The sequence below is a fragment of the Rattus norvegicus genome, chromosome 17 (genome assembly GCF_021556685.1).
Source record: "Rattus norvegicus strain SHRSP/BbbUtx chromosome 17, alternate assembly SHRSP_T2T, whole genome shotgun sequence".
Taxonomy (NCBI): domain Eukaryota; kingdom Metazoa; phylum Chordata; class Mammalia; order Rodentia; family Muridae; genus Rattus; species Rattus norvegicus.
Window position 1 is genome coordinate 53,378,548 of NC_141550.1, and position 144,179 is coordinate 53,522,726.

General features: G+C 40.8%; 2 protein-coding genes, 1 long non-coding RNA gene and 2 pseudogenes across 5 annotated transcripts; 3 read left to right on the forward strand and 2 right to left on the reverse strand.

The window, feature by feature from the left end:
* Positions 1-21,249: 21,249 nt before the first annotated feature.
* Positions 21,250-26,703, reverse strand: LOC148000188 (large ribosomal subunit protein uL30 pseudogene; annotated as a pseudogene).
* A 6,771-nt stretch (positions 26,704-33,474) lies between these two features.
* On the forward strand, positions 33,475-33,978 carry Arf1-ps1 (ADP-ribosylation factor 1, pseudogene 1; annotated as a pseudogene).
* Positions 33,979-43,510: 9,532 nt separating this feature from the next.
* LOC148000189 (uncharacterized) lies at positions 43,511-49,877 on the forward strand. Its single transcript, XM_087591927.1, has 3 exons — positions 43,511-43,525; positions 46,799-47,409; positions 48,524-49,877. The coding sequence occupies exons 1-3, from the start codon at positions 43,511-43,513 to the stop codon at positions 48,606-48,608; spliced, it is 711 nt and encodes a 236-aa protein (XP_087448053.1). The 3' UTR covers positions 48,609-49,877.
* Positions 46,952-99,986, forward strand: Rala (RAS like proto-oncogene A). 3 transcript variants are annotated; one of them, NM_001414180.2, is given in 6 exon segments: positions 46,952-47,144; positions 63,859-63,925; positions 85,143-85,289; positions 88,109-88,317; positions 92,270-92,444; positions 98,075-99,986. In NM_001414180.2, coding segments are annotated over 4 exon segments (621 nt in total). In that variant the 5' UTR covers positions 46,952-47,144; positions 63,859-63,925; positions 85,143-85,175; the 3' UTR covers positions 98,198-99,986.
* LOC148000190 (uncharacterized) lies at positions 53,476-58,188 on the reverse strand. Its single transcript, XR_015641695.1, has 2 exons — positions 57,703-58,188; positions 53,476-56,303 (listed from the first exon to the last, which is right to left on the reverse strand). It is a non-coding gene; the product is annotated as an uncharacterized LOC148000190 (long non-coding RNA).
* Positions 99,987-144,179: the final 44,193 nt, after the last annotated feature.

Genomic DNA, 144,179 nt, shown 5'->3' on the forward strand with positions numbered 1-144,179 from the left:
GCGGATCCCGGCCCGCAGCAGCTCTCTGCTCCCAAACCCGGTGGGAGAGAGACCTCACCGCCTGATCAGGTGGGCACTCCTGAGGCTGCAGAGCGGAGGAGACCACCAACACTGCCCACCCCTGCCCACATCCCTGGCCCAAGAGGAAACTGTATAAGGCCTCTGGGTTCCCGTAGGGGAGGGCCCAGGAGCGGCAGGACCCCTGCGCCTGAGACACCACCGGAACCTGAAGGAAACAGACCGGATAAACAGTTCTCTGCACCCAAATCCCGTGGGAGGGAGAGCTAAACCTTCAGAGAGGCGGACACGCCTGGGAAACCAGAAGAGACTGCACTCTGTGCACATCCAGACGCCAGAGGAAAACACCAAACGTCATCTGGAACCCTGGTGCATGGAGGCTCCCGGAAAGAGCAGCGCAGATCTTCCCGGTTGCTGCCGCCGCGGAGAGGACTTAGGCAGTACCCCACAAGCAAACTTGAGCCTTGGAACCACAGGTAGGACCAACTTTTCCCCTGCAAGAAACCTGCCTGGTGAACTCAGGACACCCAGAGGCAAAATTCCTCTAGGACCGGGCACTTCCTGTGTTTACCGGAAGTCCCACACCCACGGATCCCGGCCCGCAGCAGCTCTCTGCTCCCAAACCCCGTGGGAGAGAGACCTCACCACCTGATCAGGTGGGCACTCCTGAGGCTGCAGAGTGGAGGAGACCACCAACACTGCCCACCCCTGCCCACATCCCTGGCCCAAGAGGCAACTGTATAAGGCCTCTGGGTTCCCGTAGGGGAGGGCCCAGGAGCGGCAGGATCCCTGCGCCTGAGATACCACCGGAACCTGAAGGAAACAGACTGGATAAACAGTTCTCTGCACCCAAATCCCGTGGGAGGGAGAGCTAAACCTTCAGAGAGGCGGACACGCCTGGGAAACCAGAAGAGACTGCACTCTGTGCACATCCAGACGCCAGAGGAAAACACCAAACGTCATCTGGAACCCTGGTGCACGGAGGCTCTCGGAAAGAGCGACGCAGATCTTCCCGGTTGCTGCGGCCGTGGAGAGGACTTAGGCAGTACCCCACGAGCAAACTTGAGCCTCTGGACCACAGGTAAGACCAACTTTTCTGCTGCAAGAAACCTGCCTGGTGAACTCAAGACACAGGCCCACAGGAACAACTGAAGACCTGTAGAGAGGAAAAACTACACGCCCGAAAGCAGAACACTCTGTCCCCATAACTGGCTGAAAGAAAACAGGAAAACAGGTCTACAGCACTCCTGACACACAGGCTTATAGGACAGTTTAGCCACGGTCAGAAATAGCAGAACAAAGTAACACTAGAGATAATCTGATGGCGAGAGGCAAGCGCAGGAACCCAAGCAACAGAAACCAAGACTACATGGCATCATCGGAGCCCAATTCTCCCACCAAAGCAAACACGGAATATCCAAACACACCAGAAAAGCAAGATCTAGTTTCAAAATCATATTTGATCATGACGCTGGAGGACTTCAAGAAAGACATAAAGAACTCCCTTAGAGAACAAGTAGAAGCCTACAGAGAGGAATCGCAAAAATCCCTGAAAGAATTCCAGGAAAACACAATCAAACAGTTGAAGGAATTAAAAATGGAAATAGAAGCAATCAAGAAAGAACACATGGAAACAACCCTGGATATAGAAAATCAAAAGAAAAGACAAGGAGCTGTAGATACAAGCTTCACCAACAGAATACAAGAGATGGAAGAGAGAATCTCGGGAGCAGAAGATTCCATAGAAATCATTGACTCAACTGTCAAAGATAATGTAAAGCGGAAAAAGCTACTGGTCCAAAACATACAGGAAATCCAGGACGCAATGAGAAGATCAAACCTAAGGATAATAGGTATAGAAGAGAGTGAAGACTCCCAGCTCAAAGGACCAGTAAATATCTTCAACAAAATCATAGAAGAAAACTTCCCTAACCTAAAAAAAGAGATACCCATAGGCATACAAGAAGCCTACAGAACTCCAAATAGATTGGACCAGAAAAGAAACACCTCCTGTCACATAATTGTCAAAACACCAAATGCACAAAATAAAGAAAGAATATTAAAAGCAGTAAGGGAAAAAGGTCAAGTAACATATAAAGGCAGACCTATCAGAATCACACCAGACTTTTCGCCAGAAACTATGAAGGCCAGAAGATCCTGGACAGATGTCATACAGACCCTAAGAGAACACAAATGCCAGCCCAGGTTACTGTATCCTGCAAAACTCTCAATTAACATAGATGGAGAAACCAAGATATTCCATGACAAAATCAAATTTCTTTCTACAAATCCAGCACTACAAAGGATAATAAAGGGTAAAGCCCAACATAAGGAGGCAAGCTATACCCTAGAAGAAGCAAGAAACTAATCGTCTTGACAACAAAACAAAGAGAATGAAAGCACACAAACATAACCTCACATCCAAATATGAATATAACAGGAAGCAATAATCACTATTCCTTAATATCTCTCAACATCAATGGCCTCAACTCCCCAATAAAAAGACATAGATTAACAAACTGGATACGCAACGAGGACCCTGCATTCTGTTGCCTACAGGAAACACACCTCAGAGACAAAGACAGACACTACCTCAGAGTGAAAGGCTGGAAAACAACTTTCCAAGCAAATGGTCAGAAGAAGCAAGCTGGAGTAGCCATTCTAATATCAAATAAAATCAATTTTCAATTAAAAGTCATCAAAAAAGATAAGGAAGGACACTTCATATTCATCAAAGGAAAAATCCACCAAGATGAACTCTCAATCCTCATCTTCGATTGGTTTATATACAAGTGTGCAATTTCTAGGCTTGAAAGTAAAATGATGCTATCTGGTGCTGGGTAGAGGAGCCTTATTTTTTATTATGGCAGCTTGCTATTTTTGTAACATGGTGATTTGGTTGAACACAATAAAGTACAGTAGTAACTGATCTCCCCCTCTTCCTGGATAAGTGAGGAGATGATTAAATGTTGATGTCAGCATCCATGAGCATATTCAGATGAGCTTCTGCTTCTGTTGAAAAGGATGCTGTGTTTGATTGTGGTCCGAAGCTTTGAAGCACTACTTGGCATCTCCTTCCTTGGAGGTCTCACTGTTTAAACATAACAGATTTGATAGCTTGTTGGTAAGGTGAGGTCCAGCTTGTCTCCACTAGGTCATCTTCATGTAAATCCGGTGGTTATACAGTTTTGTTCTAGGGATATTTCATTTTTTTAATAATGGTTTTAGCTGACATTCATGGAGAGAATGAATCCTTAGAACTGTGCCACTAGTGAAAGGAAATCCTGTCTAGAGTATGTTTCTTTACAAAGCTGTGTCACACCATCCTTTGGGCCCTCTGCTGGAAAAGTAGAATCAAGTCTCAAATAATGCCTTTTAAATTGTATCCTCTAGTATTATAGATGTAGGACAGTACTGTATCATACCTCTGTGGATGTAAAATAGCTTGTACCTGCTTTATGATACGTAGTAGTGACCGTGCTTTATCAGAGCTGTTTTTAATGATGTTGCTCAGAATGTTTTCTTTCCAGATGATGATTGAGAAGCTAATTTAAAAAAAAAAAATGGTGCCAGGTACCACAAGAGTAACAGAACTGTGCTGTTTTCTCGGGTTTTGTTTTTTTACTTTTTTTTTTTTAATGGAGTGTGCTGGATGTCTCTACAGTTTTGTTCAGATGACTGCAGAACCTGGAAAAGCTGTTGCTGCTGTTGATGCATAACACACTGCTATTATTGGTCTTTTTATATAAATATAAATATATATATATACAGATATATAATTTGAATTTTTTGAAACTTTACCTGTGCTGTCAACTTTGGAAAAAAGTATCCCCGTTTACTGTGTTGAGTTGGCACTGTACAGAAATTAACAGTCATATTGGTCTAGAAATGTTGAACTTAAGTTTTTTCCATTTGTACAGGGGTAACACACTGTATTAAATATGTAAGGTCTTATATACGTGGGTTTGATTACAAAAACTAATAAAGTATTCTCTAAATTTAAAAAAAAAAGAAAAAAGATGTTGACTGGCTGCTGCAGAAGCCTCTGCTCCAACTTGAAGATGCTCTTGTGTCAGTACCCATGTGGCTTGGTGGCAAGTGCCTTTAGACCCAAGTTCCATCCAAAGGACACACACACACACACACACACACACACACACACACACACACACACAAATAAAATGTAAAACTGAGAAAACTGAGTTCTCTTTAAACAAAAGAAATAGGTATTTTTTTTCTTTTTATAATGACACTATTTGTATTTGATTAAGACCCACCCTCAATACCCCATTCTGCAAAAGCACCTCAGCTCCAGTATGATTACAGTTTGGGATGGCATTAGAACTTCAACAAATAAATTTAGTGAGACGAAATTAATATAAATTTAGGGACAAAATTCAACCCACAGCACCAATCTAATAAATCACTTTGCTTGAAACTTTATTTCTGGTTTAGCTTTAGTAGACATAAATCGTGACACAAAACAGGAAGGAAGGAAGGATATTGTCTAATTCATTGTACAAAATGTGCGGTTTATAAAAAATATTGCTCTGCTGACATTAAATTCTCTATTTTTTAAAAGAGCTTTAATGGCCTTTATGTTATGTTTTTTAACTTTTAGCTTTTATTTTTATTTGTGTGCATGTGTGAGTGTTTGCACATGTGTGTACGGATGTGCCTGCCTTAACACTGGTGGAGGCCAGAAGAGGGTATGGGAGAGAGTTACAGACGTCTGCAGGATGCTCCACTTCTTATACTCAGGCTGGGATCTCCATTCCAGTCTTTGGGATTTTACAGCAAGCATTCCTGACCCCAGAACCGTCACCCCAGCCCTCCAAACTGTTCATTTGTTAGTTTTTAGTTTTTAGACAGCATCTCATACAGCCCAGGCTGACCTCTAACTTGCTGTGTAGCAAAGGCTGGCCTTGACCTCCTGATCTTCCCCACTCCAACTTCCTGAGTGCTAGGATTAGACCGATATCCTTTTGTAAAGCAGACTTTAGGTTTGCAGCAAAATTAAACAGTAGGTACAAAATGTTGTCTTCTCACATACATTATGTGTACAGAGATTCCCCATTTCTCAGTATCCTCTAGTAGGCATTGAAGTACATTTTTTAAACCTATATAGACACTTCATTACATAAGGGCTCACACTTGGTGGTGTACATTTGTTCTGTGGATTTGAACAAATATGTAAGGGAATGTAACCCCCTATTATATTATCCAGAATACTATCTTTTTTATACTTTATGTATTTACATTTCAAATGTTATCCCCTTTCCCTCCTCTCCCATATCACCTCCCCAACCCCTGCTTCTGTGAAGATGTTCCCACTCATATCTACCCACTCCCATCTACCTTCTCCCACCTCAACACTCTGGCATTCCCCTATACCGGGGAAACGAACCTTCACAGGACCAAGGGCTTCTCCTCCTATTGATGCCAGACAATGCCATCCTCTGCTACATATGCGGCTAGAGCCATAGGTACCTCCATGAGTACTCAATGGTTAGTGGTTTAGTCCCCAGGAGCTCTGGGGGTTCTGGTTGGTTGATTTTGTTTTTCTTCCCACAGGGTTGCAAACCCCTTCAGTTCCTTCAGTCCTTTCTCTAACTCCTCCATTGGGGTCCCCAATTGCTCAATCCAATGGTTAGTTGCAAGCATCCTCATCAATATCACTAAGGCTTTGACAGAGACATCATTTCAGGCTGTCAGCAAGCACTTATTGGCATCAGCAAAAGTGATTGGGTTTGATGGCTGCATCCAAAATAGTGTCTGGGTTTGGTGACTGCATATAGAATAGATCTCCAGGTGGGGCAGTCTCTGAATTCCTTCAGTCCCTGCTATACCCTTTGTCACTATATTTCCTCCCTTGAATATTTTATTCTCCCTTCTAAGGACTGAAGCATCCACATCTTGGTCTTCCTGCTTCTTGAGCTTCATGTGGTCTGTGAATCTTTTCCTAAGTATTCCAAGCTTTTGGGATGATATCCATTTATCAGTGAATGCATACCATGTGTGTTCTTTTGTGACTTTGTTACCTTATTTGGTAACTAGATATTTTCTAGTTCCATCAATTTGCCAAAGCATTCTATGTAGTTACTGTTTTTAATAGCTGAGTAAATGTACCACATTTTCTGTATCCGTTCCTCTGTTGAAGGGCATCTGGGTTCTTTCCAGCTTCTGGCTATTATAAATAAGGCTGCTATGAACATAGTGGAGCATGTGTCCTTATTATATGTTGGAGCATCTTTTGGGTATATCCCCAGGAGTGGTATAGCTGTGTGCTCAGGTAGTACTATGTCCAATTTTCTGAGGAACCACCAGATTGATTTCCAGAGTAGTTGTACCAGCTTGCAATCCCACCAACAATGGAGGAATGTTCCTCTTTCTCCACATCCTCACCAGCATCTGCTGTCACCTGAGATTTTGATCTTAGCCATTCTATCTGGTGTAAGGTAGTATCTCAAAGTTGTTTTGATTTGCATTTTCCTGATGACTAAGGTTGTTAAACATTTCTCAGTCACTCGATATTCTGCAGCTGAGAATTCTTTGTTTAGCACTCTATCCCATTTTTAATAGGATAATTTTGTTCTCTGGAGTCTAAGTTCTTTGTATATATTAGATATTAGCCCTCTATCAGATGTAGGATTGGTAAAGATCTTTTCCCAATCTTTTGGTTGCCATTTTGTCAGATTGACAGTGCCCTTTGCCTTACAGAAGCTATGCAATTTTATGAGGTCCCATTTGTCAATTTTTGATCTTAGAACATAACCCACTGGTGTTCTGTTCAGGAAAATTTCTTCTGTGCCTATGTTTTTGAGGCTGTTCCCCACTTTCCCTTCTATTAGTTTCAGTGTGTCTGGTTTTATGTGGAGGTTTTTGATCACTTCGACTTGAGCTTTGTACAAGGAGATAGGAATGGATCAATTTGCATTCTTCTACATGCTGACCTCCAGTTGAACCAGCACCATTTGTGGAAAATGCTGTTTTTTTTTTCCATTGGATAGTTTTAGCTCCTTTGTCAAAGATCAAGTGACCATAGGTGTTTATTTCATCGTAGGGTCTTCAGTTCTGTTCCACTGATCTACCTGCCTGTCTCTGTACCAATACCATGCAGTTTTTATCATGATTGCTCTGTAATACAGCTTGAGGTCAGGGATAGTGACTCCCCAAGAAGTTCTTTTATTGTTGACAGTAGTTTTTGCTCTCCTGGCTTTTGTAGTTGTTGTTGTTGTTGTTGTTGTTGTTGTTGTTGTTGTTGTTGTTATTCCAAATGAATTTTCAAATTGCTTAATTCTGTGAAGAATTGTGTTGGAATTTTGATGGGGATTTCATTGAATCTGTAGATTGCTTTTGGCAAGATGGCCATTTTTCCTATTTTAATCCTGCCAATCCATGAGCATGGGAGATCTTTTCATCTTCTGAGATCTTTGATTTCTTTCTTCAGAGACTTGAAGTTCTTGTCATACAGATCTTTCACTTGCTTGGTTAGAGTAACACCAAGATATTTTATATTATTTGTGACTATTGTAAAAGGTGTTATTTCCCTAATTTCTTTCTAATTTCTGTTTATCCTTTGAGTAGAGGAAGGTTACTGATTTCTTTAAGTTAATTTTATAACCAGCCACTTTGCTGAAGTTGTTTATCAAGTTTAGGAGTTCTTTGGTGCGATTTTTGTAGTCACTTAAGTATAATTGTAGGTTGATGTCTATATGCAGATGAGGGCTGGCATAAGTCAAAGTGAGGCCTGTAATTGGACAGTAAAAAGTAAGGTAGGGAAAAGTTTTTGAAAGGCGGGAGAGAAAAAAAAATGGAAGAACCTGTAGAGAGCTTAACAGATAGATGGTATATGCTGGTCTACAGGACACTCAGATTCTCTCTAACGTGGGCTCCATGAGAATTTTATGTTAAAATCCTGATTTGACAAGTTGCCTGCTTCTTATCGATAGGTATTAATAAAAGTGTTATAAAATTGTTTTTATGAATTACCCTGCTAGTGCCATGTGGTTTGACGATGCTGGCTAGCGAGGGTCTGTGGTTATTTTTAATATTTACCACAACAGGAGGCTCATATTCTCTTAATGTGGGCTCCATGGGAAGTTTGGGTTGATTTCCTGGCATGACAGATTAGAGGAGCCTAAACAGGCTCATAAAAGTTTGTTTAGTGTACTTCATTTTTTAAAATTGTTTTAATTTTCATAAAGAGTGTGATTTTGAGTCTTGTTGTTATATTATTTCTCTGGGAGAGAGTGCAAGATACAAACTTTTCTGATTGCTGGCTAAAGGACACCCTATTTTAGGAGAAAGGTTTTTTCTTTGTGCTTTTAAACAGGGTGATTAGGCTCTGGACACCTTCTAGAGCTATATGGATCAGATTTGATAGAGGTTGGCCTCCTAAAAACTAGATTCAAGAGAATCAAACAAACAAAAAGATATCTTGACGATACTGAAATTTTGTTTTGAGATTTATATCTTGCAGAATGTACAACTTTGGTGAGTTTCATTTTCAGAATGCTACACTGGCCTGCTTGGACTCCTGATCTCAGGGACTTTCAGCCAGATCCAGTCAGGACAGGAATCAGAGGTTACAACAATCATTGAGTGGCCTTCTTAAAGCCAAACAACTCCCCCATTTTCCCTACCTCCCCACCAAAGATATCTCAATGCCCGTATACAGCTTGAAGAAGTTATTGAAGAGTCATTGCCCCAATTCCCTAAACTTTGGGAGTCTGAAACTGATTATTCTAATGTGATGTTTCTGGAGAATTTAGAAATGGCCATAATTTAACAGGGAGGAACTAGCTCAAATTGATTGTACAGCCATAATTTCATTTGGTAGAAATCCTTATATTACTAAGCTGAAATTATAATCTTTTACATTGGTACAGAATTTATTTGATACAAGCTTAAGATTTTCATTGGTATAAATTTCTTATTGATTTAAAATTGAGATTAATATTGTTGCTTACATATAGTCATTGTGCTTATACAACACTACAAAAATACTCAATCTTTTCTGCTGTTAAAAAATTAATCTGAGACGATTAAACATGTAAGTTAAAGGCTAGATAGCAAATGCATGGTTCTAAGTTTACTGCCGGGATGTTTTCAATATAATTTATTAAGAGTAGTTAATGGACAACAATCCATGGTTTTCAAAAATAATCAGAAATCCACAAAAATGTGACATTTAATATTATTTATACTTTTGTTGTTGAGACACATCTGGTCCTAGCAGCTCCCCTTTTGTGGATTCAAAGAAGAAATTGAGTGTCTCTATTTCCAGGTGAGGTAATACATTATAGCTAGGTAGCCACTGGGCAAAATTTGCCTATTTCATCCAGAAAAGGACACACTTGCAGAATAGTCGTCTGATAATATGACTGCTGTCAGATGATACTGGGCCAGAAGGCTGAAGATCGATGCTCTTATATGTTGCTGACAGCAGACTTTACTGGTAGACAGTTACCTCTTCAGCTTGCCTCAGTTCAGGAAGTTCATATTGAGACTTACTATATTTTCAGATAATATTGGTCATTCTCAGATTTCTGACGGGGTTGAAAACTAGTTATAGTCTCATAGCCCACCCAGGCTATTTAACATTGAAAATGTATATTTAATTGGATAGTTTTCAGATAGTATACAAGCTAGCCAAGACATATATAAATTTTAAGCCTTTCTTAAACTAGGATAGATAACAAAATGTTCTATTTTATTGACAAAAATGATGGACGGGGTGTTAGGTATTTTTATACTTTATAAATTACAAAACGATAATAGCTGTGCTCAGCTTACATTTGACAAAAAAGTTTTTTTAATTAGACAGAAAGGGGGATGTGTAGGTTACTGTCCATATGTAGGTGAGGGCTGGCACAAGTTAAGGGGAGGCCTGTAATTGGACACTGAAAAGTAAGGCAGAAATAAAGTTTTTGGAAGGCAGAGGAGAAGAAAAAAGGAAAAACCAAGATGGAGGCACAGGATGATGACCCAGATCCGCGTGGCCTTAAATAACAGAGGTACTTATGAATACTTCTTAAGGGTTAGGTTTTTATAGGTCAATCTTTATCTTATTTAGGTGGACAGTTTACATCATTATTCAATTGGCTCTGAGTATATTGTGTGGACATATTGTGGATTGGGAATTTAACATATAAATCTGATTACTAAATTTTACGTTTTTTGAGTCTTGATCTTACCGGCTGCTGGAACCAGAGAGTACCCAGTTGACAGGGAGAGAGCCGGGAGAGGGCGGCTAGCTATGGGGGCACAGAGACTGCTAGGACTAAAAGATAACTAGAGGTAGCACGGACTGGTGCTCTAGAGCTGGCTGCCGCTGAGATGAATTTACCTGCTAATGCCATGCAGCCCTATGGTGCCCGCACTAGTGTGGAATCAAAGATTCAACTATTAAATAATTACCAAAACATCACTTATGTATACCATCATATCATCTGCAAATAGTGATATTTTGACTTCTTCTTTTCCGATCTGTATCCCCTTGACTTCCTTTTGTTGTCTGATTGCTCTGGCTAGAACTTCAAGAACTATATTGAATAAGTAGGGAGAGAGTGGGCAGCCTTGTCTAGTCCCTGATTTTAGTGGGATTGCTTCAAGTTTCTCTCCATTTAGTTTAATGTTGGCTACTGGTTTGCTGTATATTGCTTTGACCATGTTTAGGTATGGGCCTTGAATTCCTGATCTTTCCAAGACTTTTATCATGAAGGGGGGTTGAATTTTGTCAAATTCTTTCTCAGTATATAATGAGATGATCATGCGGCTTTGTTCCTTGAGTTTGTTTATATAATGGATTATGCTGGTGGATTTCCATGTGTTGAACCATCCCTGCCTCCCTGGGATGAAGTCTATTTTATCATGGTGAATGATTGTTTTGATGTGTTCTTGGATTCAGTTTGCAAGAATTTTGTTGAGTATTTTTGCGTCGATATTCATAGGGGAAATTGTTCTGAAGTTCTCTTTCTTTGTAGGGTCTTTGTGTGGTTTAGGTATAAGTGTAATTGCGGCTTCATAGAAAGAGTTGGGTAGTGCTCCTTCTGTTTCTATTTTGTAGAACAGTTTGAAGAGTATTGGTATGAGGTCTTCTATGAAGATCTGATAGAATTCTACACTAAACCCCTCTGGTCCTGGATTTTTTTGGTTGGGAGACTTTTAATAACTGCTTCTATTTCTTTAGGAGTTAGGGACTGTTTAGATGATCCTGATTAAAACTTGGTACCTGGTATCTGTCTGGAAAATTGTCCATTTCATCCAGATTTTCCAGTTTTGTTGAGTATAGGCTTTTGTAGTAGGATCTGATAAGCTTTTAATTTCCTCAGTTTCTGTTGTTATGTCTCTCTTTTCATTTCTGATTTTTCACAGCCCTGAAATAACACTATTTATCCCTTCCCCCTCACCTGGCAATCAAAACCTATTTGCTGTCTTCACAGTTTTAAGTTTTTGGAGTGTCATATATTTGGAATCATAGGGTAGGCAGCCTTTTATCAAGTGCCCTCCCCCATCTTTTCATGGCCCTGTCCTGTTCTTTATGCATCACAGGTGTTTTTTATGTGCAACCAATGAAGAGCACCCTGGTGTCCTCAGGTTATGACAATTATACATACTATAAATGCCTAGGTGCATGTTTTGTTTTTGTTTTTGTGTTTACCACCTTTACGTAATTTCCAAGAAGTACAACTGCTAGATCAGGTATTTTGTTTTGTAAGAAATTGCCAAACTGTTTTCTCAAGACAGTCACAATTTTGCAGTCCCACCAGCAGGATGAGCCTTTTCCTATGGTTCGGTGCCCTCTCTCATGTGGGCCATCCTAACTGATGGGTGCGGGTGTCTCACTTTATTTTCCATGCAGGAGAGGATATTTTTCCAAGATATAATATTCTGCAAACCTTTCCTAGCTTCAAAATCCATATAAAACTCATTTTCCCACCTTTGGGCTACATGTAATGCCTCCAAGTAAGTCAGTGACCGTTGTTACCTTTCTTGCTAGCTGCTTGCTCTCTCTTTAAAGGTCTTTCTTTAATCTCGGTCTTCAATAGTTTAATCATAATGTACATAAGTGTGGCTCTGTTCATACTTATCTCATTATGAACTTGCCAATATCTTGGACATTTCACCTATTTTGAAAGCATCTTGGCCATTATTGCTTCAAATGTCCTATCTTCTCCCTCCTTTCCCTTCTAGAACTAATTACTTTGCTGCCTCCTATGTCTAGTAATTTGGGGTATATTCTGGACATAGTAAATGACACTATGTTGTGGAAATTCCAAGCTTTGTTGTGTGCTCTCAAGAATATGACCTTTGTTTTAGTGGTAAACAGCTGGAATGATGGAACTGGACCTCCAAACTCCACCTGATCTCTATTCAGGTTTTAGCCTTATGTGGGTTGCTTACTTTGCCTTGCCTATATTATGTAGAGCTGGAATTTTCAAAACAGAATTCATCCTGTTTCCTCCTTACTAGGATTCCATCCTAGGACTCCTTACTTTCTGAAACATTCTCCTTCATGGTTCAGTTTCTGTTGTCTCCGAATGAATCTTAACAGGTAACCCGTAAGAATACAGTTTCTGAATTTCACGTTCCCTTTGCAAGTTGAACACTATGCTCAGTCAACGAAAATGAAAAGCTAGCATCACCCCTGCTTTCTTCTGGGGTTAGCTCCTGTCCATTTCCTGCTCAGTTTGCTTGTTTTTAATGCTTTTGTGTAGTTCACTTTTGCATTTTGTCCAAGAGTTATGTGCTCCTTCTGAAATGGTTGATCTGACCAACACCTCTTCATTGCTATCATACTTCATCATCCATTTAAATTAAATTCATTTTTAAACCTTTTTATTCTTTTAAAAAAGAATTGTTTATTTATTTTATGTATGTGAGTACAGTGTAGCTGTCTTCGGACACATCAGAAGAGGGCATTGAGTCCAATTACAGATGTTTTTAAGACACCATGTGGTTTCTAGGAATTGAACTCAGGACCTCTGGAAGAGCAGTCAGTGCCCTTGCAACCTTCCCCCTCAAAAGAAAAGAACATAAAATAGAGTCTTAAAAAATAAAAAGAAAAAAATCTCATCGTGGAAGCTATAGTGTGTCGGTGTGTCTGTCCCACAGTATACCCCTTTGTCCACACTTCTTTACTTAAGTGTTCATTGCAATAAGTCACTGTTCTGTTTTGAGGCCTCTGGCTTCTGCTACACTATCAACACTGGATCTTCACAGGGACTCCTCTTGGTTATTCTCTTGTTGCTCTGTGTCTTGGAGATCCTGTAGCTTTGGGTCTGCAGCACCAGCCCCTTCACTCAATTCAGCAGTTCATAGATGGGGTAAATGTTGGGGTGGACCAACTCAAAGCTTGAGGTCTGAGCCTGAGAGATAGCAACCCAGGTCATGGACATATGTTTGACCTTTGGTAGTAATTTGAGCCCCAGAAATCAGCACAGACCCTAGCCAACAGGACCATGAACCCAGACATGGCCCTTGGCTGCAGCTGGGGCCAGGACCTCACCATGGCCTCCACATATCTACCTGTTCTTCACCACCATCTAGTCTCCAGTTCCACCTTTCTCCATGGTGTGCAAACCCCTTTGCTTCATTTTTTCTCTCATCTTTGTACCACTCACTCTGTCTTTCCCATCTGTCCATCACACATTCGTCCACTGTAGTGGCGACTGTGTCAGGTGCCTGGGTGTCTTTCTTCTGGCTTCCCAGGACTGGGACAGGTGCTTGGGTGTCACAATTCATCATTTTAAAAGATAAATCTACTTTAAATGTAGATCCCCGGTGTGTGTGTGTGTGTGTGTGTGTGTGTGTGTGTGTGTGTGTGTGAATTCTGTTGCTTCCTATCTACATATGGTTTGACTTTCTTTTCCTTTTCTTTTTCATACACAAATCCCTTGAAAAGAGCCTGCTCACATGTTAGTGAGCCCTATCTAGCTTTTCTGGTCCAAAAAAAAAATCAACAAGAGGCCAGGGAGCAAAATCAGCTAGAACCTGATTTTGTGCAACTCACAACTGCTTATAACTCCAGCTTCAAGGAATCCAACATCCTCTTATATTCTGTGACCACCTTCACTCATGTGTACACACCTCTACACACACATACATACACACACACAGAAACACACACAATTAAAACTAAAATAAGGAAGATAGATGGAGTATGAGTTGGGGGTTAATGTAATAAAACATATATAAAATTATCTAATAATTCAAAAATATTATATTAAAATAAAGTAAGAGGCTGGGGAGATAGTTTAGAAGTTAAAAGCTCTTGTAGAGAGCTTGGGTTAGATTCCCAGCCCCCACCTAACAGCTCACAACTATCTGTAACGCTAGTTCCATGGATCCCATGTCTTTTTATGATCCCTGTAAGTATCAGTCATGCATGTAGTACACAATTATCCATGTAGACAAAAATTCACACAGCTGTAAATGAAAATATATCAAAATAAATAAGCAAATTAAAAAAGATTAAAGTAACTTCCTATATCCTTTCTAATGAAAACACAATCAAACCTAAAATTGACAGCAAACAAATCATTTTTAAATACACAAAATTGGAGGCTGGAGAGATGGCTCGGCGGTTAAGAACACTGACTGCTCTTCCAGAGATTCTGAGTTCAATTCCCAGCAACCACGTGGTGGCTCACAACAATCTGTGGGATTTAATGCCCTCTTCTGGTGTGTCTGAAGACGGCTACAGTATACTGATATAAAATAAATCAATCTTTTTTAAAAAATTACACAGAATCATGGATATTAAACAACTCCTCACTGAATGATGAATGGGTCAAAGAAAAAAATCAAGAAAGGAAGGAAAAAAGAAGGAAGAAAGAAAGAAAGAAAGAAAGAAAGAGAGAGAGAAAAACAAAGAAAGAAACAAAGAAAGAAAAGAAAGGAAGGAAGGAGAGAGAGAAGGGGAGAAGGGAGAGGGAGAGAGAAAGATCCACTGATTTATGGGGCTAAATGAAAATGAAAACACAACCCAACAGAAGCTCTGGTACACTGAAAGCAGCACTATGAACGAAATTTATAGCTCTATGTGCCCACATTGAAAAGTCAGAAAGAGAACAAATAAATGAGATAATGGTGCAACTCCATAATTTAGAAAAACAAGAACAAAACAAATCCAGTAGACAGCAAGATTTAAAATCATGGCAGAAATTAATAAAATAGAAACAAAACAATATGAACAGTCAATGAATCTAAGAGCTGGTTCTTTGAGAAGGTAAGCAAGACTGACACACCCGTGCCCCAGCTAACCAGGACAGGGATCCAGACTCATTGAACCAGAATTGAACATGAAAACATTACAACCAACTCCAAAGAAATTCAAACTATCTATAAGGGAATATTTTAAAAACCTGTATTCCATTAAGCTGGGAAATCTAAAAGAAATAATGGATTTCTAGATTCAGCCAAACTACCAAAATTAAACCAAGAAGAAGTGAACAACCTAAACAGACCCATAACAAATGAGGAAGTTGAAATTGTAGTAAAAATTTATTTTTTAGTTAAAAAAAGCCAGGTCCAGATGGAGTCACAACAGAATTCCACTAGATATTCAAAGGTTTGTGTCAATTCTCAACCTATTCCAAAATAGAAATAGGAGAGCACTCCCAAATTCCTCCCACACAGCCAGTATCATTCTACTACTGAAAATAGATAAAGAAAGAAAACTACCACTTACCAGGCCAATATCCCTGGTAAATGTAGACTCAAGAAATGCTCAAACAAAATGACTGCAAATGAATTCAGACATGCAAGTCAGTAATAAAGGTGAACTACATGAATGGACTTAAATACAAAAAATACATCTCAATAGAGGCAGAAAAAAATCTTTGACAAAAATCCAAAAAACCTTTGATAAAAGACCCAGAGAAGTAGGACTACATAGTTCATCATAATAAAGGCTATATATGAGAAAACCCACAGAAAACATCATGGACAAAAACTTGAAACATCCCCCTGAAGTTAGGGGTGAAAGGAGATATCTACTGCCCCCGCTCCTTTCCGATATTGTGCTCAAAGCAGTAGCTGGAGCACCAAGGACATTAAAATAACGTGAATGGGAAGGAATAAGCCAAAGTATCCCTATTTGCAGATGACATGATATCATAGCTTTTACTTGTCCTGAATTACCCTTTAGTTCTATTCCTGTGGCTGAGTAAAAATGTAAGCTATTTTTTCAAGGTTGCAGACATTTCTGGGAACATGTCCAGGCATCCCATTCAATTATTCTCTTTTTATTAATGAAGATTTTATACAGTTCTTTTGGAAGTTCGAACAGTAAGTTTCTGAATTAAAGGAACTCATGTACAGTGGTATTATTTGAAAAGAGAAAGAATTGTCACAGTAAGACACGTCTTAGAGCCAATGAGACCACTGCAGAGGAACCAGAAGACCCATAGAATTAACTCAGTTCAACAACTGCTTATGTGACAAGCCGTGCTTGCTGAGGGAAACCCTTTGGAATAGACAGTTCATAGTTTTTTTGAAACTGCTTTATTGGGTCTGGGGATGTAACTCAGTTTGTAGGTGGCTTGACCAGCCTTCATGAACCCTGGGTTCTAGCCCTGGAATCACATAAGCCAGGTGTGGTACTGCATATCTATAATTCTAGCACCTCAGAAGTAAAGGCAGGAGGATCAGAAATTTCAAGGTAATCTTCAGCAAGTTCACCATGGTATATATAAGCCTCTACCTCAGTAAGGGAAAAGAAAGAAAAATATCAGCTTTATTAAGATATTCAGGCCCAGTGTCCCCAGTCATAATATGAAATCTTAAATGCTCCAAATTAAATTTTTTTGAGCATTGAGATACATCATAGATGGAAACTGCACTTGGCATCATGACAAGTTTCAGTTGAAGCCCAGGCACATGAAAAGCACAGTGTCAAATGACCTCTGCCCGTGTGTACAAGGCATAGGCAATCAGGTGCCACTGAGTTTGTCATCATCAGAATAATGTTTCTTTTAGAGTTTGCAAAGGGCAGTACTTATCCTGGAACATTTGAGAACAAAATGAGCCCTACTAACTGAAGCAATCTGTAAGTCACTCATAATGTTGATTTTTCACCATGAGGCATCGGAATTTCCTTCTCTCTCCCAGTTGTCTTGTGCATCTCCCACGTATATTTGTGTCAGATATTGTTTACCACATTGTATTGACACTGCTGTTGGCCTAACCATCTGCCACACTGGCCTCCTTCCTGAGGATATGCTCTTAACTTTGTGTCTAGGCTCTTAGGTCACTACCTGGAATAAACAGATACTCAACATATGCCTACTGAAGAAATGAATGGCTGTGCTGGCGGAGTAACACCACCAGATTAAATAAACCAGCTATGTCTATAAAAACTTAAAGGGAAAGGTTTTGGAAGCATATATGAGTCTGTGTTGTTAAAACTGACTTTATTTTTTAGTTTGTGCTTCCAATGGCAATTTCTTTCCAGACTTTCAAAAGATATCTCTGTAATAAGTCATTTCTAATGGAGTTAGTTCTTGGGCAAAGAGGTCCCCTAGGAACCTGCAAATAACCCAGGGCTGTTGTTTGTTCTCCACAAACTGATGGAAAGGCCCTAATGCTGAAGATGCATAATCATACATGCATCGCTGAACACAGAAAAGTCAAGAAGGTTCCTACCTAGAGTCTTAATATCCATGAGTTCATGGTACTGGACTCATGCTACCAAAGGAGAAAGAATACCAACACAGCTATAAACTCTTCCTTCTACAATGGTGACCTGCCTCAAAGGTAAGTGTAGACTTAGATTTTTCTATACTTTATTTAGTGTTCTTAAATGCCTCAACCTCTGTTCTAGCCCAGTGACCAGAGGTTGGAGAGAAAGAAGGTTAATGGGAAAAGGGGGTTGTGGACCTGTTTTGTAGTAGCTCTTTGGGGAGATTTTGCTCTTTGTTGTCAGGATACCAATTGTCCAGTTCAATGGCAAACACCAACATGAATCAGTAGCAGTGGCATGATCCAGCAGAAATCATGAGGCTCTGTCAAATCAGTACGAGTCAATGGAAGTTACCAGAATCAGCCAGAATACCATAACAAAATTTTTTATGCATTTCTCTCTATGAAGTGAAGACCATCAAAGACCAGCAAAGCATAGTATGGTATTGCAATGCAAGAGTGACCTCTCACTGTTTATGGAGTTTCATTTATACTCTTTCCAAATATCATGTGTCCTCCGAAGCATCCCCTCCAGCAAAACTTCACATGCCTTCTCATGTGTCTGCTTCAGCCAAACATTCTCTCACAAGACAACGTCCAGAAAAACAGCACGTGGCACAACTGTGTTTCTAAAGAAGCCAGGACTACCTGCTTCAGATAAGTTGGTGCAATAGTGGCATCAAGCTTGTTAAAGTAACCAACCAATATCTGATGTGAGTTAGGGCCATCTTCATGAGATGGAACCCGTACTCAATACTTCTTGGGTGGCCAAGAACCTGAGACTAGATAGATTAGAGACCTAGGGAAAAAACAAATACTACTGTCCTGATGTAGGGATATCACAATTAAGTGATGCCTTGTGACATTCTGCTATACTCATAGATCAGTGCTTTGCTCAGCCATCATCAGAGAAGACTCTTCTTGATACAGAAAGTAACAAATATAGTGCCCCACAGTCAGACAGCACACAATGGATAAGAGATCTTGGAACACTCAGCCTTAAAAGGGATGTCCCCATCAAATCCCTCCTCTCAGTGATGAAGGAACTCTGTGGAAGAAGATGTAGAAAGAATGTAAGACAGAGATGTGAGGTGATGCAGGACACCAGGGAATCAAGGTCTTTTAGAGACAGCAGGGCTGGACATGTGTGAACTCAGAGAGTTTGAGGCAGCATACATGGTGCTTACACAGGTCTGCACCAGATGGGGTTCTAGAGCTGAAACAAGTGGGCATATTATCCCATCCCTAATCCAGAAGCTATATCTAATTGATAGCCATTTGCAAATGAAAAATTAGTTTTCTCCAAGGGAGTCTCAATGGGGAATCAAAGCACTCTTTCTTTTTTTTTTTTTTTTTTATTAACTTGAGTGTTTCTTATTTACATTTCGAGTGTTATTCCTTTCCCGGTTTCCAGGCAAACATCCCCCTAATCCCTCCCCCTCCCCTTTTTTATGGGTGTTCCCCTCCCCATCCTCCCCCCATTGCCACCCTCCCCCCAACAATCACTTTCACTGGGGGTTCAGTCTTAGCAGGACCGGGGCTGGGGATTTAGCTCAGTGGTAGAGCGCTTACCTAGGAAGCGCAAGGCCCTGGGTTCGGTCCCTAGCTCCGAAAAAAAGAACCAAAAAAAAAAAAAAAAACAGTCTTAGCAGGACCAAGGGCTTACCCTTCCACTGGTGATCTTACTAGAATATTCATTGCTACCTGTGAGGTCAGAGTCCAGGGTCAGTCCATGTATAGTCCTTAGGTAGTGGCTTAGTCCCTGGAAGCTCTGGTTGCTTGGCATTGTTGTTCATAAGGGGTCTCGAGCTCCTTCAAGCTCTTCGAGTTCTTTCTCTGATTCCTTCAATGGGGGTCCTGTTCTCAGTTCAGTGGTTTGCTGCTGGCATTCACCTCTGTATTTGCTGTATTCTGGCTGTGTCTCTCAGGAGAGATCTACATCCGGCTCCTGTCTGCCTGCACTTCTTTGCTTCATCCATCTTGTCTAATTGGGTGGCTGTATATGTATGGGCCACATGTGGGGCAGGCTCTGAATGGGTATTCCTTCTGTGTCTGTTTTAATCTTTGCCTCTCTATTGCCTGCCAAGGGTATCCTTGTTCCCCTTTTAAAGAAGGAGTAAAGCATTCACATTTTGATCATCCATCTTGAGTTTCATTTGTTCTAGGCATCTAGGGTAATTCAAGCATTTGGGCTAATAGCCACTTATCAATGAGTGCATACCATGTGTGTTTTTCTATGATTGGGTTACCTCACTCAGGATGATATTTTCCAGTTCCAACCATTTGCCTACGAATTTCATAAAGTCATTGTTTTTGATAGCTGAGTAATATTTCATTGTGTAGATGTACCACATTTTCTGTATCCATTCCTCTGTTGAAGGGCATCTGGGTTCTTTCCAGCTTCTGGCTATTATAAATAAGGCTGCTGTGAACATAGTGGAGCACGTGTCTTTTTTATATGTTGGGGCATCTTTTGGGTATATGCCCAAGAGAGGTATGGCTGGATCCTCAGGCAGTTCAATGTCCAATTTTCTGAGGAACCTCCAGACTGATTTCCAGAATGGTTGTACCAGTCTGCAATCCCACTAACAATGGAGGAGTGTTCCTCTTTCTCCACATCCTCGCCAGCATTTGCTGTCCCCTGAGTTTTTGATCTTAGCCATTCTCACTGGTGTGAGGTGAAATCTCAGGGTTGTTTTGATTTGCATTTCCCTTATGACTAAAGATGTTGAACATTTCTTTAGGTGTTTCTCAGCCATTCGGCATTCCTCAGCTGTGAATTCTTTGTTTAGCTCTGAACCCCATTTTTTAATAGGGTTATTTGTCTCCCTGCAGTCTAACTTCTTGAGTTCTTTGTATATTTTGGATATAAGGCCTCTATCTGTTGTAGGATTGGTAAAGATCTTTTCCCAATCTGTTGGTTGCCGTTTTGTCCTAATGACAGTGTCTTTTGCCTTACAGAAGAAGCTTTGCAGTTTTATGAGATCCCATTTATCGATTCTTGATCTTAGAGCATAAGCCATTGGTGTTTTGTTCAGGAAATTTTTTCCAGTGCCCATGTGTTCCAGATGCTTCCCTAGTTTTTCTTCTATTAGTTTGAGTGTATGTGGTTTGATGTGGAGGTCTTTTATCCACTTGGAGAATCAAAGCACTCTTAAGAGTAGGCCTCATTCTCAGCGGTGTATGGCCAACAGAAAGCCAAAAGCCACTCAATGGCATCTTTGGGGTTTGAAGGTTCTTTGTCAAGGGTTTTGCTTTGGTTTTTTCCTTTACAGATCCTTTTCATATATATATATTTCAAGTTTTGTGCTTTTATGGTGTTTCTGTGTTTATAAATGTATGTGTCTCTGTGTCTTTATGGGTTTCTTGTGCTGTTTCTTTAGTTCATTTTTTCTTTGTTCTTTTTCCTGTTCTAATTGGTTTGTTTTGTTTTATCTTATTTTATTTTATTATTATTTCTTAGATGCCTGTTTGTTTTCTTTCTTTTTTTGCCAAGATGTGACTATTAACTGACCAGGTTATAAAAATACCAGGGGCGACACCTTAGTTCATCCGTCTAATAAGTCTGTTTATCTGGTCTTCCCTGTTGCCAGCATCTCCACCTTCTACAAAGTGAGTTGTCTTTCTCTTCATTCCACCTCATGGGCAAGATAGTTTGAAGGGCCATAGGAAGTTATTTGCTTCCTTGAACATTTCCCAACTACACAGATCTCATGAATTAGATCTTCTGTGCAAATGATGCCAAATTTACCAAGAGATTGAGCAATCAAGGAATTATCTGTCAAGGCAATCTGCTTTTTATTGATTTTGCCATTCTTGCTTGTAGATGAGCGCATTTGCTGAATTCAGGTCGGGGTTCTCCCATGCAATGTATGGTTCCACAATCCTCAGCGTGTTAACTGAAGCCTTGTTGAGCTTAACAAAGGAGCCATTGAAGAGCTGCTGAAGACGAAACAGCTGCAGTACCTTGCACACCTTTGGGCTTACTCCACTGATACCTCAGATCCTGGTGACAAAGGCCAGTTTTGGTTCTGCGGGCACATAGAAGTTCCCAGCTTTCCTTGCTATCTTAGCCATGTGACTTTCAGTCAGGTCCATCTGCCTATACTCCTTGTGATAGTGCTTCACCTTCTCATAGATGAACTTCCTCCTTGTCTTTCAGTGTCTTCAGGGCAAACCTCTTCCTCGGTTGCTTCACCTTCGACTCTGCAAAATTCCTTTGCTTTTTAAGGGTTTCTGGCACAGCAGCAACCTTCTTTTTCTTCTCTGTACAGCTTCCATGGTTCTAGTCAGAAAAAGAGAGCGCCTGTTTGCCATCTAACAAGACAGTAGGAGCATGGAACCAGAATGGAGGAAAGGTGGGGAGGAACGGGGAGGAATAGGGAAAGAGGAAACAGTAATCAATATATTTTATGAAAAAAATCTATGTTCAATAAGAGAAAAATACATAAATATATTTGTATCACTAAAACAAGTCATTCACTTTCATTCAACAGAATGGAAATGCAAGTATTGTCTCCTTTAATGGACTATTTTTGATTTGTAGCTTCGTTGACATGAAAAGGATCCTTAGGTAAAAGAGAATATTTAGTTTGAATACTCTTTCTGTACTTATTCATAGTGTACTGAATAATCAAACATAATACTTTTCCTTCCAGAACCCTGGCACTTATTAAAAAGAAAGACAGAAATGTGTGTCTGGAAGCTTGTTTAATTGATCCCAAGGTTGCTTCTAGCAGCTCACCTGGGCTCCTTACACTTCACGTTTCCTTGCAGAGGTGGCCTTACTAAGCTGTTGTCAATACTGACATGTTTCCATTGCTGGAGCAGCTTGTTGGCTGCTCAGAGTTCTTTCTTCACACTGGAATCCAAAGCAAAAGCAGCTGAGTAATGTTTTTGTTTAAGCTTCAAGTAAGAACAACTTTTTGAAGTATGAAGAGATGGAATGAAGTGCTTTTCAGGAAGGAAAACGATCCAGTGTCAGGGTGGGGCCAGTGGATAGGGCCTAAACTGGATCCTTTTCCTTCTGAAGAGTACTTCACTGCATCCCTCCACACTTCAAAGACTTTTCCTCTGAAGACTTAAATGTTTCCATCCTAGACTAGTAAAACAACCTGTTTCCAGTCACTCTCCCAGTAAAGATACTGTGACCCATCAGCGCCTTTACTTGGTATTGAACCCAAGGCTGGGCAACTGCTCTGTCACCGAGATACAGCCCCAGACCCAGCATGCTCTGTGGAGGAAATCCAGTGTGTGGGTAGAGAGGGAGAAAAAAGAAGATAACATTTTTTTCTTAGGACTAAAAATTGGTAGAAGTAGTAAATGAATTTGCAGATGCTGTCAAGTAAAACAGCAAGGGAAGAAGAAAAGAAGAAATTGGCTGATTGGTTACCTTAAATGCATCACACATAAAAGAAAGATTTTTTTCAAGTCTTCCAACCACTGAAAGGAATATATTGTGTGATTGTGTAGCATGGAGAAACTTGCTAAGAGGCAGACCATGCTGAATTTAGAGTCTCTATCTGCCCCTTGATAGACTTCTTAAGAATCTTGGTGTCTTCATGTGTAGATGGAATGACTACAAAAGTACCCACTTTGCAGTGCTGCTTTAAAAATAAGATGTATCACAAATATGATGATGCTTATCATGGTTAGGGTTTTACTGCTGTGAACAGACACCATGACCAAGGCAACTCTTTTAAGGACCACATTTAATTGGGGCTGGCTTACAGGTTCAGACGTTCAGTCCATTATCACTAAGGCAGGAGCATGGCAGCATCCAGATAGGCAGCATGTAGATGGAGCTGAGAGTTCAACATCTTCCTCTAAAAGTTGTTAGCAGAAGACTTGACTTCCAGGCAGCTATGGTGAGAATCTTAAGCCCATACCCACAGTGACACACCTACTCCAACAAGGCCATGCCTCCTAATAGTACCACTCAGTGGACAAGCATATACAAACCATCACATTCCATTCCCTGGCTCTCATAGGCTTGTTCAAACACATGAGTCTATGGGGGCCATATCTAGCCATAGCATAATAAAAAGTACATCTTGTCTGACTTCCAAAGTCCCCATAGTCTACAGCAGTCTCAACAATGTTAAAAGTCCAAAGTTCTAAATCTCTTCTGAGATCCATCCAGTCACTTAACTGTAATATCCAAAGCAAAACAGGAAACCAGGTGGGCAAACTCCAAACTGTGCATCACCATGTTTGATGTCAAAGCAGTTCTCAAATCTCCAACTCCTTTTTTCGTCTTTGTTGACCACAACAAACTTCTTTTCCTGGGATGGTTCCACTCCCTGTTAACATCATTCCTCAGGCAATCTCCTATGACTGGCATCTCAAAAATCTTGAGGTCCCCAAGGCAACTTCAATGATACAGGTTCTTATTTCAATGTCTGGGATCTATACATGATAATCTGGGCTTCTCCAAAGGCCTGGCATCACTTCTCCAGCTCTGCCCTCTGTAGCACTCTAAACTCAGGTTGATCCCCTCCACTGTCACTGCTGTTCTTGGTGATTATCATCCCATGGTACTGAAAAGCTCTCAGGGAGAACTTTCCCTCAGGATGGAGACCCTCCAACTCCAAAGACCAGACCGAGACACCACAGGATGCAGTCAGCAAGAGGATTTGGTTTATTGTCGGGATACACAGGCACAGGCACCTGCGGGCGCTTCAGTCACTCGGGGGACTGGCGCACCCCACGGAACCAAGGATGGGCTTTTATAGGATTTTGGGGAGCAGAAGCAAGCATACAGAAGCAGATGCATGGTTACAGGGATATAATTGGTGGATTCTAATATGGCAAGGGTTTAGCCCGGGGGCAAGTTTCCTAGCTACCTTCTTGAAACATAACGGCTGACTCGGCCCCCCAAGGGTTCAGCCCGGGGGCAAGTTTCTTAGCTACCTTCTTGGAACATAACGACTGACTCGGCCCCCCACCAGGGTGTGGGACCTCTCTCGGGGCTTTTTTTTCATTGTCAGGTGCTCAACCGAAGTCGTCCTGTTGCCAGGCCTTCAACCAAACACATCCTGCTTGGCAGCCGCTGTGTACTCAGTGTTCTAACCTTTCCCTGAACCAGTCATCTTAAGTACAGCCTTGCAAAATGGCGTTACTGCTGCTAAGCTGGGGTCTTTCATTCCCCCATTTTTTTTTTTGTTAACTTTGAGTGAAATCTTTCACTCGACTTGGTCAAGAAATTTCTGTCTGGTGGGGGCTTATTCCCCCACTGACTCTAGGCCACAAAAGGGCTAGGAGGAGCCACGTAGGAGTTTTAACTTTAAGGGGTTTGGAATGCGCTGAACTCTCCATGTCTGGGGTGTAGTGTTGTGATTAGTCAATTCCTCAGACCGGACTGCCTTGACGTGTGGTGCGTGGATCTAAGCCGAGACTCCGTCTACCTTTAGGGCGGTCGGGGTAGTCAGGAGGACGGTGTAGGGTCCTTTTCACCGTGGCTCGAGATTCTTGGTCTGGTGTCTGTGCACCCACACGGTGTCTCCAATCTGGAATGGGTGTGACACCACCGGATGCTCAAGCTTGTCCTGGTAAGCAGTGGCCAAAGGTCTCCAGACGTCTCTCTGCACAATCTGTAGGGCCTGTAAATGGGCCCTCAGAGAAGGGCTGTCAGCAAAATCAGCAATGTTTGAATCAAAGAAATGGACAAATGGGGGTGGTGTTCCATATATTATTTCAAAAGGAGTTAGACCATGGGGGCCCGGGGTATTCCGGGCCCGATATAGAACTAGGGGAAGGAGGGCCACCCAATCCTTTGAGCCAGTTGCAAGCGTAAGTTTGGATAAAGTCTCCTTAATTGTTCTATTTATGTGTTCTACCTGACCTGAACTCTGGGGTCTATAGGCACAATGTAATTTTTAATCAATCCCCAGCAATTTGGCCACCAACTGACTTACTTGGGAGACGAAAGCGGGCCCGTTGTCCGACCCCAACGCTTGAGGCATGTCATACCTGGGAAAGATTTTCTCGAGGAGCTTCTTGGTGACCATTTTTGTAGTCTCGTGTTTCGTGGGGAAGGCTTTGACCCATCCTGAGAAGGTGTCTACAAACACTAGGAGATACTTGTATCCATATATACCTGGTTTAATTTCAGTAAAATCAATTTCTCAATGGATGTCGGGACGGTGTCCCCTAGGACGAACTCCTTGTCTAATCATGGTCCTTTCCGGGTTAACCTGAGCACACGCTTTGTAACTCTCAGTCACCTTTTGTATCGCTTTGTCCCGATTTAAAAAAAAAAACACAGATTTATCTCTTCCCGATCTAGTAAGGTTTTTATCTTCTTAAACCCCAAATGGGTTAATTTATGTAAAAAGGAGATCAATTAGACCCACTGTTTTAGTTGAGGGTGGTAGATGGCCCCCATTTTTTCTAGGAGCTCTATGTCCTCATGGGCATAAACCCAACTGGTTTGTCCCACTGGTGGGGGCGTGGGTTGGTCTGGGCTATTTAAGGGCAAGATTTGTTTGTTCATGGCCGCTTTTCATGCCGTGGCATCGGCCAGCCGGTTTCTTTGTGCCTCTGGGTTGTGCCCTTTCTGGTGTCCTGGACAATACATAATATTCAGTCTTTTGGGCAAGAATAGGGCTTCTAAGAGGGCCAGAATTTTAGCCTTATTTTTAATATCTTTACCCTTAGATGTGAGCAGCTCTCGCCTCCGGTAGATCTCCCCGTGGATGTGTGCCGTGGCAAAGGCATAACGGCTGTCTGTATATATATTTAGCCTCTTACCTTTTGTCATCTTGAACGCCTGAGTCAAGGCGATGAGTTCAGCCCGTTGTGTGGAGGTACCAGCAGGCAGGGCTTTCGCCCAAATCACTTTGTCCTCCGTAGTGACCGCAGCTCTAGCCTTTTACTCTCCCTCTGCCAAGAAGCTGTTGTCATCCGTGTACCATGTGTGGTCAGCATTCTGAAGAGGCTGGTCCGATAGGTCCGGCCTGGTTCCATGTACTTCTGCGAGGATTTGTAGGCAGTCATGCTGTTCTGCCTCCTCTGGTAGAGGAAGCAAGGTGGCAGGATTGAGGGTGACTACGGGCCCAAACTGAACCCGTTCTGCATCCAGTAACAAGGCTTGGTGTGAGAATTAGAGAGCCAGCGGTCTGGGGGCTGCTTTACCAAGGCCTCCACTGCGTGGGGTGCTAGGATGGTGAGTGGCTGTCCCAAAGTCAATTTTCCAGCATCCTTGATCAGGACAGCAATAGCAGCCACCATCCTTAGGCACGGTGGCCAGCCGGAGGCCACAGGGTCCAATTTCTTAGACAGGTAGGCCACAGGGCGTTTCCAGGGTCCCAACCTTTGTGTTAGGACCCCTTTAGCATACCCCTGTTTCTCATCGATGAACAGTTACTGAGCAAATTGTAAGGGTTTGGAACAGTCGGATGAATATCTTCTATCCTCTTGTTGACCTTTCTCAAGTCTTGTACTGGCCTATAATCTCCAGTGCCGGGTTTCTTAACAGGCAGAAGAGGCGTATTCCAAGGCGACCGGCAGGGGATTAGGATGCCTTGATCTAGAAGCCTCGTAATGTGAGGCCTTATACCTTGATAAGCTTCATGTGACAGGGGGTATTGTTTTATGGAGACTGGAGTTGTAATTAAGGGGGGCTGTTGGAGCGCCAACCCCATCCCACCAGTCTCTGCCCAAGCCAGTGTCCTGTCCCGGTTCATAGGGTTAGAACTTGAAGGGGAGTTCCGTGGGGGCCAGTTATTTGGGCCCCTCCTTCCTCAAAATGAATTTGTGCTTTTAGTTTGGTGAGCAGGTCACGGCCCAGCAGAGGGTACGGGCAGTCCGGAACATGTAAGAAGGAATGGGTCACCTTACCAGTAGCCAGCTGAACCGGGCGGTCCGTAGTCCATCAGTATTGTTTCTCACCAGTAGCTCCTTGTACCCAGGCCATCCGGTCGCTGAGTTGTCCTGAAGCTTGAGTGAGGACTGAATGCTGGGCTCCTGTGTCTATCAGGAAAGCAACCGGCTGCCCCCCAACTTTAAGCGTTACCCTGGGCTCAGGGGGGGCTCCTGGCCCTGACCTCCCTAATCTTTATCTAGAGCCAAGAGGGAGGTTCGTGGTCGAGGCTTTCGGGGTCCGCCAGGCTTCTTGGGGCACTCTCTGGCCCAGTGCCCTTTCTCTTTGTAATAGGCACATTGATCTTTATCCAGCTTCAGCCCCTTTCGAGCTCCCCCCTATCTCCCTTCCTTTTTTGGCCCTGAACTACGGCGGCCAAGATTCGACTCAATTCTTTCTTTTTTTATCTCTTTCTTATTAAAAATCTTTTCAGCTTCTTTAAGTAAATCCTGTAATGTATAGCCCTGCAAATTTTCTAACCTCTGTAACTTAGTCTTGATATCTGGAGCAGCCTGCCAGATGAAGGACATAGAGACACTCGTCATTTGTCCTGGGTCATCTGGGTCATAGGGAGTGTACATACGGTAGGCCTCCTTAAGTCTCTCTAGAAAGGCGGAGGGAGTTTCCCCTGCTTCCTGTAATACCTGTTTTACCTGAGCCAAATTAGTAGGGCGTCATATAGCCCTTTGGAGACCCGCTAGAAGCAACTGGCGATAAAGGCGTAGGTGTCCCTTACCTTCAGCTGTATTAAAATCCCAGTTTGGTCTCTTAAGTGGGAATGCAGCATCAATTTTTTCAGGCAGCTGGGTGGGACGCCCATCATCTCCCAGAACATGCTTTCTGGCCTCTAGGAACACTCTTTGTTTTTTTTCTGAGGTTAAGAGAGCCTGTAAGAGCTGTTGGCAGTCATCCCAAGTAGGCTGGTGGGTAAGTAAAACAGATTCTATTAGGTCGGTGAGTGCCACCGGGTCTTTGGAGAAAGAAGGGTTGTTTTGTTTCTAATTGTAAATGTCAGCTGTTGAAAATGGCCAGTATTGGGTCTGGCCACCGGTTCCCTGTCTAAGTGGGAAAGCCTGGGAGGTTGAATCTGGCATCACCTCGCGCTTATTGCGCAATCTCCCTGCGACAGGGGAGAAACCCTTATCAGACAGTGGCCCGGCAACTGATCTGGCCGGCGGCTCTGCCTCCTCCGTTTCAGCCGGGCCTGTCAGAGAGAAGATCTATGAGAGGGGAGTTTGGGTCTGCCGGGAGGACAGGTTTCTTAGAAGGCTCTGATTTCACAAAGGTAGAGAGAGGAAGACGTGGCCGGCGGACCGGGCGGGGCAGAGGGGACAGACTGGGGGTTGAGGGGAGGCCAATTTGGGTCCACGAAGGGTTCCGCCCGGGGGGGGGGGTTAAGGCGAGACTCTCTCAAGTGATAATATAAGAAACCTGGTCAGGATGTCCGTGGACGACCCGATCTTTAACCTGTAAAATAATGATCTTATTAAATGTGCCATTCACTGGCCATCCCGCTCCGAAAGTGGGCCACTCGGATGTGTAGAGAGTCTGCCCTTTTCCTTTTTTTTTTTTAACCTCGACGGACTGGTTGTGTGCCCGGTCGTGGACGTCTTTCTAATGATCAAGAGTGAGACTTAGGGGCGTTGTTAGGGACTGTCCCATGTTAGTTCTAAGAAAGATTAGAACACAGAGAAAACAAACAACACCAACAGTCAAACAAACAACAGACAGGCGTGCTGCACGGCTTTGGTACCAAACTGAAAGCAAAAAGTCAGATGGAGGTGGCAAAGGTCCGGGGCCCTCTGAAAGCCAAAAATACAGACAGAGGTGCCGTTAGTCCGGATCTTTCTCCTCTCCCAGATTGGGCCCCGAAAAGTCGGGCCCCTAACACCCTTGGAACGTCTTCCAGGGCTGCGGGGCAAGAAGTCCCAGCTCGTCAGCTCCTTCTTCGTCCCGCCCAAATTCCAAACAACCTGGCTGAGCGCTCACAGAACAGACCTGGCTGAGCGCTCACAGAACCTGGCTGAGCGCTCACAGAACAGACCTGGCTGAGCGCTCACAGAACAGACCTGGCTGAGTGCTCACAGAACAGACAGAATAAGGCAGAACGAGACAAAATCAGACAGACAGACAGACGCCGGCCGGCTTACCTCCCAGTGGGTGGTCGGTGGTCCCTGGGTGGAGGATCTCCTTTCCCGGCCAACGCACCAAATGAAAAGCTCTCAGGGAGAACTTTCCCTCAGGATGGAGACCCTCCAACTCCAAAGACCAGACCGAGACACCACAGGATGCAATCAGCAAGAGGATTTGGTTTATTGTCGGGATACACAGGCACAGGCACCTGCGGGCGCTTCAGTCACTCGGGGGACTGGCGCACCCCACGGAACCAAGGATGGGCTTTTATAGGATTTTGGGGAGCAGAAGCAAGCATACAGAAGCAGATGCATGGTTACAGGGATATAATTGGTGGATTCTAATATGGCAAGGGTTTAGCCCGGGGGCAAGTTTCCTAGCTACCTTCTTGAAACATAACGGCTGACTCGGCCCCCCAAGGGTTCAGCCCGGGGGCAAGTTTCTTAGCTACCTTCTTGGAACATAACGACTGACTCGGCCCCCCACCAGGGTGTGGGACCTCTCTCGGGGCTTTTTTTTCATTGTCAGGTGCTCAACCGAAGTCGTCCTGTTGCCAGGCCTTCAACCAAACACATCCTGCTTGGCAGCCGCTGTGTACTCAGTGTTCTAACCTTTCCCTGAACCAGTCATCTTAAGTACAGCCTTGCAAAATGGCGTTACTGCTGCTAAGCTGGGGTCTTTCAGTACCTGCGTCTCCAATATACTGAGGATGTCAGCTGTAACTAGGCTTCACCAATAGCCTCTCATAGGCTCTTTTCACAGTGCTAAGCCTCAAATCCTTTGCATGACCCCTTCAGTCCTGGGCCATCAACAACACCTGAGGCTGCACCTTCACCAATGGCCTTCCATGGCCTCTCACTGTGTAAGGCTCTTACACCTTACTAAGTCCAGCAGCAGCATGAGGTACAACCTTGGCTATCTCTAGAACAAAGCTTCTTTGTGCTCTCAGAAAATACTTTCCAGAAGATTTCACCTCAGTGATGCTGGTTTCTTCTTAATCACCACAATTTCTTAGCTCCAGCTGACCAACATCAATTGTCCCAGTAGTCTCCTCCTCCTGACTATAAAGCCAGAGACACGTGGCCAAAGCTGCCCAGTTCTGCTGCTTGCAGGAACAGGAACATTGCCCCCTTGTTCTATTACATTATTATTAGCTTCCTCTTTTCCAACTCCTTCCCTGCATAAACTTGGCTGTCATGGATCTTGCTTAGAGACCTACATGCCGGTCTCCTGGGATTAAAAGTGTGTACCACCATGCCTTGATTTAAGCTTTTCTTTGCCTAGAACTTGTTGTGTCTCAGGCTGGCCTTGAATTCTGCTTGGCTTTATTTCCTGAGACTAAATTTCCTGGATTTAAATTTAGCTGGGTAGGATCTTGCACCAAGGTCACCACTCCCTTAATTCAAGTTAGTATTCTTGAACACAGGATTCAGCTCCATTTCACTTCCTTGGTGCCCCTTTAATACTTGAACTATATATTTTATATTTTTCCTTTCTGAGCTTGCTATGTTTATCCAAAACACTCTTCATGAGACTTAACCAGAAAACAAAGTCTATGATGGGTGTTTCTGAGACTTCCTTTATCAATGTGACTAATCTGTGTCTATTCACCTTAGCCTCAGGCAGGCCCTTCAAACAAGAGCAAAAAGCAGCCATGTTCTTCATCAAAATACTACAAAAAGTAGTCTCTAGGGCACATACTGAAGTTCTTCTCCACTGAAACCTCTTGAGCCAGGTCTGCACAATTCAAATCACTCTTGGTAACAAAGTCTTTCATATCCCTACTAGGAGAGCCCATTAAGCCCCTTTTAAAGCATTTTACTGCTTTTCAAATCCAAAGTCCCCAAATCCACATTTTTTTTCCAAACAAAAGCATGGTCAGGCCTAGCACAGCAATATCCCAGTCCCTGGTTCCAACTTCTGTCTTAGTTAGGATTTTACTGCTGTGAACGGACACCATGACCAAGACAATTCTTATAAGGACAACATTTAACATTGGGGCTGGCTTACAGGTTCAGAGGTTCAGTCCATTATCACCAAGGCGGGAGCATGGAAGCATCCAGGCAGGCATAGTGCAGGTGGAGCTCAGAGTTCAACATCTTCCTCTGAAGGCTGCTAGTGGAAGACTGACTTCCAGTCAATTAGAGTGAGGGTCTTAAGCCCACACTCACAGTGACACACCTACAACAAGGCCACACTTCCTAATAGTGCCACTCAGTGGACCAAGTGTATACAAACCATCACAATGCTTGAATGACATTCAACAGATATTGAGTATGGTTATTCCTTTTAGTAATCCAGTCATTTAAGCTCCTCCTATTTCTTCTTCCTTAGGGGTTATGAGCTGTAAATGAAGAGGCACAAACCCATAAAATGAACTTGCCTTAGAGCAATAACCGTATTTTATTTATTGTTGTATTCCCAATGACCACCATAATGTTTGACACATACGCAAACATTGGTTGGTAATATAAAGTAATCACTAGCATAAAACATAATTTTAGCTGCAAGTGCCATGCATTGAATTATATTACCCCCAAATTCACATGCTGAACTCTTCACCTCTGATATTTCACAATGTGATCCTATGTGATAAGACTGTTGATATAACTAAGATAAAGTCATACTGAAATGGAATGGGCCCTTACTCCACTACAACAGACATGACCACCATGGGAGAATGATGACTAATACTGAGGTACTTCCTCTGCAGTCCAAGGAACACGATAGATTTCCATGAATCCAGAATCTAGAAGAGAGATTTTATTCCGTGTCAGAAGAACAAAACTCAATAACTCAGTGGATAAGAATAAACACTTGCCAGAAGCTTGATGATTTGAGTTAAATTCTTCAAACCCATATTGTGGAAGGAGAGAAACAATTCCCACAAATTTGCCTCTGACCTCCGTCTTCTGCCATGGTACATGTGTTCTCACAATCACACACACATAAATGTAAAAAATAAAATAAATTAAAAAAACCTCAATAACACAGTGATCTCATACTTATAGCTTCAAGAACTATGAAATGATAAATTTCTGTTGTTTAAAGCCATTCAGTTTGTGGTATTTTATTCTTACAGCCTAGCAACCTGATAAGGAAAATTAGTAGCATTATCTAAATGCTATAATTCTTTGATGGATTGAATGTGCTCTGAAGAGAACCTTCAACAGATATTATTTTATATAAGCACAAGGTTAAATGGTAAAACAAAGGTAAATAAAAAGACAAAATTGTTTCGTGGGTGCAACTCTTCTCAGTGTTTAATTTAATTTTGTTTTGTTGATACAAGGTATTGCTATGTAATCTAGGCTGGCCTTGAATTGTAGTCCTCCTGCCTCTTCCTCTAAGATGGCTGGGTTATAAGCATCACATTCTCCAGTTAAGCATAGGAACAGGTCAAGTTCCTGGCCCCAAGACAAGAGGAAATCAGGAACATAACCAATTTCAGAGTCAAGGACTCTTCCATTTACCTAGGCATGGGGAAAACTCCTCCTGCCAAGAGTAGTATATTGCTAAATAGATACGGTAAACAGGCAGAGACAGTAACAGTTCCATTTGCTGATTTTTCTGTAACTACTTTTAACATGTTTACAAGACTAATAAGCCAAACTTCTATGTGTATGAATTAATTAGGTTTCTCATAGCTGTGAAAATATACCAGACAAGAGTGACTTAAAGGTCCGCCATCTTGTGGGAGCGAAACCTACACCTGGCTGGGAGCAGCCTGTGCGGAGGTCCCTGGCCGGTATCGCTTCCACCTGTCTACATGCATGGGGAATATCTTTGCAAATCTCTTCAAGAGACTTTTTGGAAGAAAAAAGAAGGAAAGAAATGCTCATAGTGGGCTGGATGCTGCAGGGAAGGCAACAATTCTATATACACTGGACGAAATTGTGACTACCATTCCCACCATTGGTTTTCAACATGGAGACAGTTGAATACAAGGATATCAGCTTCAAAGTTTGGGATGTGAGCAGCCAGGACAAGATCCAGCCCCTGTAGCACCACTACTTCTAGAACACCCAAACCTTTATCTTCACAGTGAAGAGCTCATAAAGATGCTAGCTGAAATGAGTGCTGGGATGCCATTCTCTTGGTGTTTCTAACAATCAGGACCTCCCCATGCCATGAACCCAGCCAAAATCACAGATGAGTTGGGGCTGCACTTTCTACGCCACAGGAACTGATACATTCAGGCCACCTTTGCCACCAGTGAGAATGGGCTCTATGAAGGACTAGATTGGCTGTCTAATTAGATCTGAAACCAGAAGTGAACCAGAACACTCCCACCCCCTCACTTCCTCTTTTCTGGACTCTGCTTTCCTCTCATGTGGCAAACGTGCGACTCTGTGGTCCCGAGTGTCAGAAACTGTCTCCATGGGTTGTCTCCAAGTCACAGAGTGCTTTTGCACTGCGCTATATATGTACAGACACAGCCTGCCGCCGGGTTTTTTTTATTTAATGTAAATAGTTTCTGTTCCCACTGAGGCAGTTTCTGGTTCTCCTACGAAATATTATTTTGCTTTTTTACTCCAAAAGGAGAATCAACTCACTGTCAATACAAAGAAGGGATTTGGGTGTAGGATCTGGCCTCCGGGAGCCATTTGGTGGTTGGTTTTAACATTGAGTAATAATCATGCTATAAGAAGAGATGCTTGAAATTTCCTCTGCTTGGGAAATAGTAGAACATTTGTGACAAGAAAGTAGAGAAGGAGAACAAGGAGGATGGAAAAGCTTAAGCAGAAATGGAGGTACAGTGATGGAAAAGAGAAAGAAATTGGGGAGGGACAACCAAAACTAAAGATGTGTGAAATCATGTGGATCAACTAGTATATAATAAAATTTAAAATGTAATTAAAACAAGAGTTTAAATGGATATAGCCTGCATGAGTGGATAATGCTGCCCCTAGAAGCCATGTTATTAAATTAAAATCCCAGTCCTTGATGGAATAGCTTCCATGAATTGTTAGTTAGGAAGGTTCTGAGGCCACCAAAATAACACAGGCTATTATCATTAATCTTTGTCGTCCACCATAACCAGATGGTAAGACCTTATGATGACACAACATATTTTGGAATTAGGGCATAGACAAATGCAGCTGGAACTGAGTTGGAAGCTTCTTCCCTATTGGCTAACTTTCATAGTGGGTGCTATGAAAATGCAGGCTATTAAAGTAGAAAAATCAGCAGTCTTCCTCAGCTGAGAACCCTGTGAGCTACAATACCAACCTGTCAGGCAAAATGTGTACACTGGTGCAGTAGTGATGACTATGGAGTTCATAGGCACCAGTGGGAACTTAATACTATTATTATGCAAACATACCTGTTGTCCTCAGTGAAGTTATATTCACACACACACACACACACACACACACACACACACACACACAAAGACTTTGTATGTCTAACATAAGTGGGTTTTTAATTGAACAAAGAAATCTCCTATGACTAGATCAGCCTAGTGCTCAAGAGTTCAGTATCACCAAAATGGCTTTGGAAAAATCAGCCAGAAAGGATGAAAAGAAATACTGGATTTCCTACCAGTTGTGAGATAAGGATTAACTTAATTTTGAAATATGTAAGGATAGAACTTGTGTATTTATGTTATGCCTTGGTCAGTAATAAAAACCTTGTGATCACTTATCTGAAATAACAAAGGAGTCATTATCTCATATCACAGGGCATATAGGGAAAGGACAGGCAATATGGAAGGATGATTGACATAGAGGACTTTGGTTTTCTCTTATGTTCACTTAACATTTTAAGCTGATATAAAAATGGCTTATAAAAGTGCCTAGCAACACATCCACAGAGCATCCCAAGGCCCTTTATTGGTATCTCCTTTGATAAGGAAGTCTTCCTAAAACACAACTCCAGCAGATTTTCTTATCTAATAATGGAACAGATCTTTACCACACCCTTACCCTTAAACCGATCACATGCCAGGAAAATATGTTCTCATTCTGAAACTCCTTGGCATAGACTTTGGAGAATTCAGATCTGTCATCATTACCCAAATCACAAGGGGAATGCATTCCTAAGAAACTCAGGATTACCGGGTGTGCAGTGTGGCAGCCATTGACATTGACTCTCAAAAAAACCACTATGTTTCAGGATTGTTGTATTAATAGGTGTGTCACATATAGATATTGCATGTATATACGTTTGGGGTTGTTTATGCAAAAGATTAACATTGGGTCATGAGTGAAACAGATTGACTTCCATCATGAAGTGTGGTTCTTTTCTAATTAACAGAATAAAGAAAAGGGCTGACCTTCCTCAGGGAAGAGGAAGCACCTCTTTCTAGACCTGGAGCTGAAAGCTGAATCTCAATCAATCTCTCTCTCTCTCTCTCTCTCTCTCTCTCTCTCTCTCTCTCTCTCTCTTTCTCTCTCTCTCTCCCTGTCCCTCTCTCCCCACTCCTTCTTTCCCCTCCCCTTCTCCTTCTGTTTAAAGTTTAACAATTCTTTGATAATTCAATACATGTATCTAATGAATTTTGTTCATCTCCAGTTAACCTCTCGCCCTTCTTGGATGTGTGATATTTTTGTACACTGTGTGAAGATGTGTCTCTGTCATTCCTTGCCTTTGTGAGGCACCTTCTGATTGATTAAAATAAAAGGCCTATATCCAAAAGTCAGAATAGCAAGGTGGGACTTCTGGAGAGAGAAGGGAACTCTGGGAAAGAAAGAGTGGCAGGAGATTCAGCCAGCTGAACATGGAAGAAGCAGGCTGAGAAGAAAGGAGAGGTAACTAACCAGCCATGTGGCAGATGTGGATCAGCATAAATGGGATACTTGAGTTACAAGCTACTTGGAAGCAATGCCTGGCTATAAAGCCAAAAGTTTATAAATAAATATAGTCTCTGTGTCATTAATCAGGAACTGGGGCAGGCATAGAAAAACACCTTCTCTTGCTGTGGCCCATCTTTTCCACAATTTTTCCTTCTTCTTGACTTTGGTCTTCTATTAAAATATTGGTTCTTATTGGTGCAATGACTACTGGCTCAAAAACTTAAAACATAAAGCCAGTTAATACAAGAACATGGGAGTAAAAGTAGTAGAAGCATTTCAAGGACAGCCATGCTATATGAGACCCTTTGTCAAAACACCAAAGATGTGAACTTATTCCATACTTACACTTGGACATTTCAGACTAGAACTTTATCCTGTGACTTCAGTTGGAGGTTTCAGTTATTACCATACGAATCTCTTTCTCATCCTCCCCAACATGTACAACCATACAAAACCAGTCCTGTTTCTTGGGAGAAACCTAACACATAGGCTAATAATTTCTCTCAAAGTAAATCAAATCTTTAGTTGTTATAGGTAAGTGATACATGTCTTCTATATTACTCTTTTTGCATTTAGAAATTAATAGAACTCATTATTTTTATTGTTGTTTTAGAATAGATTGGGCACGCACATGTAGAGAGGCTATGTTGGTAATACTTGGCATACTTGGTGGTAAAAGGGATGAAAAGGGATGGCTGCAATTTAGTTTTACTTCACTTTTTTAATTCATTCATAACCACCATGCTCTTTTCAATGGAAAACTGATAGAATGCCAAAGGTCATGGCAAAATTCTTTGAAAACTTTCCTTACCTATACTTTTTCATAAGTCTAAAATTTTAAAACCTCATTATAATATCAACTTGTTGCTTTATTTTTATTTTTTTTTCTTTGTGAGTTCTTCCTCTATTCCCTTGCCCACCGTAAGCCCCCAAAGAGAAAGTTTTATCACAAGTCAGAAGTAGAAGGGTGGGAGATATAGACTACATTTTTAAATATGCATTTAAAAATCACAGAGACAGGTTGGGGATTTAGCTCAGTGGTAGAGCGCTTGCCTAGGAAGCACAAGGCCATGGGTTCGGTCCCCAGCTCCGAAAAAAAGAACCAAAAAAGAAAATCACAGAGACATTTGGATTTATATTTAAACTCCCATTTTACAAATGTTTGGCAAGCAGAAGTGTATTAGTACATTAAACACCCACTTACAGCTAAAATTCCCTTCATCGCTGGAAGTCTCATGCAAACACAAAAGTAGCATAGAACACTAAGCTCCTTCTCTTTGACAGTGATTAGTCTGTGGTTCCTTGGAAAACAGAAGGGAAAAATGAAACAGGTTCTTCCATGCTGCTCAAATCAACCCCACCCTGGTGGGTCTGCTGAGTTGGAACCCAGCAGATGGTCGGATACAGTCTACATCTTAGCTGTTAAGACTCATGCATACACATGAGGGTGCACCCAAGATTTTCTATCTAATTTTAAGGACAAAAACAACCAAACAAACAACTAAAACCAAAACCAAAAAAAAAAAATCCACAAAACAACCAAAAAAACAAACAAAAACCAACCAAAAAAACCAAAACAAAAAACCTCCCCAAAACAAAAAAAAACCAAAAAACTCTTTACTTCCCATATAAAATTCCAAAATAGCATTAAAATAATCAAAATATCCAACATTTTTGCATAATTATGGGATATAATTCTTTGTCATCTTTGTAGAACTGAAGATACACTTCGTGGAATGATTTGCATAAAATTGCCAACATCTGTCCATATACTTGAAGTGCCAATTGTAAACAGCAACATATAAACATATAAATTGCCTTCAGAGAAACATCTAGATTAGATTATGAACTAGCTAGTCTAGCCACACTGACACATAAAATTAGCCATCACAACCTCTGTATTTGAGGGGTGGGTGATGGAATTTGTTCTCTTGACTGTATTAACTGGTTCACAAATTGGTGGTCTGGAAATGTATACCTAACTTCTATGACCCAGATTTATTAAGAAAACTGAAAAAAGAATGACAAAAATTTAGCCTTCTCTGGCAAGGAGTATGAGACTTGGAAGCATCAGGGGCGCTAAGGACAGCCAGTCATTCTGTGACAGAGACTGAAGCAAACCTACAGCAAGAGACAAGACTTAGGCAATTTTGGTTCCCAATTGGTGAGGTCTAGATGCATTCCTGCTTTGTAATTGATATCATTACTTCAATTTTAAGAGCTCATGTTCTCTTTTTAAACCAAGGATGTTTTCCTCATCACCTTTAAGCAGACTGAGCTGGATTCATATCATATGCAACTAGAAGTGACTATATTAAGACACCCTGAGAAGACCCTATCACTGAGCTACATACAGACATGTGTATCCCTCTCCCTATGGACATGTGGTTTGAACAAGAATAGTACACGAGTGGAAATATGCCATTTCAAAGTCAGAGAAACATTTGAAAGGTCCTCTGTAGGCATTGTGGTGTCTCTAATGGCAGAGTTTCTAATTGTGACAAATAAACCCAGCAAACTATACATGTATTATGTACAAGCATGAGGTTAAAACCACTGATATTTTTAAGTTTTCCCCTCACTGCAGTATATCCCAGCTTATTTTAATATAGTGGAAACTTAACTTTCAATTTTTTTCCTATGATTCATTCATCTTAGACAAAAATCAGTACTGGACCAACATGGTAATCATAGCAATACACAAAACATGCAGTTCTTGTCCTCCCAAGGAAGACACCTCCAACTATCTGAGATTAATGCAAATATTCAAGAAATTTAAGAAGAGGGATTGTAAGATCACATTTTTCCCCAGACTTGGATGGTTGCATGGCTAAGATTGGATCTTATTCAGCAGAAATAATAGGGAGGTGATTACACTTGAATTAAGAACATGACTACGGAAACAGTGAAATGAATGGCTTCAAGAGATAACAGTGGGGAAGATCTGGTAATTGAGTGGATATTAAAGAAATAGAAATTCAAAGGAAAGTTTCACATCTGAGTTTGGTGATTTAGTTTGAACATTGTGGGTTTGAGTTGATGGCCATTAAAATACCCAAGAGACATTAGATAGGTAGTGCATGTGAGCATGAAGCTTACCAATGCCCTATAGAAGCCTCACGACACAGTTTTAAAAAGTAATTGGAGGGAGAATAGAATTCATATGAAATGAGAAAAATGGGTGAAAAATACTGCAGGGTAAAGGATTATGAAGGGATGGGGCAGGGGACAGATAGGACAATGGGTACATTAATCAAAACAAAGGATATATGACATAGTCTTATAAAATCCCATTAGTTAAGTTAATTTCAAAAATAACAACTTAATAAATTTTAACAGAAGTGCCTAACATGGTTGGACAGTGTCACCCCCAGAATACATGGGTTATTAAGTGCAATAACTAGTAACCTCCCAATGAGTTACTAGTAATGAAGGTGCCAGAAGCCTCCAAAATACCTGCTGTTGTCATTGCCCCTGGTTAACCACCATGACTACATGATGATCTGTTGCTGATTTTGGATGCAGGACATAGATCACTGTCAAAGTGACCAGGAAACAACCTCCCTGGTATCTAGCTTTCCTGGTGTCAGAGGTGCTACTTAGGTTGATGGGAGAGAAAAAAATATTAATAGACTTATCCAAACTTGACTCTGCATGCTGTAATACTTATTTGCCAGGAAAGATGTGCTCACTGTTGCAATAATGGCATGACTGTTGTTTTCTGATTGGATGAGAGACCTGCTCCATGTTGTGAAGTCCAAATTGAACCTCTTCCAGGACCTCTTGAATGAGACTCACAGAGGCAGTGATCAATGCAAAAACAAGAGTTTAATCATTCCGATATGTCGGGGTCATCCCACTTCAAGGGGAGACAACCCTGAGCAGACTCTAAAAGAGAATTATATACCTTGCAAACAATTGGGGCAGAGTCAAACAACTGTGCAGAATTTGCACAGTGCTAACGAGGCAGGGTACTATGCTCATTTGGTGGAGCGAAACAACTTTCAGATCGGACTGAGTGTGTCGTTCATGACTTTCAGTTGGGAGTCAGGTAGCTTTGTGTGAGTTTGGCTTGCAGCTGTTCCAGGAACTAAACCAGCTTTTTCCTTCCTGGAAGAGAGGGGTCCTTGTGCTCTGAGGTTTGTGGTGGGAATTTTGCCACTGGTCCCAGATTGGCCCCAACTCTGGCTCTTTCAATGTGAGGAATTTCTTGCCTAGTATTATAATTCTAGTCAAATGCCCACGTCTAAGATCATAAGCCTTAAGATAGAACCTGCTATTTAGTTTACTAAATGACCATGCTGTCAAATTGCCACCTAACTATTTGTTTATACACTACACAAAGACCTGGGCTTCTCCCAACATTGGTCAGAAAAACTTCATTTTGCAGTGGACACTAGTCAATGGGGATATGTATATTCAATCAAAGTCTTGAGAATGAGTCTAAGTGCTTGACTCTAAATGGGACCTTTATATCACACACACAACAGCTTCTGGACATAGCATGATATCTGACTTATGAAGTCACAGAAGCTGAAGTTACATTCGTGAGACTGGCATGAGATCAAGCCAACCAAAATTCTTGTTTAGATGATATCCAAGCTTCTATTGACGTGGATCTATTGACGGCCAATATTTTCTGAGACAGAATCTTTCTTTTTTGAAAATATGACCAACTGATAGAATTCCTATGTTCTAGTAGACAACCCCACACCTGTACATAAAAACAGCACTTAATTAAGCTTAGTAATTTATTAGAGAGAGAGAGAGAGAGAGAGAGAGAGAGAGAGAGAGAGAGAGAGGGATGAAATTGGGGGAGTATGAAAGAAGTTGGAGGTGGAGAACGTGATACATGTTTTATTGCAGATTAAACATAAAATTCCCAAAAATAAGGACAAAAAAATTCACACATTTCCAATCTTCCACCATTGACTAAGGATCAGGCTTTCCAGGAACCTTCCAGGCTATCAATGCCTAGAAAATCCAACTAATGCCTCTGAGACTATCAATTGCATTGTTCCTTCTAATACTTTCACGTTCAGTTAGATATGACGGTTACATGAGATTTTATCATTTGAGTATTTCTATCTTATTACTGAATGCTTACAGAATCTCTAAAATTCAGCAAAACTTACATTTTTTAAACTTAGACTACGATTGTATGTTTTGGCTTTATCTGTTTTACTTATCTATGTACTCTTCATAGTACTCATGGTATACTTCATAAGTACTCAGAAATAACATTAATAATAAATAAAAAGCATATTGTATTTAGTTGAATGGGAAAGAAAAACCCCAATTTTACTTTAGAAACTTCAAGGGGCATATCTGTGTGCAGATTTTCTGCACATTGAGATAAAGATTTTCCTATTGCTGTGATAAAATGCCATGATCAAAAATCTTAGTTATTGTTCTATTGCTGTGAAGAGACATCATGACCAAGGCAACTCTTATAAAAGAAAGCATAAGGTAGGACAGAAGAACTTGTTTATACTTTCAGAGCATTAGTCTGCCACTAAACTAGCAACAGGCAGGCAGGCATGTTGTTGCAGAAGTAGCTTACAGTTTTACATCCTGATCTCCTGACAGCAGGCAAAGACAGACTTGTAGGGGTGGTTCTAATGCTAAGGTCCTGTTCCCCAATTGCTTCTTGATCTGTCAGTAAAGAAACCATGGGCCAATTTCTGGGTGGAAGGAATAGGCAGGACTTCTGGGTCCCTGGAGGAAGAGACAGTCACAAGGAAGGAAAAAGGTTTGCCAGGCTTTGGAGAGAGAAGAACCAAGCAGCCATGTGAGGTCTTGGGAGGAGCAGGGACTTGTGGCCACTCCTACAGGTGGGTAGATGTATCTAGAGTAGGGGGAAATTTAGGGTTTAGTTGCAGAGATAAAGCATATTGTTAAGAGCATGCTTTTCCAGGAGGGAGAGAGTACTGCCCAGTGATTGTGTCCAAAGGCAAATTGAAAAGGAACAATTGTGTCTTTTATCCATGGATTCAAGGGAAGCTGGGTGGGGGCTGGTAGCATGGTCCATTTCTAGAACTTAGGCAACGTGGCTAAAGATACACACAAGACTAAGTAAGCTTAGCCTGGGCTTTTTTGAAACCTTCCTAATGCCACATCTCCTCCAACAAGGACTTGAATACCAATCCTTCCAAGCAGGTCAACTGGGGACTGAGTATGTAAATATATAAGGCCATAGGGTGCATTCTCAAACTACCATAAAAGGAAAGGGTTTATTCCAGCTTATACTTTCCACAGTTCATTATATAGGAACTCAAGGCCTTGGGATAATGATGCTTAATGACTTGTTTCCCATGGATTGCTCAGCTTTTTGATACAACTCTAGATGACCTGCCCAGAAGTGGCATCAACCACAATGAGTTAGTCCCACCCACATGAGTCACTACTCAAGAAAACACCCCTGAGGCTTGCCCACAGAACAATTTGGTTGAGGCACTTTTTTCAATTGAGGGTTCTTCCCTGGATGACTAACTTCTGTTAACAACAAAACAAAATCAATAACGAAACAAAAGCCAGAACAGGTTTGTTGTTTTATACTTTAAGCTGATAGCTTGCCATGGAGAGAGGTAAGCTTAAGTAGGGGCTAAGGACAGATATTATGTGTATGATGCCAATATGAATGTATCTAGATGGCCTCATCGATGTGGCTACACTAGTAAGAACAGAAAGAACAGAGTTCTGACAACTTTAGACATTACCCTTGTGGACCACACATTTTTGAACTTTCTATACAGTTAAAGGGAAAGCAGTGTAACATCAGGGTTACAGAAATTCGGACTCCTTCATTTCCACCAAATAAATGTGTTAGATAAACTAGAAGGCATTTGCTCCCTCAGACTCTGAGGAATGAGTAGGTTTGGGAAGCTCTGGTTCCAATAAAGTCCAACATTGCACAGAGCACCAAATAGAGCCAATAACTGCCCCAAGCCTCATAAGTCTCAGGTAAATTACTCTTACCAGGCTTGGCCACCTTCTTAGTGATTGCATGATAATGCAGAATGGAGAGGTGAGACAAAAAGAAATTTTTTCTTGCAAATTTCATTTTTTAGCAAATTCTGTCGTACAATGTTAAGAATGCAATAACATCTGTAGAATTCCTAGAACCATAGCTGGACTGTGGTAAGGATAAGAAAGACAAACACAAGTTTTCATTTGCTTGTTCTAGAAGTTACTTTGCTCTGGGTTAAATCAGGTAAAATTTCATCAAAAATTAACTTTTTTTGTATAGAAAAAATGTATAAAGATGCTAATAGTCCTTCTTGTTGTGGAAGCTTTGACATAGATGAAGATATTTTGTATTGCTTATTTTAAAATGTTCTGATTTGAATTTTTGAGATGATTATGAGTGTGTGTTTGTATACAGGTTCCCATGCAGTCCAGAATAGCCTTGAACTCACCGTGTAGCCAAGGATGCCCATGAAATCCTGATCTGTTTCCAACTTCCTACTGCTGAAATCATAGGCATTCATCGCTGTACCTAGTGTCCCATTTTTTGATCTATTATGAGAAATGTTAATATAAAATTTTTGATCTATAGTTGTGTGGTATTTTGTACTTTTACTACATAGTTACAGTCATAAGGTATTTTACATTATCCTTTTATCACTGTATGATTTAGAAACCATAATCTGATTGTAGTGACCGCCCAAATGAAATATTTCCCTTACATGGGATGATACACTTGATTCTGTTTGATTCCCTGCAAAATTCTTCAGTCTTTTCATAACAGATTTTATGCTTATTAGTTATAAATAAAATTATGCATTTTATCACCAGAAATGAACCCAAATTAGTGTTTTAAAGTGCTCTTTGATATATCGACATAGTATAACAATGACCTTTGAATAGCATCTGTGAGAATTAAAACTGAGATCCCCTTTAGCTTTGTTAAATTTTACATTATTTTCCAGGGCTATTATCATACCTTAGCCTCAGTTCCTAGTTGTTCTTGTATGGGTATGGATATATATATGTCAACAGAATATTTTCATATCTTCATGCAGAGTTCTAATTTAATTTAAATGACCCTTGTTAAAATGAGCTATTTTATAAACAGATTGGTTTTTCCCAGAGAAGTGCAGAAATAAGGACAGAGCAGTAGAGTATTTATACAATCCGGGTGGAACAATCAGACAGTGAATTAAACTAGATCAGAGAAGCCAGAAGAACCAAATGCTGCTAGAGAGGAAGCAGCTGTGTAAGCTCAGAGTCAAGAAAGGGGGATAAGGTCACAGTTTAATTAATGTATTTCAGACCCTGTACCTTAGGGGGAAAAAATGTTCCAAAATGTCCCTAATACACAGGCAGTTTGAGTCTTGGAAGTCAAGAAAAATAATATTAATAAATAGGACACTTGAATAAAATGTGTTGCTTTCTTTTTATAACGTATTAGTTTGTTATAAGAATACACTCAAAAATTAAGGATGCATGTTATTGAATGAAGCTAACTTAATGACCATATTCATTATTTAGGCCTTTTTTCTTTTTAACAGTAAGAGGACATTTTTCATTCTGTGTTTTGGATTTCAGTTCCCCCTGTCTCTTGTGGAGACCTCCACATATCATATCTTCATGCAGACCACCAGGTATTAGAATAATATTAGAATGGCTATGGATAGTAAGATGTATTAATATAGTATTTTAAAAATTTCTCTCATGTAAAGCACAAAGGAGAAAAGGTTTTGAAACTATGCTCAACAAAGTGAGACTGCATCTGCTTGAATGTGGTAATATAAACCTATGGTGTGCCTAACTTCAGCTCCTCCTGCCCTCTCCAGAGCTCAGAATGCAGCACACAGCAATTACCACTAGATAACACCACTCACTTCAGAAAAAAAGAAGAAACCCTTCTCCCATAAATTATGTCCATTCTCCTTTACCTCTTCAGTAAAGTACACCATCATGCAATGGAGATACAGCTCTAGGAGCAGAGTGGGTGCTGACTAGGCATGAAACCCAGGGTTCTAACTCCAGCATAAACAGATATGATGGTGCAGGTCTCTATTACCAGCACTTAGGAGACGGAGATAGGAGAGTCTGAAGTATCAACACCACACACACACAGAGTATACACTTTTCTTTTTTTTTTTTCTTTTTTTTTTTTCGGAGCTGGGGACCGAACCCAGGACCTTGCGCTTCCTAGGCAAGCGCTCTACCACTGAGCTAAATCCCCAACCCCCAGAGTATACACTTTTACCCTGCAAAAGCAAAACATTCACTTCCAATTCTCTTAACCTCTAGTTGCCCAGCAAACAATTCTTATTTGGCTTATGAAGCTTATGTGGCTTCATCATTTGGGAAATCATCTCTTTAAGATGGTTACCGGCACTGTTACAAAGATCTTTCTCCTTCCTCTTCTGCAATAGTTGACTATCTACTCTCAGCTTGCTATACTGCCTAACACCCCCATTAATCCATCCTCCACTTACAAACAACTTAGCCATTCTACTTCCAAAATTTAATAGACAACAGAAACGTCAGCCATGATCTGACTCCTGCCTCCTTCTGCAGCCTCATCTTTCTCATCAGCCCTGGTAGAACTTTTAAGACAGATAAATAGTACTCAGTCTTCCCTATGAACAACTGATCCCTGCTCTGAGGTAACTTCCTTTATTTGGATCCGATTTACCAACTTCTTTTCATACTGGAAAAAGATCTTAATTAAAACTCTAACTACAGTTAGTAAAGTCATCAAGTCTTCCCTCCATTCATACTTTCAAATGCAAGTATTTGGTTTCTTGATTGCAAACTTGACTGAGTGGACATTCATTCTTTTAAGTAGTCATGCCAACAAAGCCCTTGGTTCTTAATTCGGGGCCAAAGGAAGAGAATTTTAAAGTCCAGGGAAGAATGTGTGGCAGCTATCAGATGCTGGGCAAACTATCTCAAACTTGTAGGCAGATTTAAAGAAAACAACTACTAATTTAAGACATTAAATTAGTGTGCCACGGAAGCTGTCGCCTTATCTAGTGCCGAAAGGGAATACTCCTTCAAAAGGAACCTGAAGCCCATATGAAGAGGCTAGTTCTCCACTCAGCCAGCTGCCGAGACCCTCCAACCAGGACAGGCGACCAATCCACCTCCCAGGACTTGAACTGCGACAAGCCACGTTGCAGGCTACACGCTGGAAAACGCTTGCCAGAGAACCTAGCAGCCCCCAGAAGCAAGATGGCGGCCTCCCCCTCCCCTTCTTTCTCCAGGAGCCTCTCCATGTCCATGACCCAGACACGGGAACCCCGGCCCGGCCGTAGGAGGTGATTGCGCCTTGAGAACCCGGTAGCTCGTCGTGGGTCCGCCTGGAGGTTATACCACTGCGCCTCCCCCACGCCCGGAGAGCCTTTGTTCGCGGCCGCCAGAGTATTCGGCCCCGAGGACAGGAAGTGCCCACTGGCGCCCCGCCCCGTTCCCTCGCGCCCCGGAAGTGATCTGCGGCGGCTGCTGCAGAGCGGCCCGGAGGAGGGTGGGTCTCCCTAGAGCGGAGCGCCGGAGTCCTCCCCCTCCGCCGCCGCCCAGGCCGCCGCCGCCCTCACGATTCCTCCTGCCGCGCCCCGCGCGGGACTCCGAGCGCGGTCCGATCGGCACAGCCGAGGCTCAAGAGCCCGCGGGGCAAGCGGCTCGCGGTGCAGGTGAGCGCTTGCGGGCCGGGGAGGCCGGGCCGCGGCGGGGGTGTGTCCGACCGGCCAGGCCTGTGGCCGCCGAGATTGCACGTCCCGCCTGCCGCCGGTACTGGGACCCGACTGCGCCCCGACAGCGGGCGGCGTCTCCGGAAGGTCACCTGCATCGCTCCGGTGGCGCCCAGGGCTGTACCCGGGCGGTGCCCACAACCTGGGGCCGCCGCCGCAGTCCCTGCGCCGCACTCCACCTCCCTCGCTTTCAATCCACTCCTTGCCGGTACAGAGCAGCTGCTTTTCGAGCTTCTCTGCCAGTCTTTGGTGCCAGTTAAAGGAATGGCTTTTTCAGACTAAAGTCTTTAGACGCTTCGCGTCCAGCTGAAAGCTCATAGGCTTTTCTTGTATAGGTTTAGCCTCTAGAAGAGGAAGGGAATATAGGTATTTTGTATGACGAGGGTATCTTCCGCGTTTGGTTCCTTGAAAGATGGCAAGGAGTAGAAGATACGATTTGTGTGCTTTAGCTGGGCATATGTGTGTTTGAGTGGGCGGACGTGGTGGCGCTGAGGTGGTTGTGTTGTTGAGGGACTTAGGAGGAATTAAAGAATTAACTGGCCTTTGCTTGGAAACCAGAATGTCCAGACTCGTGAGAGCTCATCCAAGTGTCTTTGAGCTACTGTGAGAACTCTGGTGCCACGCCCTACCTGTCAAGCCAGAAAGCACCCAATTTACAAACAGTTTGGGTATGTGTGCTGGGAGAACCTTTATTTCTGTAAATTATTTCCTGTAAATAAATTACAGCTTTAATTACGTTCCCAAAATTGGGTAATGTTTATTACAGTGTAGAAGGATTCCTTTAACTTCTGCTTGTTAATATGTCTCAGAGTATCCTATTAGTCTTTGCTGTTTGTATCTGTTGATACAATATTCTTGTAAATGACTCTTGTGACCCCTAAGATGTTTCTACAGCTTAATTTTTTTCAGAGGAGGAGCCTTTTCATCTTCCTCTCTGTTATCATGTAAAGTGCTCAGAACTCCCTGAATTTTTTTACTGAATGAATGACTGTGAATGTGTACAGTTGATGGAATAGTCACTTGTCAGAAGCAACTGACTTTGGTTGAGGGTATAGCTGAATGACAGTAGTTGCCTACCAAGGAAGGGGTACTAGTTTCCATCTGTAGCACGGCCCCCAAACAGTTTTGTTAGGAGCACAGTTTTCTTCCTTTGAGATTCTTGGAGTGTAAAAATTTCGCTTTATCTTTTTTTTTGTTCTCCAAAAGATCAAGGAACTACTCAGGAAGAATTTCATTTTCACAACTCTGACTGGGGAAAGGTTTAAAAATATTTAGGGATTATGATGAGATGACATATTTTACTGTTTTCTGTTTACTTCTAGAGTATATCCAGAGTTAGAAGGAAGAGATTTCCTGGCAAAAGAGAGCAAGTGTATGCTTGGAGTTGATAACTGTACCCAATCTTAATAAAAAAGAGGAAGTTATGAATTGATGCTGTTTAGAAATAAGGTGAAAAGTGGGATTCCTCCAACTGGCTCATTTTTTGTCATGGATACATGAAATCTTCTGATACCTGATGTGACCGTGGCCTCTTTGATCAGCAGGCACTTTCATGTTTGGAGACCCACATGATTCTCTCTCCACTGAGTGTGCAAGTGCAGTGTTTATTTTGAAGTGGTATTTCATTACAACTCTTTTCCCAGGGCATTCAGGGTGGGGGAAACTAATCATAGGAAAGAATTATAGGAAAGAATGCTTACCATTTTTAAGGGAATGTTTTGGCTTATACATGGTTGCATTATTCTCAGTTTAGGGATGTCCAAACACGAACAAGCTGCACATATCTTTGTCTTCTAGTATATGGTGCTTGTGCACTGACTTTCTAAGCAGTGTTTTTTTTACAGAGCACAAATAAATGTACCAGTATCACTTCTTGTATATGGGTCTGCCAAACTAATAGGTTCTTGTATATTTATTCTTTTATAAATGAGTGAAAGAGCAATCAAATACTGGAAGTTGAGAATGTTAACCAGGGAAGAGACCATGATCTTGAAGAGGTAGGAGACAGTTTCCATTGTTTTATAAAATACTATAATTCTTAGATTAAAGAAAGCAAAGCCTTTGGTCTTGTAACAGTACTATATAGAAGTTATATTGATTGTCCATCAAGCACTGTGCTGAGGACAATCTCCACACTAGCTCTGCAGGATGGGTGGTCTTCCCCAACACTAAGTGAAGGTATTTGGCCAGAGGCCCAGCTCACAAGCTAGCATGTTGTAGAGCTAGGATTTAAAAGTACAGTAACAATCTCCAAGAGCACTGAAAATTGCAGCTAATCCTAAAAGTCAAGGGGAAAGTGATTCTCACTGACCTGGGCTTCCAGAAAAGATACTATGCTTATCACTCTTAGTCCTGAAGTATGGCCTGGAGGCACCAGTGACTAGCCAAGGGGCCTCAAGTGAGCTGCAGACAGCTTTGTTTCCAGGTGCTTGCAAACACAAGGTAGCTGTGCTCCTACATACAGTCTGTTGTGTGCCAAGATGAAAACTGGTCAAATATTGGTCTTGTAGGTGTCTCTAATGGCTTTTTACTACTGCAGCACCGGTTTGAGCCAGCCCTGTTTAAAATCATATTTGTTTCCTTCTTTCTGTCACTGATGTAGGTGTGACCAATGTAGGACACTGGGAAGAATGTCTAAAAAAAAAAAAAAGACAACAAGAGTTGCAGAACTCAGTTCTTACAGATTCAGTTGCCTTTTTATGGGCTTAAAAAGTAATGGATAGAGGACTTGTCGCCACTTGGTTTAAGAGATGGCAAGGGGGATGCTATCGGTCCAAATAACAAAGCTCCTTTCTGCCTGTGATTGTGGACAGTCCATTCAAAGGTTATGAAATGACCTTGATTTCAGATGCTATGTAAAATGGATGAAATCCCACAAAGATGCTGCAGATGGTAGCCATCTAACCCATAAGATCTCTGTCATTTTTTAACACAGTCAAATTGGTACTCATTGAATGTGGAGGTGGCTCAATGACTCGTGAGTGCTGTCTAGATTTATTCTGATTACTGAGACCCTGCTTAGCCCATAGTTGGCCTCCTGAGGATCTTTTTCTCATATTTAAAACATTCATCATACCCCACTGGTTGAAATCCTCTGTGACTCATGTTGAACATTATTCTTAATCTGATACATAGAACCTTCCAGAAGGACTGTTTACCTAAACTCACTACTGGCCCCATTCCTTTCCACGAGCACAGTTCCAACAGTGCTGTGACCCAGAATCCTGGTGTTTACTTGGGCGATCCCATCCCCATTCCTGACCCCTCTTCTCCCAGTCTAGTAAACTGCTCACCCTTCAGGTTCCCATTGGTTTACACTTTTTCGAAGAATTATGTATGTTAGCTAGGTTTTGTTGTTTGCTTGCTTGCTTGCTTGCTTGCTTTTTCTGAACCTGTATCTTAAAAGAAAGAAAAATCTTCAAGACTAGGCAAAATAGTAAGGTGGGCATACCTATAATTCTTATAATTATAATAACTAAGGCAGGAGGACTGTAAGTTGGAGTAAATAGTGAAACTCTACCTTAGGTTAGGGGACCAGAGTGGATGTCTGTGTTTCTATGACCTCTATTCCAGTACTCATTACACTGTAGAGAGTGAGTTTGTCAGCTTATTTCAAGTTTTGCTGTACTCTCCTGAGGGCTGAGTTCCAGGTGTATACCACCATGATTGACTCAGTGTAGTTTTCTTTTGGGTGTCCCTTATTACAAGTGAGTTGAACACTTTCAAAATATGCTTAAGAACCATTTAATTAGTTATTAGCCTGGTTTTCTACATTTTTTTTTGGTATTGTTCCTTCATCTTTTTAACTTATTTTTTATTTAAGAATATTACTTTTTTAATTCTGGCATATGTTAAAATATTTAGTCATCCTTTGGTGTTGTTTGGTGTTGCTTATCTTGGTTTTGCCATGAAAAAATCTTTGTTTGCTTAATTCAACTTAGTCATATTAAACTTATTTCATCTGGAGTTCTAACCATACAAAGCTTTTCTATGCCCTTAGATTGTAGAGAAATTCATACTTACTAATTTCATTTCTCATGTTTAGTTCCACATGGTGCATATTTCTCTACATGGTTTCCTAAATGAATCTAATTTACTACTTTCAACTATTGGTATAGTTATCCAGTGTCATTTATGAAAACCAATATTTGCTCATTTGACACACACTATATGGAAATGGGTGTGTGCTATTCTGTTGGGTTTTCTGGCCAATGCTATGCCAGTACCAACACTCTAGTCATAGAGATCTATATCACACTGAGGTGTGGTGTGCTGTTGGACTGAGTAGCCCCCATTGCAGCGCTTCTCCTCACCGTTTCTCTTGTTCTTCTGCTGTTTTTTTTTTTTCCTTGTGAATTTTAGCATCAGTTTGCCTGACTCTGTTAGTTTTCTTATTGGAATTGTATTACATTTATGGGTTTACTTAGGAGCAGTTGACATCTTTTTTTTTTTTTTTTTTTTTTTGTTCTTTTTTTTCGGAGCTGGGGACCGAACCCAGGGCCTTGCGCTTCCTAGGCAAGCGCTCTACCACTGAGCTAAATCCCCAACCCCTGGAGCAGTTGACATCTTAATGGCATTGAGACACTTTAACATTAACAGACAGCAAGCAATGCCATTATTTTCTTGTTTATTTCCGTGTCTTTGAGAAAGAACCTTTTAATACAACTTTTGTATGGCTCTTATTAAATTTAGTCATATTTTATCTTTTTTTAGATATATCTTCAAACTGGTTATTATTTATGCAAATAAATACTGTTGATTTCTGCTCATTTTCCTGATACGTTGCCGAATTCTAAGTTATTTTACAGTTTTCTCCTACACTTTCCAGATCCTGTCACATCACATGTAAATACAGTTTCTTCCTTCTCTGTATTTATGTGTGTTAACTTGTCTCCTTATTTCAGCTAGTCTCTGTAGAGCAATATTAAGTTGGTATACAGATGCTTACATTGTAACAATATTGATTTAGTTATGGATATGCCTTTTAATGATTGCAGTTCTCTACTCTCTTTAAGAGAGACTTAACTAGAGACATACATACGTTGAGATGTCATAAAGGTTGGATTCTGGGGTGAGGGGAGCAACAGAATACAATGGTGAGTAAGGCTAGGATTGCTTGGTGGTTTCCCAGTTACAAATGGATCCTGTTTTCTTCTAGCTTCTCTCTGGCATTCTTCTAGACTTGATGTTATCTTCTCTCAGACTCTTAAGCTGAAGCTCCCTTTATCCTGCTGTGACTCTGGCTTGCATCATTGGTTCTCTAGGGCATATAGCAAAGCTGATGTGTAATCCAATGAGTGTATCTAGGGATAACCTAGAGTAACAACTATGGGGTGGTTCTAGATAGGATTATCCAAGGACCTGCATCACCTGGCTTTGAGGTTAACCTTTCTTCAGTTTATTTATGCAGGCCCAGTCGTCTGCCTGGAATGATGTATAGCTATAACAGTAGACAGTACACACCAATGCTCAGTCTTCCAAGGCCAGAAGAGAGTTATTTCACTGCTGTATAATTCATACAGAAAACATGCCCCTGGTATTACTATGGAGTTAAGGATGACCTTGAACTTCTTATCCTGCCACCACATCACAAATACTGGGATATACACCACTATGTTTCTCCAGAATAACTTTGTGTGGTAATTGGGATTGAATCTAGGACCTAGTATATGCTAGGCAGGTGCTCTATCACTGAGGTATATAGATTCTTACAATTTCAAGATTATGTAAGTCCATGTGTGAGTGTTCAGACCATATCCCATTTTAGTTTAAATCTTTCTTTTCCCAGGAGTGCTAAGTGGTAGGCAGTTATTTTCTTGGACCTTGGTCTGCACAGCTTATCCCTAGATATATCTGCACTGGCCTGTATTATCTTTACTGTCCTAGGAATGCTGTCAGGGTGTTAATAATCTCTTAGTGTTCTAGGTTGAAAGCATTTTGGCAAACATCTTAGTCCATGTCCTGCTGTGCCTCTGCTCTCCTGTGACCTGTGTAGTCATTTTCTCTGCATTGTACTACCTGCCTCACTGGCCTGGATTTCACTTGGATGGGGTTGAAGAACCTCAGATGTCACTCTTTGACACATGTTGCTGTCCTAGTACAGAGTTTGGAGTAAATTGTTTTCTCTTTTTCTTTTTTATCTTCCTCTTCACTGCTTTCTAGCCAGAGAAATCTGTTTTTACTTTTCCTTGCTTTCTTTCTTCTTCCTTTTTTCTTTTTCTTTTTCTTTTTTTTTCTTTTTTCTTTTTCAAAGTGGATGACCCTTTTGTTTTTCAAGAACATCTGGCCTGGAATTTGTGGTCCCTGCCTCTGCTATGCTAGAATGGCAGGCATGCATCACCTCTTTTGGCTCCACTCATCTTTTTTGCCTAAGGCATTCAGTCTGTGAAAGAAAATCTCTGTCTGCCGAGGCTTTAGGTTTCTGGGACGTTAGCCCTGCTCACTTCGTGCTTAGATAATTGCTGCCTTTCCCACGGCCCTACTCGTCTCCCAGGTCTCCCCAATTCCGTGTGCCACAATTAGGATAATTCACTCTGTCTCTTACCTTATATGTTATTACTTGCTACTTTTATTATTTGTTGTTTACTTAGTCCCAAATAAATGAAAAACTGATCTCTTCTTATTCTTGCTGTTTTTTCAGTTCAGAAAATTTAGTCCTGTATTTGTTTTTTTTTAAGCCTATATATGTCTTGTTAAAGTTGCTTGAGATTTGTATATGCTTTGCTTTTCTGTAACTTGTGCTTTTCCATTCTTTTTTCCCACTTTCTGCAATGAAAGGGCTAATTCTTTTTTTAAACCATTATTAAAATGTAGTTCAACTACCATGAACTCATTCTTTTTAAAATTTTATATTAGTATAGTCAAAGAGATGTGTTAACCTTCGCCACTCATTCTCGAACATTGCCCTTAAGGAGAAAGCAGCTCTAACTTGCTGGCTGCCTTTGCAGATTTATCCTGCCTTGCAGCCCTTGGCTGCCATACTTCATGTCTACAGATTTGCCTATTCTAATGTTCCTGGATTCCATAGGTGCTCTTTTGTATCTTTGATTTTCAGCGTTCACTGCATTGTAACATATGTGAATATTTCCTTTCATATGGTTGAACAATCCATTGTGTGACCATGCCATGCTTTATCTATTCATTAATTGATTAATATTTGAGTGCTTATGCTTAGGGGCTTATGTTAATGTCTTAACACTGAAATGTATCTGCTGACTTAACAAAGTAGCTCCTAAGTTACCTGTTTCTTTTGTTGAAGATATGGAAGAACTAGCAGTCTTTCCAATTTTATTCCATATGTATAAGCACTTTATTGTCCAACTTTTTTGCTGGTAGCCTTTGTAATAGGTATAATTTCTATATTTTCTCATCTGCTAGGATACTTTGTCTAAGCAATTCTGTGTGTATAAAATAATCTTTATTTTTGCATATTATTTATTTTCTTATTTGTCTTAGCATAAGGTCAAATGCCGAGAATGCTTTATTATAAGAATTATAAATGTGACTTCAAGGTAAATTTCCTTTTGAGCATAAAGGCAGTTTCTAAATAACTACTGTATTCTAAAGCCTAAGAAAGTAATGCTTCCACAGTACTGTCTGCTATCTCATTTGCAAATAATGCAAATTCATATTCTCGGTTGTCTCCTAATGCTTTAATTGCTGTTTTTCTCTTGTCTTAGGATCCAGTCAGGATTCATGATTTCTCTCCCAGTTATGTCTTTAGTCCTTCATGTTTTTCAGGGAACTATCATCAGCTTTTATGGGATATAATTTACATTAAATAACATATTTCCACTTAAGGCTTATATGATTTTTTTATAACTCCTGAATTATGAAACCATTGCCATAACATAATATTACAACATTTGAAACATAGTTTTCAAACTTCAGTAAGATTCTTTTTTGTGTATGTGTATGTACTTTGTATGTGTACATATATGGGCATGAATCCGTGTATGTGAGGCTCTCAAGTGACCCTCCTGTCTCCCACCTTCATGCTCTGGAATTACAGGTGCCCGCCATAATGCTTGGCATTTGTCCATTCTTTGGGATCAGACTCTGGTCCTCATACTTGGGAGGCAAGCTCTTTACCAACCGAGGCTCCCACCCCATATGCTCAAGTTAGTCTCTATTCCCATTCTCCAGGACTGGGAAACTATTACTTTATATTCTTTTCTAGGAATTTTCCCTTTGCCTTTCCTGAACAGAACAGAAATACTGAATCATAAAATATGTGGTCTGTTGTGCTTTTTATTTAAACTTGGCATATTTAATGACTTGTTCATTTTTGTAGCATGTATTAATAGTTTTTCCGTTTTTATTGATAAGTTGTATTCCATCCTTTAGATATATTACATTTTGTTCATCCATTCACTGATTGATGGATATCTGGATTATTTCTATGTATTTTTTTAATTACTAAATAGTCCTGCTGTGAATGTTCATGTAAATGTCTTTATTAGAACATGTTTTCATTTCTCTTGGTATATACTCAGGGGTATAATGACTGGATTGTGTGGTATATTAATTCTAAACTTTTTAAGAAACTACCAAGTCTTCTAAATTGGCAACATACTGTTTGTTTGTTTCTTTGTTTGTTTGTCTGTCTGTTTCATTTCCACCACCAACTTTTGAGGGCTCCCAGTGTGAGGGCCCAGCCATAAGAGCATGCTTACCAGCCATTGTTACAGTGTTTTTGTTGTCATTTTGTATTATATGGCTATTCTAATGGATGTAAAATGATATCTCATGGTAGTGAATTCTGTTTGTGTGATGTGCTGTGTCTCCACCTCCCAGGTGCTGGGATTACTTATATCATGAGCACTTTGTGGTACTGAAGATTGAACCCAGAACTTTGTGCTTGCTAGACAAGCCCTCTTCAGACTGAGCTATAGCCCCAGCCCTCCTTGTGATTTAATTTGCATGTCTTTAATGACCCTGGTGCTGAGCATCTCTGTATGTACATAGAGGCCATTCATATAATTTCCTTAGTGAAATGACTAATCCAGTCTTTTCCCCTATTTCTTTTTAAATTGGGGTGATACTTTACTATTGAGTTTTGTGTATGTATTCTATATATTAGATTTTAGACACACACACACACTAGCCTTTCATTAGATATGTGTCATTAGTAAACATTTTAGTTAAAGAGTGCTGGCATTCTGTACTGATATTAACCAGGAATGATATTTTTTTGAGGGTTGGAATAAAAATGATCTTGTCTTAATTCTTCTGCATGTCTATTACTGAGCCACATACTCTTGAGTTAGTTTTGTTGAGTTATATTGAGTAAGGAGTGTAAGAGTTAATTCCTTCTCAAAGAGGAAGAGATAACGCACAGACAAATCATATGCATGATTCTCTTACAGTGTTGCCATTCTGTAGTGAATAGAAGCTTGGTTAATTGTGAAGTTTTAAAAGTAAAGTAAAAGCATGTTTGTTACCTGATTAATTTTGGCTATGATCAGACTTTATGAGTAGCACTTTTTTGAAACATGTCTAACACATGGTTTAAGATAAAACATTCCATCTCAGTGAAATGATGTTGTAATGGATCAACCGTGTTTCTCCTACCCTTTCTTTTATATGCTCTTTTTAGCTCTCTGCATAGGGCTTATATTTAGTTGTCTTGGAGTCTCTGCATTCCTATAGATTGCTAAAATCAATCTTTCATAATTAGTTTGCTCCCCTTCCACATCCACATAAGTCATCTCTGAAATGATTTTCTAAAAGTAAGGTGTTCCCAGTTTGTTTTCATGGCTGTGTATGCAATAGCTATGGCAACACGAGGAGGACTGGTGATATAGCTCATTTTCCTGCTCAAAATCTAAATCCCAAATCAGTAATACAACTAGTTGTCTTGTAGTTGGATAGAATGTGGATTTTGCAGTTCTTCCATATACTCCCTTTCAAGATTTATTTTTTAGCATGTAGAAGAAAAAGACGTAACAGGTTATCTAGTGTATTTCTCCACCTGCAAGAGAAACATCTTAGTGTTTCACTGTTGTGGGTTCTCTAACAAAAGACAATTATAAAGAAAGACACAAGTTTGTTAAAGTATGTGGCACAGATCATGAGAGGAAAGCTCAGTCAAGAGTAGCACAGAGTAGTGGCTTCACAAGAAGAATGTATTTGTGGAGAAGAACAAAAACTTCCTCCCCACAGAAAAGAAGAACTAGTTTTAGACTTTCAGGGACAAGAAACTGGGGAGAAACTAATGGAGTAAGAGTTATATATGGATATCTTTGCTGCAGTCTAGAATTCACTTAATGGGGTTTATTCTCTCTCGGTAGGAAAGAGATAGATGGAGAGCTGGCCCTTAGATTCTGTCTCCTGATTGCTTCAGAAAAACAACGAAACTTAGCTCAGAGGAGGATTTTCTGTTTTGTTTTGTTTTTTTGTTTGTTTGATTTTTTTTGTACCTGTTAATTCATATTCTCTCTCTCTCTCTCTCTCTCTCTCTCTCTCTCTCTCTCACACACACACACACACACACACACACACACACACACACACACACACACACACTCAGTCTCTCCCAGCCACTAGCCATTGTTAAACGCAATGATGCTGTAGATTATACATCATATGGCTATGTTGGCTTTTAAAACTATATCCTTTGGGTTCGGTTCCCAGCTCCGAAAAAAAGAAAAAGGAAAAAAAAAAAAAAAACAAACTATATCCTTGTTTGTGCTAAAACATTACCTTAAGGCTTTTCTTTGTTCTTTGAATTTCTGGATTGCACATTTGAGGACTTGTTACCTGTAGTCAGGTAACAGACTTGAAAGTAGAACCATTTGCCATGTCACATCCTTACTCAACCTAATAGCTTTTTAAATAAAACGAGTGCTTGTTCCATGATCCACCAGTTCATCTCTTTTTTTTTTTTACAGGGATAATAAACATATATATTAGACAAGGTTTCCAAGAGTAACAGAATTTAAAAAAAAGTGTGCATTTTGCATGCCCATGCACACACGTACACACATATTCTATTGGATCTGATTCATTAGAAAACTTGTGTGTGTGTGTGTGTGTGTGTGTGTGTGTGTGTGTGTGTGTGTGTTATTTGTGTGGCTTACAGGTTATGGGATCAGTAATCCAACAATGGCTGTTCCCAGATGGAAAGACCAAGGATCTGGTAGTTGTTCAGTCTGTAAGACTGGATGTCTCAGCAGTCCCAATCTAGTGTTGGAGTCCCAGGAAAGTCCTACTGGACTGCTGGTCTTCAGTATGCACTGGAATTCCCTTCAGCAACAGGGTAGATGAACTTGCCAGTGTGAGGTGTGCCCAGGTTTAGGTTGGCTCTTCTTTGCCTCAAATGATCCAATGAAGAAAATGTTTTACCAGTGCGCCCAGGCGTTTAGTTGATTACAAATGTTCTCAAGCTGTCAACCAACATTGGTTATCACTGACTAACATGGTTTACAATCAGTAGAGGTTGGGTACAGTTCATCTCTTTAGTTTGTAACCATACTATTTTTTGAAATATTGTAATTAACATTTGCCTATTCAAAGCTTAAGTTTTAGAGCCCAAATACAAATTCCTAGAATCTGTAGATTATCTTCTGTGGTTGGGCCCTGACCAGACATTTTCAGATTCAGTGTTTCCATTTATTTATCCAAACACATACCATGTGGTAGAAAATCACTGAAGTTTAAGACATCATTAAGATGTAAAGTCTGTCTGTCTTTCTTTCTTTTTTCATCCAAGAGTATTTTTTTTTTCAGCATCCAAAGTATAAGTCCCAAGGCCTCAGTGGAACAGGGTGTTACACATTTGATGCTCATAGAAAATCAGACCATAATATGTCAAATTGCTATTAAATTGAGGAATTTGTTTGGGGGGTAGTCATGGCAGATGCCTGTAATCCCAGCACTTGGGAGGCAGAGGCAAGCAGATCTCTATGAGTTCAAGGCCAGACTGGATTACAAAGCTAGTTCCAAGACAGTCAAGGCTACACAGAGAAGCCCTGTCTTGAATACCACCTCCCCCCATCAAAAAGAGGAATTTGTGAGACATGAAATTCTAAGTGCAGAATCTCTCTTGCCTGTCATCAGTGTGCTATTATTTAGTGGCATTACTCTAGGCAACATACATTTCAAGAAAATTTTCCCATTCTTTATAAACATTGTACAATCTCCTTTCAGGGATGCAGTTCAGATCATGAACTGGCCACTTCCCTGAGCTCTCAGAAAACAAAGCTTTCATTTTAATGCTTCCATATCAGAAGTGAGTTTTCTCGGCTTCCACAGGAAACCCAACAGTGGAAGAAAGGACCTTGAACATTTTTATCATAAAGATATATTTTAATGAGATTAATTTATGAGTTATCTAATATAAACATTACATAATGTATAGAAGTACCAAAAATATGGCATGATACCCCACTTTTATGTATAGTTTTTATTTATCAACTTCAATAAATGGTGTTTAAATGCAACCAAAACTTTCTTTCTTATGTGAGTACTGCTTCTGGCAGCTAAGTTTGATGTTGAGAAAGTCTCATAACTCCTGGATTTCGGTATGTGTGTTAAGAGGACAGTAGATAGTAGGCCTTTGCTCATTTATGATCATTTTGAGAGGTAGTTTCTCATCTCTAGAACCATAGTTTAGCTTCTAAGGTGTAGCACACTCTGGTCCACTCCTCTTCTACTGTGATAAGGATGGAGGAGCACTGTCTGCCTCTGAAACCTTCAGTCTCACATAAATCTTACCTTTAGGCTCAGAGGTAAAAGGATAACTTTGTATTTCTTAGAAGAACAGTATTCCATCCTCTTCTCATTTTCCTATTGGGTTGACTACTACTTTGTTGTGAATTGTCAGTAGAACACTGCACCTTATGGCTTTGAGCCCCATCTAATTTGTTACATATTTAACTTTTTGATACAAATATTAACAATTTGTTTTTTAATCAAAATTTTCTATTGCCTAAAATTCCAGAATTAATCTGTGACAGCATTACTACTATTAAGATTATAAAATAGTGAAGTTATCCTTGCTTTTAGTACTGTATGTATTACTAGAATACATGGCATCCCAAATTGTACAGAATGTAAGAGAACTATATTTTGCTCACAAATTACTTGCTGCTGTTTCATTTTATTAATCAATTAATATAATGTAACCAAACCTTTGATGAATTCTGAACCTTAAATGGTGAGAAATAATTGCGATCATAACTGTAACTTTAACATCATTAGGATTTAGAACACACACATATACATGAAAAATACTGTTGCTTTTTTTAATATATTACAATTATTAGGCTATGAGTAAACAAGTTTTTTTTTTTTTTCATGAGTCAGTTAAACTCATGACTTTGTCAAGGTGTGGGAAATGAAGGCACAAGGGTTCAGAAAGGACATTTCCTTTTATAAGCTAGTCATGTGAACATGTGTTGAAATGAAAGTTGTTATTAATAATTTTCTTCATACCCAAACTGGGATGAATTTGCAGTTATGGCTTTATAAATGAAACAAGAAAGAGAAAAATGACAGCAGCTGAGGTAGGTTTGTTTGTTTGTTTGTTTCTTTAAGACTCCATCAGTTCTTTCTATAACATTGGAGCTAATGGGTATGCGTCTGTTATACAGAGAGTGTAAAATCTCAAAGCAGCAGCCTTGTGGTGGAGGAAACTGTGTGCCACCACAATGCAAATCTTGATGAGTGACCAAAACAGAACTAGTTTGGTCTCTCCACACTGCACTCTTCCTTCTCGTCTTCAGTATTATCTTGGGCTCTTAGAGCTTTAGGGTTTTCGGACCTATAACTCATTGACCAAATTCTTCACCGATTCTTTAGATAAACTGGAGAACAATGACGTGTCTACAGTGTAAGTGTTTGTCTTTGTTACTTGTGTCATTTCTGTGATAAAGTTCCTTGACAAAACAGATAGAAGGAAGGGAGGGTTTATTTGGGCTCACCCTTCAAGGGAGCAGTTCATCGTGGGAAGCAGGAAGGTGAAGCAACTGTTCATATTGTATCTACAGCCAGGAAGCAAAGAATGCTGGTGCTCAATTCAAATTCTCCTTTTGAATTCAAGAGAATCGTATCATTTACCACTCTCAGTTAAGGTAGACCTTTCCACCTCAATCAGGCAAATCTAGGTAGTCCCTCTTTTGCCCTCTTAGATAACCCAGTCTGGAGGGAGCCAACTGTCCTGCCATGAAGACCTTGAAGTAGCCCAGTAGAGAGGCCCAAGTGATAAGGAACTGAGGTCTCCTGCCAACAGTCACATTGAGTGAAACATCTTTAAAACAAATTGCCCTTGGATAAGAGCATCTTTCGAATAACTCCACTTGAGAACTATGGGGTGGCTGGATCTGAGTCATGAGATGACTTACACATGAATAGTAAGGAACAGCAAGAGTAACTTCATGTTTGCGGTATGGCTACCTCGGCATGACTCAGCGGTAACGCCATCCACTGCAATGTGCAATCTAGGAGAAGGAATGGGTTGTTTTAGTCAATTCAAGCATATGACTATCTCATAGTAGAAGTTGGGAACAGATGGGTTCTGTTACCTCAAGTCTTTAACTGTTAATATTGAATCTTGATTCAAGATACATAATTCCTGTAGTCTTACATTTTGCCTGGTTCTTGCATTACAGACATTTTGATGAATACTGTAAAATATTAGAAGACACTGGGCATACTTCCTCAGATTTTAGCACCATTTCCTTTAAAAACAAGCAGGGATGTCTGTATGGATTGAGAACATCGCATTTCTGTTAATGAGACAATTCCTTTAGGAGGAAATTTATATTGTCTCTGCCCTTACAAATCTTGCTCTGTGAATATTCTTTGTAATGACTCAAGATGATTTTTGTAAGTTTGTTAGAATCTACTTGGTTATCTCTGATAAAAGGGTTCCTTAGGTGTCTGTGGCCATTCCAATGTATTATTTCCTAGAAGGAAAACTCATTGGTGTAGTTAGGGATTAGGTTAAGGGATATTTCTAGCTGCATGTTTTAATTCCAGCTTAGACAGTTGTTAACTGTGTGACCTTGGGCATGTTTGCATTGGGTTTCATATTTTTATACCCCTAATATTCATATATTGATCCTAACTTCCAAGCTTATAGGTTTAGAAAGTGGAGCTTTGGAAAGGTGTTATGTCATGAAGGTAGAACCTTCAAGAATGGGATTTGTATGACCCCAGAGAAATCCTTTGCCCTTGTACTATATGAAAGTATTGAGCATAGAGCTGTCTGTAAACCAGACTCCCAGTATTCTGACACTCTGTGATTGGCTTTCAAAGTCTTAAGAATTAAGAGAAATAGTGCTTGTTGTTTATAAGCCATTCTGTATGGTGTTTTCTTCTAGCACTCAAAATGACTTCAGGGTCCTATTTTTAAGCCCTTAAATAGGTTTTGATTTGCCATCCGACCCACTGGTGTGATACTTAAGTATATCAGGACATTGTCCCAGGAAGTCAGACTTAAACTTTCCTATGAGTATAGCTTTACAGATGCTGTCTGTAAAGTCATAGCTGGGAGGGTGAGGTGGCCTAGAGAGTTAAAGGCACACAAGCTGCACTACCCATGTTTGTTCCTGGGATGCCTGCTTCACATAGTTGTCTTCTGACCCACACACGCAAACACGTGATCATTTTTAAAATTTAGTTATATCCAAATTTTAGTTTTGTTGATTTTAAGGTTCGAAGTCTTTATGTTCAATATTTTCATCTTATAGACCTGAAAAACATGGTCTGTAAAAATTTATGAGTAGTAGTAAACTAGAATTTTTAGAGGGTCAGCAGCAGAACTCTAGGCCCATTGCTCCATATTCTAGCCTTCGTTCTAGCTTAGTGTATAATCAGAGCTTTGATTGAATTAAAAATATTGAAAAAAATAGAATGAATATAAATATAATATTAATATAATAACAATGTCCATCTATTTTAGGAAACACACATGCATTGCCTTTTTTCATACTTCATTCATTTCATTCAAGAATGTGAAGTGACTACCATAGGTCAGAAATTATGCAAGGTGATAGATAGAGCTGTGACAGTAAATAAACTAAGGAGAATACCTGCACACATGGATCTTATGTTCTGAAAGATAGCATCTTAAAGGATGTAATCATGTTTTATCCTCTTCCATGTGGGGGATAACAAAAGCATCTGGAGTAGCTAGAGACCACTATGGAGCTTTATTCTGATGACATGGAGTCTTGGAGTAGGTACAATTTGAGGGATTTGTCAGCCGGTAAGATCTAAACTGTGAATGTGAATCTAAGGGTTTAGCCTGATCAGCTTGACATGTGGGGTTGCCCTTGACTGATAAAGGGAAAGCGAAGAGAGACTTGTTTAAGTTAGATTAATTAAGAATTCAGTTTTAGTAGCTTAGAAGGGAGAGTTATCTTAAAGGTTATTAGACAGCTGGCTCAGGTATTTAGTAGGAAAAATGAATGTGAATCTGGCATTAAGGAAAAAATGAGTCTTCCTTATGTATAAATGAGCTTCCTTATGTATGTCCAGTAGTTTGAATGTTCATCAACTCCAAAGTTCAGTCCGCAAGGCAAAGTGGCCTCAGGTGGAGCTTTGGGGAGATTAGGCTATGAGGGCAGAACAAATGGGATCTATGTATTTATAAAAGGACTAGAGGAAACTGTACTTCCGCTGTGTGACAACAAGGTTTGTCGTCTTGCAGGAACCATCTCTGAGCAACAAGCTTGTGGCACCTTGATATTAGGCTTACTGCTACAAATATACAAAATGTAAGTTCCTTTGCGTTATAATTCCCCAACCTTAGATGTTCTTTTGTTAAACAAATAGCACAAGAATGAGTAAAGTCCTTCTCAGCTAAATATAGATAGAAAAAGGAGGTTCAACTAAACCAACATTTACATACAGTGAGATAAGTAAAAAAGGAAATAGAAACCTGTGGGGGAAACAATGGGTTATAATATTCTGGAAATCAAATTGTTGTGTGTGTGTGTGTGTGTGCATTTTTTTTTTAATGTTTTATGAGAGGCTGGCAAGAGCTCGCTGCTCTTCCAGAGAACCAGAGTACAGTTCCTAGAAGCCATGTCAGAAAGCTCACAACTACCTGTAACTACAGTTCCTGGGGACCCAACACCCTCTTCTGGCCTTCATGAGCACCTACACACACACACACACACACACACACAGAGAGAGAGAGAGAGAGAGAGAGAGAGAGAGAGAGAGAGAGAGAGAGGAAGAGGAAGGAGAGAGAGAGAGAGAGGGAGGAGAGAGAGAGCGCTTAGACATATACATGAATAAAAATAAAGAATGTTTTTCAAGGAAGTTGTTTATGAAAAGGAATGACTGTTTCAGTCAACTGCTGCCACGGGAAGGATCACGAAGGATCGTGAAGACTGGAAATTGACCGCTAGTGTTAGCCGTGATGCCCTTAATAAGAGCCAGTAAGAACAGACTTGAGAGACAGTGAGAGGAGGAATACATTAACGATTGTAAAAATGGAAGTGCAGCTGAGCAGTTTCTGTTCTTTAAGATGAAGTGTGGGAGCTGGGTGGTGGTGGCACATGCCTTCAATCCCAGCACTAGGGAGACAGGCAGATCTGAAGTCAGGGCCAGCCTTGTCTACAGAGTGTAAGTGCTAAGATGTCCAGGGTTACATAGAGAAACCCTGTCTCAAAATACAAAAACAGAAAACAAAACAAACAAAATAAGATGAAGGGATGGGTCCGTCTCAGAGAGAGGAAAAAATTGATGAATGGCAGGAAGGCAGTTTTGTGGAGTGATGTTTAATTAGCTGCAGTGAGTGGGATCTTCTGTATGAGGGTATGCTGTATAAGCATCAGGATTACCGAGATAATTTATAAAAGGGGCAGAGAGCCAAATCCACCCCACTGCCAGATTTTAGAATAAAAGTTTTATTGGAATATCGCCATACTTTTCCATTTAGGTATTGTTAGTCCCAGTGGCAGAGTTGAGTAGGTGCTACAAAGCTTTAAGTATTTGCTAGAAAGCTTGCTGACTCTAGGTTTATAGTAGTTGAAGGAAGGTTGAAATACTGATAGGGACTCAAACAGAAGCCAAATAAGGGAACTGATTTTTTTTTTTAGCAATGTATTTATTTTTGTTTTGGTCAAAACATAAGAAATGAGAACCTTGAATTTACAGCAAACTGGCTTGAATCCTCGGCACTTTTCCTAAGGTGGGTTCCTGAAAAGTCTGTTAGCGTTCCATCTTCATGGCAAAATACTGAAAACAAAAAATCATTATAAAAGGAAGAAAATTGTTTCCAGACCCTTATGAAGCTGAGCCACTAATGGAGCCACTAATTACTCAGGACAAGCAAAGGGGGTGGGGGTGGGAGGGACGACAAATGAGGAACTAGACCTTGTCTCAAGTTTTAGCTATGACTCCGTGGTAGATAATATACCAATTAGATTGGAGCTCCAGCCCAGTTACTTCCCAGAGGTTCCACCTCTGATTCTGTAGCTTTAGAGCTCAGCCCTTCAGGATATGAGGTTTTAAAGGACATTTTAATCTAAATCATAACAGCCTCCAAAATTGTAGGCTACAGGCTAGCTATATAGTCATATCTTGCTATATTGCAAACCACCTCACCTTTCCTGCTTGGAACAGTGAACATTTATGTCTCGTACCACTTCTGTGAATTAGGAGTCTAAAACTTGCTTAGCTGTGTGGTTCTAACTCAGTATCCCAACAGGCAGAAGCAACTGAGACATGGCTGGGTCTAGAGATTCTGCTTTCTGTTTATATCGCTGTTTGCAGGAGACTGGGACTCTCGATAAAACTACTCACAACATGGTTTCCCCCAAGTAAAACTGAGAGAACAGAAACCTTTGACTTTTATAATACGCCTTCCTCTCAAATGCATTGTATTGTAACACATACTGACCTTAATACAACCTTCGCTGGGAGCTTTCTTAAGGGCTGCTGCCCACACTGGCCTAATTGAATGGTAGTAAAATTCTTCAAGTTGTGTTCTTTCAGCATTGCTGGGCAGCCAGTGTTTCTCTAGTTACCCAGAGTAGGTATTTGTGACAGTTTGGTTATATTATAGTCATAAACACTTGTACATTTTTTTCACCAAGTTTTTTCCTTTTTCTTTTTCCCCTGATTTTATGAATAAAATTCATGGTAGAAAACTGGTATCCAAATAAAATATATAACTAGTGAAGTTATTACTGAAATTTTATTTTGCTGATATTTTTCTTGGTATTTATATATTAAAAATATAGTTCCTACATAAATTCTATTTCAAACTTCTGTATTGGTTACTTTCTGTTGCTGTGACAAAGACTCTGACCAAGAAGGCAACTCAGAAAATCTGTCAAGGCCTCCTAACCCTTTCTAAACAGTCTAGCAACTGGGGACCAAGTATTCAATCATATGAGCTATGGGCAACATTCTCATTCAAACCACATCCATTCCCTGGCCCCCATGGCTTCTGGCTGTATTATAATGCAAAATGCATTCAGTCCTATTTCAAAAGTCCAAAGCATCTTCTGAGGCTCAAGGCAATTTCTTAACTGTAACTGCTTATAAAACTAAAAAAGGAAATTATATACTTCCAAAATACAATGGCTCAGAATATTAGTGTTCCGCTTAGGAACACTAATGGGGGTGAGGGGCATGCAGTGAGGAAATACTGAAAGAGAGTAAAACCAAAACACAGGAGAGCAAATTCTAAATCCTGTTATTCCTTGTCTGATGTCAGAGCTTAGATGGCTCTGTTCTTCTGGCTTTGCTGCCTGCAATATACATCTCTCAAACTGGTTCTATTCCTTGTGTGCAGCTCTCCTTGGCAGATGTACCACAGTTCTGACACTGCTAACATAATCTAGGCCTCACTTTCTTAGCTTCACATAATGGTCTTTCAGGGCCTACATGCAGTGGCTCCCCTGCCACACAAGCAGCCTCAACATCTCTCCTTAAGCACAGAGGAAGGACTCTGCATCCCTCTTTCTTTCTCTTGTGTCTTCATAACTAAAGCCAGAGCACCATCCGTGGACAATACTAAGTTCTACTCCTGATTGGAATGGAGCCTGGCCTCCTTGAATCACATTTGCAGCAGCTTTGGTTTGTTGCTTTTTTAGAAGCAGAAAATTGCCTAGTAGGTCTTTTCACAACTTGGAAGCTTAGCCTGGGGAGGGGTTCTTGTCCTGATGCCCCACCCCACCACCACACCTTTATTCCAGTGCACATCAGGCCTCATCTCAATCCTTATATCTTTTAGCACAAGCCTTTGCTCCAACATTAACTTTCTCTTACATTATATTTTGTATTTTCTCTTGCCCCGCTTACTCCTTTGCTGTAGACCCGCTTAAGAGTAGTGACCATGTGACAGCATTAGGCTGTCTTGAAATCTCCTCTGCCAAAAAAATTATTCCATTACTTTTCAATTTAGCCTCAGGCAGATTCCTAAGACAGGAGCAGAAGGCATATCAGATAATTGTCAGACTATCACAAAAATGGTTTCTAATATTATTCCCTCTGAAACCTAAGCTGGACCTCTACAGTCCGTTCTGCTCTTGGCACTGCCGTCTCCCAAGCTTCTCCTCTGATGGCCCATTAAGCTCTGTTTATAGCATTTAACCACTTTTCTAGTCCAAAGTCTCAAAGTCTTAGCATATGTTTAGGGAAAGCATATTGTCAAGTCTGTCACAGCAATACCCATTTCCTGGTACCAATTTCTGTTTTATTTACTTTTCTATTGTTGTCACAAAAAAACATAATGAAGACAACTTAAAAGAGAAAGCATGTTTACTGACTTAAACTTTTCCATGACTGAGCATGTTGTCAGGGACAGCTGAGAGCTTACATCTGGATCTGCAAGCAGGAGGCAGAGAGGATGCTTTTGGGATGACAAGAGTCTTGGGTCACACTTTCATCAAGGCCACACCCTCTAATTCTTCCTAAACAGTCCACCAACTGGGGATCAAATATTCAAAACATGAGCTTGTGAGAACCTTGCTGACCACCTTAAACCTCTAAGTTTCCAGTTACCTATATGAGGAGAAAGGCTTTGTAGAAATTGACTAATGACTGCCATATCAGAAAATAGAATTCCACTGTAGTCAGGCCTTCTTTAAAAATTCTATAAAATCGATATGCTTGTATTAATTCATTAAGGAAATTGCATGAATATTGACTTAACTTCGGAGGACTATCTCTTAATTCTGACTTATTGGGAGGGCATTTTGGGCAACAGCCTTATGAAAGCTAAAACAGCTTCCACACTTCACATGTCCTCCATACACAGGTACAGCCTGGGAGTAGTGTGACTCACAGGCCTTAATTTGCTGATTCTACCTCTTCTCTCTAGCCCTCCAGTTAGGGTTTGTTGGGGGCCAGATTGGAGAATTGGGAAAATGGCATTGTCACTTTACCCAAAGCCTTATACGTGCTAGGCAATCACTTTACTGCTGAGCTACACCCCAGGCTCTTAGTGAACAATTCAAACAGGGTCCCTGTTCCTCTGGGGATACAGTCAGTGTTAGTATTATTAATAAGCTATTCTTCAAGGTAGTTTCCTAGAGTGGCTTCCTGTCCAAATGCATGTGTGTATAGTTTCCTTTACAGAAAATGTACTAGATGAACTGAGTCCACTCTGCACTAGGAAATCCTGGTATCGTGATGAGAAGCACTGTAGAAATGGGCTCTAGAATGCTGGGAAAGCACTGAGGAGTTAACCACCTGGAAAGCAGGCAGGAGCAGGGGAAGCTGTGCAAGTCAATTCTGTTTAAACGGCCTTTCTTACCATGGGCACATTCACTTTACCCAAGTGGAAAGAAACGACAAGTCTCACTCAACATCCACCTGTCCTTCTGCAAATGCAAGGGTTACAGGCTTGCTACAGTGACAGCCCCACCTGACTTATATGGTTGGTGGGATTCAAACATTTACCAACTGAACCAACTCTACAGCACCCCAAATATTTTTTTTCAAATATTTTAACTAAAAAGATTTTGATTGAGTTTGTGTGGACCACAATAATTGCTGTTTATCGTTGACTTATAGCAAATGTGCATTAAAGTGGTCATCTTGGAATTCACTAAAATGTGGATATACAATAAGAAGTTCAATCAGTTCTGTCTTCTGCCCCATTCTTGCTGTTTAGCTCTTTGATGAGTGCTTACAGGCAGTTGGCTACATGTTTTTACAGTAATAAACTAGAAGATTTTGCCAGTAAGGCAAAATTTGCACATTTCTTATCTTTTCCTCAATAATTTTTCCTAATTATAAAAATCATCTCCCAATCTCCCATAGCTTATCTTTTTTTTTTTTTAATTAACTTGAGTATTTCTTATTTACATTTCGAGTGTTATTCCCTTTCCCGGTTTACGGGCCAACACGCCCCTAGCCCCTCCCCCTCCCCTTCTATATGGGTGTTCCCCTCCCCATCCTCCCCCCACTGCCGCCCTCCCCCCAACAATCACGTTCACTGGGGATTAAGTCTTAGCATGACCCAGGGCTTCCCCTTACACTGGTGATCTTACTAGGATATTCATTGCTACCTATGAGGTCAGAGTCCAGGGTCAGTCCATGTATAGTCTTTAGGTAGTGGCTTAGTCCCTGGAAGCTCTGGTTGCTTGGCATTGTTGTTCATATGGGGTCTCGAGCCCCTTCAAGCTTTCCAGTTCTTTCTCTGATTCCTTCAACGGGGGTCCTGTTCTCAGTTCAGTGGTTTGCTGCTGGCATTCGCCTCTGTATTTGCTGTATTCTGGCTGTGTCTCTCAGGAGAGATCTACATCCGGCTCCTGTCTGCCTGCACTTCTTTGCTTCATCCATCTTGTCTAATTGGGTGGCTGTATATGTATGGGCCACATGTGGGGCAGGCTCTGAATGGGTGTTCCTTCTGTGTCTGTTTTAATCTTTGCCTCTCTCTTCCCTGCCAAGGGTATTCTTGTTCCCCTTTTAAAGAAGGAGTGAAGCATTCACATTTTGATCATCCGTCTTGAGTTTCATGTGTTCTAGGCATCTAGGGTAATTCAAGCATTTGGGCTAATAGCCACTTATCAATGAGTGCATACCATGTGTGTTTTTCTGTGATTGGGTTAGCTCACTCAGGATGATATTTTCCAGTTCCAACCATTTGCCTACGAATTTCATAAAGCCGTTGTTTTTGATAGCTGAGTAATATTCCATTGTGTAGATGTACCACATTTTCTGTATCCATTCCTCTGTTGAAGGGCATCTGGGTTCTTTCCAGCTTCTGGCTATTATAAATAAGGCTGCGATGAACATAGTGGAGCACGTGTCTTTTTTATATGTTGGGGCATCTTTTGGGTATATGCCCAAGAGAGGTATAGCTGGATCCTCAGGCAGTTCAATGTCCAATTTTCCGAGGAACCTCTAGACTGATTTCCAGAATGGTTGTACCAGTTTGCAATCCCACCAACAATGGAGGAGTGTTCCTCTTTCTCCACATCCTCGCCAGCATTTGCTGTCACCTGAGTTTTTGATCTTAGCCATTCTCACTGGTGTGAGGTGAAATCTCAGGGTTGTTTTGATTTGCATTTCCCCATATGATTAAAGATGTTGAACATTTCTTTAGGTGTTTCTCAGCCATTCGGCATTCCTCAGCTGTGAATTCTTAGCTTATCTTTTTTACTTTCTTAATTATATTTTCAAGAGCAAAGTTTTTAATTTGATGAAAGTGACATCTTTATTGATTTTGCTTTTGATGTTAATAAGAAGTCATTACCTAAGTCAGAGTCACATGCTTCCTCCTATGCTTTCTTCCAGATTTGTGGATTTGTGGAATAGTTTTTGTATTAAGATGGTCCACTTAGAGTTACTTGTTTATGTGGCATGAGATATGGCCGTATGTTAATTTTTACAAGTGGATATCAGCCTCACTTTTCAAAGGTTTATCTTTGCTTCATTACCCTTTGTCCCTTTATTAGCAAATATTGAAAGCAATATTAGCAATAGAGTTACCATCAGAAAGTGAATGGTTAAGAAATTGCAGTGTGTCCACACTATACAGTACTACTTAGCAATAAAAGGAAATGAACTATTGATACAAGCAACAAACATAACAGTGTATATTGTCCCATGAATTGTAAATATGTACTATTTACAATTTTGTTTGTTAGTTTCTGCCTATCCATGCTTGCCGGGCAAGCAGTTAATTTTCTTTGTTAGCTTTTTTAATTTTTAAGAAATCAATTTAAAAGAAGAAAGCAGTACATATTACATAATTTCCTTTTTATGTAACTCTGGAAAAATCCTTCACTAATCTGTTAGAGAAAACAAGGTCTATGATGAAGATATGTATAGGGAAAGAAGGGATTATGATGTCCAAATCTGTGAATGTGTGCCGCGTCCTTTCAGTATAGTCTGGTTTAGTAAACCTGTACACGTAAATATCTGAGGTGTACATAGAGTCCCAGTAGGTAGGTCAAGTTTTCATAATCAAGGCTTTCTTTTCCCATCTAGAAATAATATTCAGAAAATACTGTATTATAAGTTAGAGTAGTCCAAGTCATATCAGTCCTAACAGAGCTTATTTTTGATATTAGTATTCGGCTGTCTACAAATCAATTTTGATAGTTGACCCAAATGTCCCCAAATTGTCCCCAAATATTTCATTAGCAGTAATTACATAATCATCTGAGTTAATATACATCATTTAAGAGATGGGGAATGAAAAGAGAAAAGAGTAGTGAAAGGTGGTATTAAGGAATTACCATCTTAAGCTGTGGTCAGATTATCTTTTTTAGAAGGTAGTTTTACCTTTTGTTACAATGAAGGCAGTATTCATCGAAGGAGCTCTGTAGTCCCTTTGACATTGGCCTTAGTCTGTAGACATTTTGACTTATTCTCCTGTCTTACTTGTTTAGCCCATACTTCATTATAGTTGTGTCCTGTTGACTGAAGTGTAACTAGCAAACCAAGATTCAGCATTACTTGATCTTTTTTAGTTCTGAATATCCTTTCAGTTTATGAGAACAACAGCTATATTTAGCCTTAAGAATTTTTATACTTGAATTAAACAAACCCAGGTTTCATCTGTTCTTGCTTGTAATTTCTCAGGTTGAACTCTTATAAAATAGCATGGAAAGAGCTTTAACCTGTTATTATCTTCTTTTCAAGCCCTTAGAGTGAAGCCTGACTCACTTAGGGTTAGTTATGAGGCAGGTACTGATTCATGATCAGGAGAGCTGGGGTAGAGAAAATTGCTGTAAGAGCTGCTGCTGGTTCTCTGGGGTGGACTGCAGCTGTTAAAGTGCCTACTGAAACAAGCCATGTCTTCTTAAAGCTCCCACTGCTGCCAAGGTGTGTTCTAAATCTGGCCAGTCCTTCAAATTAAACTAGATCTTGTAGTATAGTAAGCCAGTTATGTCAGCCTGCCTTGACTCCTGGGTTAGTTCTGGGTTTAATTCTACCACAGTAGTTCTCAATCAGATATTTACATTGTGATTCAGTAAGAAAATTACAGTTATGAAGTAGCAATGAAGTAATTTTATGGTTGGGAGTCAGCCCAACCTGAGGAAGAATGAGAACCACAGCTCTACTACAACTCCCTAGGACTCTTGCAAGTGACCTCTGTCTTCTGGTGCCTCTGTTTCTTCATATGAAAACTTGAAGGGTTTGCCTTCTATTATGCTACCTTCCGTGATTCTTCAGGGTTAGTTACTGTATGTATTTTTTAACTCTTCTAGGTAAAAAAAATAAAGCAGCTTATTAAAATCACATTACTTTGAGAGAGGGTCTTTCATTGAACGTAAAAGTTAGACTAGAACATACTGTATGAAATAAAGTAACTTAGACCCAAAAGAGCCATGTGTCTTTTTAACTTGAGCATACAATTTTATCTAATACCCTTTCCTTTTAGTCTTGTGTTGACTATGTGAATTTTTTTGGTCTGTTGGTTTTTTGTTTTGTCTTTTTCCTTTTAATTTTGGGGACAGGGTCCTTCTGTGTAGCTCTGACTGTCCTGAAACTCACTCTGTAGACCAGGCTGGCCTCAAACTCAAGAGTTTTTTGCCTGCCTCTGCTGCTTTCCCAGTGCTGTGATTAAAGACATGTACCGCCACCACCCAGCAATGATTTTTTTTTGTTTGAATAGCATGGATTTTTTTCTGTGTATGAATGTTTTGCCTTCATGCATGTAAGTTCCTTGTGTACATATGTGCCTGGTGCCCCTGAGAAGACATAGGAAGGCATTATATTTCCTGGAACTGCAGTTAGGGATGGCTGTGACTTTCCATGTGGGTGCTGCAGATGGAACCTTGGTCCTCTGCAAGAACAACAGCTGCTCTCAACTCCTGGGCCATCTCCCCGCACTTCCCTCTTACGTTTAATATCATGAAAGTGTGTTGAGAGAGGAAAGGTTGCAGGAGTGCCTGAGTGTGCCTCAGGTACCAATGCTAGGACTAGGAGAGACGCTCTTGGAAATGAGCCTGTGTTGACACGTTAGATACAGTGCATCCTTCAGTGCTACCAAGATGCTATCTTGACTGGATGAACAGAAGTGGTGTGTGTAGCAAGCAGAATTTAAAGTTTGCTATTTTATGTCCCCTCCCTGACTTTCCTCCTCCTTCTCATTCTTTCTCATTGTTCCTTAAAAAAAAATTGACTGTTTGGCCACAGTTCCGCAGAGTAGTGGTTCAACAGGTGATCTGTAAAAGGCAGGAAGAGAACCCATGGCTGGAGAGTCTATCTTCAGTTTTTAATTCTTGCTTTCTAGAAACTATTTCGGGAGGTAATTTTGAAAGCATTGTCTAATCAGTATGTCCTTAAGGAAGTATGTCCTTAAGACAGTACCTGACATTAACAATAAATGCATATTGGTGCGGGTTTTGGTTATGGGGGAAAAGTATGACCATGTGAAGTCTTAATTCAAAAAAAAAAAAAAAAGAAAAACCACTATATAAAGAGAACAGTAACTGCCTTAAAAGGCGGACTATCAAATGTTTGTAAACCAGAAACTATACTTAGATGCTTATTTTAAAATGTTTCATGTATGTATAACTAAGCATGACTTTGCATGCTTGTAATTCCAAAATGAGAATCCTCCGCCCCTTTTTATTGAAAATAGATTTTCCCCCTCATACAATATATTCTGAATACAGTTTCCTCTCCCTCTGCTCTTCCCAGCTCCCCGCCACCTCTCCTCCCATCTAGATCCACTCCCTTTCCCTCTGTTACTACAAAACAAACAGGCTTCTAAGGGTTAATAATGAAATACAAAATAAAATATAGTAAGATAAACAAAAACTATCATGTGGGATTTGGAGAAAACAAACAGAAGGAAAAGAGCTCAAATGAAGGCACAAGAATTAGAGATCCACAAGTTCATACACAGGAATCCCACTAAAACACTAAACAGGCAGCCATGATATATACATAGAGGACCCAGTACAGACCCATGCAGGCCCTGTGCTTGCTGCCTCCTTCTCTGTGAGTTCATATGAGCTTTGCTTATGTTGATTTGGAGGACCTTGTCTCCTTGTCCTCCATCCCCGTTGGTTCCCTGAGTCATAAAGGCGAGAGTGGGGGTACCTTGAGACATCCCATTTTGGGCTGTGTGTTCCAAGAGACCTTTCTTAATAATAGTAGTAGCAATATTTCATTTTCTAATCATTGTATACTAACCAACCTTTTCCCGATATTTCTTAATATATGGTTTGAGGGGCAAGGACTTCAGTAGGAAAAGGTCTGTTTACCTGAATGTAATCCTCTGAACCCTTGTAAAGGTTGACTAACAGAGAGAATAGGGTCTACAATATTATCACCTGATCTCCACACAAATGCAACAACGCACACTCATACACACACACACCATATATATTTACATACAGACAATTTAAAACATGAATATATGTTTGGAATGTGATATAAATCTTGTTCCACTACTCTTGCAATATAGTTTGAGTGGTTGTTTGTTTTGGTGTTGAGGAATGAACCCAGGACCTCAAGCATCCTATTAATTTTTTTAAGCTGAATAATTGAAACATGGTTAAATCAATTTTCTTTTGATTGAAGTTTTAAATTTTGATATAACAGTTTAAAAAAAAAAAGCCTAGACTTAAACCTCATACTTCTGCTCATACCCAAAACCAGTTGTGTTTCATCTTCTAGTGTCTTTTATACATGCAGAAATGCAGGCTATTTTTAAGAGATTTATTAATTTTTATGTATATGTATGAGTATTTTACCCATCTGTGTGCCTGGTGCCTATAGAGGACATCAGATCTCCTGAAAATGGATGGCTGTGAGCCACCACGTTGATCCGGGTAGCTGGACCTAGGTCTCTGTGAGAGCAGCAAGTGCATTTTACTGCTGAGCTTTCATTCCAGCTCAGATGATATATTCTCATTAAGCTTACCTCCCACTTCCCTGTTCTGACTCCTCCCCCATCTCTCTATCCATGTGTTCCTCCCCAACTTCACGTGTTATTTAGACAGCAACAACAAACCCTGAGTTCACTCAGCTCTGCCAATATGTTTATGGGTGTGAGGCCATCTCCTAGAACATAGATAGCCTCTCATGGGCCACAACCCCAAGAAAAAACTGATTCTTTGTCTGCCATCAGCTTCCCAACTGGAGTGGGCTGGGACTTCATGATCACATCTTCCCTCTATGCTGAAGTTTCGTCTGTCTTGATCTGAGCAATGCGTACTCTTGTTTTCTCTGGGTTGACAACTTGTGGGTCTTGTGCTAAAAGAAGATTCTCTGCTGAGATAAAGTAATTTATGTGTATAACAATAACTTATAAGAAGTAAGCTTAATAGTATGTCCATTTAGCAAAATAATAGTAATAGGGTCTCTCTTAGAGCCTAACCTATATGTATCCACAGGTTCTTCCCCCAATACTGGTGCCAGGCATAGATTCCATCTTGTGGAGCTTGCTCTAAGTCTAGTCAGAAAGCAGCTGGTCATTTCTGTAACATTCATATGTCATACCACTTGGTGAAAGTTTTTACTAGCATTTAAGCGTTGTTCAGTGGAGTCTCTGGTGTCTTTTCTGTATAGACTCTACAATTCGGAATGCTTTGAACTCTTCATTTCTAATTCCTATCTCTTTTAACTTTTACTGCCCTACCTAACAGAAACTGTACTGAATATGAGAGAAGATAGTAGATACCTATTTCTTATTCGGGGTCTGAGCAGAGGTGCCTTTCCATTCAGTATGGAGTTGGCTATAGGCTTGTCATAGCTTTATTATATTGAGGTGCGCTCCCTCCATTCCTAGGGTCTCTGTGACTTTGATCATAAAGAGATTGTTAGATTTTTAGTGAGAACTTTTTCTATATATATTGAAATAATCATGTGATGTCTGTCTTTGAGTACCTTTTTTTGTTTTGTTTTGTTTTGTTTTGTTTTTGGAGCTGGGGACCGAACCCAGGGCCTTGTGCTTGCTAGGCAAGCGCTCTAGCACTGAGCCAAATCCCCAACCCCTCTTTGAGTACCTTTAAGTGCTATGTCAGACTTATGAAATGAAATGGATGCATCTCTGAAAGGAAGGCAAATAGATCATATGAGTTATCTTTTGATGGGATCTTGAATCATGTTTGCCAGAATTTTATTGAAGACTTTTGCATCTGTGTTCATAAGATAGATTGGTCTCTGATCTCATTATTTTGTCATGGTTGTATCTTTGCTGGGTTTAGTATTACAATACTGCTGGGTTCATAAAAAGAGTTTTGAAGCATTCCTTCCTTTTCTGTTTTATTGAGTAATTTGAATGAGTAATTCTGTTCTGAAGGTCTCAAATTCTGCAATAAATTCATCTGTTCTTGGAATTGTTTTAGTTGGGAGACTTTTATTGTTTCAATCTCATTGCTGGTTATGGATTTGCTGAAATGATTTCTTCCCACTTGGTTTAATTTGGGTGACTCTAATGCATCTAGAAATTGACCCTTTCTTTGAGACTTTCCATGTTAGTGGAATGTAGGACTTTAAATGCATCCTTATAATTTTCTGAATTTCTTTGGTATCTATTATAATGTCCCTCTTTACATTTCTAATTTTACTAGTTAATTTTTGGATAATTTGGATATAGGTTTGGCAGTTTATTTTTTAGACAACCATCATCTCTGTATTTCATTTATTCTTTGCATTTTTTATTTTTGTTTCTCTAATTCCTCATCCAATTTTAATTATTTCTCCCCATATATTAGTTTGAGAGTTTGTTCTTTTCCCAAAGCCTTAAGATGTATCATTTGCTCTTAGGACTACCTTTATTGTATGCCAGAGAGTTGTGCTTTCATTTTCATTCAGTTCTAGAAAAATCTTTTAGCTTCTGTGTGACCAATAGTGTTATCCAATAGTGTGTTGTTTAGTTTCCAAGTTTGTATACATTCCATGGTTTCTCTTGTAGGTGATATTCTGTTGTGGTCAGTAGAAAATAGGATGTTACTCCAATTCTGGGGGTGGGGGGCAGTGAGACAGGGTTTCTCTGTGACTTTGGCTGTTCTGGACCTCATTCTGTAGACCAGCTTGGCCTTGAAAATGCTGGGATTAAAGGAATGCACCACCACCACCACCACCACCACCACCTCCTAGCTCTTTCTATATTTCTATTTGTCAATGCTTGCTTTGTGTCCTAATGATTTTGGAAAGGTACTCTGAACTTTTGCAAAGGTATGTGTATTCTTCAATGCTTAGGTGAAATGTCCCGTCCAGCCCCACTCCCCTTTCCCTCTCCTCTCCAGTCCTTTCTCTTTTCCCTCTCCTGAACCTTCCCTCCTCTTGTCCAGGTAACCTATGCATTGTGACAGTGGAGTATTGAATCTCCCACTGCAACTGTGCTGGGGTTAATCTGGGGTTTTACATATGTATACCTCTGTTTGCTGCAGAGATTGTATTGTTTGCTTGATGAATTGTTCCCTTAATGAGTATGAAATGACTTTTATCTCTTCTAACAAGTGTTAAAGCCCATTTTGTCTGATAATAGAATAATTATGTCTACATGATTCCTAGATCTATGTTCTTGAAGTATCTTCTATCTTTTCACTTGAGGTATGTTTCTGAGAGACTGCCAAAAGATAGGATTTCTTCAAGTATCTCCCCATTTAATTTGATATTGGCTGTTGGTTTTCAGTAAATTGCTTTTATTATGTTTAGGTATGGGCCTTGAATTCCTGATCTCTCCAATACTTTTAACATGAAGGTATGTTGTATTTTGTCAAATGCTTTTTCTGAACCTAAGGAGATAGATGGTTGTGTGGTTTGTTTTTTTTTTTTCCTTTGAGTTTGTTTATACAAATTACGTTAATTGATTTTAGCACATTGAACCAACCTTTCATCCCTGGGGTGAAGCCTACTTGATCATGTTGAATGATGGTTTTGATGTGTTCTTGGATTTGGTTTGCATGATTTTATTGAGTATTTTTGCATCAATATTCGAAAGTGAGATTGGTCTGAAATTCTCTTTTTTGGTAGGGTCCTTGTGTGGTTTAGGTATCAGAGTAATTGTGGCTCCATAGAATGAATTAGGTAGTGTTTCTTCTGTTTCTATTTTATGAAATAGTTTGAGGAATATTGGTATCAGATCTTCTTTGAAGGTCTGGTAGAATTCTGAACTAAATCCATTTTCCCTGGGCTCTTTTCGGTTGAGAAGTTTTTAATGATATCTTCTATTTCCTTATGGGACATGGGCCTGTTTAGAAAGTTTACCTGCTCTTGATTTAACTTTGGCTTGTGGTATCTGTCTAGAAAACCATGGATTTCATCTAGATTTTCCAGTTTTGTTGAGTATAGGCTTTTGTAGTAGGATCTAATGATTTTTTTTTAACTTCCTCCATTTCTCTTGTTATATCTCCCTCTTCATTTCTGATTTTGTTAATTTGGATATTGCCTCTGGGCCCTTTAGTTAGTTTGGCTAAGGGTTATGTATCTTGTTGATTCTCAGAAAGAGCCAGCTTTTGGTTTTGCTGATTCTTTGTTTTGTTCTGTTTGTTTCTATTTGGTTGATTTTAGCCCTGAGTTTGATTATTTCCTGTCTTTTACTCCTCTCAGGTGAGTTTGCTTCTTTCTGTTCTATAGCTCTCACGTGTGCTGCTAAATTGCTGTGTAAGATCCCTCCAGTTTCTCTACCAGTGCACTTAGTGCTATGAATTTTCCTCTTAGCACTGCTTTTATTGTCTCATACATTTGGGTATGATGTGTCAACATTTTCATTAAATTCCAGGAATTCTTTAATTTCTTTCTTTATTTCATCCCTGACCAAATTATCATTGAGTAGAGAGTTGTTCAGTTTCCACATGTATGTGGATTTTCTGTTGATTTTGCTATTATTGAAGACCAGCTTTAGGCCATGGTGGTCTGATAGGATGCATGGGATTATTTCAATCTTCTTGTATCAGTTGCAGGTTGTTTTGTGACCTATTATATGGTCTTATTTTGGAGAAGGTACCATGAAGTGCTGAAAAGACGGTATGTTCTTTAGTCTTATGGTGAAATGTTCTGTAGATATCTGTTAAATTCATTTGGTTCATAACCTCTGTTATGTCACTGTGTCTCTGTTTAGTTTCTGTCTCAATGACCTGTCCATTGGTGAGAGTTGGGTGTTTAAGTCTCCCACTATTATTGTGTGGGGTTCAGTGTGTGTTTTGAGCTGTAGTAAAGTTTCTATTATGAATGTAGGTGCCCTTGCATTTGGGGCGTAGACGTTCAGAATTGAGACTTCCTCTTGGTGGATTTTCCCTTTGATGAATATAAAGTGCCCTCATCATGCCTGATAACTTTTGGTTGAAAATCTATTTTATTGGCTATTAGGATGGTGACTTCAGATTGTTTCTTCGGACCATTTGCTTGAAAGACCTTTTCCCATACTTTTAGTCTGAGATATTGTCTGTCTTTGTTATTGAAGTATGTTTCTTGTATGCAGCAAAATGCTGGATCCTGTTCGCATATCCAGACTGTTAGCTTGTGTCTTTTTATAGGTGAATCTATTAATATTGAGAGATATTGAAGACAGATGACTGTTGGTTCCTGTTTTTGTTTTTTGTTCTTTAAGTAGGTAGCTTTATGTCCTTGTGATTTTCTCCTTTTGGCTTTGTTGTGAGATGCTTAATATCTTGTCTATTCTTTGGTATAGGTATCTTCCTTGTATTGGAATTTTCCTTCTAGGATCCTCTGTAGGGCTGGATTGGTAGATAGATACTGTTTGAATTTGGTTTTGTCCTGGACTATTTTGGTTTCTCCATCCATGTTGATTGGGAGTTTTGCTGGGTATAGTAGCCTGGGATGGCATTTGTGTTCTCTTATAGTCTGCATGACCTCTGACCTCTGCAGGCTCCTCTGGCTTTCAGAGTCTCTGTTGAGAAGTCTGGTATAATTCTGATAGGTCTGTCTTTGTATGTTACTTGTACCTTTTCTCTTACAGCTTTTTTTTTTCTTTTTTCTTTTTTCTTTTTTTTTTGGAGCTGGGGACCGAACCCAGGGCCTTGAGCTTGCTAGGCAAGCGCTCTACCACTGAGCTAAATCCCCAACCCCTACAGCTTTTAATATTCTTTCTTTGTTCTGTGTTTAGTGTTTTGACTATTATGCGAAAAGAGTATTTTCTTTTCTGGTGCCATTTGTTTGGTGTTCTCTAGGCTTCTTGTACCTTTATGGCCACCTCTTTCTTTAGGTTGGGGAAGTTTTCTTCTATGATTTTGTTGAAGATGTTTCTAGATCCTTTGGGCTGGGAATCTTCATTCTCCTCTATTCCAATTATTCTTACGTTGGTTTTTTCATCATGCCCTGAATTTCCTGGATGTTTTGGGTTAGAAGTTTTTTATGTTTTGAATTTTATTTGGCTGTTGTGTCAATCTCTTCGACAGTATCTTCTACACCTGAGCTGCTCTCTTCTGTCTCTTGTATTCTGTTGGTGATACTTACATCTGTAGCTCCTGACCGCTTTCCTAGGTTTTCCATTTCCAGGGTTGCCTCCATTTGTGTTTTCTTTATTGTTTCTACTTCCACTTTTAGGTCTTGGACCACTTTATGCAATTCCTTTACCTGTTTGATTGTGTTTTCCGTATTTCTTTAAGGGATTTATTTGTTTCCTCTTCAAGAGTTTCTATCTGTTTACTTGTGTTTTCCTGTATTTCTTTCGGTGCGTTATTTATATCCTCCTTAAAGGACTGTATTATCTTCATGAGACAGGATTTTAGGTCAGCTCCCTGATTTTCATGTGTGTTGGTGTATTCAGTGCTTGCTGTGGTGGGAGAACTGGGTTCTAATGATACCCACGTAATATTGGATTCTATTGCTTATTGGTCTTGCCTCTCCACATCTGATTATCCCTAGTGTTTGCTGGTCCTAGTGTCTGTCTGGAGTCTGCCTCTTTTGTCCCGTGGCCCTGGTTGTAGCAGACTTCCTGTGGGCCCTTCCAACTGGAGGGAATTCACAGTGTGGAAAAGCTGCTGATTTGTTGCCCTGGCTGCAGTAGCTCTCCTGGGAGGCCTTCAGACTGTTGAGTATTCAGAGGAGTAGCAGTCACACTGTTGTCCTGTGTCAACGGGACTTGGGGGATGGGGGGCATGGGGGAAGTAAGGGAGTGGGGCGTAGGGGGTTGTCAATAGACTGTGGTTTCTGTTTCCTTGTGTGCAGCCACACTCCAGGGAGGCTTTCAGTTTTTTCGGTCAGTTGCCCTGCATGCCTCAGAGCCTCTGGGAGGTCTTCAGACTGTGGTGTCAGTTGCCCAATTGCCCTGTGTACAGAGGAACTCCTGAGATGCCTTCAAGCTGTGGTGTCCTGGGTGCAGTGGCTCTCCTGGGATGTCTCCAGTTGTGGTGTCAGATGCCCTGGGTGCAACAGATCTCCTGGGATTCCTCAGGATGTCCTACAATGTTCTGAGTGCAGCAGGTCCTCTGGTATTCTTCAGGATATGATGTCATATGTTCTGAGTGCAGCAGGTCCCCTGGTAAGCCTCAGGATATAATGTCTTCTGGGAAGCAGACTAGCTAGCAGTCTGTCCCAGCAGAAAGGACCAGGTGGAAGATGAATTCAGCTCCTTTTATGCCCATAATTCATATATTTGGTTTTCAGAGTATGTCAGAATCCATCTATATTCTATTTATGGTTTTTTAATTTATCATTTTCTTTAATTGAATGGTTTAGTTTCTATATCTCCTAAAGCCCTAAATTAATATTCTGTCTTCTATCTGATCCGTTCTGTTGCCAAGGCATTCCACTGAATTTTTTATTGGAATTAATTTTCTATTTTTGCTTCAGTTCAGTTTGAGTTTCTTTCCAGACCTATGTCTTCCTATGCTTGCTCCACTTTTGGTAATATTGTCAATACACATTCAGATGTTTACGCCAAAAACTTAGTAGTTTGTCTTGTTTTCCTCCACCTAGTCAAACTAACATGCCCATCACTTGTTCTTGCAAATGCCCTACACAGCAGGGTCATTACAAAGGCTGGGTTTGGAGCATGTCACCTTTGCAACTCTTGTAACTCATCTGTTACAGGGAATTAAAGTTGTACATACATCGTAGGGTTGCCCATAAATGAACTAGACCAAATTACTACGTACAGTGTACTCAAAACAATGCCTCGCATTTAGTAGTGCTCGGGAAATGCTGTCTCTGGCATCGTAGCATTGATTTCAGAGAACAGGTAAGAGGACAGAGCCAGCACTGCTAGAGGAGCTGCTGCTGCCTACCATTGCAGCCCATGACTCTCTTCTGCCAGTATGGAGAAAGCTAAGATCAACCCTTGTATTTTCAAGTCTTGTTGTTTGGGGAGGAATGAATGGGGATGATACAGGGTCCCCTGTAGTTCAGGCTAACCTTGAGCTCCAATGGAGCCAAACATGACCTTCAACTATTGATCTTCTTGCCTTCAGTTCCCAAGTATTAGAATAACAGACATGTCCCACCAAGTGTTTTCAACAAATTTCAGCTCTTAGACTGTGATATCACACGCAGTCATGGCAATCTTTTTAAAACTCAAATGAAATTATACTCTGCTATCTATTGTTTTCCTGGTGCACTTATAAGTGAAATTCAAGCACTTTCCCTTGTTGTTCATTGCCTCCTGTGATCCTGTCTCTGTCTACCTTTTGGTCCCATATCATGCGGCTTCCATGTTTCTTACCAAGCATCTCATCACCAACCTTTTTCTAGTCCTCGGAGCATGCCAACCCTTTTTCGTGTTTTATGTTCACTGTGCCCTGTATTCCTGAAGTCTGAAATGTTTTGGCCTTAGGACATGGCTGCAGCTTTCATGAATTTCAGTTCTCAGCTCTCAGACATCACATCTTCAGAGACATCCATCTTGACTACCTGTTAAACGAATCATCCCATTACGTCCCCACCCCACCCCCGCTGCCGCCGCTGCCTAAGCACACAATTCCTTTTTTATTTCATTGTACTTAGGTCTAGTGGAATTTTCTTTCTTTCTTTTTTCTTTAATGTATATCTAATGTTCTGGTAGGAAGTGACTTTAGATATCTACCATATGAAACAATATCTGGATTGGTTGAGATAGTTTGGATCTCAGACATTGAAAGCTTCATGGCTGACTTGTGGTACTGTTGGGCAATGGCAGATGTTTAGGAGGTATGACTTAGTAAAAGGAGGTTAGGTCATTTGAGGTATGTCCTTGACAGGAATATTGAAACCCCCATCCCTGTTCTTTCTGTCTTCACTTCCTGACAACCACTGAGGTGCAAATCTTTGGCTTACCACACACACATTTTCTGTGTTGTTTCCCTACTGGGCCCAAAGCAACCTGGTAACCTAATTTTGATCTTTTATATGTCTAGCATGTCTAGTGTGGCATGTGCATGCCTACATTCTGACACTGTATAAGCACAAGCATATGTACACCTAATACAGACATGCTTATGTGATAATAATGAAGTTAAAACCATAACCAAAGAGACATAGTAGCCATGTAACCAAGTGACTTCTGGCATGCAGTACGTGAGGAAACCTGTATTGAACAACTACACACTCAGGCAATTTGAAGACATGATGGTTTTAAAAGGAAGTATCAGCTGCTACTTGGGAACACAAAGAAAAAGCCCAATTTGTATTGAGTGTTTCAGGTGAGACTGGGACCCCAAAACTGAGAAGAGGAAGCTGGGTGAGCAGGAACCTGATGCAAAGGTGGGGTCAGGGAAGAGCACTTACACAAGGAAGGAAGCCAGGGAAGCCTTGAGCTGAGATGCGACACACGCGGGGAGGCGGGCAGACAGGGCTAGTCTGAACCGCTCCTAAGCAAAGCTGTTACAAACTGTGGTGGACATACGAGGGACTGAGGCGTAACCCCGTGATTGCCTAACCACAAAGTCCTCCCTCAAGCCTCCCCATGAACTGTCTTTGCTGACTGCAGCGTGTTTTCCTCCTAAAGCCTACCAGGTACCCTGGCCAAAGGCAACTGTGTGCCCATCACCACTACAGCATCTTAAGAGTCTGGACTCCACATGAAAGCCTGAATACATTAAAACAAATGAATGATCTAAGATAAGTGAGGGCATGTTACATTAAAGCAGTCAGATTATATTGATTACTCCGAAAACCACCAATGTCTCATAGCATGGTTATTGAATTATGCTCTGCTGGAATCCTATTTCTAAGTCTGTTAACAGTTGTTGGATGAAGTTTCTTCACTTACCACAAGTATTCCTAAGGATGTCCTTAATGCAAATGGCAGTCTTTATTTCCTACTAACGTTAGGAGGAACATTTCTTCAAGCATTGAGCATATGAATTAACATGAAAATAAATGATCCTTTACTCCAGTGTAACAGATCCCCTGCCCCCATCATCAGCATGTGGTTGCCCTGGTTAGAACTCATTATAGAATCCATTAGAAGTGAAATGCCCTTGACTCATTGGCCTGTCTCATTGCTATGGCATTCTTTGATAGATGGTTTTCCCTCTAAGAGTGTGTATTCTGGTTACTATCTATTTAAAGTCACTGCAGAATGAGAGCTAGTGTCTTGAACCCGAGGGACATTATTTCTTTCCTGCACAGAATTCTGATGAGTATACTGAACCCTCCCTGTTTCATTTGTCTCAGATTCTTTTCAGTCCTCTGAAGACTGCACACAGGATGGCTGCAAACAAGCCCAAGGGTCAGAATTCTTTGGCCTTACACAAAGTCATCATGGTGGGCAGTGGTGGTGTGGGCAAGTCTGCTCTGACTCTGCAGTTCATGTATGATGAGGTAAGTGCCCAACTTCACCTGAAGAAAGGTTGAGCTTGGACACAGTATCTTCCACCTTAGGTTAGTGCTGTTTGGTAGGATTCTTTCACTCCTCGAAAACTCCTAATAATATTTTTTCCATTTTAAGTTCAGAGCCAACATCAGTACCTACTTAATTTTACAAGTCAAAAACACACTCAGGCTAAAAAAAAGAATGGGAGGAGGAGCAAGAGGAGGACACAGTACTGATTTGTTTGTTCATTTGCATATTCTATACTGTTTATTCCTTACCTAGTCCTCTCTCAAACTAACCTTCATATTAGCCCTCCCCTCTCTTTTTTGGGATGGAATTTGAGATAGAATCTCACTCACAAGTCTGTACTGGCTTGAAAAGCTCAGGGCAGTTTGTCTGCCTCAGCTTCCCACATGGTAAGATTGCAGGCCTGAGCTGCCATGCCCAGCATTAGTCCCTTTCCTGCCAATGAGGAAGCCAAACTAAGAGCATTCAGGTTTTAACTTTCTTTAAGTAAGTAAGAGCCTTTTCTCTAAGAGCTGTAATTACAGTGCCTGTCCAAGTGACAACTGAGAACAGTAGACAAAACAGTTGGTTACTAATTATGTACTAAACGCAGTAAAATGCTCCACACCACCAATAAACCAATTCTGAGGTTTCCCCAAGACAAGTGGAACAGCTCCGGCTTCTTCAGGGTTTATCAACACACAAAAGAAAAAAAAATAGAGGTCATCTTTGGATGACAGGTCAGACCCTTGCAGGCTGAGGAAGACAACTGCCTCAGACATGGAAATAGGCATGCCCACGGGTGTGGCACTGGAGTATACCTACCTTCCCAACTTGTACCAGCTCCTCCTCATCTGCTGAGCATGCCCAAGTGAGCCCAAGAACAAGGTGGGAACGTAGGCTGCCACCGAGCCCAGTCTTTCACCAGCCAAAGACAAGGTTAGACCCTGGACCTTACGGCTGTCAGCCTATCCCGAGGTGACTATGCGATCACAAGTTTAAGCAAGCTGTGAAATACAGGTGACTCAAAGGCAATCATGTCACAGGGTCTCAACTGTGGTCATATAGCCAATAGTAGTTTGTTCCCACAGGGTAACAGCCAATCCAGTGGGTTAGTGTTGAGGTTGCTACTGCAGAACTTACCCAAGGCACATGCACCCTTCTGTTTGATGAAGTTTCTCGTCTTGCTTTTTTTTTTTAAATGCACTGAGTTTGGGTTGAAAACCAGCCACCAAAATGGATCCCGACACTGATCTACAGCCCAATGGCCCTGGTAATCAGGTGCCCTGACTCCCAGACCTCTCCTCCGTACTCACAGAATTGATTCACTTTTCAGAATCAAAAGGCTAAGTAATATTGCATGGGATTACCAGAAACTGCCTACGTAAAAGCAGAAACTGTTGACATTAAATAAAAACTTGGCCGTAGACTATATGTACATGTGACCCACCCATGGAGACAGTTCCTGCACATAGGACCGAGGAGTCACACTTGGAACATGAGAGGAAAGTTGAGGGCAGAGAAAAGGAACCGAACTGGGGAAGCGTCTGGTTCACTTCTGCTTCCAGACTGATTAGACAGCCAGTCTGACCCTCTACAGCACCAGCCCCACTGGTTGGGCAGGTGACCTGAACATACAGTTCATATGGCACAGAGAATACGGCCCCAGCTTTCCTGTGGCACTGGGGAAGTCCAGTTAGTTCTGCCTCTTGGCAAACACCAGAATAGTATGCTGGAGCTCAGCCTTAGCCAGCATCCTCATGAGCGCCTTGGGAGTCTCATTCACCCACCCTTTGTCATAGCTGTCCACTGGGAAGCAAGTTGACATCTTTTCCTGGCTGCCCAAACCCACGTGGTGAAGCTGATGTTCCTGCATTCTGCAATCACTACCCAGAGACTAGTGGGAGAATGGTGATTATTGCCTTACCAGTTGTATGGTGGGAATGGTAATAAGGGTTTCACCATGCTTCAGTTTATATAGAATTCTTGTCATTCCTGCAATATCCAGACCCATCCTGAGATGATGCTGTGTTTCTTTGTTGTCCAAAAAGGCCCTTGAAGAGGTTTGCAAAGGAATTTCCTGTGATCTTACACAGACGGAAGTGATTCTGGTCATAGACCTCAGCAAAGGGTGCTTTGAACCAGGCATTGGTTTCATACCCACAAGATGATGGGGTTCTCAATGTTGTAATGATTTAAATTTATTTTTATTTCATGTTCGTTGGTGTTTTGCCTACAAGTATGTCTGTATAGAGGTGTCAGATCTCCTGGAATTGGAGCTACAGACAGTTATGAGCTGTCATTGTGGTGCTGGGAATTAAACTTAGGTCCTCTGGAAGGGCTGTTGAACCATCTCTCCAGCCTCCATCAGTTTTTAACTTTCAATTGATGATTAATGCAGTGTTAAAAAAAATAATAATGGTAGAATATTGGATAATCTTACAGTTATTAAAACATTATGTTTCAAATAATTATTCTGACTGTCTAGCACAATTCTTAACCTGTGGGTTGCCTAAAACCATCAGAAAGCATAGATATTTATATTACAGTTCATAACAGTAGCAAAATTACAGTTATAAAATAACAACAAGAATAATTTTACGGTTAGGCATCACCACAACATGATGAACTATGTTAAAGGGTCTCACAGCCTCAGGAAGGTTTGCAAATAAAGAAACTGACCAGTAATCTAAGATGAAAATGATACAGTTTTTACTGTTTGATTAAAAACAGGTAAAAAGTAGTGATTTCAAAATAAGATGTTTTTAAAAGTAAAATAATTTTTAAAAATGGATTTCTTTGTGTGTGTATGTTTTTGTAGTTTGTAGAAGACTATGAACCTACCAAAGCAGACAGCTACAGGAAGAAGGTAGTGCTGGATGGGGAGGAAGTGCAGATCGACATCTTAGATACAGCAGGGCAGGAAGACTACGCTGCAATTAGAGACAACTACTTCCGAAGTGGGGAAGGATTCCTCTGTGTCTTCTCTATCACAGAGATGGAGTCCTTTGCAGCTACAGCGGACTTCAGGTATGGCTCAGCCTAATCTCATGTGTACACACAATTCTTTCCAGAAACAGGTGGATAACTGGAGCTTCGTGCTTGTTAATCATTACTGTCTTGAATAGTGTCTTTCCACTTCGATATCAGTGTGTGACTCTGGCCCCTGTGGATATACACGCATACATTCATTCAGGCCTTACAGTTGCCCAAGTGCTGGTCACATTGTAGTTCTAAGTACCCAGAGAGCCTTTAGCTTTACTAAAGTGTTTCAGAGTAAAGCATTTCTACTACTGTGGTAGCACATGGATCACAGTGATGTTCTACATCGTTTCTGTAGTAGTCACTTCTCAGCACTTGTGTCATTGTCAAAGACACATTGCCATTCTCCTTATAATATAGGTACCTAGGATTTTTAAAATATAAATAATCTTATAGACTAAATTTATAAAGTGAATCACTGTATATATTAGCATATTTGATTTTGTTCTACAGTGTATGTTCTTTACTTTGTACCTAATTGGAGTTTGCCATAGGTTTGGCTTAGAGGAGGTGACACCACTCTCTGAGACCTGCTGGGGTGAGCAGTCTCTGGAGTAATCTTGACAGTACTCAGTTCATCAACCAAGATGCTTTTTACATACAGAGTTTTGTATCTGTGATAGGAGTTCTATTGCACAAGGCATAGTATAATACTATGTACTATATCCTCTAATTGGGGTTTACACAGTCTAGTTGTATATATAAAGCATGGTGCAAAACCCCTTTACATGGAGGGTAAAGTAGGAAGTGATCATTATATATGGTCCAGAAAGGGAAGTCATTGGGAGAGTATCATAAGAAGGTGACCGTGGAGAAAAGAGGATATGTCAGTGTTTGAACACTATTGAGCATCATATACTTGAAACTCAGAATCTAAGCGAATAGTCGTCCCCCAAACAAAAGCATGTGGTTGAGGAAATGCACAAAATGAACTGATTTAGAAGATTAAATCTGTTGGCTTCTGTAAAAGAATTTCACATGTGATACTGCATAGTGCAGACCCTGAAAACTTGTAAACTGAGAGACATGGAAAATTACATAAGTACTAATACATGCCCTTTCCTTCCTCCAAAAAATACCAAAGGGTCTATTATGAATCAGGCCTTGCAGTTGGTAATGGAATAGACTTTGTCACTATCGCTATGGTTGACTGGGAAATCAGGGTGATTTGTCTGCTGCTCTTCTGTGTACCTTCAGTGCAGTTTCTGAGCAGCCCCAGAGACTCAGCAGCACAGCAAAGTCAGTTTGAGACGGTCTGACTGGTTACAGACATCGCTGCACATGACTCAACCTGAAAGTTAGTTAGCATCGGTGCTGTTCCTAAATACTTGCAGCCTTCACCCTTCCTGCTTATCTGTCACTGAGGCAGGCCTTTGCTTCCCTGTCTCCTCAGATGCGCTTGCTAGTGTCAAACTTACCACACCACACTTTTTTAAAAGTGTGTGGATGTTTTGCCTGCTTGTATGCCTATGCAGCACAGAAGCCAGAAGAGGGTAGTGGACCCCTGAAGCTGAAGTTCCGGTTGTTAGCTACTGTGTGTGAATAGAACCCTGGCCATCTGGAAAGCAGCGAGTGCGCTGACCTTCTGAGCCTTCTCTCCAGCTCCATGCTTACCATACTTTTTTACTGAACTTACACTTTTTTTTTTCTTACCAGGAAGTCTTTCTCAAAGACCTGTTTCTTTCCTACATGCATCATTTATGAGCATATAACAGTACAGCATGTGGCTGATCTACACTGGACTTGAGAAGCTTTGGAGCTTCCTTTCCTTACTTCCAAAATAAAATTGAGCTGGGTTTTAAACGGATTTTCATATTTTAACATTTGAATAGTAATGTCTGAAAGTAGCCTGGACTAAGAAAGTAACCTAACATGTAGCAGTAGTCCCGGCAGTGGGAGGTGACACAGGCATCTTTGCTGTAGAGTAAAGGTGCAGCCTGGAACCACAGGACTGACTCTCGAAAGAAAAACGAGGCCCTAGAAACAAGCCAGGATAGGCTAAAATTCTCTCCAAAACAGATCATAAATTAAGTAGCAAGAATGGTGAGTTGCTGATACACATTTTAAAGATCATATTAGTGGTAACAAGTATTACACAGTGGAGCTGTACAAACTAATCAGGTATATTTTACTGACCTGCCATTCAAAGAATCTATTCATGTTTTTATTTTCTCTCAACTAAAAATGTTTGTGTTCCTATAATTTCTGCATCTCTTAATAATTTCAAAGGTATGGCATGTCTATGATAGCAAGATGATCTAAGATACTTATTTTGGTTTCTTTTAAATTTTTAATTCCATTTATTTATTTGTTTATTATTTAGTTTGTGTACATAGGCCACAGGACGAATGTGGAAGTCAGAGGACCAATTGTGAGACTCCATTCTCTTCTAGCATGTAGGTCCCAGAGAATGAGCTCAGGTTGTCACCCTTGGCCACAGGGGCCTTTGCTAGCTGAGTCTTTCAGCCAGCCCATGTTTCTTCATTTTGAAACAGAAAAGGCCAAACAGGGTTTCAGACACCTGTAACTCAAGTTCCTTGTGATATTGAGGCAGAAGGATCCCAAGTTCAAGGCCAGGCCACACTGGCGACTTGCTGAGACCTCTCTCAGAATGAAAGGGATTGAGGGCATAGCTCAGTGGCATATCTCTTCCACCGTGTGCACACGGCCTGAGATTCAGTCTTAGGACCTTAAGATACATACACAGACAAACTAGCTAGGCATTTGCTCCAGTACTAATGAGAGCACCTATGACTCACTGTATAATTGACTATCACCACACATAGTTATAAGCATTCACTTTTAATGCTCTCAGCAACTGTGTGAGTAATGAATGCATTGTCAATCCCACCATATATATGAGGGCAGTGAGGCAAAGAAGTACTTTGCTCAGAATCACATGACTGGGAAGAACAGAGCCATAATACTTGACAGTCAGCGATATCTTGTAACATATAACATCTTTGTATACAAGAGCTATTTTTGGAAATCTCGGGCCTGTGTGGGAGGGGCCTTTGGAATGTAATAAGAATAGTGCTGTCTCTGAAAGCTCCTTCCGTAATCTCAGCTTAAGTAAGAGAAAAGTCCCAAAGAAACAGCTCAGCAATGTCCCCCTCATCTTCCAAGCTCATCTTCAAAGTAAGGATAGGCTGGGTGAAGTGTCCGCACAGCCTGTTGGAATGTCAGGGCGCCAAGTGCTGCATGAGTGCCTGGAACAGGAAGACATACTGTGTACAAACTGGGAGCCAGGCTGAGAACGGGACTCCGTGACAGAGTATGTGCCTAGCGTCTGTGAAGCCATAAGTTCTGTCCCACACTGAAAAGGAAACGCTAAAATCAATGAAAACAGCTAAGGAGATGGGTTTGGATCTGGATAGTAAGTGACATGTCAAGCTGTGATGCATGAAATGTGCTCACACTCGGATAGCAACCAGGGAAGGCCGTGTGTCCTGCGGCAGAGCTTGTCCTCACAGCTCTTCTGTTACTGCCGTGCTTGTGTTCCCTCTGCTGGGGTTCTCCATCCTCAGTCAAGGGAGTGTGTGTCTAAATTAGTGGTTGGCAGGAACCATGAACTTGGATTATCTAGAAACATGCTTGTAAATAAGTTCTGATTGCAGATGGCTAGTTGTTATTCTGTGGGGTTTGTTTACTTGTTTTTGATTTTAGACTTATTTTATATTTATGATTCTGTTTGGCACACATACATGTAGCTATGTGTGCCATAAGTGTGCCTGGTACCCACACAGATAAGATGAGAGCATCAGATCCCATGGAGCTGGAGTTAGGAATGCTTGTGAACCACCATGTAGGTGCCGGACACTGACCTGGATCCTCCTCCACAAGGACCGTCTTGGCTGCTGAGACAGCTCCGGTCCCTGTTCTGTGGTTTCTACTATGTAGACATTGTGTCAATACTTTCTCACTTGCTTTACTTCTCTAGGGAACAGATTTTAAGAGTAAAAGAAGATGAGAATGTCCCATTTCTCCTGGTTGGTAACAAATCAGATTTAGAAGATAAAAGGCAGGTTTCTGTAGAAGAGGCAAAAAACAGAGCTGACCAGTGGAACGTTAACTATGTGGAGACGTCTGCTAAAACGCGCGCCAACGTTGACAAGGTAAAGGGTGTTCTCATTGTTACTGTACCATGTATATAAAAGCCCTGTTACCCTACTTTATCTAGACTCTAAGATCCAACTAAAATTTAATATAGTGATTTGTTTGTTTACTTTTATTTATTGAGGGCAGGAGGGAGCTATAGCACACTTGTGGAAGTCAGAAGACAGCACAAAACAGTTCTCTCCTCCCACCAGGAATTAAACCCAAGTCCTTAGGCTTGGTGGCAAGCACCTTTACCCGAGAGCCATTTTACCAGCCCTGACAGAGATTAGAATGTGTTTAAGTAAGACAGTAGAAATTCACCTTGTCTTGGGCCTTCTCAGATATAAGACACTACAGAAGAATATAGTGTTCTAGGTCATCAGTAGCACTCCTCATCCCACTTACTGCCTTCATTTTTAATGGGATTGTATACTGTAAAAGAAGTTCTTTAGATCCTAACATGCCAACATGCTATGTGCTTGCTCTGACTGATGCCTGCCTAGTGTTATAGAAGTCCTCTGAAGGGAGGGTGCCTTCTGGATGGAACCCTTTCCAGGATTAGGGGAGATATCTTCAGGGTGCTTAGAGATTTTCATTAGGGTGCTCTCTAGTTACTGTGTACTATGACTATCCGGAGGAGCCCCTTAAACCCACTGTCCAGCCAGTTGTCCCTGAATCCTAACAAGCACACACACTGCCTTAAGGTTCACCACTAAGGACTTTGCTTCAATTGTTCTAGAATGGGAATACACATTTCTAGAAAGCTCATATTGCTCTAGATGGCCTCATGTGTTTGTAGACCAGTCGGCTTATACTTAGAAGTCCATAATACTGATTTAGGAAGCATGAGGTTGGTCGGCCATAGTAGAATTTACCTTTAATCACAACACTGGAGACAGAGCCAGGCAGCTGTCTGTGAGGTCAAGGCCAGCCTAGACTACACAGTTGCAATGAGAACTTGTCTTAAGAAGAAAATACACACACAAGAAAAGAAAAAAGAAAGAAAAAAGAAAAAATTGAGGCAGAAAACATGAGGTTAAAAAAAAATCAGCAGTTCTTTCTATTCATTTGTAATAGATATTATGACCATGTTGTCATGATTAAATTTTTTAATAATGTGGTCAGACTTAGTACTTGGATACAGTGAGTCCTACAATATTTCTGTTCCATATACTATACTGGTTTTCTGTAAGATTATGTTAAATATTTTTAAAGTTCTTCTAAAATACATTTTAATATTAAATGTGAGGAAGTTTTCAAAACATAGGCATATCTTTCTTCCTAATTGTCCTCAGGAACTTATGAACACACTAAAAGTGACTAAGACTAAGGGGAAAGGGAAAAAAGGGCAAAAAGAGGAGGCAGTGTAGAGAGATGAGCCATGCTGTCATAGCCATGTCTGGTGCTGACCTCAGAAGAATGCCAGGTGGGGTCAGGCTCTCCCAGGAGAGTTAGAAGACAGCCAGCAATCCAGCAAGAATGCAGTCTAAATGCGTTATCAGAAAAAATGTCCATGGCTTTAAACTTAAAAAGGACATTAGTCTTGCTTAAAAAAACAAATGTACTGTTTAAAAAAGTAATGTCATTTTTTAAATCCTATCTCATTGGGAAAAAATGGCAGTATATTCTTGGCATGAAATGTAAAAAAGCCTCATATTTATAGAAGGGCAATGTGATATTAATCTCTTAAAATTGTGACCCAGCACTTGAGATTCTAAACGTGTATTTTGTTCTACTGTAGACAAGGGAAAGTGGCACAAAGTCCCATTCCTAACCAAGAAGCTATTTGTAATTGGTAGTGACCAGGAAAGAGAAAATCAGTTTTCTCCAGTATACTGTCACTGCTCTATTAACCTACACCAAGACCTAGGTCGTAGGCTCAGGAGAATTGACCAGAGCAGGAGTGCCTGACTCAATAGGTTCCTGGGTGCTTTTTGTTTTGTTTTTGTGCTTTTGGTATTATTTTGTCTTTAGGAGGGGTTTGTGTGTTTGTTTTGATTTTTTTTTTCAGAGAGAATAAATTTGGGTGGGTAGGGCAGTGGGGAACGCTAGGAGGAGTTGCAGGAAGTTAAAGCCAATAAATTCAAAAGTATTAAAATAAAAATGTATTTTCTGGAAAAATCATGCACACATAAATATATTTACAGTGATAGTCATTGAAACAGTATTTATAGACGTGAAAGACTAAAGCTACATGTGTCTAATAACAATTTTAAGTCATGATGAGTCCTTATACTGAACCCAACTATTCAAAGGAGAAAGTGCTTTTAACTGCTGAGCTATCTCTCCCCCAGCACCCACACAGTTTTCTACTACAAACAGCACCCCACCAAACTTCTGTGCATCAGAAAAATGCACGGATTCTTTTTCAGCAGAGGTGACAGGTGACAAAGTGCCCACCATACCAGTGCCCTTGTGTTCCATTATCTTTATAAGAAATTGCTTTCATGTGTCCTTGCCAGCCCAACTAAAACAGCCCTTAAAACTTGCCCTGATTACGGGTGAGAATGCATGTGCTTTGATTGATTGATTGACCCAGTCATCTGCCAATCTGAAGTCTTTCTGTCCATCTGCCTAATGACTTGCATACCTTTTGACTTGTGTCTGTCTAGAATAATAACATTATCCCCTGTCCACTTCATTTGTTGTCATTATTGTCTCCTAATCTGTAACATGTCTTCATGTGGCTTACTTAATCTTTGAACAGGGGAAAAGTAGATTATACTGTCACATTTTGATTATTTTATTTTGTGATTTCTGAATTGTATGGCTTCCTTAGAGCTTTCAACCATTCTAAGCTACACACATACACACATATTACTTCCTTTGTGTATTCGTTTTTATAATAGCTCCTTGGTTCTGTTGACAATTTAATAGTCTTTAGTGTGAACTCAGGGCCACTAAATACTTAAAAGTGAAAATACTGGTGAAGGCAGTTTTTTTTTTTAAGCAATGGATATTTTAAGTCAAGTATAAACCTGTGGATTTGTTTTGTCTAACTTTATTTTTATTTATGTGAAAAGGTTACTTTCTCAGGTAATTAGTGTGGAATTAGAAAGCCACATTTTATAGGCACTGAGTTGTCCTATGAGAAAAGAGGGTGGAGCCCGGAGAACAAGACGGGCAGACGGGGAGGTGGTTCTGCTGGCTGTCTGACTCTGGCTTCTCTTCCTTAGTGGATGTTTGTTTTGGTCGGCACTTGAAACAGGATTTCATTCATCAGATTAACTGATGCAACTTTAAATGTTGTCTACCATGTTTTCTAGTATGGGTGGTTTTCTGAAAGTCATCCACTTGCTAGAAAGTTAAGCCTTCTTCTATGTCCATTTCACAGTGTACTATGATACAGTGCTGATACAGAGACCAGTACTGGAAGACTCCCATGGAGTTCTTTGACCAAAAAGGAGGCTTCCTGCTAGAGTTAGTCCCATCTGAACTGGAAGCAGAGGCTTCCAAAAATCCCTGGGAGATTTTGAATCCCAACACTGGTCTATGCCATTGTGATATTTCAGCATTGTATGCTCCCCAGTCCAGAATTACCCTTTATTCATCCGTTTCCCTGTCTGATGAGGCATTAGCATGTATAGTTCCCTCACTTTCTCATCTAAGTTTTATGTTTATTGTTCCAACTCAGAAATCCCATTTGATAGATTGTTACTCAGCCGTCAACCGGAGCCTGTTTGCCCGTTACTTCTCATTATTATCACCGCCTTGTGGCCCTGCCATTGAACAGTGTCAGGAAGTCTTTTTAAAAATAAAAGAAAAGCTCACGAATTCACAGTATTAATTAATGCCCTTTCAGATTTTTCTTTCCGGGATCCTTACATCTCTGAGGTAACACTCATCCTGGAAAGCCTTGCTTCTAGCAGCAACACTTGTGTTATCCTCCAGAGTGTGTGTGTGAGTCACTCTCACAGTGAGCCACGGAGTGATTCTTAAGACTTGTTTGGCCTTGTTTTGGTTGTTGCTGAGGTTCTGTGTGTGTACGTGTACACATGCATGTGTGTTTTTGTGTGTACGTACATGTGTATACATGTGGGTATGAGTGTGTGTATGCATCTATGTAGATGTGGGTGTGAGTGAGTATGTGAGACAGACAGACAGACAGACAGACAGACAGACAGACTCAGGATCATACATAGAGCTTCTTGCATGCAAGGCATTATGGTCCTACTTGTTAGACTTTTATTTTTATCTTTAACACCTAAGGTGAATTTTCCATATACTGTGTTCTAAAGACCCTTGAAATAATTTTTTCTCTACATGATTATGTCATCAACTAGGAATGTAGTCATTGTTTCCAGTTTTCAAATTTTAATGAATTTTGTGTTTTATTTATGGTTTTAGTGTACAAAATTGTAATTTTTCCAGGTAGAAATTACATTCAGTTCTGATGTCTTCCATTGCTCTTGAAAATAGTGCTCCTGTAAGCTAGTGAGTGTCTGGTTTATCCTTTGATGGTTCTGTCTTTACAAGTACAAGGAGATGCACACACACTGTTCCTCCCTCCTGTACAAGTACCTTCTCCATATGTCTGCTGCTGGGAGTTCTCCAATTAGTTTCCCTTGAGAGCTAAAGGCATAGTAAGACGGCATGTAGTCTTTGTCATTTGTGCTTATATGTTTGCACACTTGTGACAAGTTATTTTTTATATTTGTTTGTTTCTAATTTTATTGAGGTTGGGAGGTTTTTATGTTTTTGTACTTTTTTAATTCCCTAAGTAGTAACTGAATTTCTTGAGAAAGTGTGAACATATGTGAAGCTTAGCCAGGCAGATGGTGAGTTCAGGGCAGCTAGACTCTAAAAAGCAAACAGAACGTAGAACTGTGGCCTGCAAGAGTTACCGTCTCCTCTCACACTTATCTATTATGTTTTTCTGGGTCTTTCTTTGTTAGAAAACAGGAGAATTGTAGTTGAGATTTAATACAAGGAATTTTTAGTTACTGTGTTAATTTTTTTCACTATAAACATAATTACCACCAAACCAATGAATTAGCAAAACACATTTGTTGATTACAAAATGCTCGTTATATGGCCTGGAAAGACGGCCCAGATGTTAAAAACACTGGCTGCTCTTGCAGAGGACCCAGGAACAGTGCCTTGCACTCATGATGGCTCATAACTGTCTGCATCACCAGTTCCAGGGGATCAGTGCCTCTGACCACATTAGGCACAGGACACACCATTGGCACACATACATGGGTCACTCTTGGCACACATACATATGTATATTTAGGCAAAACACTTATACACATGAAATAAAAATACCTTTCAAAAGTATTTCATGTACTCCTTTGAGTTTTATCTTGGGCTCTGTCATTACTATATAGCACTATTTTCATTTGAATCTTGAAAATTACAATAAAATAGGTAGGGTTTGTTGTACAATGTACCATGAGATATACGTCATTCAGACAAGTTGCTAATTTTCTCAAGTTTCAACCTTCTTGTGTGCTCTCCTCTCCCTGCATTCACCAATAAGCCCTCTTGGGGGTAGGGCAGCTCTGTAAGTGAGCATTCGCCATCTTGTGCTGGGGAAGGGAGAGTTCTCAGACGCGATTCTTTCATCCGGGGGTTTGTGCTGTGACACAGAAACACTGGGTTCATGCTGCTTCTCATTTGTTTACTCCACTTTCTTTATTTCTAGGTATTTTTTGATTTAATGAGGGAAATACGAGCCAGAAAGATGGAAGACAGCAAAGAAAAAAATGGAAAAAAGAAGAGGAAAAGTTTAGCCAAGAGAATCAGAGAAAGATGCTGCATTTTATAATCAAAGCCCAAACTCCTTTCTTATCCTGACCTGACCATACTAATAAATATAATTTATAAGCATTGCCATTGGAGGCTCAATTGACTGAAATTACTTTAACATTTTGGAAATTGTAGTGTATCACTAAAAGCATGAATTGGAACTGCACTGGAAGTCAAATTCACTTAAAAAAGAAATTGTGTGGCTTCACCAAGAAGCAGAGTTCAACTTATTTCATAATCGCCTACCTTTATCCCAGTCCTGAATGTAGCGTGTAAGCTTGGTTGGGTTTTTTGGGGAGGTGGGGGGGGGGCAGTCTTTCTCAAACTGTTAATCAAGAGGTGAAATGGGGTGGGGGGGTGGGAGGACTGGCCAATTTCCTCTGGTGTTTATTATAAAGCTTAAATTTTATATTATTTTAAAATGTCTTGGTCTTCTACTGCCTTGAAAAATGACAATTGTGAACACGATAGTTAACTGTACCACTTTTTAAACTGTTGTTATGCAAATCTTGAAGAAGTTACTGGCATGGTTGTTACATATAGTAAAACTGAGAGTAATTCATCTGTGAATCTGCATATTAATTACCTGCTGATTGACTTAGAAAAAAGATGTGAACTTATACATGGACATTTTTGAATATGCCTTAATTTAGAAACTGAAAAACATCCAGTTACATCATTGTGGGTGTGTTCTCACTAGCACTCGCTGCCCATGTGACTAATAACAGAAGGTTTTATCTTGCCAGGCAGTGTAGAGCTACAAGAAAGATTCCTGAGAAAAGTCCAACTGCTAGGAGTCTGACCAAGTTAAAGATGTGTGCCATACTCTGGTTCTGAGAGTTCCAGAGCTCCTTCATTGGTTTTAATAAACTATAAGGTAGTTAAAGATGAAAGGCCAGCATATATTTATACAATGAGTTTAGATTATGGGTGTGAGTACCAATTAAGTGAATGCTACTTTTGTGTAGAGTGCTGGTCTCCAGGAGTCGCTTTCTGCAAGTGATGTGCATTTAAGTGTTTAATCTCCTGGGAGCAGGGCATAGGGAAGCCTCTCAGGAGAGCTAAGTGGTCTGTACTAGGACACGAGGAAATAATGCTTGTCAGTTCTAAATGTGTACTCCTGAGGTTACAGTTTGGGTGTTAGGAGAAGTCTTTGCAGTCTCTTTATGTTTATAATGAATACTGTATCAATATTTCCTAACATGAAGCAGTCAAACATGTATGGCACATACTGACCAGATGTCGGGCTGTGATGTTTCCGCTGCAAGAATTCAAGCATGCTGTTAGGAGCATAATTTCAATGGGAAGTAAACCACTATTAGATTTTTCTTTTCCTCTGTGGGGCTAAGACACTTGATTAAACAGTTTTTCTTGTTGCACAGTCCTAATTTCCTATGGTCAAGGAGACACTCAGGCATTCCAGGAAACAAATGTGTTCATGACGTTACCGGAGACAGGCATTCAGGAACTCTGCTGTCTAGTTACTATATTCAGCTTATCATAAGTATTTGTCCTTGAAGGGTTTGATTTAATATTTTCACAGACTAGGCCATGTGCAAAATTAGAGTTCCCTGTGTAACCCCAGCCAGCAGGCCCAGCATGGCTGTGAGCACTCATTACAGTCTTGTTGACCAGGTTCCTAACCACTAACATTGCAATTAGCTTTGAGACCTTCCCTCTCCTGGGTACTAGGTGCTATGAAGCCAGCTGACAGAGAAGCATCACATGTCTTGGGCTGATGCCGCTACCCGGTTCATTTACTTGCAATTTGAGCCATTTAAAGACCAATAAACTTCCTTTTCTAAAAATGTTTGTGGTGTTAATTGATGTTTACAGAATGATATTCTTACTTTACCAGCTGTTACAAATAATGTTGGCAGAGATGCAGAATGAGAGGATGAGGGTGGGGAGGTAAAGGGCCAACTTTCTAGGCATGAGAAAGGATGCAAGAGGTTTTTTTGTTGTTACTTTTGCTTTTTTTTTCTTTTGTGGGAGTTGGTTTGGTTTGGGGTTTTTTGGTTGGTTGGTTGGTTTTGGTTTTGTTTATTTGTTTGTTTGATGGGGTTTCTCTGTATTACAGTCCTGGCTGTCCTAGAATTCACTTTGTAGACCAGGCTAGCCTTGAACTCAGAGAGATCCACTTGCATCTGCCTCTGGAGTGCTGGGGTTAAAGATAGCACCACCACTGCCCAGCTGGGTATTTGTTTTGTTTGTGGTGCTGGTAATCAAACTCAGGACCTCTTCATGCATGCAAAGCAAGCATTTATCTACTGAGCTATATTCTCAAAATCTATTTAATAGAAGCCCTCAAGCCATCATAATCTTCATGAATAATCTGTTAGGACAATATTCTTTTTCCAAAACCCCAAGGAAAAACAGCATCTAAAGTATTTAAGTACCTGCATCTTCCACCTAAGAACAGGGAGTTTGAACCAGCCAATAAGAGTGGAAGTTGAACTGAAAGCAAACAGAGCTAGCATGCACACTAATTTCTCCAGTGCCCTTGTAACTGTTACAGTTAATTCCCCCTTTAGTAAGAATTTCTGTTTGACACCAGTTACCACTGGTTAAACCACGAAATAACTGGAATCTGTATGTTTTATCTGGCATGTTGGAATAAAAAGAAGGAACTAGAAAACTAGTTGAAGGATCCAGAGACTCAAGTTTTCTCACTTCAGTGCTAAATCTTAGCACTGAGAGAACGCTCAGAAGAAAACTGCAGAGACCAGGTGGCCTTCATTGGCTAAAGAGGCCAGATCCTTCATCTTCCTTCTGCCTAGTTCTAGTAACTCACAGCAACCAGAAATTAATTGTTCTGGTCTAGTGTTCTCAAAGCACTAGGTTCAATCCCCAGCATGGTCAGAAATTAAATTCCAATGACTAAAATAGGGATGATGGTGTATGAAGACCCTGGAAGGAAGGGTGGGTCAGAGATGCAACCACTGGTAGCCAGTTGGTCTCTAAGATGGAGAAAATGATTACCAGAATCGGAAGTATCAGGGAGAGGATGGAGAGAGGATGACTAGTAGGTACAGAGGTGTCGTTAGGAAAAGTAACAGTGTTCTAAAGCACAGTAGGATAACTGCAATCAACAATTAATTGAAGTAAATAGTAACCAGAATTTTTAATCCTAATGAGAAATGAATGATAAATGTGCCACCTAACATGGAAATTATACCTGGTTACAAGTAATGAAATGTCATGCTGTATTCTTTAAATATGTACAACTACCACGTGTAGGCATAAACCTTTTTTTGCAACCTACTTTTAATAAGGGTTCAACCTCTTCTCTAGCCCACCTCCCAGCAGAGGTGGTGGAAGGGAAAAGATATTAGGAGATGGGAGAAGTCGGGTTATACAGCAATAGTTCTTTGGGGACAAGCTCAATGTTCTTTGGCAGCAATTCAGTCCAACTCAGCTGCTGCAGACCAGTCCTCTAAGCAGGCAGACACCACACATGAACCAGCAGCTTCAGTTCAGTCCTCTCAGCAGGCAGAAATCAAGTACAATCCAGCAGCTGTGGTTCAATCCTGAAAAAACCGCCAAACTCACCAACAAGCCTGCAGGCTGCTTCCGGAACCTCGAGAGCAGTTCTTGGGTGAGTTTCTCTCAATGGCGGCATTACCACAAGTTGAGCTCAACAGCACCGTGTAAGGCAAGCCAAAACGTGCATATCGATGGTGAAGAATGGTGAGGCAGAGCAAACCAAGCCAATGCTCAGTGCATGTCTCCCACTATCTGTAGGACATACTAAAACTCATCAAGCATCCTTTCACCTGTGTCTGCTTCAGGAAAACAATTCTTTCACACGTCTGCTTTAGCAAGACACCCTTTCACCTGTGTGCCCCAGCAAAACATCAACTTTCCAAAGAAACTAGTAGTTTCTACTTCAACCACATATCAGTGTCGAGCTTTAACCAGGTTTACATTGGTACACAGCTAAAGTACCAGCTACTTAAGATACTTACCCAAGCCCAGGAATGCCTTACTGAACTGGTGAGAGCCTAGCATATTAAAAAGGTCAGGAGAACATATACTTATTTAAATACTGAGAAAACATTTAAAAATAACTATACTGTGCCAACTACAATAGGAGAGACGGATGGATGGATGGATGGATGGATGGATGGATGGATGGATGGATGGATGGATGGAGCACTAGCTCCTATCAGCCTCATCAAAGATCTGGAGGAACATGTGAGGAATCACTAAAGTGAACATGGAAATTATAGTGGAGATAAATAGGTATGGCACCCATAGACTCATGTTTGAATGCTTGGCCCATAGAAAGTGGTAATATTAAGAGGTATGGCCTTGTTGGAGCAGGTATGGCCTTGTTGAAGAAGTATTCAATGAGGGCAGGCTTTGAGATCTATGCTCAAATCATGCCCAGTGTGGCACACGGTCTCCTGCTTCCAGTGAATCAAGATGTAGAATTCTCAGCTACCATATCTACCTGCATACTGCCATGTTCCTATCATGATAGTCTTGTCACAGCAACAGAAGTGCTAACTAAGAAGAAGTTGGCATCAGGGACTGGAGTATTTCTGTGATTGGCCTGGCCATGCTTTTGTTTGGAGGAATGTGGATTAGGAAATCAGTGAGGTGCTTTAAGCAGTGCCTAATGGACCATCCTAGTAGGAGCACTGAAGACAGTGGTGCTGAGAATGATTCGAAGTGTGTTGGCCTGACTCAAGAGATTTCAGAGGAGAAGAATTCTAGTATATGGCCCAGAGACTGTTTTGTGATATCTTGGTGAAGAATGTGGCTGCTTTTTACTTATATCCAAAAAGTTTACCTAAGGCTAAACTGAAAAGTTTTGAACTAATTCTATTGGCAGAGGAATTCTCAAAATGGCCTAGTGTGAACTGTCTTTTATGGTGATTAGTGGACACAATTATGCAGATCTACAATGAAAAGGAGCAAGCTGAGCAAGGAAAAATATAAAATGTACAATTTGAGGAGAAAAGAGAATGGAGAGAAGTCCAGTGTTCGATGTCATAAAAATGGTTAAAGAAAAGCTGGATGATAAATGGAATAAAGGGCGTGGTAACCACAGGGAAAGACCCTATCCAGCTAAGCTTCCAACTTGTGTAAAGTAATTAAAAGTGAAAAGGAATATTAAAGGAACGTTTAGGGCCAGGTTGGTGGTGTGCACCTTTAATCCCAGCACTCAGAAGTCAGAAGCTGGTAAATCTTTGATTTCAAGGCCAGCTAAGCATAGGCAATAAAGGTAACCATTGGAAACAGAAAGCTGTGGAAGATGTAATTGAAAGAAGAGGTCATGTTTCAGCCCCAGTAAGAAGCAGAAGTTGGCAGCCTCGGCCACATGGTTCTGGCATTAGAGTCAAAGATAGAAAGGGGTTATGGAATCATCCTCTAAGACTAAGGAAACCCACCGAGACCAAGTGTATGGTAGGGGTGTCCCTGCAAGGAGACCCAGAGAGACCATTGTGTGAAGCTTTGAAGGTGAAGCCTGTATTTCCCTGTAAACCCACAGAGCCCTGTGATACCTATCAAAGGAAGGTTGCAAACAGGGAGTGTAACCAGCTCAAGAGAAAGAATGTGCTGCAGTCAACAAAGGTGAAAGGGGTTGGGGACCTGAATTTGACATCACACACAGAAATGCTGTTTGGAGTTTGTACAGCTGGTTTTTTGGCTTTGCTTTGGTCCAGTATTTCCTCAGTGTGCTCCCTTCTCTATGTTTTGGAATGATAATGTTTACCCTACACCTACTGATATTATAGGTGATTACAGCTAAGAGAGCACATGAATCGCAGAAGAGACTTTGAACTTTTAAAAGTTATTGAGACTGTGCTAGATTATGCATTGTGTTATGGCTATGGCTTCAGAAAGTGGAAGTGGCACTTTGCATAGGAAGTGGCACTGTTAGGAGACGTGGCCTTGTTGAAGAGATGTGACCTTGTTGGAGGCAATATGTCATTTGGCAGGGGGAGGGGTGTGAGGTCTTCTATGCTCAAACTATGCCCAGTATGGTACACAGTCTCCTTCTGCTGCCTGTAGATACCACCATGTTCCCTCCATGACAATAATGGACTAAACCTCAGAAACTATAAACCAGCCCCAGTTAAATATTTTCTTTGGGGGAGGGGGATTACAACGAAAAATAAATTTTACAATATAATCTGAACAAATCCTGTATTCTTAGACTCTTATCTCTAAGATTCCAATCAGCTCTACAAGTTACAGCATTCAATAAAAGTATTATAGTTTTTTTTCTGCTTTCATTGTCAATTTACAGGATTCTGCCTCAAAACATTTCCTGAAACATTTTTATAAATCAACTTATATATGTGTGTGCTCAAACCTTATTCCCCAAAACCAAATTTAACAGGACCTGATAGCCAAGAACAGCTGGTTGGTTTTGGTATTGAGACAGGGTCTTGGTGACGTAGTCATGGCTGTGCAAACCAGGTTGGCCTTGAACTCACATGACCTGCCTCCCGTTGCTGGGATTAAAAGTATGTGCCACCACAATGAATAATGGGTGTCTTAACAGCCAGAGACACATTACTTTAACTGGAAGACTGAACTGAAAGCAAATGGCAGTTAGCTGAAATCTGTCAGCTAATTTGATAAAACTGTATTCGTCTCAAAATTAGCCATTCTTTTAGCTGATACTTCTTTTGCTAGCTTTATAAAATGAAAATAAAGAGTCTAACTTAACTATAAAGCTGAGTTCTCATTTTTGCAGTTATTTTTTAAAATAGTTTTTAACTTAATTTATTCAAATTATATTTTTAAACTCCATATTCCTTTCTAAATTCCTTTTTGCATGTCAAAAATACTAAACAGCTTTATGGTTTGCTGAAATTCATGTAAGAAAACATAGAAATGTGACATAATAGCTTGCTTAAATTTCTCTTAAATATTAATTTAAAGAATTCCAACTTTTTAAAAAAAACTTCAGCAATGATTATATCTGAAATGTATAAATTTTAAATAATTATAAAAGGTTAAAAGTTTCCTATTCCCTCCTTATTAAAATGATATTAGAGCATCTTTTGTGTATATGCCCAGGAGAGATATAACTGGGTCCTCAGGTAGTGGAATGTCCAATTTTCTGAGGAACCTCCAGACTGATTTCCAGAATGGTTGTACCAGTCTGCAATCCCACCAACAATGGAGGAGTGTCCCTCTTTAGTCTAACTTCTTGAGTTACTTGAGTTTTAGATACTAGTCCTCCATCGTAGATGTAGGATTGGTAAAGATCTTTTCCCAATCTGTTGGTTACTGTTTTGTCCTAATGACAGTGTCTTTTGCCTTACAGAAGCTTTGCAGTTTTATGAGGTCCCATTTATCGATTCTTGATGTTAGAGCATAAACCATTGGTGTTTTGTTCAGGAAATTTTCCCCAGTGTCCATATGTTTAAGAATCTTCCCCACTTTTTCTTCTGTTAGTTTGAGTGTATCTGGTTTGATGTAGAGGTCCTTGATCCACTTGGACTTAAGCTTTGTACAGGGTGATAAGCATGGATCGACCTGCATTCTTCTACATGCTGACCTCCAGTTGAACCAGCAACATATGTTGAAAATTGCTATCTTTTTTCCACTAGATGGTTTTGGCTCCTTTGTCAAAAATCAAGTGGCCATAGGTGTGTGGGTTCATTTCTGGGTCTTCAATTCTATTTCACTGGTCAATCAGTCTGTCTCTGTACCAATACCATGCAGTTTTTATCACTATTGTTCTGTAATACTGCTTGACTTCAGGGATAGTGATTCCCCCAGAAGTCCTTTTATTATTGAGGATAGTTTTAGCTATCCTGGGTTTTTTGTTATTCCAGATGAATTTGCAAATTGTTCTGTCTAACTCTTTGAAGAACTGGATTGGTATTTTGATGGGGATTGCATTGAATCTGTAGATCGCTTTTGGTAAAATGGTCATTTTTACTATATTAATCTTGCCAATCCATGAGCATGGGAGATCTTTCCATCTTCTGAGATCTTCTTCAATTTCTTTCTTCAGAGGCTTGAAGTTCTTATCATACAGATCTTTCAGTTACTTGGTTAAAGTCACACCGAGGTATTTTATATTATTTGGGACTATTATGAAGGGTGTCATTACCCTACTTTCTTTCTTGGCTTGTTTCTCTTTTGTGTAGAGGAAGGCTACTGATTTATTTGAGTTAATTTTATACCCAGCCACTTTTCTGAAGGTGTTTATCAGCTTTAGGAGTTCTCTGGTGGAACTTTTGGGATCACTCTAATATACTTTCATATCATCTGCAAATAGTGATATTTTGACTTCTTCCTTTCCAATCTGTATCCCTTTGATCTCCTTTTGTTGTCTGATTGCTCTGGCTAGAACTTCAAGAACTATATTGAATAAGTAGGGAGAGAGTGGGCAGCCTTGTCTAGTCCCTGATTTTACTGGGATTGCTTCAAGTTTCTCTCCATTTAGTTTAATGTTAGCTACTGGTTTGCTGTATATGGCTTTTACTATGTTTAGATATGGGCCTTGAATTCCTATTCTTTCCAGGACTTTTGTCATGAAGGGGTGTTGAATTTTGTCAAATGCTTTCTCAGCGTCTAATGAAATGATCATGTGGTTATGTTCTTTCAGTTTGTTTATATAATGGATCACGTTGATGGTTTTCCGTATATTAAACCATCCCTGCATGCCTGGGATGAAGCCTACTTGATCATGGTGGATGATTGTTTTGATGTGCTCTTGGATTCGGTTTGCAAGAATTTGATTTAGCATTTTTGCGTTAATATTCATAAGGGACATTGGTCTGAAGTTCTCTTTCTTTGTTGTGTCTTTGTGTGGTTTAGGTATAAGAGTAATTGTGGCTTCATAGAAGGAATTCGGTAGGGCTCCATCTGTTTGAATTTCATGAAATAGCTTGGATAGTATTGGTATGAGGTCTTCTATGAAGGTCTGATAGAATTCTGCACTAAACCCGTCTGGACCTGGGCTCTTTTTGGTTGGGAGACTTTTAATGACTGCTTCTATTTCTTTAGGAGATATGGGGTTGTTTAAATGGTTTATCTGTTCCTGATTTAACTTCGGCACCTGGTATCTGTCTAGGAAATTGTCCATTTCCTGCAGATTTTCAAGTTTTGTTGAATATAGGCTTTTGTAGTAGGATCTGATCATTTTTTGAATTTCCTCTGATTCTGTAGTTATGTCTCCCTTTTCATTTCTGATTTTGTTAATTTGGACACACTCTCTGTGACCTCTCATTAGTCTGGCTAAGGGTTTATCTATCTTGTTGATTTTCTCAAAGAACCAACTTTTGGTTCTGTTGATTCTTTCTATGGTCCTTTTTGTTTCTACTTGGTTGATTTCAGCTCTGAGTTTGATTATTTCCTGCCTTCTACTCCTCCTTGGTGTATTTGCTTCTTTTTGTCCTAGAGCTTTTAGGTGTGCTGTCAACCTGCTGATATATGCTCTCCTGTTTCTTTTTGCAGTCCCATAAGTTTGGGTTTGTTGTACCTTCATTTTCATTAAATTCTAAGAAGTCTGTAATTTCTTTCTTTATTTCTTCCTTGACCAGGTTATCATTGAGTGGAGCACTGTTCAATTTCCATGTATATGTGGGTGTTCTTCCCTTAATGTTTTTGAAGACCAACTTTAGCCCATGGTGGTCTGATAGGATGCATGGGATTATTTCTATCTTTCTGTATCTATTGAGGCCTGTTTTATGACCAATTATATGGTCAATTTTGGAGAAAGTACCATGAGGTGTTGAGAAGAAGGTGTATCCTTTTGTTTTAGGATAGAATGTTCTATAAATATCTGTTAAGTCCATTTGGTTCATGACTTCTCTTAGTCTATCTATGTCTCTATTTAATTTCTGTTTCCATGATCTGTCCATTGATGAGAGTGGGGTGTTGAAATCTCCTACTATTATTGTGTGAGGTGCAATGTGTGCTTTGAGCTTTAGTAAGGTTTCTTTTACATATGTAGATGCCCTTGTATTTGGAGCATAGATATTTATGGTTGAGAGTTCATCTTAGTGGATTTTTCCTTTATGAATATGAAGTGTCTTTCCTTATCTTTTTTGATGACTCTTGGTTGAAACTCGATTTTATTCGATATTAGAATGGCTACTCCAGCTTGCTTCTTCCGACCATTTGCTTGGAAAGTTGTTTTCCAGCCTTTTATTGTGAGGTAGTGTCTGTCTTTGTCTCTGAGGTGTGTTTCCTGTAGGCAGCAGAATGCAGGGTCTTCATTGTGTATCCAGCTTGTTAATTTGTTTCTTTTTATTGGGGAGTTGAGTCCATTGATGTTGAGAGATATTAAGGAATAGTGATTGTTGCTTCCTGTTATATTCGTATTTGGATGTGAGATTATGTTTATGTGCTTTTCTTCTCTTTGTTTTGTTGCCAAGACGATTAGTTTCTTGCTTTTTCTAGCTTGCCTCCTTATGTTGGGCTTTACCATTTATTATCCTTTGTAGGGCTGGATTTGTAGAAAGATGTTGTGTAAATTTGGTTTTGTCATGGAGTATCTTGGTTTCTCCATCTATGTTAATTGAGAGTTTTGCTGGATACAGTAACCTGGGCTGGCATTTGTGTTCTCTTAGGTTCTGTATGACATCTGTCCAGGATCTTCTGGCTTTCATAGTCTCTGGTGAGAAGTCTGGTGTGATTCTGATAGGTCTGCCTTTATATGTTACTTGACCTTTTTCCCTTACTGCTTTTAATAATCTTTCTTTCTTTTGTGCATTTGGTGTTTTGACTATTATGTGGGGGAGGAGTTACTTTTCTGGTCCAATCTATTTGGAGTTCTGTAGGCTTCTTGTATGCCTAAGGGTATCTCTTTTTTTAGGTTAGGGAAGTTTTCTTCTATAATTTTGTTGAAGATATTTACTGGTCCTTTGAGCTGGGAGTCTTCACTCTCTTCCATACCTATTATCCTTCGGTTTGATCTTCTCATTGAGTCCTGGATTACCTGTATGTTTTGGGCCAGTAGCTCTTTCCGTTTTACATTATCTTTGACAGTTGTGTCAATGATTTCTATGGAATCTTCTGCTCCTGAGATACTCTCTTCTATCTCTTTTATTCTGTTGGTGATGCTTGTATCTACGGCTCCTTGTCTCTTCCTTTGGTTTTCTATATCCAGGATTGTCTCCCTTTGTGCTTTCTTTATTGCTTCTATTTCCATCTTCAATTCCTTCACCTGTTTCTCTGTGTTTTTCTGGAATTCTTTCAGGGATTTTTGTGATTCCTCTCTATAGGCTTCTACTTGTTTATTTATGTGTTCCTGCGTTTCTCTAAGGGAGTTCTTTATGTCTGTCTTGAAGTCCTCCATCATCATGATCAAATGTGATTTTAAATCTAGATCTTGTTTTTCTGGTGTGTTTGAATATTCAGTGTTTGCTTTGGTGGGAGAATTGGGCTCTGATGATGCCATGTAGTCTTGGTTTCTGTTGCTTGGGTTCCTGCGCTTGCCTCTTGCCATCAGGTTGTCTCTAGTGTTACCTTGTTCTGCTATTTCTGACAGTGGCTAGACTGTCCTAAAGGCCTCTGTGTCAGGAGTGCTGTAGACCTGTTTTCCTGTTTTCTTTCAGCCAGTTATGGGAACAGAGTGTTCTGCTTTCAGGCATGTAGTCTTTCCTGCCTGCTGGTCTTCAGCTGTTCCTGTGGTGTACCAGGCAGGTCGCTTGAAGCAGAAAAGTTAGTCTTACCTGTGGTCCCGCAGCTGAAGTTGCTCCTGGGGAGCTGCTTTTGAGCTCCCACTGAGGGCGGCAACACTGAGGGCGGCAACCCTGAGGGCCTATGCTGCCTTTTCCCGGGGGCCCTGTTGTGCACCGGGGTCCCAAATGGTGTTAGGTGTTTTTCTCTGTAGTCAGAAATGTGGGCAGAGTGTAGTCTCTTCTGGCTTCCCAGGTATGTCTGACCCTCTGAAGATCTTGCTCTCCCTCTCATGAGATTTGGGTGCAGGGAACTGTTGACCAGGTCCCTTCAGCTCCGGGCGGCGTCTTTGGGAGACTTTTAATAACTGCTTCTATTTCTTTAGAGGTTATGGGATTGTTTAGATGGTTTATCCTGATTTAACTTTGGTACCAGGTATTTGTCTAGAATGTTGTCTATTTCATCCAGATTTTCCAGTTCTGTTGAATATAGTCTTTTGCAGTAGGATTTGATGATTTTTTTTTAATTTCCTCAGATTCTGTTGTTATGTCTACCTTTTCATTTCTGATTTTGTTAATTTGGACACACTCTCTGTGACCTCTCATTAGTCTGGCTAAGGGTTTATCTATCAGGTTGATTTTCTCAAAAAACCAACTCCTGGTTCTGTTGATTCTTTGTATAGTCCTTTTTGTTTCTACTTGGTTGATTTCAGCTATGAGTCTGATTATTTCTTGCCTTCTACTCCTCCTGGTTGTATTTGCTTCCTTTTGTTCTAGAGCTTTTAGGTGTGCTGTCAAGCTGCTGATATATGCTATCTCCTGTTTCTTTTTGCACGCACTCAGAGCTATGAGTTTTCTTCTTAGCATTGCTTTCATTGTGTCCCATAAGATTGGGTATGTTGTACCTTCGTTTTCATTAAGTTATAAAAAGTCTTTAATTTCTTTCTTTATTTCTTCCTTGACCAAGTTATTATTGAGTAGAGCATTGTCCAACTTCCTTGTATATGTGGGCTTTCTGTCATTACTGTTGTCATTGAAGACCAGCCTTAGTCTATGGTGATCTAATAGTATGCATGGGATTATTTCAATCTCATTGCATCTGTTGAGGCCTCTTTTGTGACCAATTATGTAGCCAGTTTTGGAGAAGGTACCATAAGGTACTGAGAAGTAGATATATTCTTTTGTTTTAGAATGAAATGTTCTATAAATACCTGTTAAATCCATTGGGTTCATAACTTCTGTTAGTTTCAATGTGTCTGTGTTTATCTTCTATTTCCATGATCTGTCCATTGATGAAAGTGGGTTATTGAAATACCCTACTATTATTGTGTAAGGTTCAATGTGTGCTTTGAGCTTTACGTCAGATTTCTTTTATGAATGTAGGTACCCTTGCATTTGGAGCATAGATTTGTAGGATTGACAGTTTATCTTGGTGGATTTTTCCTTTGATGAATATGAAGTGTCCTTCCTTATCTTTTAGCATAACTTTTGGTTGAAAATTGACTTTATTTCATATTAAAATGGCTACTCCAACTTGTTTCTTTGGACCATTTGCTTGGAAAGTTGTTTTCCAGCCTTTTACTCTGAGGTAGTGTCTGTCTTTGTCTCTGAGGTGAGTTTCCTGTATGCAGCAAAATGCTGGGTCCTGTTTATGTATCCAGTCTGTTATTCTATGTCTTTTTATTGAGGAATTGAGTCCATTGATGTGAAGAAATATTAAGGAATAGTGATTGCTGTTTCCTGTTATTTTCGTTGTTAGAGGTGGAATTATGTTTGTGTGTCTCTCTTCTTTAGGTTTTGTTGCAAGGAGATTACTTTCTTGCTTTTTCTAGGGTGTAATTTCCTTCTTTGTATTGGAGTATTCCATCTATTATCCTTTGTAGGGCTGGATTTGTGGAAAGATATTGTGTAATTTGTTTTTGTCATGGAATATCTTGGTTTCTCCATCTATGTTAATTGAGAGTTTTGCTGGATATAGTAGCCTGGGCTGGCATTTGTGTTCTTTTAGGGTCTGTATGGCATCTGCCCAGGATCATCTGACTTTCATAATCTCTAGTGAGAAGTCTGGTGTAATTCTGATAGGTCTGCCTTTATATGTTACTTCACTTTTTCCCTTTCTGTTTTTAATATTCTTTCTTTGTTTTGTGTATTTGCTGTTTTGACTATTATGTGACAGGAGGAATTTCTTTTCTGGCCCAATCTATTTGGAGTTCTATAGGCTTCTTGTATGTTTATGGGCATCTCTTTCTTTAGGTTGTGGAAGGTTTTTTTTTTTTAATAATTTTGTTGAATATATTTACTGGCCCTTGAAGTTGGTAGTTTTCACTCTCTTCTATACCTATTATCCTTAGGTTTGATCTTCTCATTGTGTCCTGGATTTCCTGAATGTTTTGAGTCAAGAGATTTTTGCATTTTCCGTTATCTTTGATAGTTGTGTCAATGTTTTCTATGTTATCTTCTGCCCCTGAGATTCTCTCTTCTATCTCTTATATTCTGTGGGTGATGCTCTCATCTATGCATCTATGACTCCTGATCTCTTTCCTAGGTTTTCTATCTCCAGGGTTGTCTCCCTTTGTGCTTTCTTTATTGTTTCTATTTCCTTTTTTAAATCCTGGATGGTTTTGTTCAATTCCTTCACCTGTTTGGTTGTTTTTTCCTGTAATTCTTTAAGGGGTTTTTGTGAGAAACAGAATCTTTTATGGGGAGACCAGACACTACCATGTCCAGGTTACGCCATCTCATGGCACATGTGCCTGCTGTGAGTATGCCTCACAGCACACCTGCCTGATGAACATGTCCAATTAAAACAATTATCACCTGCTTTGTGAGGCTGCTTCTCTCTGGAAGAAGCAGCAGTGAGTCATTGTCCTGTTGCAGAGGTAACCATTTCTGGAAAAGGGCATTGGAAGACTAACCTGCAAGCAGCATGAACACCTGTTCACGTCCGACAGCACACAGATTCTTTAAAGTGGGAAATCCTACACTTGGGGGCAGGTCCTTTTCCAGGTTGGAATTCTCTCTTGTTCATTCTTTCATCCATTACCTCATTCATCAAATTTCAATTTTAAATTTTTCTCAATTTTCAAATCGTAATTAAAATAGTTACATCACTATCCCATCTCCTTCCTTCCCTCCAACCCCCCATATGCTCTCCCTAACTCCACTTTTTGTGGTAAGTATTGATCTACACACACACACACACACACACACACACACACACACACACACACACACACACAACCGCTGAGTCTATTTAGTGTTGCATAAATATTATTTCATACATATATATTTCACCCATATACATATATAAAATCATAGTTATTTTAGGACTGGCTACTTGATATTGAACGACCAATTAGGGGCCTCTTCCCTGGGAAGAATAACTCTCCCTTTCTCAGTAGTCCTCAGTTGCCTGTAGCTCTTTTTCTAGGTTGGGGCTTGTCTGTTGATGTCATCCTTGATCAGGTGTTCTTTAGATGATAATACTTCATGCATGTGACTTACCTGTGATTTCTGGAAGACACAATCTCATAGCTGACTTTCTGCTCCTCTGGTTCTTACCCTTTCCACCCCCTCTTTCATAATGTTCACTGAACCTTAGAAGCAGAAGTTGTTTGGGATGTGTCTGTTGGGGCTAGGCACCCAATAATCAGTTGTTCTCTGTATTTGATTTGTAATAATCAATTGTTCTCTGTGATGGTCTCCATCTGCTGCAAAAAGCTTCTTTGATGATTGGTGAGAATTTACGTGGCTCTGAGGGTATAAGGATAAGTTTAGAATGTAGTTAAGACTGTACTGGTCTAATAAAGTGGAGCTAGCAAATCCTCCTCTAAGACTGGTGACCTTGGTAGTTAGTGAATTTCCAGTACCAGATGTGATTTCCCTCCTGTAGGCCTTGAGTCCAATTAGACAGCTGTTGATTACTTCTGAGATACTAGTGCCACTATTACACCTTTAGAGATAACTTTCCATGTGATTGTAGTGGTTTGAAAAGGGCTATGGCCTCCATAGGCTCATATATTTGAATGCTCGCCTATTAGGGAATAGCACTATTTGAAAGGATTAGGACATAGGGCCTTGTTGGATTAGGTGTGGCCTTGGAGGAAGTATGTCACTGGGAAGGGCTCTGAGGTTTCAAAAACTCAAGTTAGGTCCACTGTTTTCCTCTGCCTGATCCCTACAGCTCTGGATGTAGAACTCTCAGCCATCATGTCTGTCTATGTGCTGCCATGCTCCCTGCCATGAAGATAACAGTCTAAGTCATTGACATTCTAAGCCAGCCCCAATTAAATGCTTTCATTTATAAGAGTTTCAATGGCCATAGTGTCTCTTCACAGCAATAGAACAATGGCTAAGACACTGTTCATTGTTGTGATTCATAGGTATCACAGCTGGTAGGACTACAGATTGCTTCCCCAATTTGGCAGTTTGCATACCACCTTCTGGTACTATAAAAGCTAGTCCACAACTGAAGCTTTTGAAGATCAGTAAAATACAGACTTCCTCTTTACTGCCTTTATTCTCATCGTGTGTTTGTGTGTGTGTGTGTGTGTGTGTGTGTGTGTGTGTGTGTTCTCATATATATGTGCATGTCTGTATAGTTGTACATATTTAACTATATGCACATGAAGGCCAGATGACAGCCTCAGATGTTTTGGGTGACATCTACCTTGTGTTTTGAGACATGGTGTATTACTGGCCTAGGAACTTATCCAGTAGGCTAGGCTGACCCATGAGCCCCAGTAGTCCACCTGTTTCTACCTTCCAGGCAATAGAGCCATCATGTTCAGCTTCTTTTTCCAAATGTTCTAAGGACTGAACTCCAATGTAGCATCTTACCAACTAAATCATAGCCCAGCCATTTATTGTTCCCATTCAAAACCACGCAGAAGTGTTGGTATATTTGTTTAGCTATTTTATTGGGTTCTAATAAATCTAACTCAACACTTATTCCATCTGAATCCCTTTCAACCCCCCAACACTAGTAGGAGAGAAAGAAAGTTAGTGGGGAAAGAGGGCATAGACCTCTTTAGACTACTTCCTGCTGATAGGGGCCTCAGGCTCCTAGGAATAAGTTCAATCTTCATTGTCAGAATATCCAGCAATACAGCAGACACAACAGCAAACACAATAGCAGGAAGTAAAACCAGTAGGGACCAGCAGTAGCCACCACAGACCTCAGGGGTTCTCCCATTTATACCCTCCCAGAGTCCCTAGAATTAAACTATCTACATCTGACAAAAATCATGCCACTGTTAGTGCATGAGGCAAATCACAATCACCTGCTATTTAGCAGCACCTTATCCCACACCTGGGATTAAAACAAAAACATAGTCACATAACTTTTTTTAAGGAAACAAAATTCTCACCGAAGAATTTCACTTCAATGACTGCTGCAGCCCCTGTTTATACCATTCCCACTCTTGTTCTTCTGTTCCTCCTCCAGCCCCATTTATGACGGATACAGCAGTGAGACTGAACTGCAGGACTGACCATGGCTCCTTCTGCATAAGCTGCTTTTTCCAATTCTTAGAATAAACACATGACTTCAGAAATGTGCAGCATCGAAAATGTTATCCTCTTATCTGGCAAGAGGGACATTGAAGATGTGTTTGTGTGAGGTGTCTAGAGCTAGTTAGATTAACTTGTTGGATCCAAGGTAGTCACAAGAGTCCCCATTGTTAGAAGCTACCAAATCTGTGGTAACTTTACAGCAGCAACAAGAAGCCAGTAATAGAAGCTATCTGGTCTCACACAGCTGAGACTGCCCACTCTCTCTGTTGAACCCCTTATCTCCTTCTCTGAACTCTATTTCCACCACATTGGGTATTTGGAGCCTTTTCCAGTTCAGGACCATTTCCTGTTTTAGCCTCGTTGACAAGAAAATTTCTTTTTCTTTCTCTCTGGCAAGTACCATTTGTTTCTTACCTGAGTTTATTCCTCTACCACTCTCTCCTCCTTGCAGGCAGACTCACTTTTGCTTAAGAATAGAGTCTAAAGAAGAGCCCCTACCTCCAGCTGAGGCTGGGACACATCATACCTGATTGTGTAAGCAAACAGGAAAGCACATTGCCCTGGCTATTAGTTGGATCAGATACCCAATGTTTCCAGCTAGTGGATTTGAGGCAACACCTGCTTCCTTACTTCAAGGAAATATTGGTGATAGAAATAGACCTGTAGGGTAGTTGTCCCAATTTGTTAGCAATGATTACCCTGGAGAGACAACTGGACCTTTGGATGTCACTTGGAATGTGAGTACATACAGCAAAAGGAGAACTTGGTAATCTTTGTTGCTGATTTTTCTACTCCAGACACAGGGTTCCTCTCTGTGTAGACCTAGCTGTTGTGGAGCTCATGATGTAGACCAGGCTGGCCTCAAACTGACAGGTATACCTGCCTCTGCCTCCTAAATGCTGCAATTAAAGATGTGTAACACCACTGTCAGAATGATATTTTGTTTTGTTTGAGGTTGGAGTTCTGTGGTGCTAGAGACTGAAACCAAACACACTTCCCCAGCCTGCATCCTCAGCCCAGAACTGGATTGACATTGTTGAGCCATTGTATCAGTCAGTGTGGAAGAATCTTTCTTTTTGGCACCCTCTGGGGGATGAAACATTTGCCTCCTTTTGAACTAATTGAGTTAGGGTTTTTGATACTTGCAGCAAAAGTATCTTTCTCCACATCTCTTAGATCAAAGCTTCCAATAGCTGATCACTGCTTCCTCAGAAGACTCCAGAGCTTTATTTTTGTGGGTTTTTTTCTGAAACAAGTATTTCCTGTGTATCTCAGGTCAGATTTGAATTCCTAACCCTCTTGCCTCAGCTCCTGAATGCTGGGACTGTAGGGTACACCCATCCCTATATCTTCTACCCCTTATCATGCAATGGAATCACCCAAAGCTAAGTGCAAAGAGATGTTCTACATGCACATGTCAGAGTGAACAAGGTTGGTTCAGAGATAGAACAATAAATAAGAGGTGCTTCATTAAACTCATAGCTTTGAGTACCTGCAAAAAGAAACAGCAGAGAGCATATATCAGCAGCTTGACAGCACACCAAAAAGCTCTAGAACAAAAGGAAGCAAATACACTCAAGAGGAGTAGAAGGCAGGAAATAATCAAACTCAGAGCTGAAATCAACCAAGTAGAAACAAAAAGAACTAAACAAAGAATCAACAGAACCAAAAGCTGGTTCTTTGAGAAAATCAACAAGATAGATAAACCCTTAGCCAGACTAATGAGAGGACACAGAGAGTGTGTCCAAATTAACAAAATCAGAAATGAAAAGGGAGACATAACTACAGAATCAGAGGAAATTCAAAAAATGATCAGATCCTACTACAAAAGCCTATATTCAACAAAACTTGAAAATCTGCAGGAAATGGACAATTTCCTAGACAGATACCAGGTACCAAAGTTAAATCAGGAACAGATAAACCATTTAAACAACCCCATAACTCCTAAAGAAATAGAAGCAGTTATTAAAGGTCTCCCAACCAAAAAGAGCCCAGGTCCAGATGGGTTCAGTGCAGAAATCTATCAGACCTTCATATAAGACCTCATACCAATACTATCCAAATTATTCCACAAAATTGAAACAGACAGAGCGCTACTGAATTCCTTCTATGAAGCCACAATTACTCTTATACCTAAACCACACAAAGACCCAAAAAAGAAAGAGAACTTCAGACCAATGTCCCTTATGAATATTAACGCAAAAATACTAAATCAAATTCTTGCAAAGGGAATCCAACAAAGAAAGAGAACTTCAGACCAATGTCCCTTATGAATATTAACACAAAAATACTAAATAAAATTCTTGCAAACCGAATCCAAGAGCACATCAAAACGATCATCCATCATGATCAAGTAGGCTTCATCCCAGGCATGCAGGGATGGTTTAATATACGGAAAACCATCAACGTGATCCACTATATAAACAAACTGAAAGAACAAAACCACATGATCACTTAATTAGATGCTGAGAAAGCATTTGACAAAATTCAACACCCCTTCATGATAAAAGTCCTGGAAAGAATAGGAATTCAAGGCCCATACCTAAACATAGTAAAAGCCATATACAGCAAACCAGTAGCTAACATTAAACTAAATGGAGAGAAACTTGAAGCAATCCCACTAAAATCAGGGACTAGACAAGGCTGCCCACTCTCTCCCTACTTATACAATATAGTTCTTGAAGTTCTAGCCAGAGCAATCAGACAACAAAAGGAGATCAAAGGGATATAGATTGGAAAAGAAGAAGTCAGAATATCACTATTTGCAGATGATATGATAGTATATTTAAGTGATCCGAAAAGTTCCACCAGAGAACTCCTAAAGCTGATAAACACCTTCAAAAAAGTGGCTAGGTATAAAATTAACTCAAATAAATCAGTAGCCTTCCTCTACACAAAAGAGAAACAAGCCAAGAAAGAAATAAGGGTAATGACACCCTTCATAATAGTCCCAAATACTATAAAATACCTTGGTGTGACTTTAACCAAGCAAGTGAAAGATCTGTATGATAAGAACTTCAAGCCTCTGAAGAAAGAAATTGAAGAAGATCTCAGAGGATGGAAAGATCTCCCATGCTCGTGGATTGGCAGGATTAATATAGTAAAAATGACCATTTTACCAAAAGCGGTCTACAGATTCAATGCAATCCCCATCAAAATACAAATCTAATTCTTCAGAGAGTTAGACAGAACAATGTGCAAATTCACCTGGAATAACAAAAAACCCAGGATAGCTAAAACTATCCGCAACAATAAGAGGACTTCCAGGGAATCACTATCCCTGAACTCAAGCAGTATTACAGAGCAATAGTGATAAAAACTGTATGATATTGGTACAGAGACAGGCAGATAGACCAGTGGAATAGATTGAAGACCCAGAAACAAACCCAAACACCTATGGTCACTTGATTTTTGACAAAACCATCCAATGGAAAAAAGATAGCATTTTCAGCAAATGGTGCTAGGTCAACTGGAGGTCAGCATATAGAAGAATGCAAATCGATCCATTCTTATCACCCTGTACAAAGCTTAAGTCCAAGTGGATCAAGGACCTCCACATCAAACCAGATACACTGAAACTAATAGAAGAAAAAGTGGGGAAGAGTCTTGAATACATGGACACTGGAGAAAACTTCCTGAACCAATGGCTTATGCTCTAAGATCAAGAATTGACAAATGGGATCACATAAAACTACAAAGCATTTGTAAGGCAAAGGACACTGTTGTTAGGACAAAACGGCAACCAACAGATTGGGAAAAGAGCTTTACCAATCCTACAACTGATAGAGGGCTCATATCCAAAATATACAAAGAACTCACGAAGTTAGACGGCAGGGAGACAAATAACCCTATTAAAAAATGGGGTTCAGAGCTAAACAAAGAATTCACAGCTGAGGAATGCCGAATGGCTGAGAAACACCTAAAGAAATGTTCAACATCTTTAGTCATAAGGGAAATGCAAATCAAAACAACCCTGAGATTCCGCCTCACACTAGCCAGAATGGCTAAAATCAAAAACTCTGGGGACAGCAGATGCTAGCGAGGATGTAGAGAAAGAGGAACACTCCTCCATTGTTGGTGGGATTGCAGACTGGTACAACCATTCTGGAAATTAGTCTGGAGGTTCCTCAGAATATTGGACATTGCACTACCTGAGGACCCAGCTATACCTTTCTTGGGCATATACCCAAAAGATGCTCCAACATATAAAAAAGACACATGCTCCACTATGTTCATAGAAGCCTTATTTATAATAGCCAGAAACTGGAAAGAACCCAGATGCCCTTCAACAGAAGAATGGATACAGAAAATGTGATACATCTACACAATGGAATACTATTCAGCTATCAAAAAATGACTTTCTGAAATTCATAGGCAAATGGATGGAACTTGTAAATATCATCCTGGGTGAGGTAACCCAATCACAGGAAAACACACATGGTATGCACTCATTGATAAGTGGCTATTAGCCCAAATGCTCAAATTACCCTAGATGCACAGAACACATGAAACTCAAGAAGGATGACCAAAATGCGAGTGCTTCACTCCTTCTTTAAAAGGGGAACAAAAATACCCTTGTGAGGGTATAGGGAGGCAAAGTTTAGAACAGAGGCAGAAGGAACACCCATCAGAGCCTGCCCCACATGTGGACCATACATATACAGCTACCAAACTCGGTAAGATGGATGAAGCAAAGAAGTGCAGGCTAACAGGAACTGGATGTAGAGCTCTCCTGAGAGACACAGCCAGAATATGGCAAATACAGAGGCAAATACCAGCAGCAAACCACTGAACTGAGAATAGGACCCCCGTTGAAGGAATCAGAGAAAGAACTGGAAGAGCTTGAAGGGGCTCGAGACCCCATATGAACAACAATGCCCACCAACCAGAGCTTCCAGGGACTAAGCCACTACCTAAAGACTATACATGGACTGACCCTGGACTCTGACCTCATAGGTAACAATGAATATCCTAGTAAGAGCACCAGTGGAAGGGGAAGCCCTGGGTCCTGCCAAGACTGAACCCCCAGTGAATGGGATTGTTGGGCGGAGGGCAGTAAGGGGAGGAGGATGGGGATGGGAACACCCATATAGAAGGGGAGAGGGAAGGGTTAGGGAGATGTTTGCTTGGAAACTGGGAAAGGTAATAACAAATGAAATGTAAATAAGAAATAACCAATTTAATAAAGATGGAGAAAAGAAAAAAATGTAGTACGTCTACACAATGGAGCACTACTCGGCTATGAAAAGCAATGACTTCATGAAATTCATAGGCAAATGGAATGAACTACAAAATATCATCCTGAGTGAGGTAACTTAATCACAGAAAAACACACTTGGTATGCACTCATTGAAAAGTGGATATTAGCCAAAAAGCTCAAATTACCCAAGATGCAATCCGTAGACCACAGGAAGCTCAAGAAAAAGGATGACCAAAATGTGGATGCTCCCACTCCTTTTTTTTTTTTTATTAACTTGAGTATTTCTTATATACATTTCGAGAGTTATTCCCTTTCCCGGTATCCGGGCAAACATCCCCCTCCCCCCTCCCCTTCCTTATGGGTGTTCCTCTCCCAACCCTCCCCCCATTGCCTCCCTCCCCCCACCAGTCTAGTTCACTGGGGGTTCAGTCTTAGCAGGACCCAAGGCTTCCCCTTCCACTGGTGCTCTTACTAGGATATTCATTGCTACCTATGAGGTCAGAGTCCAGGGTCAGTCCATGTATAGTCTTTAGGTAGTGGCTTAGTCCTTGGAAGCTCTGGTTGCTTGACATTGTTGTACATATGGGGTCTCGAGCCCCTTCAAGCTCTTCCAGTTCTTTCTCTGATTCCTTCAACGGGGGTCCTATTCTCAGTTCAGTGGTTTGCTGCTGGCATTCGCCTCTGTATTTGCTGTATTCTGGCTGTGTCTCTCAGGAGAGATCTACATCCGGCTCCTGTCAGTCTGCACTTCTTTGCTTCATCCATCTTGTCTAATTGGGTGGCTGTATATGTATGGGCCACATGTGGGGCAGGCTCTGAATGGGTGTTCCTTCAGTCTCTGTTTTAATCTTTGCCTCTCTCTTCCCTGCCAAGGGTATTCTTGTTCCCCTTTTAAAGAAGGAGTGAAGCATTCACATTTTGATCATCCGTCTTGAGTTTCATTTGTTCTAGGCATCTAGGGTAATTCAAGCATTTGGGCTAATAGCCACTTATCAATGAGTGCATACCATTTATGTCTTTCTGTGATTGGGTTAGCTCACTCAGGATGATGTTTTCCAGTTCCAACCATTTGCCTACGAATTTCATAAACTCGTTGTTTTTGATAGCTGAGTAATATTCCATTGTGTAGATGTACCACATTTTCTGTATCCATTCCTCTGTTGAAGGGCATCTGGGTTCTTTCCAGCTTCTGGCTATTATAAATAAGGCTGCAATGAACATAGTGGAGCACGTGTCTTTTTTATATGTTGGGGCATCTTTTGGGTATATGCCCAAGAGAGGTATAGCTGGATCCTCAGGCAGTTCAATGTCCAATTTTCTGAGGATCCTCCAGACTGATTTCCAGAATGGTTGTACCAGTCTGCAATCCCACCAACAATGGAGGAGTGTTCCTCTTTCTCCACATCCTCGCCAGCATCTGTTGTCCCCTGAGTTTTTGATCTTAGCCATTCTCACTGGTGTGAGGTGAAATCTCAGGGTTGTTTTGATTTGCATTTCCCTTATGACTAAAGATGTTGAACATTTCTTTAGGTGTTTCTCAGCCATTCGGCATTCCTCAGCTGTGAATTCTTTGTTTAGCTCTGAACCCCATTTTTAATAGGGTTATTTGTTTCCCTGCGGTCTAACTTCTTGAGTTCTTTGTATATTTTGGATATAAGGCCTCTATCTGTTGTAGGATTGGTAAAGATCTTTTCCCAATCTGTTGGTTGCCGTTTTGTCCTAACCACAGTGTCCTTTGCCTTACAGAAGCTTTGCAGTTTTATGAAATCCCATTTGTCGATTCTTGATCTTAGAGCGTAAGCCATTGGTGTTTTGTTTAGGAAATTCTTTCCAGTGCCCATGTGTTCCAGATGCTTCCCTACTTTTTCTTCTATTAGTTTGACTGTGTCTGGTTTGATGTGGAGGTCCTTGATCCACTTGGACTTAAGCTTTGTACAGGGTGATAAGCATGGATCGATCTGCATTCTTCTACATGTTTACCTCCAGTTGAACCAGCACCATTTGCTGAAAATGCTATCTTTTTTCCATTGGATGGTTTTGGCTCCTTTGTCAAAAATCAAGTGACCATAGGTGAGTGGGTTCATTTCTGGGTCTTCAATTCTATTCCATTGGTCTGTCTGTCTGTCTCTGTACCAATACCATGCAGTTTTTATCACTATTGCTCTGTAATACTGCTTGAGTTCAGGGATAGTGATTCCCCCTGAAGTCCTTTTATTGTTGAGGATAGCTTTAGCTATCCTGGGATTTTTGTTATTCCAGATGAATTTGCAAATTGTTCTGTCTAACTCTTTGAAGAATTGGATTGGTATTTTGATGGGGATTGCATTGAATCTGTAGATTGCTTTTGGTAAAATGGCCATTTTTACTATATTAATCCTGCCAATCCATGAGCATGGGAGATCTTTCCATCTTCTGAGGTCTTCTTCAATTTCCTTCTTCAGTGTCTTGAAGTTCTTATTGTACAGATCTTTTACTTGCTTGGTTAAAGTCACACCGAGGTACTTTATATTATTTGGGTCTATTATGAAGGGTGTCGTTTCCCTAATTTCTTTCTCGGCTTGTTTCTCTTTTGTATAGAGGAAGGCAACTGATTCATTTGAGTTAATTTTATACCCAGCCACTTTGCTGAAGTTGTTTATCAGCTTTAGTAGTTCTCTGGTGGAACTTTTGGGATCACTTAAATATACTATCATATCATCTGCAAATAGTGATATTTTGACTTCTTCTTTTCCGATCTATATCCCCTTGACCTCCTTTTGTTCTCTGATTGCTCTGGCTAGAACTTCAAGAACTATATTGAATAAGTAGGGAGAGAGTGGGCAGCCTTGTCTAGTCCCTGATTTTAGTGGGATTGCTTCAAGTTTCTCTCCATTTAGTTTAATGTTAGCAACTGGTTTGCTGTATATGGCTTTTACTATGTTCTGGTGTGGGCCTTGAATTCCTATTCTTTCCAGGACTTTTATCATGAAGGGGTGTTGAATTTTGTCAAATGCTTTCTCAGCGTCTAATGAAATGATCATGTGGTTATGTTCTTTCAGTTTGTTTATATAGTGGATCACGTTGATGGTTTTTCGTATATTAAACCATCCCTGCATGCCTGGGATGAAGCCTACTTGGTCATGGTGGATGATTGTTTTGATGTGCTCTTGGATTCGGTTTGCCAGAATTTTGTTGAGTATTTTTGCATCGATATTCATAAGGGAAATTGGTCTGAAGTTCTCTTTCTTTGTTGTGTCTTTGTGTGGTTTAGGTATAAGAGTAATTGTGGCTTCGTAGAAGGTATTCGGTAGTGATCCATCTGTTTCAATTTTGTGGAATAGTTTGGATAATATTGGTATGAGATCTTCTATGAAGGTTTGATAGAATTCTGCACTAAACCCGTCTGGACCTGGGCTCTTTTTGGTTGGGAGACCTTTAATGACTGCTTCTATTTCCTTAGGAGTTATGGGGTTGTTTAACTGGTTTATCTGTTCCTGATTTAACTTTGGTACCTGGTATCTGTCTAGGAAATTGTCCATTTCCTGAAGATTTTCAAATTTTGTTGAATATAGGTTTTTATAGTAAGATCTGATGATTTTTTGAATTTCCTCTGAATCTGTTGTTATGTCTCCCTTTTCATTTCTGATTTTGTTAATTTGGACGCACTCTCTGTGTCCTCTCGTTAGTCTGGCTAAGGGTTTATCTATCTTGTTGATTTTCTCAAAGAACCAACTTTTGGTTCTGTTGATTCTTTCTATGGTCCTTTTTGTTTCTACTTGGTTGATTTCAGCTCTGAGTTTGATTATTTCCTGCCTTCTACTCCTCCTGGGTGTATTTGCTTCTTTTTGTTCTAGAGCTTTTAGGTGTGCTGTCAAGCTGCTGACATATGCTCTTTCCTGTTTCTTTCTGCAGGCACTCAGCGCTATGAGTTTTCCTCTTAGCACAGCTTTCATTGTGTCCCATCAGTTTGGGTATGTTGTACCTTCATTTTCATTAAATTCTAAAAAGTTTTTAATTTCTTTCTTTATTTCTTCCTTGACCAGGTTATCATTGAGTAGAGCATTGTTCAATTTCCACGTATATGTGGGCATTCTTCCTTGATTGTTATTGAAGACCAGTTTTAGGCCGTGGTGGTCCGATAGCTCGCATGGGATTATTTCTATCTTTCTGTACCTGTTGAGGCCCGTTTTTTGACCAATTATATGGTCAATTTTGGAGAAAGTACCATGAAGAGCTGAGAAGAAGGTATATCCTTTTGCTTTAGGATAGAATGTTCTATAAATATCCGTTAAGTCCATTTTGCTCATGACTTCTCTTAGTCTGTCTACATCTCTGTTTAATTTCTGTTTCCATGATCTGTCCATTGATGAGAGTGGGGTGTTGAAATCTCCCACTATTATTGTGTGAGGTGCAATGTGTGTTTTGAGCTTTAGTAAGGTTTCTTTTACATATGTAGATGCCCTGTATTTGGGGCATAGATATTTAGGATTGAGAGTTCATCTTGGTGGATTTTTCCTTTGATGAATATGAAGTGTTCTTCCTTATCTTTTTTGATGACTTTTAGTTGCAAATTGATTTTATTTGATATTAGAATGGCTACTCCAGCTTGCTTCTTCTGACCATTTGCTTGAAAAATTGTTTTCCAGCCTTTCACTCTGAGGTAATGTCTGTCTTTGTCTCTGAGGTGTGTTTCCTCTAGGCAGCAGAATGCAGGGTCCTCGTTGCGTATCCAGTTTGTTAATCTATGTCTTTTTGTTGGGGAGTTGAGGCCATTGATGTTGAGAGATATTAAGGAATAGTGATTATTGCTTCCCGTTATATTCATATTTGGATGTGAGGTTATGTTTGTGTGCTTTCATTCTCTTTGTTTTTTTGCCAAGACGATTAGTTTCTTGCTTCTTCTAGGGTATAGCTTGCCTCCTTATGTTGGGCTTTACCATTTATTATCCTTTGTAGTGCTGGATTTGTAGAAAGATATTGTGTAAATTTGGTTTTTCATGGAATATCTTGGTTTCTCCATCTATGTTAATTGAGAGTTTTGCTGGATACAGTAACCTGGGCTGGCATTTGTGTTCTCTTAGGGTCTGTATGACATCAGTCCAGGATCTTCTGGCCTTCATAGTTTCTGGCGAGAAGTCTGGTGTGATTCTGATAGGTCTGCCTTTATATGTTACTTGACCTTTTTCCCTTACTGCTTTTAATATTCTTTCTTTATTTTGTGCGTTTGGTGTTTTGACAATTATGTGACGGGAGGTGTTTCTTTTCTGGTCCAATGTATTTGGAGTTCTGTAGGCTTCTTGTATGCCTATGGGTATCTCTTTTTTTAGGTTAGGGAAGTTTTCTTCTATGATTTTGTTGAAGATATTTACTGGTCCTTTGAGCTGGGAGTCTTCACTCTCTTCTATACCTATTATCCTTAGGTTTGATCTTCTCATTGAGTCCTGGATTTCCTGTATGTTTTGGACCAGTAGCTTTTTCCGCTTTACATTATCTTTGACAGTTGAGTCAATGATTTCTATGGAATCTTCTGCTCCTGAGATTCTCTCTTCCATCTCTTGTATTCTGTTGGTGAAGCTTGTATCTACAGCTCCTTGTCTCCTCTTTTGGTTTTCTATATCCAGGGTTGTTTCCATGTGTTCTTTCTTGATTGCTTCTATTTCCATTTTTAATTCCTTCGACTGTTTGTGTTTTCCTGGAATTCTTTCAGGGATTTTTGCGATTCTTTAAGGGATTTTTGTGATTCCTCTCTGTAGGCTTCTACTTGTTTATTAATGTTTTCCTGTGTTTCCCTAAGGGAGTTCTTCACGTCTTTCTTGAAGTCCTCCAGCATCATGATCAAATATGATTTTGAAACTAGATCTTGCTTTTCTGGTGTGTTTGGATATTCCATGTTTGTTTTGGTGGGAGAATTGGGCTCCGATGATGCCATGTAGTCTTTGTTTCTGTTGCTTGGGTTCCTGCGCTTGCCTCTCGCCATCAGATTATCTCTAGTGTTACTTTGTTCTGCTATTTCTGACAGTGGCTAGACTGTCCTATAAGCCTGTGTGTCAGGAGTGCTGTAGACCTGTTTTCCTCTCTTTCAGTCAGTTATGGGGACAGAGTGTTCTGCTTTCGGGCGTGTAGTTTTTCCTCTCTACAGGTCTTCAGCTGTTCCTGTGGACCTGTATCTTGAGTTCACCAGGCAGCTTTCTTGCAGCAGAAAAGTTGGTCTTACCTGTGGTCCCGAGGCTCAAGTTCGCTCGTGGGGTGCTGCCCACGGGCTCTCTGCAGCGGCAGCAACCAGGAAGATATGCGCCGCCCTTTCCGGGAGCTTCAGTGCACCAGGGTTCCAGATGGCCTTTGGTGTTTTCCTCTGGCGTCCGAGATTTGTGTGCAGAGAGCAGTCTCTTCTGGTTTCCCAGGCTTGTCTGCCTCTCTGAAGGTTTAGCTCTCCCTCCCACGGGATTTGGGTGCAGAGAAATGTTTATCTGGTCTGTTTCCTTCAGGTTCCTGCGGTGTCTCAGGCAGGGGTCCTGCCGCTCCTGGGCCCTCCCCCACGGGAGCCCAAAGGCCTTATACAGTTTCCTCTTGGGCCAGGGATGTGGGCAGGGGTGGGCAGTGTTGGTGGTCTCTTCTGCTCTGCAGCCTCAGGAGTGCCCACCTGACCAGGCGGTGAGGTCTCTTTCCCACGGGGTCTGGGAGCAGAGAGCTGCTGTGGGCCGGGATCCGAAGGTGTGGGCACTCCCACTCCTTCTTAAAAGGGGTAAAAATATTCATAGGTGGGATATGGAAGCAAAGTTTAGAACAGCGATTCAAGGAATGGCCATTCAGAGCCTGTCCCACATGTGGCCCATATATAATATATACAGACACCTAAACTAGATAGGATTGATGAATTTAAAAAATGCATGCTGAAAGGGACTGGATATAGATCTTTCCTGAGAGACACATCCAGAGCATGTCCAATACAGAGGTTAATGCTAGCAGCAAAACAACGAACTGTGAACAGGACCCCCTTGGGGGGAATTAGAGGAAGTATTGAAAGAGTTGGAGGAGCTTGCAACCCCATAAAAACAACAATGCCAACCAACTAGAGCTTCCAGGAACTAAACCACTACCAAAAGACTATACATGGACTGACCCAGAACTCCAACCGCATAGGTAGCAGAGAATAGCCTTGTTGGGGCACCAGTGAAAGGGGTAGCCCTTGGTCCTGCGAAGGTTGGATCCCCAGTGGAGGGGAATATGGGGTAGTCAGTAAGGGGGATGGATGGGGGGAATACCCTTATGGGGGAGGGGGAGGGGAGAGGATGGAGACCTGTGGACCGGAAACCCGGAAGGAATAACATTTGAAATGTAAGTAAAGAAATATATCTAATAAAAAACAATATGGTTTAAAAAAAAACAGATGTGCTTCCTTACAAGATAGGGAGAGAGAAACTCCAGGAACAATTCTTTGTGTGTTTGTGATACTAGAGATGGAACCAGGGCTTTGAAGATGCCGTAAGAACCCTACCACTGAACTACATTCCCGCTGTAGAAGCAGAGAGTAGCACAGCAAGATCTCCATGCGCCTTTGATCCAGTGTCCGCAGGTACCAATACCCTGTTCATCTTCCCATCCTTTCTCCCAACTATGCTTTTGGGGAGCATTTTAAGAAAGCCTAAAGAAAAAAAAAAGAAAGCCTAAAGAAATTATAATTTTACCAATAAATACTTCCATTATTTGTTTGGTTCTTTTTGTGTGCTTTAGAACAACAGAACAGAAGAACAATAGGATAGGATAGTGGTATAGATCGGCGATACAGCATTAACCTCTCACGTGTAAAGCACTAGGTTGAATCCCATTATCTTAACTAGGTTTCTATTACTGTAATAAACACCATGACCAAAAGTAATTGGGGGAAGAACGGGTTTACTCCAGCGAGTGTGGAAGGAAGGAAGGAACAAATGAATGAATGAATGAATGAATGAGAAAAAAGAAAGAAAACCACCCTTATTATTATTTCTTATCATTACCCAGTCTATCTTACAACATATGCTGCTTTCTCATTCACGCCCCCACACTCTCTTTACACCTGGTTTGCTTAAATGAGGATCTAAATATCATCCCAAGCATATTTAATGGTATGTTGATGTCTCTCATACGTTTTTGTTTTGTAATAATTTTAGATTGACATAAAATTTTCACATTATAAAAAAACATTCCTTCTCCTGGGCTCCCCTGCTAGCGACATGAAACAGGAGACATGTGTTTCAATTAATAGTTTGACCTTGACAACATACACTCTGCCTCCTTGAGTCTGTGACTATTCTCAGGAGACAAGAGCTAACATTAAGCTGCCCACAGTCTCAGAAGTTCTAGGGTGTGCTGGCTAGTTTTATGTCAAGTTGACACAGCTCAAGTCTACTGAAAGGAGGGAAGCTCAACTGAGAAAATGCCTCCCGTAAGATCCAACTGTAAGGCACGTTCTTACTTAGTGATTGATTGGAGAGGCCCCAGACCATTATGGGTGGTGCCATTCCTCGGCTGCTGGTCCTGATAGACTGAGACTTCATGAAAACACACAAGCCACTCTTGCCAGGGAAACAAGTAGGGTAATTCCAAATCTTCACCTCTCCTTCTGCTCCTCCAAATCAATGCCCCAGTTTCACCCTAGCTTTGTAGCAGGACACCTGCTATAGCCTCCCTTTCTTTTCCGTACTCCTCCCTTTCCAGTGAATCACACAAATCTACCCCCCAAACTTCTCTTCCTCCTCTCCTACTCCCTGCTTTATCTCCCCCCAACTCCAGTAGCACTTCCTGGGAACCACAGCCCCTCCTGCCAGGAAAGCAGGTAGGATAACTGCGAATCTTCATCTTTCCCTCCATCCCTCCAAGTCCAATCGCCCAGGCTCATGCCAAGATTTTTAGTAGACCTTCTGCTGTAGCCTCTCTACACTCTTTGACCCCATTCACAGGGGAATAACTCAGCAGATCCTGGCAGAACACCCTGTTTTCTCCCTCTTGTGAAGCTCCTTCACTGCCCCAGCCCATCCCCATTCCTAAGTCCCAATATCCAGAAACACATTTTACCTGGAAGCCCCAGTGCCACACCTAACAGGACCCAGAGGCCATGCACAGCCACTTTTCTAAGAGCCAGAGGGGAAAGAAAGACTAAAGAATGAAACACACACCCAACAAAGACAAGACCAGATATCAGCACCTAGAATTACAATCTTGCCAAACTGAGATGCCCAGACACCAGTGCAAAATCACAATCAATAACATCCAGGATATTATGTATTTATTAGAGCTCAGCAGCCCTACCACAACAGGTCGTGAATATCCAAACATAATTGAAGCACACACAGAACCCCTTAAGCAGCCTTTATACATGCGATAGAGGTCCATATAGAGGTAATGAATAAAACCTTTCAAGAAATCTGTGAAAACACACAGTGGAAGGAAACGAATAAAACCGTTCAATACCTGAAAGTGGAAATAGAATCAGTAAAGAATACCCAAAATGAAGGAAATCTGGAAATGAAAAATTTAGGAACTCAAACAGGGACCAGAGGAGCAAATTTTACCAAGAGAATGCAAGCAATGGAAGAAAGAATCTCAGGCATTTGAAGACATGATAGAAGAAGTAGATACTTGAGTAAACAAAACTGTTAATTCTAAAACACTTCTGCCATAAAGCATCCAGGAAATCTGGAACATTATGAAAAGACCAAATCTAAGAATAATAGGAATGGAGGAAGGACTAGAAATGCAGGTCATAGGCACAGAAAATATCTTCAACAAAATCACAGAAGAAAATGTACATAACCTAAAGAAGGAAATGCCTAATAAAAGTTCAAGAGACATATATAACACTGAATAGGCGCAACTGAAAAAGAAAGTCACCTTGGTACATAATGATGGAAACACTAAACATACAGAACAAACAGCGGCAAGAGAAGAAGACCAAGTAACAGATAAAGGTAGACCTATTAGAATAGCATGTGCCTTCTTGGATACTCAAAATGCCAAAGGGACCCAGACAGACATTCTACAGACTCTGAGACCACAGATGCCAGTCCAGATTTACTATTCCTCACAAAACATCCAATCATAATAGATAGAGACAATAAGACACTACATGATAAAACCAAATTTAAGCAATATCTGTCTACAAGTCTACAGAAGTCCTAAAGAAGATACTAGAAGGAAAACTCCAACCTAAAGAAAACACTGAAAATAAATAATTCCAGATCAACAATGCCAAAAGAAATGAAACACACACACACACACACACACACACACACACACACACACACACCCCACCACCACCACCACCACCACCACCACCAACAACAACAACAACAGAATAACAGAAATCAACATTTATAGGTTATTAGTGCTTCTCAACATTAACAGTCTCAGTTCCCCCCAATAAAAAGACACAGACAGAATAGATGCAAAACCAGGATCCATCCTTCTGCTGCATTCAAGAGCACACCTTAACATCACCCCAGGGTAAAGGGTTTGAAAATGATATCCAAGCAAATGGACCTAAGAAGCAAGCTGATGTGACCATTTTTATATCTGACAAAATTGACTTCAAACTAAAACGAATCAAAAAAGATAGGGAAGGACATACTCATTAAAGAAAAAAATTCCACCAAGAGGCCATTGGAATTCTTTCTTTTTTTTAAAAGTTTGTGGTTTTATTTATATCAAATTATTTTAATTTTTGTTGTGCTTCTTCCCACCTAGTTTATAGGGCTGGGAACACAGGGCCTTGTGTCAGTGCGGTAAGTACCATACCACTAAGCTATACTTCTGGATGACATTGGAATTCTTAACATCTATGCCCCAAAGACAAGGACACCCAGGTTTGGAAAAGAAACACTGCAACAACTTAAACCACAGATTGACCCTCACATACTGATCGTGGGAAACTTCAGTGGCTCAATCTTGCTAATACAAAGGTCATACAGACAAAACTTGACAGAAATGCTGGACGTAGTGGAAGTTATAAGCCACATGAGCCTAATAGATATGTATAGAACATTTCACCCAAACACAAAAAAAATATGTCTTTTCTCAGCACTTCATGGAACCTTCTCCAAAAGTGAGCACATACTCAGGAACAAAGAAAATCTCAACAAAGAAATTAAAACAACTCTCTGCATTCTATCAGACCATCAAGGATTAAAGCTAGATATCAACAACAGAAACAGAAGAAAGCTTACAAACTCATGAACACTGAACAACTCTTTACTGAATGAAAAATGGATTAAGACAGAAATAAATAAATTAAAGACTTTCTGTAATGGAATGGAAATGAATACACACCATACTCAAATTTATGGGACACAATGAAGGCAGTTCTAAGAAACAAGTTCATAGTACTAAGTGCTTACATAAAAATATTGGAAAGATCTCATGCTAGCAACTTAGCACACCTAGGGCTAAAATCAATAAAATATAACAACAACAATAAAAGTACAGAGTCAATGAAACAAAGAGTTGAGAAAATTCATTGAGAAAGTTAATAATAATAACCACAGCCCTTATACAATTAACTAAAAGACAGAGAGAGAAGATTGAAATTAACAAAATTAGAAATGAAAAGTGGGGCATAACAACACACAGAGGACATCCAGAGAATCACAAGGACATACTTTAAAATCCTGTACTCCACCAAATTGAAAAATCTAAAATAAATGGATACTTTTTGATACATACCACTTACCAAAACTGAATAAAGACTAAATAAGTAATTTGAACAGACCTCACTTACCAACCCCCTCTCCTCCAGAAAGAAAAGAAGAAGAAGAAGAAGAAGAAGAAGAAGAAGAAGAAGAAGAAGAAGAAGAAGAAGAAGAAGAAGAAGAAGAGGAGAAGGAGGAGGAGGAGGAGGAGGAGGAGGAGGAGGAGGAGGAGGAAGAGGAAGAGGAAGAGGAAGAAGAAGAAGAAGAAGAAGAAGAAGAAGAAGAAGAAGAAGAAGAAGAAGAAGAAGAAGAAGAGAAGGAGGAGGAGGAGGGAGAGGAGGAGGAGGAAGAGGAGGAGGAGGAAGAGGAGGAGGAGGAGGAAGAGGAACAAAAAGAGGAGGAGGAAGAGGAGGAGGAGAAAGAAGAAGAAAAGACCCTTTATCCAAAATAGTGTACTACCTGCAAGATATGCTAGGGCAATCATAGTGCAGTTTGACTTAAGACCCCAGTTATAACATATACCCAACTATTATTTAAGTAACCAAAAACCTGAGACTAGATAGCCCAGGAAACTAGGGGAGAACCAAATAATACTGGTCTAGAAAAGCATGTACTGATAAAATGACTCCTAATGATACTCCGTTATACTCAAAGATCAGTTTCTTGTTCAACCCTCATCAGAGAAGTTTCCTCCTGAGCAGATGGAAACAAATACAGAGACCCACAGTCAGACATTACAAAGAGAGTGAATGACCTTGGAACACAGCTCTAAATGGGATAGTCCATCAAATGCTGCCCCTCAGAGTTCAGAGAGCCCCTCAGAAGAGGAGGTGAAAGCGTGTAACAGCCAGAGTAGGAGAACACCAAGAAAAGAAGATCTGCTAAACTAACATGGGCAAATCTCACTTGAACTCACATAGACCAAAGCAAGTGCAGGGTCTACAGAGGTCTGTAAGATCCTCTGTATTTGTACATGAGTTTTTGCTGGTATGTATATCTGTGTACCATGTAAATGCCTGGTGCCCAAGGCAATCAGAAGAGGACATTGGATCCTCTGGAATTAGAGTTATAGATGATTGTGATCTGTCGGGAGGGTGCTGGGAATCTAAACTTGAATGAGAAGTTAGTATTCTTAGCCACTCAGCCATCCTTCTAGCTAAAAGTTCAGTTGTATATGACTTTTTCCTATCAAAATTCCTAAGTAATCCATTGTCAATTGATGGGTTCAGTAAAATTGCAGAGTATAGGAACAATACCAAGAAATATTAATTATATTTCTTTAACAATAAATAATCTGAAAATGGCTTTAAAGAAATAATTTTACTTACAATCTGTTAAAGAAATAACAGAAGAATAAATTTAACAAGTGGAATACAAAAATGTATAATCTAAAACTGATAAAAATTCATAGAATGAAATTAAAATAATACATATAAATGGGGAAAACCCTGTGTTTATGGATTGCAAGATTTGATATTACCAATTTGGCAGAAATTCACATAATAATCAACACACTCTCATCAAATTCTTGCATGTACTTCTAAACTTCAAGTTGCTACAACATTCATTTTTAAATGCCAAAAGTCATCTCCTATTGCATTTTTGAAGTGTCCTTTGAGATAGGGTACCTTAAGCTACCTTAAGCTGACTTGAATTCAAGATGCTGTTGCTTGTGTCTCCCAAATTCTAGGACTACAACTATGTGTACAAGTTTTGGTCACTGACAGACATTAAATGAAAATACATGTCTTAGACAGTAAATGCAAATATAACAATGTGGTCTTGTGAAGAGAAAAATTACAATTGCCTTCCATGCTGTAATGGAGTTATCCCCCCTGTGGTGATGGACTCTGTCCCCTGAGGCTGTAAGCCAAAATAAACCCTTCTTTTTATAGATTGTTTTCAGTTATAGAATTTCATTTCAGAAACAGAAAAGTAGCTAATACATCTATAAACAATGTGTTTCTACAATTAAAATTCTACAGTATAAGATTTTAAGTACAATTGCATAACATGTTAGGAATTGGAGAAACACTTCACAGAAAGACAGAAAGCAATTCATGGTTTACATGAACAGTTCTGCTCTCCCTTCCCCTGTAGTGATGGTCATATCTTCTTCATCAGTCCCCCATATCCCGCAAACCCTGACATCATGTCCTACTCCCTGCTCCCCTTTACTTCTTCAGCCCACAGCTCAGAACAAGCTCGGGGATCAAGCCTGATGTTCCTGGGTGAGTCACCAAAGCTGGGATGAAATGGGAGAGAACATACAGAAGGGGGGATTGGGAGCCCTGAAGTCCAAATGCCTTAGTCCTTAACTAAGGGAGGACCCTGAAGTCCAAATGCCTTGACTATTAACTGGGGGAGGGCCCTGAAGTCCAGATGCCTTCGTCCTTAACCAGAGGAGGAGAGTGACATCTACAAACAATACCTCAGCTGTGCTGAGGCAGGGCAGTCAGGAGTTTAAGGCCAGGCAGGAAAAGTTAAGGGTGGTAAGGGGAGGGAGAAAGGAAAAGGCAGAGAAAAGGACACTCCTTAAGGCAGTGTCTGAGGACAACGCCTCAGTCAGCAAACATGAGTACTTGCTAAGCACACATTTGTGTAAGTCTAGGATTTAGGTTATAATCCCTTCTAAAGGTGCCTTCCTCAGGGCCAGCAGCTTCAGTCTCTTGCTCATTACCATAGCCCCAGCTTCCGGAGCAGAGCCAGGTTCATAGATGGCCCCTACAGACTGACACCCTCCCTAAACACAGTTAAGCCATCCCAGTGTCCTGGCTTCAAAGAATCTTTAGCAAAGACTTCCTTTCCTTCTTTCCTAAATAGTGATGTCTAGGTTTCCTGGTGTGTGGTTGGGTCAAAACAAATAACAATTAGAGGTATCTGAGAGAGGACCTCGACTGAGAAAAATGCCTTCACCAGATTGCTTGAGGCAAATCTACCAGGCATTTCCTTGATTCATAGCTTGTTGGGATAATCTTCTAACGCACTATATAAAGGCTGTCTTTTTTTATTCAAATGTTGATTTCTTGCCAGCAGAGAGCAGAATACTGTCCAGATTTTGGTATTGTTATTTTTATGAAGCATTGCCTGTCTCAGTGTTTTGTAAACATCTTCTCCCGTCACTTTCTGTTTGGTTTAATAAGGAGTTAATGCTCTATAGCTGTCAAGACAACATGGGGCAGAGAGAGGAACTGTGGGTAGAATCAGGCGTGGGATTGGCCAGCCTGATGAGGAGGAAATTGGACTTACTGGGACAGAATGAGCGGTATTGGGCCACGTGGTAAACGTGGACTAGTATATGCTAGTTAGGAAAAGCCTAAGCTATAAGGTGCAATAACTCATAAATAAATATGTTTCTGTGTCATTATCCAGAAGCTGGCGGGTTGAAATAGTCCGATGATAATGATTGATGTGGGAGTCCCACGATGTGAGCAAGCCCAGCTCACGGTGGGTGGTGCCACCCCTGGGCAGCTGGTTCTGGGGTATACATTCAAAACGATGAGCAAGCTGTGTGGAATAAACCAGTAAAGAACATTCCTCTCCTGCCTCTGTTTCAGTCCCTGCCTCCAGGTTCCTGCCTCAAGTTCCAGTTTGGTTTCTCTCAGTGGACTGTGACCCAGACTTACAAATTGTAAGTCAATAAACTCTTTCCTCCAAGAGTTGCTTTTGGTCAAGGTCCTTCTCACAGAAATAGAAAACAAACTAGGACACCAGTGACTGACTGTTTTAGGAATGTTCCACTGAGGCTCTGGGGCTGCAGACCCATATTTCTCACTGCTGGCCATCTCTAAGCAAATCAGGGGAGGCTCACAGGTTGGAATTAGGCTTCTCACAGCTGACACTAGTCACACCCCTCCTCCCAGCACCACTGCCGGCAGCTGACTCGACTTCTTTTCCCAGGATAGGAAAACTCCCACCCAGTCATCCCTGACTGAACCCCACCCATTCTTTTTCTGGCAGAATCAAGTCAGGACCAGATTGTTGAGTGAAGCCTGCTCCCTTCCAAGCTGCCTCACCCAACAGTCTCTGTTCTAAAGTAACAGAAGTTGATGTCGGCATGGAAACTGACTGGGATCCGGCGGAGTGTTTAGGGGGACACATGAGCATGATAGGTGCCTTGGTGTCACGGGATCTGTCTTGGAACTGTTTTTGTTCTTCAGCCAGCAATCTGAGAAGACAGGATGATCACCCTAAAGATCTATGGTCTCTAGCCAGCAGTTATATAAGTAAGGAGAGACACTAAGGCAAAGTTTCATAGTCTGGACTTGGCTTCTGGTCCTGTCATTCTTGCCTCTGTGGTTTATAGTGCTATTCATTCTCCTTATGGTCTCCTCTCTCAGTGAAACTGCTGTGGATTTTACCTTTTCCTCATTATTATTTATGTATAGTGGGTGGGCTTGTAGATACTAAGGCAGCTGGGTCTTAAATTCCTCCTGAGCCCCTAGGGTGAATGACACCTAGTTTGAAGGTTAATTCAGAACAAATATTAGCGCTCTCTCTCTCTCTCTCTCTCTCTCTCTCTCTCTCTCTCTCTCTCTCTCTGTGTGTGTGTGTGTGTGTGTGTGTGTGTGTGTGTGTGTGTGTGTGTGTATGTGTAGGTGCCTTCCTATAGAATGAGTACAGGGTTGGGGGGAGGGTGTCTTTTGGACTCCTTTATCTGACTCTATACTTCCCAACCCCCAACCAGAGTGAAAGCTTTAAGTGTCCAATTAACGTATCTGCCCGCTGCTAGAAAACTGCCTGCTTTACCTACCCTTGACAGCACAGGGGTCCCTGCTGCCTCCCTCTGATGGCTGAGTCCTGATTTCCTATGAAGGGAGAAAGATGTGATTGTTGGGAACCTGGGAGGAGGCTTTCCCTGGTAACTTAAAGCAGGCTGCTCCTGTACTATCAGGACACACACATACACACACACACACACACACACACACACACACACACACACACATACACACACACAGGACCATCCACCCCCACAGGTAACAAGGTCTCAGAACTGGAATCTTTGTTGCCCGAGGCATCTGTTTTTCAAGCCACGGCCTCAGAGCAAGAACCCATATTCCAGGCTTCACTTGGCTCTGGTCTCAGTTATCTGTCTGCTAAAACAGCCTGGGATCTCTCAACTGCTTGAAGCCTTTCAATAGTCAAATATGATTGAAGAAAAGAGAGAGAGGAGGGGAAGGGGGAAAAGGGGAAGAGAAAAGGAAAGGAAAGAAAGAGAAAATAAGAAAGAGCAAAGGTCAGTGGGGTGTTCTTCCTGGCAGTAACTCAGTGATAGCCTCTTGCAGCTAACTGAAATAACATTGGTCTGCTTTATGCTTACCTCAGAAAGCTTTTGTTTTTGTACTCTGTAATAAGAGATTTTAATCTATCCCACTTACGAATTTGTACCTCTGTTTGTGATGGCTAATCTTCCTGGTTGTCAACTTGACTACATCTGAAATCAACTAAAACTCAAGCAGCGAGGCGTGCCTGTGATGGAGTGTCTTGATTGGATCTTCTGAGGTGCGAAGACAGCATTCTAAAGCTGGACCCCGCCTTCTGTAAAGACAAGCCTTAAAGGAGCTTTGCTTCTTACCTTCTTGCCTTCACATTCTCTGGCAAGTTCATTTACCCTGTCTCCAAGGCATTCCTTCCTTGGTTTTAGAGTCTACTTCCTCAGATTCCAACACTGGCTAAAGACTAGCAGCTCTCTAGGAATCCTACAGCAGCAGATCAGGGCTGCTGACATATCTAGTCTCCTGAACTGCTGGATTTTGAACCTTTCCATGGTAAGACAGCCATTGATGGATTACCCAGACCACAGCCTGTAAGCAAGCCAAATAAATCCCCCCGGACTGAATTACCCCCACACACCGGAGCCCCACACACCGGAGCCCCACACACATCAGCCGTGAACTCTTCCATTTTGCTGCACACTGGACCATCGAAGCTCTTACCTTGAAGAAGTGGTGCCCACTGAGAAGCATGACTAAGGGGTCGCTGGAAAACAGCTCTGGGTCTGCCTATAGAATTCAGGTTTTGGGGGAGGCAATTATCTGTTTATCAAGAGCTAGGGTGTCAGGGCTGGGGATTTAGCTCAGTGGTAGAGCGCTTACCTAGGAAGCGCAAGGCCCTGGGTTCGGTCCCCAGCTCCGAAAAAAAGAACCAAAAAAAAAAAAAAAAAAAAGAGCTAGGGTGTCTTTATATAAATAAATACATAACCTTTTGGAGATACGTTTAATAAAAAAAGATACAACAATAAAGCTAAAGGAAAGATTTCCAAAGGCCTCACTGAAAGCCACTGAGGGAGCACTTACTGTACCAGAGTGACGCCAGCTTTCTCCCTACCTGAGTCCTGTCAGCTCCATGATCCAGGGCTGGGCCATCTGCAGTTGGCTGAATAGTGTTTTGGGAAGGCATGTCTCATAAACTATTCATCTGGTTTCCCTAGCACCAGACATTTAGGTTTTTTCCTACTTTTGTTTATTATAAAAATTACTTCCATGCATGTCTTTGGGAGCCTCTGTTATTGTTTCCTTAGGAACCATTTCTACAAGAAATCTTGCAAGGTCAAAAAGAATGCACACATTTTTAGAATCTAAAACAAAACAAAACAAAACAAAACAAGCAAACTGAATACATTAAAAAATAAACCAATAGTTATAGGTGGTGGGACCCCTGAGGTCTAGGATAAATAAAATATATAGGTCAAAGGGCACAAAGTTGCAGTTACATAGGATAATAAATCTGGAGCCCTGATTTACAACTCAGGGATTGGAGTTAATGATGTATACCAGCAGTTGGGCAAGGTAGCAGATTTTAGGTACACATACTCCATATAAACAAAAAGTAGGGGGGAGAAGCTAAAAACCCATGGTATGTTAGTATGCTTGCTTGTTTGCCACTTTAGTGTGCATATATGTGTACACACACACACACACACACACACACACACACACACACCAAATTCAATGCTTCCAGTAGCAGCATTACTGACATAGCCACCTCTGACATTTCTTAACTCATGGCTACTAGAAGTGACACTACTCTCATTATGCACATGGTTTCTAATATTTAGAGGAAATGAGTCTCCTCTCATTATTACTTTTCCTTCAGAATTTTTAGGCTATCTTTCTATGCCATTATTTTATATAAATGTACTTTATATAATAAAAATGTCATAAAAATAATGCCAACATTTGGATGTATTTAAGCATATATAGATATAGATATAGACATAGATATAGATATAGATTAACTCGGCATGTTTGTTTTAAAATTTTTTATTTATATTTGTATCTCTTGTTATAAAATTTTTGTATCTCTTGACATAGTACTTGAATTTTATTCCAATCATTTCTAAGCATTGAACTATGTTCATCCCCAGGCAGTGCGTATCTTTGACCACTTTTGGGAACACGATCTTCTTCCATGGAATTTTCGTGTAACATTTTGCCAAAGAAATGAGCTAGCACTTCTTAGACTTCCAATGTCTTAAGGAAATGTTGCTTACTCACTCTTATTTGCAAGCAGCCATTAAGAAGGCCAGCTGCTCAGTAACGTATCCCATTAGCTTCTGCTCGCACGGTTGATACAAAGATAACATGGAACTTTTGAGGAATCCTATTGCACGGTGGTGCTAAACTTCTGCCTGCCCAGATCTGAGGTCACTGTGCAGAGCTCCTACTCAGGCTGAAGGGAAGAGCAGCCAATGTGGGTTACACCTCAGGTAGTTATCAGGGGCTACTCTGTGCCAAAGGTAACGGGAGACCAGGTGACCTTAAAAACACATCCAGGGGTTATAGTCCAGCTCGCAGAGACACTTAACAGACAATCCAGTGTGAACAAGAACTCTTCGGGCAGGGGAACTGCACGAGAAGGCAAAGATGTTGGAAAAATTCTTTTCTCCAAAGAGATAAGCGCTCTCGGATGTTGGGGTGTGGTGCAAAGGAGGAGAAACGCTTTGCTCTCACATGAAAATGCTGTCAGCCACTGCTCTGAAACCCCCTTCACTGCCCCTTATCCAGCGTCTCCCTGGGCCCGGTCTAGGCAGAGTATTGAGAGAGTGCGCATGTCTTGTTGTTGGGCCGTGGCACTCCCCAGTTAAGGCCCATTGGCTGCCCTCATCAATGCTGCCCTTTCATTCTCCAGAGTGTACTGATTTGTGTGATAAATTCTTGACAGTCTGGATTTTGAAACCAGGAACCCGGGATACCGAGCTGGTTTCTATGAAGTAAAAGTGATGGAGAATGCAGGGAGGGGTCTGAATTATTCAAGTCCACATGGAAAAGGCCGAGAAGGCAGCGACAGCTGTGCTGGCTCGCGTCCAGGCTCACCGACACCCTTGCTTGTTAAGTGCGTCCAGATACAGAAAGTGTAGCATGCTGATCTCAAACCCATGATCAGGAGGAAATAAAATATGCATTCTCTTTAAGGATCATTTACTGATATCCTGCTTTGAGCCAGGAACTGATAGACACCGAGAAGCCAAAGGTTTTAGAAGACAATTAAGGAACAGTGAGGTAGATGCTGTGAGGTGAGCTCTCAGGGTCACAGGAGACCAGAGGAAGGGCTGGAAATCTTCTCCTGGAAAAGCAGTGTTGGAAGGGTTAGATCTCTCAAAGGAGATAATTGAGCCTGTTCTGTAGAAAAGAAGCTATCAGGTATCTGCTGTGGGAAGCAGGGAATTCTCAGCTTTCAGGAGTCTAAAGGCCCATTCACAGTACACGTCAGCAGGCAGTGAGGAGGATGGGGGCTGGCGTATCTTCTATAGCCTTCTCTCCTAAAGCCAGCTTGTATCAGGATCCAGGCTGGGGTGAAGGTCGGAAGCATCCAAATGGCCTAAGGAAGAGAAAGAGAAAGTCAGCTTCAGTTTATGTGAAGTCAGATAGACTTCCCGGATGAATGACAGAAATGGGCAGTTTGACAGTTGAGAGAAGCCACATGGACATCTGCCAGGACACTGATCTAGTAACAGGCCAGTGCCACCCCACCCTCATCATGCTCTACCTTCTCTGGTTTCTCCAGTGTGCTTCCTTGGTTCAGCAGTGAGCATGGGGGATCTAGACACAGCAGTGGTTCTCAACCTTCTAATACTGTGGCCCTTTAATACAGCTCCTCGTGTTGTGACCCCCACTCCGACCATGAAGTTATTTTCATTGCTATTTCATAACTGTAATTTTACTACTGTTTTGAATCATAATGAGTTTTCCAATGGTTTTAGGCAAACCCCATGAAAGGATCATTCGACCGACAGGTTGAGACCTGCTGACATAGAAGCTAGCTGAGGTTCTGAGGCCTGGCAGAGAAAACCTCAGCCTTTCTAAGCTGCGTCCTGCATTCTCACCATTTCGGGCACACTTGGAAAAACAGTCCACAGAGCTGACTCTTCTGTTCAGTGACCCTCAAATTACTCTTCCCACAAGTTCTCAGGTGATTCTGGGCCAGGGACCATACTGGGGCAATTTTTGCCAGGTGTCTCTTTTACCTGGGTCAGTTGGGCAATAAGATCTCATAGCCAAAGACTCTGACTATGAGTGTGCTCAGAAACCAGTTCCCCTCTGTATAAAGGAATAATTCTGAATGAGATTTATGTGAACATGAATGCCCTTTCCGAAACAATAGGCCAAATCACTGTCGGTTATTGCACACAAACCTAGAGAATTTACCCATTTCCTGAAATACTTCCATTTTATCCACAGAATAATGTGTTCCCAACACCCTGGAGCTGTGGGTAAAGACCAGCATGGGGGGTGCACTCTTGCAACCCCAGTGTTGGGAGGTGGAAGCAGAAGGATCAGGAGTTCAAGGACAGCCTCTGGGTTTGACACAACCCTATCAGCCTGCCTGCTTGCCACAACCCCCTCTCTCCTCTCTCTCTCTCCCCTCTGTGTGTGTGTGTGTGTGTGTGTGTGTGTGTGTGTGTGTGTGTACAGAACCCAACCAAATTTAAACCTACTTTAATAAGGGTTCTCAAACACTTCTAGCCCACTGTCAAAAGGTAGGGGAGAAAAAATGGTAAATAGAACAAGGGCTGAAGGCCTGTTTAGAAATAGTTTTTGGGGAGCAATTTTAATCTCAGTTTGTCAGGGTATCAGCAGTCCAGTTAGTAATGTCAGGATACTAACAGTCCAGTTCAAAAGTTCGTCACCAAACACGAATCAGCAATGGCAGCCCAATCCAGCAGAAACACCTAGGCCTTTTCCCGAATATCATGAATCAGTGGAAGTGACCAGGACTAGTCAGGAGTTCTCTGCCATGCCTCTCTCAACAAAGTGAAGATTTGCGAGGACTCGAGACTGCTGAATAGTTGCAAAGCTAGGTATGCAAGCACTCTGTCATTGTCCCATTGAGTCCTACTTATACCCTCGCCAAACATCACATGTGCTCTCACAGGTATTACGTCAGCAAAACAACGTGTGAGTCTGAGTCATATGACACAACCAAAATTTTCCACCTCAACCAAATCCAATAGACCTGGTGCTCTCTCTTATACAGCAATCCCCATCTTAGCTCCGTGCTATCTGTTACAGGGTACCACAGCTCTCACAGTTTGAGCTGTGATCCAGAAACTGACACTTATTTCCTTTTTCTTCACAATTTCACAGTGGATGATTTGGTCTAATTGCAAATTTAGCAGCCTCAGTATTTGTTGGTTTTTTTTTTCCCATTCCTTATTAAAACTTGGCCATGTCCATGTTTTCACTTAAAGGCTGCAGCTTCTGTTTAGCATCATGGACTTGCCACCCTCTGTATTATTGGCTTTTGCAGTCACTATTAAGTAAAATAATGATCATTTGAACATAGGCACTGTGGTGTCCTGTTAGTCATTCTAATGATCCAGACAGCTAATAACTGTAGTAACTGACTCTTGGGCGGGCAGCACAGACTGAGTGGATATTCTGGAAAGGGGAAAATTCACACCGTGGTGTGGACAGAGCAGGACAGTGTGTGCTTTTAGTGCACTATTCAGGCTAAAAGTTGGGAATTGATTACTTCTGGAATTTTCCACTTAAGCCACAATAAGCAGAAAGTGAAACCATGGACAAATGAGATAAGTATTGCTGTAGTACAGAGCATACCCAGATCAAAGGTACAGCGGATTCTTATGATGCAGAATTTGCTGGTGAAATCTTTCTGGACCCTCACAATATTTACATTAGCAACATGGCTTGAGTGGTTCTTATGTACAGGAAGGGGTTTGAAAACCAGTAGCTTTGGCCAGGGAGATGGCTTCATGAGTAAAAACTTTGCTGCTCAAATCTGACCCTACAAAGCCCCCAGTGGAATGACATAACTCTGTAATCCCAGCATTCCTAAAGTGAGATGGTTGACTGAGACAGATCAGCCCAGCTTACAAGTCAACAGTCCTGGAGTACGAGGACCATGACAGAAACAAGAGACTTTGCCTAACATGGAGGAAGGAAGGAGAGAATCAATTCCTGAAAGTTGTCCTCTGACCTCATATACTCACCTTCACAAACACGCAAGTGCAATTGCGCATGCGCACAGATAAATAATAAATAATAGTGAACTTTAAGTGGAAAAGATGATTCAGTTGCCTACAGTAGTGAGTTTGTGGAAACTTGGTCATTCCTCAGAGTCCTACCTTAGAGTTTCCAGGTTGCCAAGCCGTTTGAGAACTTTTCTCCCTGGGAGGGGCCTATGTCAGTGGCTTAATCTCTCTATGCTGAGACCAGGCTCCTGGCTCCCCAACTGTGTGCTAGGCACTACCACCTGGCAGCAAGGTTTTATTCCTTTTCTCGTCCGCAGAATCTAATCTTGGAAGGTAATGTGATTCTCATGCATTTGAGAGTCTTGCTGTCTCCTTAAGTCTTCTTCACTGCTCCAAAGGAGAAGGGCCAGCACTGAATTTGCTAAGGGAAATGCAAAAGGGATGGAATCATTTTACTCAGAGTGGCCATCCTGCCTGTGAGTATGACTCCTAGCACAGGCTAGACAGCTGGAAGATGAGTAAAGTGCGGGACTGGCTGAGGCTTGGGCTCTGCATGTGGCTCAGTTCAGCAGCCTGCTCCTTTCCCCAGTTACTATTTCTTGCAG

What these genes read in the sequence shown, in the direction of transcription:
- LOC148000189 (XM_087591927.1), top strand. An exon ending in TTTCAATCCACTCCTTGCCG is followed by an intron (nt 47,410 to 48,523) that starts GTACAGAGCAGC and finishes GTTTACTTCTAG; the next exon opens with AGTATATCCAGAGTTAGAAG.
- Rala (XM_087591599.1), top strand. Translation starts at nt 85,176, where the DNA reads ATGGCTGCAAACAAGCCCAAGGGTCAGAATTCTTTGGCCTTACACAAA. An exon ending in GCAGCTACAGCGGACTTCAG is followed by an intron (nt 88,318 to 92,269) that starts GTATGGCTCAGC and finishes TTACTTCTCTAG; the next exon opens with GGAACAGATTTTAAGAGTAA. An exon ending in CGCGCGCCAACGTTGACAAG is followed by an intron (nt 92,445 to 98,074) that starts GTAAAGGGTGTT and finishes CTTTATTTCTAG; the next exon opens with GTATTTTTTGATTTAATGAG.